Source organism: Pelmatolapia mariae, linkage group LG13, assembly GCF_036321145.2.
Source record: "Pelmatolapia mariae isolate MD_Pm_ZW linkage group LG13, Pm_UMD_F_2, whole genome shotgun sequence".
NCBI lineage: Eukaryota > Metazoa > Chordata > Actinopteri > Cichliformes > Cichlidae > Pelmatolapia > Pelmatolapia mariae.
Window position 1 is genome coordinate 10700909 of NC_086238.1, and position 100947 is coordinate 10801855.

Below are 100947 nucleotides of genomic sequence, written 5' to 3' on the forward strand. Positions count from 1 at the left end.
AGTAACTATCAGAGATCTTTGAAATCTGATAAGGGAATTGTATGCATTTTTTTTAAGAAAATCAGAAAGTTTAATATCCATTTGACCTGAATGAGTTAGAGTGGCAGCATTCACACCTACTCAGTTGTGTTTACTCCTCCAGAAAAAGCTCTGTCTAAAGCAGGAAAAGCTTCCTGGTGCTGAGGATATAAATGGAACTATCACCTTGGCTCCTGCAACTAATGTGTTTCTCAGCTTCTTATAGATGATGATGTGGATTTCATAAAATAGTTATTTTGTAAATTATGAGTCATTTTTTTCCTCTCTATCCTTTGTTGTTAGGGAACTGCAGTCAACGGGAGTATCACAGATTGTTAAAACTGCACTGCTGGTATGGATGCATTTAATTTTATGTCTTAAAAATGCTCACAAAGTTGTCTAACATGTATCTAACTAATCTACGAGTTGGACTAAACCTGGTTTAATCCTTCAAATCAATTTAAAGTTCAACTAAGTCAGTAGACCAGTGTCCAGTAGTTACAACTCTGCTGCCATCTGCTGGTCAGCAGTGTAACACTGCAACCCACACAGCAGCTGCTCTATTAAGTTTTCATCTCTTTCAGTGTGCTCTTATCTTTGTAAATAAACAAATAACATTTTTTCTATATAGACAAGTCAAAATACCTGCTGTGACACAAACCGTGGGGAAAAAAGAAATGCAGACACACTGTAGTGTTAAAATGGACCACTTTACTCTTGCACAAGACATCCATAGAGCGCATTTTCAATATAAAAATAAAATCACCTGCTTTGGAGCACATTTAAACGCAACTGTGCCTCTTGTTAAGAACCCAAACCAATGCACACAATTTAGAGATGGATCTCAAGTGTTCATTCCTTCAGCAGAACACACATTCATTAAGCTTAACTTTTGGTTCATGTTTTAGTTTCCTTTAGCAGAAAACACGACAAACGCTGGTCACAGTAAAACATGAAAGTGGCAGCGCAGAAGTTGGTGGATACAATGAGACAGAAAAAAAAAGTCCAGGACAGGCAGGAACCATGCATAGCCGTGTGTGTGGGAAAAAAAAAATCCTGCAGAAACCTGTTAAACCAGCCAAAGAAAAGGACTACAAACCGAGCAGAGCTGTGAGAAATAAAGAGGGGCTGGTTAAGGAAGTGCTTCTGTCTGAAGTACACGGGAACACTCCAACACTTCCTTCCATCCAAAATTAGCTTCTTTTAAATATTTTATGAATACTCTCGCACATAAATAGCATCATTATTGCTCATTAGAAAAAAAAAAACAAGACTCAAGTAACACTCACACACACGCCTGCATTTAAATCTACAGAGTGGCACTTGAGCGGCCTTAACAAAGCAAACACGATGGCAAAAAGATGCTAGCAACTCAACTCACTTTAATAAGCGCTTCAAAGCTTTGTCATCGTTAAAATTACTCTAAGTAAGAAAAGTACCTCCTCAGGAACAGAGGAGGAGGTCAAATTATTACAAGGGAACTAATTCATTAAATTAAACATACTTGGGAGACAACGGGTTCAAATATAACACAGTCAAATTACTCTTGTGTAGTGAATATTTACAGTTTAAGATAATCAGTACTGATTAGCTTCATTCCTTTGAAATCTGTCACTTATTCATCTGCGCCGTTCGTCTGGGATGTCCGACTGCGATCAGCGGCGACTTCGCTGCCAGGCTCGTCTATGTCCTGATCCTGAAAAGGAAAAAGCAGTAAGTGAATATGAGCTCATTTCCTCCATCGAGGTAAACATTTTAAACGTGCTGCACCTTCTTCAGCACTTCCAGCACTCCTTTCACAGTGGACATCAGTGAGTTTGCTGATTTGCTCAGGAGCTCGCGGTAGACTTTCTTCTCTTCCTCCACGGTCTTCAGAGTCTGCTCGGTTTGGCTCAGAGTGCTTTTCACCTCCTCCAGCTCCCTCGACAAAGATTTATTGGCTTGCTCCAACTGAGCTTTAACCTTTGTGTCTTCGTCTGCGATAAAGAATCAACACCAAGTCAGGATCACAGAGAGAGCAGGTCAGTGGGCAAACGCTGGTCACAGTAAAACATGAAATCGGAACTGGAAACAGCAGCGTATCCCACTGAAGTCTGTAAAAACTAGCCACTTTATTAGGTACACCTGTCCAACTGCTCACTAACACAAATATCTAATCAGCCAGTCACATGTTAGCAACAAGGTCAAGATGACCTGCAGAAGTATTTCAGAAAGTGCTGATCTACTGGGATTTTCACACACCAAAACAACTCCTTACAACCAAGGAATGTAACCTAACATTAGCAAGGTGTACCTAATAAAACATCCAATCATCGTAACTATACACTACATTTAACTGCCTCTCAAGTTAGTCCACCATCTTGGTGACAAAGGTCTGTGCTGTCAGTTTGTGATTAACAAAGGATTGTTATACAATATGTGCACAGCTGGTCAGTAACCTCTCTTAATGTTTTATGAATGCCTGTGTTTTAGTATTTCTTCCGTGTGTAATCATGAGCATCCATGTGGCGGTATCCTCGCAACAGCAAAGAAACAGCTCAGTCGTGGACATTGTGGACCGCCAGTAAACATCAGTGTCTATAAATGCCAACATCAAACATTCACAAACATGTGATAAGGGCAAAATATGGGGTAAGGGCAGTAGGAAGACCTGTAGATTAATAATATGTTACATATTCTCTAACTTGTTTACACTCCTGCACATATACTGTAGTGAAGCCATGTAAATCTGTCTGTTCTGTTGGATAATAAGGTTCAGTCCTACAACCGCCTTCCTTTTCTTTGAAGACTGTGTTTGTGTTTATGTTACAGTCAAACTTTTAACTAATTTCCACAGTTTCCATTTTGAATTTACAGTAAACTCAGTTTTGCAGACTCCTCTTTGCCATCCAACATACAATGTGCCAGTTCACGTTTCACCAGACATCACAGAAGGATTGTCCGGAGAATGAAGTGAGACTGAGCTTCTCTGTAGCAACGCTCAAATTGAGCCAGATCATTGTCCCGAGGGACTACTGACACAGAGTGTAGCTTGCAGTTTAGGACATATAATGCAATCCAAAACGTACCCATTTTAGCATCCTGCAACATAAGCTTCTGCTCTATTTCCTCTCTCGCCTTCTCACTCTTCTCTAGCTTCTGCATCATGCTGCCGATGTCAACCATAGCTCCGTTATACACGATCAGGTTACCAGACTCGCTGGCCTCTGACTGAGCACGAGTTTTAGAAGCAGGAAGCAGTCCACGGTTACCTTAAGGAAGGAAATGTGATAAAAATAAAGTCATTTGGCATCTGTCGCTCCATCCTGCTTAAATGAAATTTATGGAAACTTAAAGGAAACACTAATAGAAATATCTCCAGGCTTACCTGTGAGATTTTCAATCTGGGCTTCATTGAAAGAAGGAATGGGTTCATCTTTTCCCCTGTCTGTCAGTTTTCGGTAGTAACACGATTCTCTGACAACAGGTTTGTTCAAAAGCTTCTTTATCTGAAAGCAGAAATCAACAAGACGGATTTACTGAGCTGTAAGGCTGACGGTACGTGTCTTAAAGCAAAGTGAAAAAGAAAGTCTGACAGGGTGAGAATCACAGAACCAGAAAGACCATGTGCTTGTGTTTTCACCTGAGCACGAGAGAGATGCAGTCCCAGTGTGTACAAGATCTCCTCCAGGTCTCTCTCAAGTAAATAGCCACAGTGGCTCTGATCAAAGTAGACAAACGCCATCAGCAGCTCCCTGTTGTGCGTGATCATCTGTTTCCTTTCCTAGTGTAACGACAACCACGTTCATTAAAAAACAACTTTCTGAACAACATCTATACCTCACCAATGTGTCTATAACAACATACAGCCAACCTTATCTTTGGAGGACCTCTCTTTCGATGATTTTCGGTCATCTTTGCGGTCTTTTCTGTCTCTGTCAGTGGAGTCGTCATCATCTTTGTCTAATAAACAATCAGAAATATTATTTCTTAAAACCATTTTGTGTCTTTGTGAAAAGAAAATATCCCAAGTAGTACACAGTTCCAAATCATTCATTTAATCAAGAAGAAGAGTACAGTACCATCATCCTCATCATCATCTGCATCTTCAGCCTCCATGGGATCATATTCTTCAGCATTGGCTGTGCTGCCATCATCTTCATTCTCCTCTTCATCTCGAGACTCCTCCTTTTTCACTGTCTTTTCTTCAGACTAATTAAAAAAAAAGTTACACAATGACATAAAAACTCACATTTATCAGACAAACAGAGTAAAAACCTGAAAGGCTGCAGAAACCTTTTTCTTCTCTTCCTCATCTTCTTTGGTCTTCTTTGCTGTTGGTTCTTCATTCTCTTCTTCTTTCTCCTTCTTCATTTCACGCTTTTCAGCCTCTTTCTTTTCAGCCTCTTTTTTGGCTTTCTTCTCCTTCTTCTCATCCTTAGTAGGAAGCGCAGCAAGGGCTTTATATATGCGGTAACCAAAATCTCTCTGCAGCATCTCATTAAAAAGCTCAGCAAACAGAGAAACCTGTACAGAAAGAAGACAGTATATTAAAAAACCTGTAAAGAAAGCAAACACACACACTTCACATGTGTGTGTTTGCAGGTCTTTGTAACAAACCCCAGAGCATTAATTCTCACCTCAAATGAGTGCTCCTTGTTGTCTTCTAGTCTGTAGTCCAGTAGCACACTCAGGGACATGACACTGCAGTCAAATTTGCCGTTCTTGGCTGCCCAGTTTGGGTGTACAAGGATGGTAGGCTCATCAGGAAGGATGTAGCGCCTTTCTCTCCGCTGGCGCTCAAGCTCCTCCTGCCTCTTCTTTTCCTCCTCCTGACAGACAAAAGTATCCATCAGGTGGAATTTAAAATTAACCTTAATTACTGAAAAGATTTTGTTATATATAAAAGGCTTAAAAAAAAAAAAAGATATTTATCTGTACCTCTCTGTCATCCTCAGTGCGTGCTGGCTCCTCTTCCTCCACATCCTTGGTCTCTACTTTCTCGGGCTCCTTGGACTCTTCCACCTGCTCCTCCACCTTTAGCTGTTTAGTGAGGCGTGCAATCAGCTGTGACTTTAACCCCTTAGAGCTTAGAGAGCGACAATCGAGCTCCTTGCGCAGGTCATTTACCTACAAGTGGAGAAAACGGACATGAAAAAGCAAGTTGAACATTTCTCGTCCTGGTCTCTACTCATACCTGCACCAGCTTTACGCACCTTCATTGATTTCGGGTCAAGTTTAGCCCAGTGAGTGGGAGTACTAACATCCTTCGAATCATCGTCATCCTTCTCCTCTTCCTCCTTGACAGGAAATCATTAAGATAGAGACAGGCAGAGGGAGAGAAAGAGGTGGGATAACAAACAGTCAGCATAGCACTCATGGTCCTAGTGAGCTTCAAAGCTGATCCGTGCAAGAAGCAAGGCCTCATTTGTCTTTCATTCTCTTGTCCTAGTGAGCTCTCGACTGTGTTTAAGTCCACTGCTACTGAAGCGTACACAGGGAAGCTCTCTAGCTCTTATAAAAAATAAATTAAATAAAATAAATAATAATAAATAAAAAAAAAAACAACAGAAATGCTCCCCCCCAGCTGCCAATCAATCAATCTGTGGAACACAAAAAAGGTAAAAATCAATGAGAGGTGTGTCCAAAAGGTGTGTAGGTACATCAGGTGAATGAAGCTGGCCTCCAAACGGAGTGAGGATAGGCTGGCCCTACCATGCTCTATGACTGGGGTATTGCCATTTATGGGTTTTATACACCTACGTCAGATAGGAGCCATGTGTCCTTCTGTCCAACCAACTGCCCTGGAAAAACCAAATTCTACATATAGTCCAAATGAAAGTGTAGAATCCAACAACAAGAACAGACAAGAAGCAGGACTTGGGGGAGGTTCTCTTTTCGAAGTCAGACGATATCAAATTGATGTGAAAAATCATATAGAAATACACATTTTTCTACAACAAACACATTATGTGAGCGCAACTGACTCCACAGATTCCAGTACGTTTGTAAATGATGGGTCCCAGTGTTAAAAATTGATCACTGGTTCAAATTTAAACTCATTCTCAATCAATCTGCAAGCAGATGCCTTTTTATAATAATGCAAAACAAATGCTAACATTAACATAAATTACTGAACCAGATTAGCACCCAATTTTGTGGTGTTTAAGCAACTGGAAGCTGTTTTACCATTTGCGACCGGGGCCTACACAACACAACCTAGTCTCACTGCTTCCACTGTGTGTGTCTGCTGGATGTGAGGGAAGGTGGGAGTGCTGATGGAGGAATGGAGGAGTTGGAGCAGAGGAAAAGGGGACAGGTGGAGGAATAAACAGAAGAAGCCTAGGTGAGGTTTGGTGGAGCCGTAATATGCCTGGGTTCGTATCTGTGTGCGTGCAAGGTGGGGTGTGCTTTGTATTTTGTGTGTGTATCTGGGTTTTTTTGTTTTTTGTTTGTTTTTTTGTAAGTCCTGTGCCTTCCTGTGAGAAGCGGAAATGAGAAGAGAGGGATTAGCGGTTCAGTGCCTGTTCTCCATCTGCCTCCTTTCGCTCGGCCGACAGCTTCTCAGCCAGCTGCTCCCGGAGTCGCCGTGACAGCACCTCCCACTCTGAGCGGGTAGGAAGACAATGCCAAACATCCGGAAGAAACAAAACCACTGTCTCCACATGAGCAGGGACTGTCCGCCCCTTGTGTGTCTCCTCTGGCCGATGATAGCGAATCTCTGCAAAACGATACCTGTCGCAAAGGAAGAAGGTGCATTGGAAAGAAACATTCTGGTCAGGGCACAGTATAAAAGGCAAGCCTTGCTATTGGGCAAGCCTTCTACAGCTACTCCCTCCCATCAGGTCACTCAATGATCGTACAGGTCATTACAGTGACCCTTCTCCCACACAACACACAGCATAGACAAATGGACCCAGTTTGCAGCTCTCCGACTGTTGGCACAGGTTACGGCAGCCATTTTGAAAAAGTTGACAGACAATCACAGGAAAATAAAAAATAAAATAAAAAATTAATAATCACACCCCCAAAATTCATCCCCATTATAGCTTCAGCCAATTATGGATGAGTACTCTGCATTTGTCCTAGGATGCACTTGACGTACTACATTAGGGTTGTGTGAAGAGAGACAGAATCAACAGGACAGTGAAAGCCAGTTAAATATGTAAGATATTTAACAGAGAGAATAGAAAAAGAAAAGAAAAGAAAAACAAAAAGTAATGGCAGTGTCTTCTGGTCCAGGCTACTGCTTCCAGCCACCAAGTCCATGCGTTTGGTTTTTCATCACAATGAAATGTGTGTATATGAATAAGAGTGTGTGACAGAAAGAGAGAGCCAAGACTACAACACACAAAAGGCCAAAAAAAAAACCAACATTACACAACACAAAAAATTATAATAGTAAATAATAGATTGCAAATTAACAGCACAATAATCATTAATATAACAAAAATTAAAACAAAACACCCCACTCTACATGTCCAGGAAAGATTTAGTATCGAGGTAGCATAAAGATGCAGTACATTACAGATAATTTAGGATTTTAGTTACAAAGTTAAGAATTATAACACAATCAGTGAGAACAATAAATACTGATGAGAGTAGCGGAACTTACCACTGAGTGCACAGACTAAGGTCTATGCCTGTGAGGGCCTTGCAACAGCGTATCGCTGTCTTAATAAGGACTGATGGATCCTTCTCTGGGTCCACTCCATCCAGAGATGGAGACCAGTGACCACCAATGGCCATGGCCTCATCTTTACCTCTCATGCCCACCAAAAACTGAAGGAGAAAAAGACAGGTGCAAGGAGAGCCACAGAGTACAGGTTAGATGGAAATGGGGAATGGGAATATGGGAAACAAAGGTGCGGAGAGTGAAAAGAGCAAAAAGAATAGAGACAAAAACAGAAAAGCATCAGCAGTATGTCCAAATAATCACACGTCTAATAAATTTGTGCAATATTCTCATTTTCTGACCTTTCCTCTTGCAGACACAGAGGATGCTTCAAACATAACACAGAAATGTAAATGCCAGAATGAATTCCCCCTGCAGGTCGCCTCCTTTCACACACACATCTCTGCAAATCTCCAGACATAAGAAGATGCAACCCCCGTTTTACAGCATCATGGCCTGAAGTTGTCATTCATACAGTGAGCGATATTCAGGTTAGCACTGGTCTATTAATCTTTTAATATTACTGGCCCACAATAGCAACTATGTTATCAGATGCAAACCCAACAAGCTGTCAGTGTAACTGTTCTCCAGAGATGGCGGCTACTGTGCATGACTGTAGTTCCATAAGCTTTGTAGGAATTCTGATGCTGATGATCCGCCCCCCAAAAAATGTAGATACCAGTGTAATTTTCCCACTGAAGCAGCCTGTTAGTTCTTGGTGGCACACTGAAAAGCCATCAAGGCAGACTTGGAGCAAGAAAAGAAACCTACTGTCAACTCTATTTGTCACTGTAAAGTGAGCTCTGACAATAAAAAAAATCTATCTCTGATCTTACTGTTGTTTGTACTATACAGCATTAGAAATAGCTTTCAGGGAAAGGTGAAACAAATAACACACCATGGGTAAATTAACACAAGGGAGCTGACATCAGTTTATAGTTTTCCACACTGAGTATTCAGCAATGGAATAGGATTACTACATCATTGTCAGCTCCTGTGCATTCTAAAGGGTTTGACATACCTTAATCAGTCTAGCAGGATGCTGGAAGGAGTCTCTGACTTCCTGTGGGTCCTCTGCCAGAGCACAGGACTTATGATAGAGCTCCTCTATACTGGGGTTAGCCAGCAGCATCACCTGAAAAACGGAAGAGGCCACATTAAAGTTATAATCCTTACTATACTATTTAAGTCAAATGCCATGTTTTACACAATTTATGGTCTGCATTCCCTCTGCATAAAATGTCAGAGTTCAGTCAGTAATTATGCCTCTTCATCACTGCTTTGTCTCACTAATGCGTTCCTATGAAAATACACGTCTTCATTGGGAGGCTCTTATGATGGCAGCTGTTACTATTCCCACTCTTTACACTGTGTCAGAGGTGTACAAAGATACTACAAATACAAACATAACATTTCCTACTATAGAGGGTTAACAGTCACAGTCAAGGATTAGTTGAAAAGCTGTGGGTGATGGCTTGCACACCTCTAGCTGCCATGTAGCATTACCAGCTTTAACATAATGAATGGTATATGAAGCCTTTTTGACTGTAGGGTATGTACCTCTGTAAGCACCTAAAGATGACATATGCACAGCTCAAACATGACAACTATATACAAGCCTATCATTTTCTGATTTACTTTCATTTTAATGCTGCAGTGCTATGATATACACACTGCAGTTAAAGCTGATTACTGTTAAGTTTATTATTTGAAAGAGCTGTGCGAAAAATTTTTTTACATTACTTATATTGGTGCAACTTATTTAGCACTGGCAGTTGTACCTTAGCGCTGTAGGTATGGTTGGCGTCAGGAGGGTCCAGCACAGCTGTGTTCTTGACTAGAGGATCCACCTCTTTGTGCAAAATGTGGAAGTTACAAGCGTTACTAAACTGGAAGGGTCGCGTAAAAGGGAAGGCATCCACCCAGGTGAAGACAGCATCAAAGAAGTCACTGGGAATGTAGAGGCTCTGGTAGCGCCTCCTCAGCTCCATCATGTCACAGCTGGAGCTGCAGAACACAAGGAGGCTTTCAGATTTCAAACTGGGGCGCCACATCCTGCTGTACAGTATTAAGCTAACATATCTAGGATGATGTGTTTTTAACAAAGGAAATAATATACATACCCATCTAAGCTGAACTTGGAAAACTGGACAGTGTAGCGAGGTACAACTCTGCGAGGCCGTCTTGGGGAGCGGTCACGTCGCGGTGAACGGTCTCTGGAGCGTTTGCGTGTGGGTGACCGTTCTCTTGATCGCCTGCGCTCACGGTCTCTGTCTCTGTTAAAGAATCAATTTTTTAAAAACTTAATGACTCATGACTTCTAATGAACAGGAGGATGAAATGGATGTGGAATAGGTGTATGATGTAGTAATTATATGGTAACTGCCATCTCACCTGCGTTCTTCTTTAGTCCTGAGGATGAGCTCAGGGCCTCGATCGCTGCGAGTGGGGAAACGAGGCGGAGGCTCAATTCTTCGGACAGGCTGCGGCTGTGCCATCATTCTCACTGGGGGCTGGAGCAGACCCCCGGGAAACACTTCTAGCAATGACAAGAATGCAAACCACTTCCTTACTACACATACTATTCTGTGTTCAAACGTGGTACCAAAACAGCAGCACAAATAACACTCATCATTACTAGTTGTTCAGACTGCTTTACAAGGAAACGCTAGATAAATGCCACTGACAAGTACTGTACCTTTGGGCGGAGGCTGTGGCAGCAGAGGCTGAGGAGGGTTTTGGAGAAGAGGGGCAAGAGAAGCAGCAGACAGCTGTGCCTGCAGAAGAGATGGAGGGGGAGCCTGGGCTGGAACACTGAATGTGGTTGGGGGAGGTAGTGACTGCAGCATGGTGGGGGCTGCCTTCATCATGCTGGAAGCTTGAGGCTGATTCTAGATAAAAAGTAACAAAGAAAAATGAAGGTTAATAAATCTTTAAATGCAAACCTGAAACGATCAATAACATGCCAGCTGTGCAACAAATAAAATCTTGGTCAGCAGCTGCTTGGAAGAAAGACACTGGAAGAAGGTCTGAATATGTTTAAATCAAAGACTTGTAGAAATCTCAACAGGGGTTTCCTTAAAGGTTGTCCTAATCAAAGGAAAGCTGACGTGCAGCTTTGATCTCACAGAGTTATTTCAGTTAACCTGCCAAAAGTAATACAGCAGGTTCTAACATGTTAAAAGGAAAAACCTTTTGATAAGAAAGATATTATGACTAACAAAATATGTCAGTTTAAGAGATATCTCTGATGTACAGCTTTATACTGTCAGAAAATCATGATGCTTTCTCACGTTAAAAGACAATGCTTTGTATAATAATATTTTTCATCAAGCAGCGTATTTGCAAAGACAGGTTTGGCATTTTGCTCACCACTTTCAAAGTAAAAAATAGAGCTGAGACTAACTCTGGGCTTATGAAGGTAGTGGAGTTGGAGAAAAACAAATCCACAATAACTAAAAGAAAACAAAAATGAAAAAACAAGCCGAGAGAAGGAACACAAAAAATCTGTGATTCACATCTAAGGGGTTACATTTTGTCTGTTGTCCGCAGTGGAGTGCATGTCCGAGTAGCGCAGCTGCATCCCTGGCTCATTGTAAAGGCTGCCGAGCTGTGGGGAAGCTTGAGGTAAAGGCTGAGGCTGCTGCTGATGCTAGGAGGGATGGAAAACACAACAGTTTAAAAAAAAAAGAAAGAACAGGACTAAGATTTTTTTTTTGAAAAGGACAAATAAAATAAACAAACACTCATAGCAAGACTCTAGAAAGTCTGAGCACATTTTCTGTAGTTGGAAGTAACCCCACCAGTTTCAGATGATGAGAACGTGTTTGCTGTGCATTCAAACATGAAAAAGTGATGATATGATTTTTATTATAGTAAATAAGGACTTAAACACTAAAACCAGTAAAAGGTTTGTGTGCTTAACTTTATAATGAACTCCATGAAAACACTGGTGCTGATATAATTGTGATTATAATATCAAAAAAGGAAAGTTCCTAATTCTGAAAATCGGGGACTGTATAAATACCTCTACATTTGAAATGCAATGCATTTTTGAAACTCCTTAAATTAAAGCTGAAAGTATGCATTTCAAAACAATACAAAGCCACAAACTGTAATGCTGTGCTCCAAAATGCAACCTTTGAATATTCTCACCGACTGATTTGCTAGTTGAGGTAAAGTCTGGATGCGCTGGGCGTTCCACTTGAACGGCATATTCGGGTTGTACACAGCTTCCACTAGGACCCTGTCACCCACCTGGGGAGTCTTCCCCTTCACAGCACTATGAAATACAAATATATACAAAAACACATAAGAAAATCTGTTTGTAATGCTGCATCATTTTCAGATTCACAGAAGCAAACTTGTAGCTCTTTAAGTTATGGATGATAAATAAGGTCCTATGCAGGCTAACAATGGTGCAAGAAAAGGGATTGTATGTGCAATTTATACACTAAAAAACTTCAAGTGAAAGTGTTAATTTTATTAAACCACCAAGTAACAGAATCTGAGCGATGTTAGGACCACCCTTTTTCACCTTAACTGAAAGAAGACATCTTCATCTACAAAGCCAAACGTGTCATGCAGCTTATTGACGACACCAGTGAAGACTCGCTGCTTCTGAGGCTGCGTCTGCTGTTGGTGGCTTGAACGTGGTGTGGGATAAGACACAGTAATTTGGGCTGTCTGCTGTGGGTTAGACAGGCTCAGGCTCGTGGGCAGGGCGACAGGGGGCTGAGGGTCCGGAAAAGAAACAAGAATCAAAACACTACAATTACACTTTAGTGGTATATCTAAAAACTACCCAGGGAGATCGCTTGATAGCTAACTTTGCTATTTCTATATGCATTAAACACAAAGCTTCAAGAAAAAGAACCTAAAAAATAATAATAAATAATAAGGAAATATGCTTTGATATGGTCATCTCCAAAAGAATTCAACCTAAATGATAGTTTGATTATTCAAATGCTCTGTGGAAACGTCCACGAAAAAACTGTAGTACTTGAAAAAGTGTGACAGTATGAGAGCAGACAGGGTGCAGCTGCTGCACCTCGTCTGCAGCAGCTGCCCTTGTCTGTGTCCACAACCGAGCATAATTGCCAGCTAACATGTAAACAGATAGGACAGATCTCGGTGTCTATCTGCCCTACGTAGCAGCTTGAGTTTGTTTGAGTATGTTATTGTAAACACATTACCTGGGAAATGAGTGCCTGCTGAGGCTGTGGAAGCTGAATTAAGAAGAGAAAAAAAAGTGAACTTTTTGTTGAAATGAAACAACAGATTTACACCCAAAGCAAAGACACATCTTGTGCTGTCATAATGCACAGCTGTTTGCTTACTAACAGATTCTTACAACATAAATAATACGATCCATCTAGCTAAAGATGTAAACATGCTGTGCAGCCGTATCAAATTACAATTAGCTTAGTTACATATTTACATTACATTGTCTTGGGGAAAAAAATTGAAAAGTGGCTAAAAAAAAAGCAGAAATGGATTTTATGTTAATTTTAAAGATTTCAAAGTGATCTTACAAAACTTTAAGATTTAGCAAACTTATGGTCAGTTTCCAAACGACCGTTCAGTCTACTGTAACACATCATACGGTGATGTTATATAAAACAATCAGAGAAATCTAAATTTAAAGCACAATGTCAATAAGATTCTAAACTGAAAAGGATATTTTCCAATGTAAGGAAATAAGGTGTGACACAAATAAAAGTAAAGGCCGGCGAGATACCTGATGAGGTACATTGTACAGCTGCTGCTGGGGGGGTTGTTGGGGAGGTTGCTGCTGTTGTTGCTGCTGTTGCTGTTGTTGTTGCTGCTGCTGCTGTTGTTGATACTGCTGAAGCGCTGTATTGATTTGAGACTATGGACATTTAAAAAAAAACAAAAGGGGGGCATTAGCAAAGAGCGTCAAATGTGACCAGGGAAAAGACACACACGTCTTACTATGCTTAGCATTACTCTTTTGTGACTGACCTGCTGTAATGCTGCTGCAGCGGCTGCTGCAGCTTGCTGTTGCAAAGCAGCAGTTTGCTGAGAGAGCTGATAGTTTGCAGCAGACTGGTTGCTGAGAGAGGCTGCAGCCAAGGCTGACTGCTGAGAGTAAACAGCAGGAGATGCTCCCAGAAGAGACGGCTGCTGCACTCCAAGAGCTGTGGGGGGGTGTGGGGTATAATGTGAAATGTGAGTGTAATTGCACCGCCGGGTAAAGTGGTAATGACATTTGATCTGATTTTGCTATACTCACAGTGCAGGCTGTTGAGGTCCAGAGACTGTCCTGTGTGGCCTGGCTGGGACACTGCTGTGGCAGCAAACTGAGTCGCCCACGGCGGATTTTTCTGTCCCCCGAACTGGGCCATGACTCATTCAGATTAAGGGCAGCCTTTCTTCTCCAGGCCAATGCTAACACTATAAAGATAAACCAAAAATCAGGAGTATTAGTAGCAATTTGATCACACGGTCATGACTCTAGAGGTAGAACTTGAACTTGCTTGAATGCCAGCAGCGACTCTTTAAGTGCCTATCGGGGTCCCAGCTTGTGTTTTTGTGTGACACACTGCATGTGCAAGAGTAGATGTTACTTGTGGTGGATGTATAACAGTCAAAAAACTGCATGAATTTCAATCTGGGAGTCTGGCCTGGCTTTAACTTATGTCACCATTTACTTTGCAAAGAATGTTACACATAACAAGGGCAAAGCAAGGGTGCACAGAACAACAAATGAAGACTAAAACCACGTCCGGTGAAGCATTTTAACTCTGATAGGCCAAATTTTTCCCTTCTATAAAAAAAACTGACTTCTGTCTACAGATAAGACATTTATCAGAACCTTGCTCACAGCTCATGGTGATGATGTTGACGCTGAGTGCACTTGCCAAAATAATCTTCACATATGTAGTATACTGTTTCTATGATAGTAAGGCAACACGAGGGAATCCAAAAAACTATACTAATTGTTTAATGAGGGAAAAAATGTGTTCTCATAGTTATCTCCAGGACTCTTCAGATTAGCATATGCTGACACAGCACCCAAAACGGGCTCAAAGGCTGTCCAGCTAACGTTAGCTACTCACTGAGAGTATGCTAGCGTGAGCAGCTAGGCTACTTAACGTTTACGTTCGTCTAGTGAGCTAATGTTGTTATTGTTGAAGGTAACAACAAGCTGACTCGAGCTTCTGTAGCTACGTTAATTTTGCTTAGGCAGCACCTTTCAAAAGTCCCCAGTTTGACTGCAAATATATTAAAATGCAGCATGGCTACTGTACGACAGATACGATAGCAACACATACAGAGCTAACACGTAGCATTTTCGAATCGTTAGCTTTGTTGCCAGATTAGCCTCGTGCTAGATTTGTTGTCGAAAGCGAGGCCTGAATTAAGCTCACAGGCTCTTGTAGTGAATAACCAGTGTTTTAAAAGCATAATAATACACAGCGTAATGACGGCAGGCTCTCTCTTGCATGCAATTTAAGACTGCACGTTACATTTACATTAAATATTTATAATTATTTAGGTAATAAAGATTTTCATTAAAACACTGTCAACAGTGCTTACCGTTGTCTCCCTGCACCGGTCTATTACGGATAGAGAACGCGCATGCGCAGAATGGAAACCCCGTCCGTGCTCCACATCCAGCAGACGGTAGACAGAGTAGTTCAAATATTTACTTGTAATCGTGTGGATATGGTGGTGATAATTCCAGCACTTCATGTAGGAATATAAAGAAGAACAACAGTCTGTTACTACTGATCGTAAAGGTTAGGACATGCTTAGGCCAAAATTAAAATGTAACACCTGAGCTAATTAAGATAATCCAGCTATTAGGCTACCTAATTTTTTTTGTTTTGTTTTACAGCCAGTAAAAATGTAGACGTTGTTAAACAGGAAAAAATATAACGAACTGCTTAAACACGTATCATTATATATTATATTTCACACCATCACACCAACCCTTGCTCTTTTCCTCTAGCCACCCAGCTCCATTTTCACTATTCTTCCTCTGTGAATGTCCAAATCATGTCAGCCTTACTTCTCTACGTTTTTCTCCAAACAGCTGTCTCTGAATCTCACCTCATCTGGTCAATTCCAATGAAAATCTCGGCATCTTCAGGTCTAGCACCTCTAGCTCCATCTCCTACCGCTCTGCTACCATTTTCAAACAAGCTGCATGTCTGACTTAAGCACTTAAACATTTTGAAGCTACTTTCAGTGCCTCCCTTATTCACGGGGAGTCACTGAGGCAGGTGATTTGATCTAGCACATTTTTACATTGAATGTTCTTCCTGACACATTGCTTGTACACACTAGCATTGATGTAACTTAATATTGACCATGAACACCACAAATGTACCAATCACTGAAATAGGAAAATCTGCCTTAGTTGCCCATGATTGAGGATGATTCAGTCCCTAAAATGCATCTAAAGGATGGAGGAATGAGAAAGATTATTGGAAGAGACATACTCAAATGGTATACGAGGGGAGCAGGACTGTTTAAAGAACTTGTCCTTTTTTTATTCCTACATTTTTTAGTTATTTAAGGTGATCTAACTTTTTCAAAAAGATCAAATATCTTTTCACGTTTGTGCCACGTTGTGAAAAGGATTACAAGCCACCCTGTTACAAAATATAAATTTTACAGTGGTTGAGAGAGGCAGGGTGGAGTGGGTGCAACAGTGTCATGGACCTCCAAAATTTAACAGCAAGTATTTGGTATTGTGGCTTCATTAACTCTAAGGAATGAGGCTCAGGCTGCAATAGAAAGATGTATGCTTTTTTTCATATTCAAGCTCTAATATCTATAAACCATTCAGCAAGGTGGGCTAATATGGACAGGTTTAAGGATTATATGATTTGCATTAGGAGCTGTAAACGAAATATCCACCCCCACTTGTAAAACTTTGGTTTCTAAGGCTTCAAAATATGTCTTACAAGATCATATGTCTCAAATGTACTGGTGATTTCAAGCATCATAATTGAAGATATCAACCCTGGAAAATGTGAAGGACTTTTAATCTGTTTTCCTCCCCCATGTTGCATTAAACTCTTTGCTTTGATGCATGTGTGGACAATGTTATACAAAAGCTTCATTTCCTGAGTAGCTTTTTTTTCTAGGACATAACACCAGCAAATTAAAGGTCATAATAAACATCAGATTTCAAATAGTGAACTTTAATGTAATGAAGTTATTACATTAGACCACATAAATTCAGGTTACATATAAACTGTTATCCTACCTCAGTTCAATTAATAATTGTAGCCTCAGTATCTCGTATTTCATTTACAGATTACTGTACTTGCCGGTGGATCATTTTATCAAAACGTCCCTCTAAACAGTCTTAACCAATGCCACACACGTTCAAATATCTCCATCTTTCAAAATATACAGTATTTATAATAAATAAAAACACACCATTTACAGTGAACCTTCTGTAAACAGACATACAGTTAATGATCTCTACCTGGCAACTGGGTGAATACAGTATGTACAGAACTCTTAACAGTATACAGTATAGTAGGTAATTTTCTGTTCCTCAGTATTATGATTTAGAACAGTAATATGTGGAAACACTACAGTGCTGTGTATATAACAAAGTCTATGAGTGGGTCGGCTGGGGAACTTTCTCATCTTGCAATTTGCGCTCCACTTCTGAGAAAACCTTTGCACTGATTTCATCCACTTCATCTTCCACCTGGAAAAAAGAAGAATGTACAAATTATTTTTATATAAAAGTGATATTTTTATGATTTTCTTTTTTTAAAAACCAAGCTAACCAAGCTTGCAACTGAGCTTTGGAAAACCCATCAGCTGTAAAATGAATGCTTCCTACTGAATATTGTGGGGGCCCCACCTTGTATGGCAAGAATAGCTCTGAAGGTGTAGTGCAAATGTGTGTATGTAAAAGTAACATCCACATGGACCCAGGGTTTCCCTAAAATATTTCCTAATCACAATTCCTCCGCTAGCTTGCCTTCTTCATATTGATATAGTGCATCCTGGTGGTATGAAGCCTGACCTAAAGGAAAACATGATTCATCAAACCACACCACGCTCCTCTCTTGGTTCCATGATCGATTTCTGATCTTCACGTGTCCTCTGTAGGCAAATGCAAATGTGTATGTAGATCAACACAGGCGCTCTAACTGGTCTGTGGATACTGTACACAGCCCACATGCAACAAGCTGCATTACTCCCTTCTTTAATAGCCAGCAATAACATTTCAGTATTTATGCTCCAGTAGCTTATAATGGGAAACCAAAAAATTAACGTTTAAAATAATGAGACCAGCAAAGGCTTAAACTATTTTTCTACTTTTGAAAGAAAAATTGGATAGGAGTAATAGAAAAACAGCTCATTTCTAAAGGGACGAACAAATGAATAATGCAAAACCACTCTAGAAGAGTCCAAGACTAAAAATATGAAGCAGAAATGATCTTAATAAGTCCACTTTAAAGTGACAGCAGAATTTTCTGTATGTGATGACTTATTTATCCAAACAAGAGTTTCTCAAACTTGATATCAGAAGAGTTTACACAAAAACACAAGTTATCCCAGAACAGCTCTGTAGATTATCACCTGTTCCACTTTGTCCACTTCAGGGATGTAAAACTGCATCATGTTCTGGATCCCATTTTTCAGTGTGACTGTAGAACTGGGACAACCTGTGCAGGAACCAACCAGCTTCAGCTTGACTACTCCGTTCTCAAAACCCTTAAAGATGACATCACCTCCATCCTCCTGCACTGTAGGTCTTGTGATTAAGCGCGATCGTATCAATTGGTACAGAACAGGACAGAGAAACAGAGAGATTAAGACCGTTATCTCAGCACAACTATCTCTTAGAACACTAACAACATCTTTTTTTGTGAACGTGAGTGAAGCAATAAAGTATTATGTTACCGTGCCATAAATACTTTCTGAAGTGCAACTGTGGTTTACTTAAGCAGCTCTCAACAGTACTGAGAAATCGCTACCTGATTCTGGTGTCCAGAAGCTCCTTTATGATACAAACAATATCATCATCATCTTCAGAATGACCTAAAGTAAAGAGAAATGTAAAACATGAAAATATTTACACAATTTCAAGTCAAAAACTTGCATGTTTTCACACTGTACACTCACTGCTTTCATGGTGCACTGCTCCAGTTGTTATCGGCTCACCACTCTCAAAGAACTTAGCAATGGCCTCCAGAGCATGACGCTTAATGTCCGTCCACTCAACATCCTCGTCCGTCTGATAGGAAAACAAACATCTCATGTATTATATGATTAGACTATAACTACAAAGACAAACTGTAAGAGGACATTAAATACTTACTTTAGTGACAGTAATGAAGTCGGGGCCAAAGAACACACTCTGTACTCCTTCAATTTCAAAGAGGTCTCTGAGAGAAACACATTATCATGTTCAGTAAGAAATAAAAAAACATAACATGAAACAATGAAGTCCTTTTAGTCTGTTTTGTGATTACAAATCAGACTCAGGATTAGACTAAAAGTATCAGCAAAGAAAAAAAACATCCTGAAAATGTGCAAAGGAACCCGGTGTGTCTCTCCTCATGAATCCACTGAGGACCAAAATGTTATTTTCAAGGTGTACATCTGTCACGTCAACTGTACGTATTATTCAGCCAAGCAACCCCATCATGATCAGAACTGAAGACACCATAAGCATAAAAGCAAAAGAGATATCCTCACACTCAAACCTATGACCCACAGGGAATTCTTTTTTTATTAACATGACATGAATGCATTGAAATTGTAAATGTACAGACTCTCATTTTTCATATCTGCCTGCAAGCAAGCACTTAATAAGAATAACATATACACTCATGATCGCTTTAATTGGTGCACCTGTGCAACTGTCCATTATGCAAATATCTAAACATCCAATCACATAGCAGTAACTCCACTTATTTAAGCATATTCACATAGTTAAGATGAGCTGCTGATGTTCTAACCAAGCATCAGAATAATGCCTTTGAACATCATGACTTTGAATGTGGCATGGTTGCTGGTGCAAGACGAGCTGGTTTAAATATTTCAGCAACTGTTTATCTCAGAGGTCTCAAACTCAAATGAGCTGTGGGCCACTGCTGGCACTGTCATCTCATTGGAGAGCCACTTTAGTGTTCAAGTAGTATAAAAAACAAACAAACAAGAAAACGCCCACAAATATAAAATGTAGTATTTTGTTTGTTTTTTAAAACTTGAAATATTGTATAACAAGACAAAACCGCAAACGTGAAAGCAATTTTTCCCCTCACTCTTAACTAACTGAAGCCTTTTATTGAACCGCCAAATAAACAAATTGGCACTCTCTTTCTGGCCAGATACGTGGCAGCACTCCTGATATAATTTTGTTCGTATTTAACAAAATAAAAATGCAGACATAAGTGTACTCATTAGTTTTTGACTGCTAGTGAATACGGTTTTCTTTACAAATAACTCTCTCACTGAACTAACACAGCCAATCCCTCAACGTATTTGTACTGTGACGTGGGCCGTGAGTTTGCAACGCCTGGTTTATCTGCTGGGATTTTCCTGCACAACCGTGTCTTTTGTTTATCGAGAATGGTAAAAAAGAGAGAGAGAAAATAGCCAGTGAGTGACAAACTGCTTAACGCTGACAGGAAGGCTACACAGGCTCAAACCTGCCCCCCAGGAAACTGAGACTACGATTTGCATGAGCTCAGCAAAACTGGACAATAGTAAATTGTAAAAAATTGATCTGATGAGTCTTGATTTCTGTGACATTCAGATGGTAGGGCCATTAATTAGTATAAACAACATGAAACCATAGATCCATCCTGCCTTATATTAACGGTTCAGGTTGTTCGAGGTATAATTTTGTGGGGGATATTCTCTTGAAACACTCCTGAGTTCCAACTGGGAATAATTTAAATACCACAGCTCACCTGAGTCTTGTTGCTAAGCATGTCCATCCCTTTATGACTACAGGGATGATTCAGGGAAGCCAACAAGGTCTAACCTAGTACTAGCACAGTGTACCTTATGAAGTGATCATACAGTATATTCTTCTTGTTTTAGTGCTAGCCCAAATCTGCTTACACATGCCTCCCAAGGCTTCAGATGTGTTTGAAGTACATCACTAAATCTGACACACAACCTGGCTAAAGAAGAACATCCAGCTGAGCTTGGAGAAGGAAAGTCAAGCGTTCCACTTCCTAGGACGGGTTTACCGGGAAGAAACTTCAGGCTTCTGGGGTTCGGTGTATCTTGAGTCTGGATGGACAGGTGTCTTACTGTAAGACATTACATAACCATCAGCTCACGCGATAACATAATGCAGTGAACGTATGGAAGGTTTTCAAACTTCTAAAACAGTTTCTCACTTGGGAATTGTGTGGCTCCTATCCCGAGGTGAGGCTGGACTCTTCTGAAGCTCTGAGTCGGGGACAGTGAGTGGTATGAACGTCTGGTTTGCTGTGGAAACCTTGAAGCACAAAGAACACATTAGACCTTATATCCCCTCAACTCATTCATTTATTGAGGCAGGATATAAACGGGTGGCGTTGTTATGCATGGAATAACCTTTTCACTAACAATGAAGTTTTACTATGCTAACTAGCTAGCGGCCGTGTGCCAGCTACCACGTGATTTTCACAGTGAAAACAACTAACTAACTAACACTAGACTAAACTACTTTCTTCCACAGCTCCAACCACACCTAGGCGGGTGAGTTAGCCTGGAGACAAAGCTTTGTCCCATTTATTTTGCTAGCTAGCTATGTAGCTGGCTAACAGCTAATTTCTGTCTCAAATGCAGAGAGCGTCGCAATACTCGTCTATGCTTTACACAGACTCATCATATAGGTATTACAGTACGGTGGATCAACGCTGGGGATATTTCAAACCTAAAGTGAGCCGTATTTCTTGTCCGTAAAAGCTGCTGAAGACCCCATCTCATGCGCGCCGCCATTTTGTTTGTTTTGAAAATGAGGACCCCACGCGGCAGACAGACAGACGGCACGCTGTGCTGCCACGTCTTTTCTCTTTGGCACCTCCACAATAAGTATAACGCCCTAAAACTTCTCTTTCGGCTACACAGGCTCTCAAAAATGTGGTGGCCTCCCCAAACCCCGATCCTCTCCTGAAAGAGTATTGCGTTTCCCATACCTCACCGTGTAATTGAGTTGAAACAACGTTACTAAGAACACAGATTACAGCTATAAATTAAAAGAAATCTTTTCTCCGAAGAGATGAGTGACCATTTCTCCTTTGAGGATTTACATTATTCCGAAATATAAAAGAAATATCTGCTTCTGACACTGATTTTTCATTTGCCCTGTGATCAAGTGTTGTGGATTTATTAGATCATCCATGTGCAATGCTTTAGGGAGGCTAACCAATAACTTTCAAAAGTTTAAAAATGAAGCATGATTGGTTGCTTTTTCCAAAACAGGTGAAGAAAGGACTTAGATCATTAAATGATTTTCACTCCAGTGATCCACAACAAAATATATTGATAATCAAATATAAATATAAGTGTTGGATTTACAATTTAAATGCATTCTAAAAGAGCAGCCTGTAATTCAGTTGTTGAGTAAATGTATACTGTGCTGTGCAAAGAGTCTTGAGTCACCGCTCATTTTATCATTTGTTAGGAAAACAGGAAACAGGTGCAGCAATTTACTGAAACATGTGCAAACACGTAGAAACACAGTAAAGGAGACAAAAGGTAGTTTGTACAATTCTAACTAGCTTGAAAATCAATATTTGCTATGATTACCTTTATTTTCCAACACAGCCTTGTCATCTCTTTAAGTAGTCTTCATGAATAGTTGCCTAGAATTCTTGAAGCACATTTAAAGCTCTTCGTTTGACGCTAGCTGCCGTTTGTTCTGTTCCCTGTCTGTTTTTTTTTCCGTTCCCCTCAATGCTTCAGTGATGTTTAGTCAAGTCAAGTGGCTTTATTATCATTTCAACCATGTGCAGTGGTACAGTATACAGAGAAGCAAGACGTTCCTTCAAGACCATGGTGCTACATATAACATATAACAGGCAATCAACACAAGACTACATAACGTGCAAGTGTGCAAAATTAAACTAAACAAAACCCCTCAAAATTGGTGTTGGCTCCAGGAAGGCCATGATAGTCTTTGTGTGTGTGTTTTTCCTGTTAGGCTATGCTTTACTGCACTAGTAGTGTGTTTGGGATCATTGTCAAGCAGACAGGTGGTATTGCACGGTGGATCAAAATCTGATGGTATTTCTCTGTTTTGACAAGTTTTCTGACACCACTGGGTGAAATTTAGCTACAAACCATTACAGGGGACCCACTGTGTTTAACAGACGGCTGTAGACGCTCACTGCTGTACCTCGTTCCTGACCTCTTCCCTGCATATTGATGATGATTTCAAACAAAAAGTTGGATTCATCAGTCCATAAGACCTTTTGCCACTTTCTTGTATAATTTGGCACATCTCAGCCTTTTCCCAGTGTTTGGGTTGTTCAAGATTTTTGCACAGTACTTTATGTGGGGAATGTAGAAAACAAATATTGGATATTTTCCTCCAAAATGTAGTAGAGAATAAATGTTATGTAGTATAAAAGAGACTACATCACAGACACACACACACACACATGTACAGTACAAGTACCTGAAATTCACATTTATTGAAATGACTGTACAGGGTGCACGTAGCCACCTTCCGTCACTACCTGACAGGAAAAACAAGACACGGGGCTTAAAGCATTCCAAGCTTGTCTAATGTAATAATCCTACCAGCCATTCATTGGAAAATTCTCATGAATTCAAATCTGTGCAAAACTCCAAACATTTACTGTTTGAGTTGATATTTAATACCTGTCAAACAGAGCAGTAGCTGGCTTCACAAGGACTATAGAAGGGAGACCGTCGACAAAACAAATAATGTGACAAGAAGACCAACCCTGTGTTTCATAATATTTGTTGTAACACAGCAAGGTGGTGCCCTGAAGGAGTGGCAGAGACAGTCTGCCTTAAAAGGGAGGTAGTCCTCTGGATGGAGGAAGACTAAACTAACTACAGCAGTGCAAACGTCTGCTCAAAGGACTTGAAGTTAGGATTTTTTGGGGTTTTTTTTTTGTTCTAGCACTGATTGTATATAATGCTGACTGCATGAGGCTTCTATAAACCCCCCAAAGAGGCTTGACACTGAGTATTTTTAAGACAGCTGGACCTCTGGAATCCGTCTCTTTGCTGCTTGTCATTATCATCATCCAGACATGGGGTTCTGGATTATTTTCCCCATCTGTCTTTCCCTGGTGTCCTTCATTGGAACATGGAGTGTGTAAGTTTACTACAGATTCACTGTTTGTTTTTTGACATTTACACTGTCATAAAGCTGTGGGAACGTTTTTAAACATGTCATTTTTACTCAGTCATAACAATGCTCTTTCTATGTGAAACTAGTAAACACAGTTTATTCATATCTGAATGTTTTTCCCGATAACGTCACACCACGTACTTGATAGTCGAGCTTAGTACATGAACCGCATTTTCCTGCCACTTTCAGAAATCAGTGGGATTTCTGAAATGCTGATAACATTTGGCCATGAAGAGGAAGTAAAGAAAATGGCATCATATTATTTTCACTGCTTTTCACAATCTTTTATTGTACTGTTTTATCGGCACATCGTCTGTGGAAACAGTCGTCGACGTCAGAGCAGCTTCTAAATGTAAAGGCACGCCAGAACTCACCTGCTTTGGAGTTTGAAAATATGTGAACCGGCTAGTTCTGTTTGCAGGGTGTGAACTGCGTCTGTCACTAAGTTCAAAAAAGAAAATCTTGTTGAACAAACGGCTTTAACGACTGAGTCACACCAAACTGAAAATGTGCTTGGCATTGATGCTCACATGCTGTGACACTTCCTTCATTCCGCTTTGTTATCCATGCAGTGAACAATAAAGTGCTATTCACTTTATTCATGGAAAAGTGGGCCATAATACAAAGCAGCCAGTTTCTGGTTTGATGTTTGCAGATTCTTAACAGTTTTTCTTTTGTTTCATATTTCCAGATACGGGCTAGCTTTCTCCAACAATCATGTGTGCGCCCTCACTGACTGGTGACTTTTTAAATCATCCTCATTTTGTTTTAAATATGACCCAGTGTTTATTTAATAATGCAGCCTCTAAAATGGCATTAACTTGTTCGCAGGGGTAACGGCAACTACTGCAGGGCTAATCATACTGATGCTGGATGCTGCTGGGTTCCTACAATAAGGTAAAAGAAGACTAAATGCACCCGTTCATTTTCCTTCTTCCTTGGAATGAAATATTGAGACAGAATGAAACAAACTAAATATGTTATTTCAGCTCAAGTGGAACATATCCGCCAGAAAATTCACTTTTTACAGCCACAGTCAACGCCGGATCCTTCATGTGTGAGTTTACCTGCTAAATGCCTAAACCATTATACACACATTCATTGAGGGATGTGTGTCACACCAACTGCGATCTCTTCTTTAGTTTTGCTGTTCTGCATATTCCACCATGCCCATATTATGGAGAGGCACTCAAGTCAGTCCATGATGAGTAAATTTGCACTGGTCTTCGGTTTGATTGCAGCCATGGGGGCATTCGCAGCCGGAAATTGCAACGTAAGTGCCGAACGTCATACTGCGGCGATGTTTCTGCAGGGTTAAATTGTTTCAGATCAAAAGGAGAATTTCTGTTTGCGCTTGTGTTAAAACAGCAAATAAAGGTGGGTACCTTGCAGCTTTATGCCATCTGTAATGAGAGCCCAAGCACACTAAAGTGCCATTTATGCTTGGGTTATAGTGTTTTTTTAGTGTGTTAAAGGGCAAATATGACACTCTGCTGCGTGATCTGTAGTGTTGTACTGCACTTACATGTAGTGACAAAACTATTCTAGAAAAATCAGTTAGTGAAGCAGGAATGAAAGGAAACCAGTTATAATTTAAACAAAGGGTTTAAGGACATTTACCACCCAAATACTTGCAAAGTGTTTCAAATCATAAACCTGTTAGGCGACATCGCATTTTTCACTGCACACTGCCTGACAGTTCTCCCTCACATGCCAACACCTTTCGCAATCTTCATACAATCTTAGTCTTGATTTAAACAGCCTGCTATTATTCTGATCGCTGGATTTGATGCTGAATGTCCTCCACAGCCGTTTCACGTGTCACTCCTCCACTACCTCGGGGCTGCCATCAGTTTCATGTGCGCGTGCTTCTACACGGCCCTTCTCACCGTGCTGACAGGGAAGTGTGCCCTCTCTGGATATGAAAAGGTTCTCTACCCACTGCGAATCATCTCCACTGTGATTCAAGTAATTGTGACCGTCATCTGTATCCTTTCACAAATCATGGAGCCAACTTTTTTTTTTTTGGATTGTTGTTGTTTCTTAAGCCATACCCATCGACCTTGTGGCTGGTTAAGCACGCAGGTTAATAGTAAACTTTTGATGGGTTAATTTGGTGTTCCTTTAAACAAGGGATTTCAGCAGCTAACTCTAGAACTAATGCATGAGTTATAACACACTGGGACATATTTGGATCCGGTCAGCTCCTGTGTTTACCAAGTGGGACCGGCCACAGAAGTCCACATGACAGAAGCAGATACACATTAATGACCTTTTTTAGTGAATTATTAACCATAGCTTTCCTTTCCTTTTCCTTCTAGCTTTACATTTGTCCTCAACCTTGTTGATCTATGGGATCAGATGCACAGCAATGAAACATTAGACACCTCATTTAGCATTTAGCAGAGATTCGCTGATTGGGGTGGCTGTAGCTCAGGTAGAGCAGGTCATCAACTGATTGGAAGGTTAGTGGTTTGATCCCTGGCTGCTCTAGCCTGCATGTCAATTACCCTTGGGAAAGATACTAAGCCAAGGCTGCCCTCTGATGCATCCATGGGAGTATGAATGTGTGTGAATGTTAGCTACAAGGCATTTAAGCATAGGAAAAAGGTGTTTGTGTGAATGGGTGAATGAGGCATGTTGCATGAAGCTCTTCGAGTACAGAAGAGCACTATTTAACATCAGGAATACAGAATCTATTGACTGTGCAGAGTTTTTCTTTCCTCACTTTTATAACTTACTTTTATGGGTTTCCTATATATTTTTTTTACGTATGGTTAGTTGCTGATATCAGTCTGCAGTGATTGGGGAAGTTATTCTTTCTTTTTTTATGTGACAACATTCATGAGGTTTATAATAAAACTGATTGCTGTGCTGTGTGTCCGTATGAGAACAATAGCCAAAGCCGAATGGTTACTGAATGTAACTTCAGTTCTATGAGTAAAGGTCAAACGTGTCTCATTGGTTGCAAAGGGTGGTTAGATTGTTGAGCAGATTTAAGTTGTGGTTGCCATGAGTATGTGCTAACTCTGCCCCTGATGTATGCACACAATAGTCAGGTGTGGGAGAACTCCAGGAAGAGCTGGCCCATGCAGCTGATTCATGCTCATCCAATAAGAGTGTATTTAATCCCAAATTAGCCCAGATTAATGATAGAAACACAGTTTCGCCTCATATAGCTATGTTCTTTTGTCAAAGAAATGTGTAAGCTCTATGTCCTCCGTAGCTTTAACCATCAGTAGACCAATGAAACACCCTTAACCCAGAACCTTCAGATACTGTCTTGTTCGCTCAGAGCGAGTACTTCTACATTCACCTGTCTGCTGTCTTTGAGTGGATGCTGAGTATGAACCTGGAGCTGTTTGAGCTCAGCTACGCCGTGGAATTTTTCTTCTTCTCGTCCTATATGCTCTCGAATCTGTTGAACAAACGAGAGGAGGAAAAGCCTTTGATGATGTCCTGATATAAGGCTGCCAGGATCCAGCTGAAAGATGGAGAAAGTGAGGATGCTACAAGTAGGACATCTGTTACTACAGTGGCTGGATCGTGGCTGAAGGACCAATAGTGTTTTGTTTTGTTTTTTCCTAGTCTTTTCTTGGATGGATTTATTTCTGCTGTCTTCTTTACTAATTTTTTTCCATATTTATTGAACCAAACGAACAAACATACCAGCTGGATTGTATCTCACGCAGATGCCCCATCTACAGAACAGCTTACAAGAGGTGTTTTGTTGTGCAATCATTTTTGTAAGGATTTCTTATCAGACACACAAAAAAAATGAAACATTTGTAAAAAAAAAAAAAAAAAAAAAAAATCTCACAGATCAAGTTTTGTGTTAGCTGACAGCTCTTCCATAACCCTTTGGGATGTAATGCTCTCACACAAGGAAGTCATGCCACTGTGCTGATAAACATATCTGCGTTTGGAGCTAAAAGGGTGGAGGACTTTTATTTACACCCTTTTAAACAATTAAAGTCTCCATGACGCTATAAGATCCTGTTTGACTGGATGATTAACTTGAACGACAGTAAAAATAATAGGCGTCATCAGCCGCAGCTGGCCTAGCGATAGATCAATGGACATTACAAGCAATCTTGGCTACATACACTTAAGGTGATGTTGTCAGTACCCTTTCCATTCCAGAGATTTTCACTGTGGTCTGTTCGATGTATTTCAGTGTATGTGTGCTTTAGAGGAAAAGCTGGAGTAGTGATTTATAAATTGTAAAGTTAAAAAGGAAATAGTTAGTTTCATGCCTCACATTAATACAGTATTTTGAACCAGTTTGTTTGCTTGAGATATATGCATCAGTGGCTTCTATTGTTTGATTCCACTCTTGATCAGTTGCCAGCACATAGTTGGAAAATGTTGATGTCATACAGCACCAGTCACTCAGTTTGGTAACCTGAATAACCACAGAGTCTCTCAGCTGGCTTGGGAACATCTGTGTGTCCTCCAGAATGAGCTGAAGCAAGTGGCCGAGGAAAGGGAGGTCTGGGATTTTCTGCTCCCTGTGACCCAGACACTGATGAGCATCGAAACATTTACAGGTGTATAGTTGAATCGTCACTTTTCAAAGTTTATAAAGTAGCTAAAAGGTATTTTGAAATTTTTCTGACCAGATCTGGTCACACTAAGTTCAATTCAATGCATTTATATAGCACTCTTCACAGGATAAAAACCCAACAGTGCTTCACAGTGATATAACAACAGATACACATAAAAAACAGCACAAACGTGTGAGACATGTTAACAATGCTGAGGTATTCTGACATTTTTCTATTCAAATTAAAAATAAAAAACTTAAAAAAAATGTGCATTTTTCTAAACTTTCATTAGAATGTAAAAGTTAAATATACTTCCATCTCTTTTGAAAAGCTGAAATGTGTTTTTATGGCTTCATGCATTTTCCCCCCCTCTTCCAGATTCTGTCATTTTAGCTGCTCTTCAGTTTGGGTGCATCTGTAAATTGTTCTGCTCGCAAAAAAGAAAGCCAACAACTTGAATCCAGCTGTGACAAAAACACAGCATCACTTCATACATTTCTCCTCTGTGTGAAACTGAAAAATAACTTCCTCAGAATATACTGCTGCTACTTTTTTTTTGTGGTAGTTTCAATCATTTTCAACAAATCTGCAAAGCTCGTGTCACTTTTAACTTTTCCTCATGAGTATGACATTAGCCCGAGCTGCTTCTCACTATAGCACTTACTAAAAAGTCAGATTTTTGTTCCCAGGAGTTGGTAAATACCACAAATGGTAGTCAAAACGGAATTTTAAAAATGAGCTTAGTGTTTAAGAAAGCAAGTTTGCCAACTTTAAAAACCTCAATAAAACGAAACAACACGGTTCTGGTTTTAATGCAAAGCACTTAAACTTTACTTGAAAGAAGGTAATATACATCCTGGAATTACAGATAATAAAGATACATTATGAGCAAAATCATTTCACAATGAATATCATCTTTCTTTCGCAACAACCAAGAGAGGAGTGCGACATTATCTACAGTTTTTGTTAGGAAGAAAACAGTGAAAAGCACACCTAATTCTGTCGGCATCTTTACTGTATGGTACACTGTAAAAAATGTCATCTATATGCAGTAGTCCACATTATTAACCTTAACAAAAAAAAAGAAAAAAAAGAACAATTTGAAAAAACACGAGCTTCATGGTTGTCTTTCAACTAAGTAACTGCAATGCATACATTATAAATAAATGTAAAGGGAAGAGAAAAAAAAAGTCGAGGAAAAAAACCAAAACAAAACCTACAAGCAATATCCCACAATTCCAGCATGGCTGAAACAACAAGTGGCCTTAATCCAAACCCTATACTTTGGAGTGTGACCACAGCTTTTACAAACCTTTAAGATACTGTAGATTATTTAAGCTGGTGCGTCTGAAAGCCTGGCTCATGCTCAACACTTGTGGATAAATCAAGTTAAAATTGCCCTTAAAATTTGTTCTGTATGAGGACGAGTTGCCTGCCTTCTTTTTCCTGTGAGGTGAGAAACACTTTTTGTAAAGAGTGAGAACTCAGCATGAGAGAAACACAAGGCCCTATAGTTAAGTCTTTCTTTTTTAATTAAACAACTCAAGCCATTAAGTATTGGAAAAAAAAGCTTGTTCTCAGCTAAGCTAGGAGAGGTCACTGATATTAATCACAGAAGTCTTCAACTCTAAAAGTAAATCATCGTGTGTTCTCTTACTCGTCGTACAACATCTCAAGCCGGATACCCTTCCTCCCCATTTTTTTTTTTTTTCTTTAAACAACCGCTCCGCTGACATCTTGAATTGGGAGAAGCTCCAGCTGTACACGCTATGAACAACTCTCTTAGCAATAAAAGGAAAGGACACTACAGTAGTTGACAACTCAAAAATTAATGTGATGATGCAGATCGGCAATTGTTTAAATCTACAGCAAATTGAAATGAAGAGCTTTTTCAAACGGAGTACATGTTCTTGGTGGTGGAGCCGCTCTTACTGGACGTGTCGTCGTGCGACTGGTAGCCAATCATGGCTTTCATGGGGAGGTTGAGCCGCTCTTTGTAAAGTTGCCTGTGAAGAGATGAGATGGAAGCAGTGTGAAGACTTAAGCAAGCTCAGTGTTGCCATCTAGTGGTCCACTGTAGCTCCTACTTGCTTATTATGAGTAATGTGACTTTAAAGGCTCACCCTATCGTCATGATGGCGTCCCTGTTTTGGCAGTTGCTCGTCCAGATGGATATTTTGTCACCTTTAGGTCTGACGTTGACCACAGCTCCGCAGACGTCTTCACTTGCCTCATCAAATGACTCACCGACTAAACACAACAGCTGCAAAAAACACACAAAAAAAGTCAAACTATACATATATATTTTTTTATATTTAAATCACAACCATCAGGGGAAACATCCAATGGATACAACTCTGCTGAGTGGTTTCAGAAAACGGCCGTCTTACCGTTTCCATCCAGTAGCGATCGAGGTCATTGTGCCTCTGTTGTTTGTTGAGAGTCATCAGCCATCGACCCCCCAGCTTGTTCCTGTCGTCCTCCCACATGGGCTTGATCCCATCCTGACGCACAACATGAAACAGCTATTAAACCCTATCCATGTCTTTAGACTCTGCTGCAACTGAGTTTAAGGGAAAATGTGTAAACATTTAACAAAAAAAAAGAGCCTTACCTTGAATAAGCAGTAATCGCAGCCAAAGCCGAGTTTACTTGGCTGCTGTATGTGGTTGTATAATCTGGTAGAAAGATGAAAAAGTAGATTCCCAACATGAGTGTGTTGAATTGTAGAATTTCAGAAGCTTTTATCAGAACAATGGTAATTAAACAACAATCAGTAAAGTGAAACATGCTGATCCTGATTGACATTACCATTAAGGGACATGTTGTGCACATTAATAATAAACCATCAATAACCAAGACTGGCTTCAGCAGAGAAAACTTACGCCCAAAAATCTTCCACTGTGTCAAATTTAGAAATGAGACGCAAGTTCTCTGTCCAGCTTTTGCTCTTGTCGTTTTTGAAATACCACAGGGCCCATCTAAAAAAAAAAAAACAATAAAATAAAAATGCATCATTCATAGAATTCAACATTCATAGACCAAGAGGTAAAGAGCATAATTACACTGACTGTCTGAAAATCTCTCAAAACCATGTCCGAAAATGCAGATTACTGAACACGCATAAACTGAAAATAAAATATAGTGCATGACTTTGCCCCAAATTGTGATTGAGCAAACCTTGTGACTGTGAGGGGAAAACTCCCTGCTTGTTGACTTCTTCATCTTTGTGGGGATCAGAAATCAGAAGTGTCATCACTTACAAATGTACTTACAAATGTATCAACCTGGACATATTCCCAGTCTGTGGCAGAGCCAACACAGTACGAGCTTTTCCGATGTCAGAAGGTAAGTGGGGTAATGCCTGGCTAATACTTGGATGGGAGACAGCCGATGGGAATACCAGGTGCTGAGAGTCTGTCTCTCTCTTGTTTTTCTACAGTTACATTTTTGTATTTTAGCCTGTTGTGTGTCAGAAATTAAGTGATTTCTCTGTAGAAAGACATTGGGCAGCATGGTACGTGATTTTGAAACCACTACACAGCGCTGCAGTCCACACACCTTGTGCTTTCCTTTAGTGACTTTGGACCTTTTTTACACTTTGCCAATCTTTGCTAATAGTAAAGTGCAGGGTTCTTGGAAAACACTATTTAGGGTTCCTACTTGTATAACAGCAGCTGGGCTCAGTATAGGGTATTTGGTACTTTACATTTTCTTTTTTTAAATAAAACTGTTATTGTTAGCAATCAATTCTTGAGTTCAGTACAGGCATATTCAATGTTTTGTATCTCTTTTCATTTCGCAACAGCTCGATGCTGTACCATCACTGTTAAAATCAAAAACAAGGACTCAAAGTCTATTTTATGTTACCATTGCATGAAACGTTTAACCTAACAGCAGACGTACACGCTGTTTCACAGAAGAACACAACAGCTAGTAACAAAAGCATGAATGTCAATGCAAAAAACAAGAGAAAGCCAGCCATCAACGGCACTACAAATGGACTCTTTGTTTACAGTGGCTGCTGTAATTCTTTTATGTATTACCAAGGGGCAGTGGGTGGGAGGCTAGCAGGCAGGGTTGAGGGCAGTGAGAGGACATCAGCTGAACCGTTTGCCCCCCTCCACTTACAACTGTAACAACCCCACCCATGTGCCATAGACACAAATGAAGCAAATGGACGGAACAGAGCTAAAAGAGAGGATGAAAGTATATTTGTTTAATGCGAACATCACACTGCACATACTGAGACCAGACTGCTCACAGCCGTGATTCTTCTGGTGAACCCAGAACAGTCACAAGCCAAGACTACATGCCTAGTAATGGCATATAAACAAATATGCCAGACAGCAAGTCAAGCCAGCTCTGTTCTTCACATGTACTTTAAAATCCAGGTAACTTGTTTCTCAGACATGGGTGGTGGACTGGATTGACAAACAGTTAAGGCCTTTGTGGCGAAGCATGGCTCAGATTCTAGATTAAGAGAGTCAACAAACACAGATAAAGACAGCAGCTCAATGAGGCATGCAACTATATTAGGGCAGTCTTCCTAATGTCTTAGGAGAGTTAAAGACATTAAAGTTTGCAAAGCAGGTAGTTTAAGCTTTTCCTCACGAGAGACAAAATGATCATTTCAGGTCAATGCAGCCAAACGAATCTTTCCTAGCTCTAAGACAGCAAACCTTAAGAGGACTGATTAATTCACTACTGTGACATCACCCTCTGACACAGACAGTAATATGTGATTTGTTCAGCTGTGAACTAATCAGCGTGCTCCAGTCCCCACTGTCTTCTGAATGTGTGTCAAGTAAATAAGAACGAGCCGCAGCAGAGCTAGAGAAACAGTGTCATCTGAATTTTTAATAGTTCAGCTGCCAAACACAGACGAGTTGTTGTGGTTCTGACTTTAAAAATACCAAGGTCATGATTTTAAAAATAAAAAGAGTCCATGGGCAGACAGGCATAAACTATCCATTTCACTTTCAGCTACAGTAAACTGTATACTAAACAATTTTCCAAAACAGAAGCTGAATGCGTTCTTCCTACTTCCCAGCAGCTGCTGGTTTCGCTTAATGACGGTGCCATATGAAAATGGTGCTGCATGACTTTGAAACTTGAAAGTGATCATCGTGTCAAGTTATGTAACAGCTGAGTAACGGATCTGTGCAGTCTGTTCAAATCCATCTCTGGACTCACCTTCACAGACCGCAGCAAGATCCAAACTCTTGCCAAAATCAAGAGAAAACCTCCATAAGCAATTATTATTTTTATTTTTAAATCTATGAATGCAGATATTAAAGTGAATCTCTTAAGGATGGTAATAAAGTATTGGGGAATAATAATTCAATTAGATGGCACAGATATAAAACACCAAATATGATGCACTGTTATCATTAAAACTATCCATCATTATTCCACCTTGAACAGATGTCGAAGGGGATTTTTCTGCCAATTATTCATTTAGTATTATTTAGTGACTCTGCATTATTCACTGTTAAAACTAATCTGTATTTACTTTAGAGCTGGGCGATAGAACGATAACGATATGTATTGCGAAATAACTTTTTCTCGATAGAAAAATTAAACTATTCCGATAGGCCTCATCTCTCTTGTCCTCTTAAAAAAAGAAAAAGAAGAAAAAGAACAGCCAATCCAAATTAAGTAGCGCAGAGCCGAACCAATCACAGCCGCAGCGCCACGTCACGTGACTTGTTACGTACAGCACAAGTGCCAAGGCGCACATATGTATTTGTTTTTGCAGCCGGGCTGCCCAGGTAATGAAGGAAATGAGTTTGCCGACTAGAGAAAAATCAACCGAGAGCGTGAGCGAAGGTTACCGAAGAAAAAAACCGATGATGGTTCCAATGCCGGAGAGATTGTCGAACGGAAGGGCCATAGAAGTTCCGTAGTGTGAAGGTATTTCGGCTATTTCAAGTCTGACAAAAAACAGAGTAGCGCGCACTGTAAATTGTGCCGAAAGCAAGTCTGGAAATACAATAAACCGGTGCATGCTCAATCTCTGACTGAAAGCGCTAATTTGTCATTCGGCTTTTGTCAGACTAAAGTAACTGTTTGAAAAGCTAAGCTATACAACAAGGAGAGATTGAGAATTTCCTTTTAGTTCTCAGTTTATTTGATATTGACAAAAGTTAGTCAATTTTGTCTGTTCTTCTGTAAAACAAACTAAGATTTATTTTTAGAATTAATATTTTGTTTCTAAGTGGAATTGACAATTTAGTAGTCTGTTTTGTTTGTTCTATTTTGAAACTTAAACGCTTTAGCGCAGTGGTTCTTAACCTTGTTGGAGACACCGAACCCCACCAGTTTCATATGCGCATTCACCGAACCCCTCTTTAGTGAAATTTTTTTTTTTTCAAATTCAAGACATAGATATGTTTTTTTACTGGTGCACAAAATGATCCGTGCATGAACATCACCTTGTTCAAAGAACAAAACCAACACAATGCATGAACTTACAAGAAATTACATACCTGCAAATCAGTGTGACTTCTGCTGTTGCCTTTGAGAGACCAGTTCAGATATGCGTGGCTTCACCTTGGCAAGTGCCAGTCTCATGTCATTTTCACAGAAAAGTCTGTTCCTTTTCTTCGTTTTTATGTCCAGCATCGTCGAAAAGGATTGCTCGCAAAGATATGTTGTAACAAATGGTATAAAAAAAATCCAGGGCTTTCTTAGCTGAAATGCGCTGAAAATGCGGTGCCTCAGAGCACTATTTCGCACATAGTTCACACATTCCACCACAGTTTTTAATACTTCTGCCATTGTTGGAGGAAAGTTTTTTGTTGCCAATGCATGCCTGTGCAAAATACAATGAGTCACAATGATGTGTGGTGCATCGGCTTTTACTAGCGCACCAAAGCCAGAGTTTCTTCCTAGCATGACTGGAGCTCCGTCCGTACAAACTGCACAAACCATGTCCCATGAAAGATTGTTGTCTCTGAAGAAGTCATCCACAAGCTTCTTCACATCGGCTGCCTTAGTTGTTGTTGTAAGAGGCTTACAAAATAAAAAATCTTCTTTTATCATGTCATCTTTCACATAGTCCACAAAAACAGTAAGCTGGCTTAGATTAGCAACGTCTGTGCTCTCATCGAGCTGAAGGCTGAATTTTGCCGGGCTTGAAATCAGATCAGCGACTACTTGAGCCAAGATGTCTTTACTCATGTCTTCTATTCTGTCGCTGACGGTGTCATTTGAAAGAGGAATTTGGGATAATTTACCTTCGGCCGCTGTTCCGAGAATCAGATTTGCCATCTTTAACGCAGCTGGTTTCACGAGTGATTCACCAATGGTGTGTGGCTTGCCCTGCTTTGCGATCAGGTAAGCAACTTCGTACGATGCTGTGAGGATCGGTTTGTTAACGGCTACAAATCCAAGAGCAGGCAGAGTGGGCCTTTCACCGAATCTGGCTCTCTTCACCTTGAACTCAGCAAGTGTTGTGTTCTTGTATTCCCCGTCTCCATGCAGCTTCAAGAAGTGTTCCTTTAGTTTTGCCGGTGCGAGACTACAGTTGCTCAACTTGGCGTTGCAAATCATGCAGATAGGACGCTCACTCCCGTCACGTTCTGTGATACATGTGAATCCATACTGTACATATTCGTCCGACCACTTTCTTCTTTTGCCCGACATAGTTAGTATGGATTAAAATGTTAAAATAAATCACACGAAGTACTACCACTACATTCACCTGTTGACTACTGCGCGCGCTACAATACCCGCAGCCCTGATTGGCCAAGCAGTGTAGCATGACAGTCTGCAGCCAGTGATGGTCAGAAGGGGGCGTGTCATCACAAATTTACACGATAATTCGGGTGTGTCTGGACCTCTGTGACCTCTGCGGTGGAGGCTCTGCCGAACCCCTAGGGTTCGATCGAACCCAGGTTAAGAACCACTGCTTTAGCGGCTGCCTTTTGTGTAGTTTGCAATATTTGCCTTTATTTATCTGAAACTGAAGTCTCATGTTCCTTAAGTACATCTACCCTGTTGAACTCATTATGGGAAATAAATATTTTAATTAAAACAAGCTGCTAATTATTTCACATTTTACTTGTGAGCAACGGCACATTTAAATCTTACAAATATAGTTATTTGGCTTATATCGTGATATATATCGTTATCGCCTGAAATGAAAAAAACATATCGTGATATGAAAAAATCTTATATCGCCCAGCTCTAATTTACTTACACTGAACCTCTGTGCAACCCTCACATTATTCATTTAAAAAAAACAAAAAAAACCAAGTTATTTTAGCCCCTCTCAATTTAGTAGCAGTAAATATTTATGACAGACAACAGCAAAAATCTGCAAGTACAATCAGACATACTGTAGATAAAAAAAAAAAAAAAAAAGGGATAAGAGGTCACTTGTCTTCCTTTACCTAAAAACCCCGACCTCACTCTGAGAGCGCCAACCATTGATGCTAAAACTGACAAATATCCAAAGCAGCTCAATCATTTATTAAGGAACCAATCACATCTTCGGCCGGTGAGACAGTTAAAACACATATCTGTGATGAATATTTAACCACAAATTCCAAATAACTCAACAGTCCTCTACTTCCTTACAGTGAAGCCAGAGAGAAGCGACAACACCTAGCCCTCAAAACGAGAAGTCTGCAATCAAAACTGTCAAAATGGAAAACAAACCCCGCACGTCAATATGTTTAAATAAAACCAGGATGAAAGCAGCAGAGATGGACAGCCTTGACCTCTGAGGCTGAGCTGAACAAGCAGAATGACCTAGAAGTGACTTGCCAAGAGAACCATTCAGCATTTCCAAACCGACTGTACAATGCTCCTGAATAGCTCGTCGCCACTGCAGAACTATGATAACATTTCTAAAAGGACAATAGAAAAAACAACAACTGCAACTCTAACACAGAGGAAAAAACAAAACACAGGACTCCTCAATCTGCTCTTCTGATTTTAAACCTTAAAACAAGAAAACAAACAGAAAGTGCAAATATGAACCTGATGAAAATAAACTGAACATTTATCCTTACTATGATGCTCAAACTGTAACTGCTTAAAAACAGGTTTGCTGTGCACTCATCCATAATTTCCCCAAGTGACTAGATGGGTAATTTGAATATCCTGTTTACGCTGTCAAAATAAGTGCTGTGACGAGTTTCTAATTTCACTTTCATCCAAGAGACCAGAGGGACAAAAAGAAAAATCAATCAGCACATGACTGTAAGTATGTTTGTGATGCCAAAGAACAAAAGTCAAAGTACAGCTCCCATCCTAAAACTAGATGAAGATGAAATGCCATTTTCAACTGAATGTAAATACAGAAAGGTTATTGATCCTAAGCAATTAAGTAAATTTAGCCCCACCATCTCTGTATATGTTTTCAATGAGCTCAGTTTCTGTATTTGTGTGTAAATAATGATGAAAAAAAGAAGTCCCTCTTCCCTCTGAAAACGGTCACATAGGTGATATTTGAAAGGGTGTTAAAACATCAGTAGGCGTGAAATGTTCAATGGTGTTGACACCTTTCTGGATGGGGTGAAATTTGGCACCCTGGTAAGCCTGACGTGATTAACATTGTAAGAGAATCTATTATAATCCAAATCAACCCCAACGAGTTTCGTCTGTGCCTCAAACTATTTAATTAACATGACAAAGCAAACCTTAAAAACTGTTTCAGATGAGACTCCAGTCCCGGTCTCTGAGTTAACGAGACGGGTGTGTTTGATCTCACCACCACACCCACGTCTTAAGGCACAGTTTGGCTTTTCTAAATGAAAACTCCCCTGTATCTAATTTTAGAAATGCTTACACAGGCAATTTCTGATTGTTTGGCCAGAGGATTTGCTGGTTGTTGCAAGAAGACTGCAGAGTATGGAAGCACAAACAGCTTTCATCCAAATCAAACCCGGAACCTGGTTTGACTCTCACCTGTTTTGCAAAGGGTGTTTGATATACTGCTCAGGATTCGCAACAACCTGACCGTCAGTCTGTTGATCTTCAGTTTCAGTTGTTTTCTGAGGAGAAATGCACACGAACACATCACATATCTTCTTTGAAAAACATCCACAGTTAAAGGCTTTTGTCAGGGGTAATCACACACTTAATTTCATAGTGTGTACAGTATCATAACATCACAAAGTACTGCAAGCTTTTTGTCATCATCATTATTATTATTACTGCTACTACTACTGAGTTTCTAACAGAACCTATTACATACTTTTACACTTTAGGGAATAATTCCAACCTTTCAAAAAAAAAGAAAAATAAGACAATAAAAACATAAGTTACCTAGACTGATCCACAAACCCACGGCATAATCAAAAACATACCAATTTAATCCCTAAATTCGGACTACTCAAAGCCCCTAATAAGAATAGTGTAACTATGTAGTTCAATGTATATATAACAAAAAGCTTACATGATCTATAAAATGCATTGTTATTACAGTGTAGCTTACATTTAAAGTAATCTACAGAAACGTAACAAAGGTATGACCTTAAGCCCCTCTGCTTTAGGGGGCCGTAATGGGGCCTTGTCCCATTATCCAGTTCACAGCTGGGCTCTGCCTTATATTCTTGCATTTTTATAAAGATTCACTTAGCAACAGCAGAGTCCACCTCAACTACATTTTTAAGGATTAGACGCAGGGGCTGATGGAAAACAGTCGGTAGGGGGTATATACAAAGAAAATCAATAAGCTAACTTTACAGATAACAGTTACTAGCATTAGTTTTAGCAGATGAGCTAGGCTAGCTGCAGGCTAGATATACACGTGTCCAGACTTTCTAAAAATGCACCAATAATATAACACGACGGGTGTTTAAATGTATTGGCAGTTCATTAAAACTGTCGTAAGATATCGACTGTAATATCAGACTAGATTAAAACAATTCGTTGACTGGAGTTTGAATGAACGACGTGCAGTCAGTCACTCCCTCCCTGCCCAACAAAGTCAGGCAGTGCCTCATACATCCCCACTGCTGAGCATGCTAGCGCTAATCCACGCCAACATCTGTCAACTCAAACGCGTTAATTTGGCCTAAACGCCAGTTCGGTTTCACAGAAGCAAAGTTATGCGATGTATGTAGTAGATGAATTGGATATTTATCCGGTCTTTACGTGCATATTAGTCGATTTTTTTGTGCTATCTCTTGTCTCTCTTACCGGCTCCGATGTCGCCATCTTGACTGTAGAAGTGATCTGCCCGTTCGGCGCTCCTGCGTCACTCCAACTACTCGCTCTGCTACGGAAGCCGCCTCAGTCCTGTTCGAGCTGAATGACCTGAATCCGAGGAGTCGTCGCAAGAGAAAGGGCACAGGGGTTACACCCACTACCACTGAGTGGCTGCTTCTGAGGACAATAATTTAGATAAACCAATAGTTAGCTGCGAATAAACCTCCAACTAATTGTATTCATGCAGGTATATTCAAAACGGTTAAAAATATCTATCTCTGCTTTGAGTATTTTATTTTGTGGTGATTTAAACATTTTAATACCATCTACAATAGTTTCCAGACTTGATTTCAGGTAAATTTTTATTGCTTAAAATATTTAGTTTGTATTAATGTTACTACTAGTGTAGTACTTGATATGAAAAAATATTTCTCATGTGAAAGACTAAACCAGTTTAAGATTAAAACCATTTAAACCAACCTTTAGGAAGCCAAAGTCCTAATAAATATATGGCTTCCCATGATTATTGTACTGGGACATTTGACCAAATTGAAATGGACTAAAATGAAAGACATTTTATGTGTTTGTATTCTTTTTAGTAAGTATGTAAGTAAGTTTTAATAAATAAATCCTCTCCCGTAAATTTATTTCCAACACTGCTGAGAAATGACTTTGACCCCCCCGCCAGACAAGGCTTTATCTTTATAAAGTACCAGAGTCAATTACATACCCAGAACCCAGAAGTTTATCACATTTGTCATTCATTTGAAATGTCTGTAAACATGTATAACCATAAAGTGGTGTCTAATAGCCTAAGACAACATTAAAGCAAATAGGTTTCATGGATTAAAAATTTGTAAAATTTATCTCATTCTGTCTTGTCTAATTAAATTACACACATGTTAAGGACAAATTTCTGCTGTATTTTTTCTTTGGCAAACTACCTCCTCTCTTCTCTCTCCCCCCCCCCCTCTACTGAAACTACTATTCATGAGCCCAAAGAGAGGTTAATTTAATTACAATTACCTGTTCATGCTGACTGGGGGAGTTTTCCCCACTTTCCCAGATTCCATAGAGGCGAGAATGCAGTGAGACAAAGACAACACTCCAGGGGTGGGTACTGATTCACCTTTACTAAAGTTCTGAATTTACAGTTTGAAACTTCAGTTAACTTACTTGTGACTGAAGCGATTTGAAACGATTGTTAACAATTAAACTTGCACTCAATTTTAGTAAGGAAATGTGTGTTCTTTGTTGTAATGATGCTTCTTGGCAATAAATCTTTTATCATTGGAAAGCTAGTTTATGTCCCCTTATATGGTGCCATATATAAAGAAAATACATTTGTGGGTTGAGCAGAAGAGTTGAGTATGTAGCTGAAGAATCACGTTTTCTTTTAAATAACATGGATGGCCAGGTGCATGTGTCTGATCGGTGTATATATATGTATATTATATTAATGAAACATGTTATGGTGAAGGGTTTGTTCCTATTACTTCTATATCAATCAAAGCGTGACATGTACTGGAGAGAAAGATGTACTCCAGTTGACTTTGGAGTCCTGGAAAAACCAAGTGCACCGCGTGATTAAATAGCTTGTAGAACCACCTTTAGCAGCAGTAACTTAAAATAATATTTTCTGTATGAATCTATCAGATACAGAAAACATGGAGGACATGTCAGCAGTTTGCAGGCATTCACTTATGCACAGCTCTTAAGGTCCCACCACAGCATTTCAGGTAGGTTGAGGTCTGCACTTTGACTGGGCCACTAGAGCATCTTGATTTTTATCTTTTTCAGCCAATCTCTTGCAGATTTACTGCTGTGCTTGGGATCATTTTCCTATTGTATGACCCAGTGAACATGTGCATCATGGCCAAAGATCTCCACTGTGGTCTCATCAGTACAAAGGACATTGGTACAGAAGCCTCGTGGTTTGTTCAGATGCAGCTTTGCAAACCTAAGCCATGCTGCCATGTTCTTCTTGGAGAGGAGAGATTTTCTCCTGGCAACGCCTCCAAACAAGCCATACTTGTTCAGTCTTTTCTAACTGTGCTATCCTGAACTTTAACTTAACTAAGGCTTGAATGTGGTGAATTTGTTGGCGCGTTCACTGCTGGGATGATTGTGACATTGTGTTAGTTCACACCTGAATGCCTCAGACCAGCAAGCTGCCAAAACCTCTGCTTTTGTAGAAGTGCTTATTAGCTGCACCCAGCTTCTACTTACCGTCTTAACTCCTATGGAAGCACTAAGGTTGTACTTTATTTTCACATCACTGCATGTTGCAGCAGCTTATCGTGAAGCACTCTTTGCGTTGTTATGGCTAATTTCAAGTTTTCGAATTGATTTATCAGGCTGGTAATCTCTTGATCAACCTACAGAAGATACTAAATCATACAAATGTACTGTAAAATGAATAAGAGGGACATGTTGGATGAAATGCCTGAGCTCACACTAATGTTAAATCATGCACTCATAGTTCCCGACTCCCGACCATGCAGCTGTGGTCACGTGGTCAGCTGAGTGAACGCAATCAAACAATAATGACAACTTACAAAAGTTACAGGGATTTAACACTGTGGCCTTTATAAATCATGCTGTTTTTCACACTTGATGTGTGATTTTTTTATTTTATGGATTGTCTTTTGCTTGTTTCCTTCTTTTCCACTCTAACTGAGCAGTCAAAATAATTTAAAATAATTTATTTTTCCACACATTTAGTCCCTGTAAGTCCTTTTTGGAATCACACACAGGCTCACACTCTGATGGATGGATCAGAAGCATTCGTCCAATCATAGTTGAGGTTGTGATGAGGCTGGAGCCCATCCTAGCTTTCATAGGACAAAAGGTGGAGTACACTCTCGACAAGTTACCAGTCTTTTTGTAGGGCTAACACAGAGAGGCAACCATTCACATTCACACCTGCAATTAAGTTAGGATCACCAATTAAAAGCTGGTAACTCCATACATGCTTTTGTGGGAGAAAGCTGGAGTTACACAGAGAGTTCTTGCTGTGAGTAAACGGTGCCAACCACCACATTGAAAAGACTGTCCTTATATTTAAAATTATGTTAGTTTCTCCTGTTACTTTTGAGCCTAAACAGTTAATCCAACTTAATTCTTAAACCCCTTAATTAAAGTTAAACAAGTTTGCGCTTTCATCACATTGTAATGTTTTGATCTAAAATGCACTGTGGCATTATACAGAGACAAAACTCCCCAAATTGTGTCTTTGTCCGAGAGATTATGGATCTAACTGTCGGTTGTGCTCTGAAGGGTCTGAAGGTGCACTCTTGTGCTGAAATCACGTTACATTTAACTTAGTCATGAGAAAATCACTGTCATACATCTACAAGCTAGCTAGAAAATAATGTCATGTTTTTACTTCAGGAGGCAAAGTGTGCAAAAACAAGTAATGTTTGATCTTTAGGGGACAAAGTCTGAGTGACTTCATTGGGATACCAGATCAGTGAGTCATACAGCCAGTATAGGAAAATCAGATGGAGAAAAAAAAAAAGAGGAGATCATAATCAGGTCCAAAATATAAATATGACTTTATTTCACAATCCCGAAAGAGATCAGCCATCCATAAAAGGAATGCTAAATTTATTCTCTCCTCAAGTCTAAACTGGATATACTTTAAGCGACGTACAGTAATTCAGTTTCAAAATAAGCAAGATCACCCATTGTCTAAACACCAGTAACAATACAGTAAAAACAATGTGGTTCACATACATATTTACACATTTTCTACTAAGAATTTTCCCCCCCATTTTTTTAATGCTGGTGCTCGTTGTTAGTTCTTTGTTGATTAAAAAATGTTCATTGTGGACTAAAAATGTCCCCCACAGTAAGTCGAGAGAAACATTTAGAACTGTAATTTCATCACGTGATGTTCAAAAAATATTCTTTCTAAATTTAACTCATTTAAAAAACAGTTTTACATTCATCTTTATTTGTGTGTTATGTTGTGACTTTTGATAACTGCTGCAGAGTTGGGTTTAACTGTGGAAGACATTTGAACTCTATGTGGACATCTGCCCATAGTGCGCTGTTTTACTTGTACTTGACAAATTAAGGTATGTCATGATGTTGCCAGCCGGTAGCGACCAGAAGAAATGAACTGAACTGAATCAAATACAGGATCAGTGAGTGCTGAGTTTCAAAAAGCACCGTGCCATCACTGTTATACAGTACATAAGCAGGTTGCGTCAATGCATGTACCTTGACATCTTGTCCTATTAGCACCAAAAGGAAGTCAAAGTGTTTAAAAGACCCAAATGCGTCTACAGGAAATGTTATGCCATCAGTTTTAGTGTGAATATTATATGTCTCTATCTCTTGATTCATTCTTAAAATTAAGAGCTTTGCTTGTATGGGTAACAGAAAAATAACAAGGAAGAAATCCTGATTAATCAGGAGTTGACACCAACCCCCCTTTTTATAGACCCTGTAAAAAAGCGTTCTGTAAACAAAGTTTTCACAGAGGTCGAGCACCCGAAATCGTCTTAGGCAGCTGGCTAAGTGGGATCTGGTGTTTGAGTGGTTTCACAACAAAAGCACAGACAAGGGAAAAGAAACAGATTGATTATTCAGCAGTGGCTAATGCAGCTTTATGCTCAAACTTAAGAGTATGGACATAAAAGCCGAGCATGATCTGTTGACATATCTGACACTTTGTGGTTTCTGGAAAGAAAAAAAAAAGGTCTTCTTAGCACCAATATCATGTACAGTAGGTGTTTTAATTCCTATAATCACTCTTGTTCCCTATAAAAAACTGAATTCCTTTTCCAGAAGCTGAACGTAAGTAAAGTGCAAATGATGATAAGCACTTTACTGATGTAGCATTTCATTATTCCTCGCTAGGTGTTTAGTTTCATTAGATATGTATGCCATCTTCAATCAAATGAGTGAAACGCAATTAAGTGCAGAAATACTGTAAAAAAAAAAAAAAAAAAAAAAAAAGGATTAATGCTAAAATGTCATATATTTCTCTGTCTGTACATACATATTCAGGCCTATGGACTGGGACCCTTTTCAAGTTAGGTTTAAAAAAAAGTGCTTTTTAATATGCCATACATATCTGTGAATAAAAGACAAACTATCCAGATGTGGATATAACGAATAAACAAACAACAGACCGAGGAAGTACATTTCTTTCATCAACCGCCGACAGAAGTCAGAGGCAGCAGAAGGAAATGTGTAATGCTACATGTGACAATCTGTAGTAAAAATATGCAGAATATTAGTCTTATTTTCTACATAATGTGATGTAATGAGTTTGCTTAATAAAGATTACAGTGAGAATGGCACCAATGTAAAAAAAAAAAAAAGCCAATGAGATTCATCTTCTGAAAAGAGAATTACTGGCTGAAATAAAAAGTAATTTTCTACTGTACAACATAAAATCTGAACACATAATGCAGGTCATCGTAGAAATCTTGCAGTAAACAGGCTTACACCAGAAATTAAATATAAATCGTTATGATCAGAATAAATAATCACATCTTTTTTTTCTGTTTGTTCTGTATATAAAACCAGTTTAAAAATGTCTTTTAAATGCTTCAAAGCACCATCTCTTTACAATAAAAACCGACACCGAAACTCACAGTTAAAAAGCCGACAACCTTTGGTCTTCCTCGTCACTCTGAAGGAAGAGACGAAGAAGGGCAAAGTGAACAGGTATAAGAAAAGCACGATGAAAAAAAAAAAGAATAAAAATGAGAGTAGCAGTTTAAAATTGTCTGAGGTAAGGCAGAAGCACAGGGTGTAGGAGTTTTCTGTGTTTGAGTGTGTGTGTGTGTGAATGTCAAGGTTTAAAACATGTTGACTAAGACCAGCGATTGTATGGACCCGTCACTTGGGTAAGAGCATACGGGGACGCGGTGATGACCCCGTCCCTTGGGAGAGTCCATGCCTTACGTGTGGGGACATTCATAATCCTCGTCTCCTCTGTCTCCTCACCCGTTTCCTCCTCTCCCTCCACCCCTCCAGCACCTTTGCTAAGGCTGCCCTCCAGCCTCAATCTCTCAGCCTCCTCCTCCCTGTCCCGTTCCCGCTTGGCCATTTTGGCATCCCACATAGCCATCCCGTGGCCTGGCTCATTTAGGGACTTATGCTGGTAGAAGACTAGAGAGATGCGGGTGGGGTGGCTGCGATTTGGCTTGAGGACTGGAGTAGTGGCGTGGAGCTCCCGCCGCGCGCACTCGATTAGGATGGAGCCGTGCGACGGGGCCACGGCGACTCCGCCTATTTCGCTGTCGAGGAAGTTGTGTTCGCTGTCTGACCACACCTCTTCCTGCTTCACTTCCTCTGGTTCAAATGGTGGAGTTTGTACAGGGAGGGAGAGAGGAGACATCGGTGGGAGGCCATGACCCCTAGCCTCTGCTATGACATCTCCCACAGACCCATGGAGCCCATTGAGCCGGCTGAAGAGGCCCTCAGAGGTTGGACTGGGGGAGAACGGAGAGGGAGGAGGAGCGCTCCCGCTGGGAAGAGGTTTGTGCTGAGGAGAACAGTGCACCTCTCTGGGCTCAGTTTTAAAAGCACCATCATAGTCAGCAGGTGTGTTACGTGGAGGTATACACTCTGTCAGAGCACACTGGTCACCAGATGCTGGAGAATAACCATTCACTGTATCACTCACTGTCTTATAACTGAGAACTGAGCCATTCTGTCCAAACTGGAGGCCAGGCAGGCCATGGGTGTTGGGTGAGATGACCTCCCTCTGCGGGTTGACTCCTGGACCCACAGTGGGGTAGCTGCTGATCTGGTTATAAGTGCAGGGTTGATTCTTCTCTGGTAGGTACCTTTCCACACTAGCAGGTCTGTAAGAGCTGTTGTATCCAGCTTTTGTTTTGTTGGAAGAAAATTCATATATTTTAATGTGTTTATATTAAAACAGCTATAAATCTTAAATGACCAGTGGCGTGAATGTACTACCTTTGTTGGGGCTTTCAACTTTCACTTTTCCAGGAGTGAGAGGAGTCACCCCAAGCTTCTTCTCCAGTCGCTCTGTTTGAGCCTTAAGGCGAGCCTCTTGTCTGATCTTACGGGCTGATTTTACCGGCTCTGCCAGCAGACGAACCTGACATGTGCCAAAATTGAATTATTTAAAGCACGTTAACACTGACTGCACACTGACCCACAAGTAAAACAAGATCCTTTTTGGTTCACTCACCTCTCGAGGAAAGGAAGACAGAACTTGAAGAGCACCACTTTGGATCTTTGCCATCTGGCCCTCAGCGTGACCAAACTCATCTGTGTCAGAGATCTTGTAAAGTGGCAGCACGTGGAGCTGCTCATCCTCTGGCATGTTACGAACTGCACGGTTGTCTTCCTTGGTTAAAGTGCAAACCTAAAAAACACCAACCCAAAGCCAAAAAGCAAATTTTTCAGCCAAACAGGATCGGTTTAATACTCCCAAACAAAAAACTGTTGACCTTCAAATTTAGATGCACCATGTAGGAGTAAATTACATGGTATCGCATTCTTGAGCTTGCTTACCACGGTGCTGCCATTATTCATGTTGCTAGTGTCTTTGTGAGCGTGTGCACAGAAATCCACACAAGCTGTAACCCCAGAAAAAGGACGTCCCTCCTTCTTGCCCAGCCGGCATTCACCCCCCGCCGCCTCATATTCCACCTGTGAGACCCGAAAAACAGGACACTAAGGAAAGATTTCTTAAAACTCTTTAAAAATAAGCTTTTTAAAGGAATTAAGAGTCCGTAGAATAAACAGGTCCCTGAAGTAGCCTGGAGTGAGACTGTATGGCAATTTAAGGAAAAAGATTAACTGAAAATCACTTCCGCTGAATTAAGTCGAGCCCAGGAGAGCAAAGGATTACTAGAGATGAATGTGGTCGTTTCCCGTTTCATACCTGGTTTTGGAAAGCCTGAGGAGCCAGTTTCTTGTAGAGGGGGGCGACCTCGGTGGCAAGACTCTGAAGGTTGTTTTCTACCTTCAACTCCTGAAAATAAAAGCTAACACTGTTCAAAGGGACCTACTCCAACATGGTTCATCAGCAGGCAAACCTTCAAAAAACTACTAGCTTGAACTAAATAATAAGAGACGATTTTTCTCTCAGATTTTGCTGTAAGCTGTACTGCTCACTCATTGTTTGCTGCTGTAAATTAAAAAAGCACACTCTCTCACCTCCTCTCGGTAGTCACCTTGCAGGCGAAACTTCCGAGGAACTTTGCTGCGTGCAAATTTGCATCCATTGAAGTACATGCTCCAGGAGCAACCAAAGGAAAATGAAGCTCCGCAGGTGTCCGGATCTAAACCCTGGCACGCACATGTGCGACTGTAAAGAAACGGGAAATAACAAATGAAAAGATAAAGAGGGAAAAAGAAGTGTTATGGAAAAATAAAAGAAGGGGTACTCACTCTTCATTGAGCGCACAACGACGGCTGGTGGGGGAGCCGTACTTAAAGAGGGTCTCTGTCAGCTCCTGGTATAGGTGGTCTGCTACCGGCCGAGGAATTCCCTCCCAGGCCAGGATGAGGATCACCAACACTGCCGAGTCGCAGTGGTGCCCTGGCCTCTGGCGGACCAAACACAGCAGCTTCTCCTCTTCACTGCCACGCCGGACCACCTGTCAGAGGACATTTAATTTATAAATACACAAACGTCAGTCATATTTGAAACTTGGATTGCAACACAGATGAATACACTAAGCTCACTACATAGATCACTATAAGTGAGCTGCCATACCACCAGACTAGGCAGAAAATGTTGTGAATAAATTTGCAATTTAATGCCTCTGACACGGAGATGGTTTTAGTTTGTCTGTTTGTTTGTGTTGTTAGAAGAAATTATCAAGAAGTTATGGATGGATTCATGTGAAAATTGTACCAGAGGTGGCTAACTTTTTGACTTGATCCACATTAAAGTCTGGTACTGGGTCCAGGAATACCTGGAAGAACATTCCGTGTCATATCTAAACAAATACCAATAAAACTGAAACATGAAAAATTGCTGTTCAAGAAAAAGAAAACACAAACTAATCCACATATCCTTCTTGATCTAAAGACTCTAAAGTTTACGCCATGGTTTGTGCAGCCCTGGCGGAAGTACGCTGTCTCAGACTGCTCGCTATGTTTAAACTTTGGTTACACGGTTGGCGGCAGCTAAGATTTTGCCATGGTGGTGATAAAAGCATAAATCAGAGGCTGACTTTCATTTCTTACACTAAATATACTGGCTCACAACAATGTTTACATTTACAGCAGACACATTCAGGACATTCAGAAAAGTATCATGACCACAGACACCAACCACATACCCATTTAGCTATTGGACACCCCTGGGAGCTCCTGCCTTCTTTCCCAGTGTAAACAACAACTTCCACCCTTATTGCATTTCCTTTGGCACCATACCTAAAACACACACACAGACAATAAATGATAAGTCTGTGCTCTTCACAAAAGAACATATAAAAGTCATCGGCATAATTTCTGAAAGTTAGAATAATATTTAAAAAATGTAACAGTTAATACAACTATTTTTTGTTTAAAATATACACACACCACTCATCACAAAATAAGACAACGTCAGTTAAACTTCAGGGTCATTCTGTTCAGATAGGAAGCATAAACCACTATGAATGCATTTAGTTTGGTGCAAATCACACTGGTGTCCTGTTTTGATGTTGCCGTCATCACAGCATTTGTTACGGTGTCTTCAGACTCTTTCTCTTCTGTCACATGCACTCTATGTGAAATCCATGTCCCTGCTCTCATCAGCCAAGTGAACAGGATGCCACTGACAGACCTGCCAGTTCTGGTGTTCATGGGTGAACGCCAGTTGAGCTGCACTATGCTGATCTGTGAACGTGGGTCCGGCTAAAGGACGTTGAGCCCTGACGACACCCTTGTGGAGTCTGCTTGTGACAGTTTCCTCAGAAACATGCAAATGATTAGCCCCAGGAGGTGATTTTTGTCGGACTCTGGAAGTGCTCCTCCTGTTTCTCTTGGCAGAAAGGTGCAGACAGCGATCCTGTTGTTGGGTTGATGCCCTTCTACAGCCTTGTCCAGCTGTCTCACTCTTGAGACACAGCAAACCTTCCTGTGACAGCACATTTGGATGCGGCATCCTGAAGAAACTTAGTTGCCTGCAGGTAGCATTTCATGGTAGCAGCAATAACAAGGACACAAGCAAAAAGAAAAACAACAGTGTGGAGGATAAGGAGAGGGTAACGGTAACGGTGCATCTCGAGACCTCCCGTTCATGATCATTTACACTGAAGTAGGTGAAATGGGTTCACAATGGTTCATGCTTCCTAACTGGACCAACCTGTCATCCCTAAAGTTTAACTGACTTATTGTTAAACTGCGGAGAACAAGTACTCCCTTAATGTTTTTGGGATGCTGTATCTTCCCTCATTTTTAACAAAAATCTGGTAGGATGTAATGCGTTATTACTGCCAGAAGGTGGAGGTAATAAAACTAAAAGCTGTTTACCGACTTACAAGAAAAATAGTAAAATGCGCTACTAACTACCAAGCATTGGATTGAAAAAAGGTGAGATGTGGTTAGAGTATTTGGATGTTGGGCAATAGTATTTCTGCTCAAAAAGCCCATATCTAGCATGTATGGATGGCAATATGCTATATATTACACATGAGGAAGCTTAACCCTTCCTGAGAGCAACTGACAACACAAAAACCTCACAGCATTTCAAAATAAATTGTGTCTTTTAGTGAATTACAAAGGTTCGTATAATGTAACAGTAAGCAGTGGTATGTGTCCAAAAGAGCTAATTAGACCAAAGACTAAACTATTTCATTTTTACCAGCCAAGCTGAAAATATACGTAAAGTGTAGCTGTCAAATGGACTTGATGAACCACAAGTTGTATTTAAACAAGCTGTCATCCTGCTTTACGGGCCCCTCGTCTGAGCTAGAGGGGTTTCCTGTTTCAGCATGCTGTGTGTGTGTGTGTATGTATGTGTTGAGCTATCTCAGCAGTGCTTCCTTTTAATGACATAGCGTGGTTGTGATCCCGCCCCATTCCACCAAGCCTGTGGTTTACTAGTAAGCTGTGGTAGTAAACACACCCCACAGAGTGTAAACAACGCCGCTGTAGTCACTCTACCTGTTCTCCATAAGTTCCCTCACTGCAGCGACGCTGGGTCCTGCCCCAAGATGAGTATAGTAAGGGCCTTCTTCCTTTTCAATGATCTGGTCTGTGAAAGACAACAATGAATATTGTTGCAACTTCTTCAAATAGCATTCCACTGATGCGTTGCTGGCACGTTTAAAGAGAAACACAGACAACCTGTTTGATATTTTTAATAAAAACATCAGATTAATGTTGAAATACAAACTAAATGTAGCTGGATTTCAGTTCAGTTTAGGGTCCAACACCTTGGAGGTCTTTTGAAATGCATCATAATAAGTCAACAAGCCTCCACAAAACATTCAAAATCCTGCTCCAAATATGGCAGAGAAATGCAGCCTTTTATGCTCGATTTGGCTGTTGAATTAGGACACAGTGTATGTGTGTGTGAGTGTATGTTTGAGTCAGAGTGAGAGAAAAAAGTCAGTTTGAGGTCAAACACCAGCAGTCTCACTCAAAAGAAAACTCCAAAGGGACGGCTCACCCTAAAATCAAATACACATGTTTCCCTTTGGCCTGCAGTGATACTTAGCTTTGGTGTAAGCTGCTCAGTTTAGAAGATACCACCTCTTTCATTCTGATGTCTCACTTTACTTGAATATAATTGAACTAGATGGCTCTCATCTTTTAATGCTCTATTAGAAAGGAATTTGTCACACAACTTGTTATATCATTTGCATAACATGGCCTGCTTGGCACTGTCACTTAAATACCATTTAACTTTTCAAACCTTAGGCTACAGGTTCCACAAAATAACATAAATCCATGTTCCTAATGACGAAAGGCACGCAATCTTTCTTTTGGTGTTTAAATTTAACACAAAAATGAAGCCAAATCAAGCTTCTGCTGCTGGTTTAGGATCACTCAGCCAGTTCTTTGGATCTTTGCTGCTAGCTTTTGGACAGCAAGCTATCTTTGCAGGTGCTTGGAAAGACAGCTTGCTGTCTTCAGAAAGAGTATGGAAAGAGTTAATGCTATATTGCAGTGTTTAGGCGTTTATGGCTGGGTGAAGTCTGCACTTTACAATCACGTTCCTATCATTTCAAGCAATAAGAATGAAAGCAATGCCAATTTCTCCACTGCTCGAAAGTTGCAGATCAATCTATTTTTCTCCTCCCTCCACTTGAACAGAAGTCATCTGATCATTTAGCACCAAATCATAACAACAGTCGCCTCAAAGCGCTTAACATTTTAAGGTAAAAACCCTACAATGATTCAGAGAGACCCCAACAATCAGTTGACACCCTGTAAGCATGAACTGTGGCGACAGTGGGAGAAAAAAAACCCTTTTAACAGGAAGAAACCTGCAGCAGAACCAGATTCAGGGAGCGGTGGCCATCTGCTGTGAACAGTTGTCAGTAAAGGGGAAAAATGAATACAGCTAGTTAGCATTTTAGCTTAAATGAGGTCACATACCATGAATATATACATACTGTCATGATCATGAACTTCATGAATCTGACCACTGGTGTCTAGTTGATTAGAAAAAAATGTTCTAAAGTCTCACAACAGAGACTTTACTGCTGAGTTTTAAAATGCACCTTTTTAATGCTTTGACCATAGTGTGACTGCAATCGAATTTCATTAGACTGTAGAGAAGGCAGTCATTTGTATATTTTCTATCTGTTATCGCCCAATCTGGGCAAATCTCACGAGCAACAGCTACTCAGCTTTATAAACAACTCTGCAGGCGAGAGGAAAAACATGTACGTTAGTCTGTTTAATTTCAAAGTGGTTCAAATTTAATGTGATGGAAACACATGCGCTAAAAAGTTGAAGTGAAGACAGAAGCAACTCACCCACACACTGACAGGATGGAAGATCAGCCAGTTTTTTGGAAGGTGTGTTGAGCAAGTTCTTGGTAGGGGTATCCAGAAAACTCGAGGGAGACTCCAGAAAACTGTTGATGCCGTTCTTGGATGGAGTTGAGTCCGCAGAGTGGCCCTGACTCCCATCAGTGGTTGTAGACAGGACAGTGACAGGTCCTGAACTCTCCAGCTTGTAGTAGCTTTGTTGACTTAGAGGAGGGGACTGGCGAGCCCCTGAGAAGCCATTAGCCAGACCATGATGCCCAGAGTTAGGGCTGAGAAAAGCTGATTTGGCTGGGCTGGTGTTAGGATCAGCACCGTGCTGCAGCCCACCACAGGGCTGCGCTACCTGAGATAACAAATGCTTTTCGTACTCTTCTGGTCCTGCAGCGTAACCATTGCATGGGTTATGTTGGTGAAGTGGACCTTTGGAAAGGGACCACGGCTGGTTTTCTTGACCGGAAATGTGGTTGAACGTTGCGAGAGTGCTATAGTTCTGAGTCTGATGCCCTAAATGAGATATATTTTGAGTGTTAATCTGATGGATAAATTGCTTCCTCTCCTCCTGTGCCTCAGCCAAGTATCTCTTCAGATCAATTTGAGCCTGAGGCAGAAATAGGTTTTTCTTGTGGTGAAGTCCCGATTTACCCTGCAAGGGATTCTTCTGGTTTCTGCTCCTGTACGGCGTCTCTCTATTTGGCGTGCGCTGATTTAATCCATCAGTTTTCTTCTTTCTGGGCTTGGAAGGCGCAGCTTTTGTTTTCTTCCTGACAGGTGTTTTCTGACTGGGGGGTTGCTGGGATTTGTAGTTGTATTTGATAGCTGAAACAGGCGCTCCTTTCAAAGGATTGTTCTCTGACTGCTGGTTGTGCTGGGACTGGATGATGAAGGCTAAATTTGCCAGCTGAGCTGCCACTTCCTCTTCATCTCTGTTTCTACTCACTTTAGCAACAACCCCACCCTCCATAGACAGACGCTCATGATCCTTACTAAACTTCACATCAGTGGGGGTTTTATAACTGAATTCAGACTTAATGACAAAAGCACCACAATCCTGTTCTGTCCTCCTGGAGATTGTTTTATCACTGTGTGAGCTTGCCTCCAAGAGGCTCTGCAGCTTGTTTATGCTCAACCCGTTGGAGCGCTGGATGACATTCCCTTGTCTGGCCACAGGAGGTCGTATAACTGACATCTGATGTAGTGGTGAGCTGATGACAGAGACTTTGTTGTAGCCAAAAGCTACTGCGGGTTTGGCTTCTTGCAGGACTGTATTTGTACACGAGGCTGATGATGGCACAGCAGTAGAAATGGGATGTTCACACTTACTTTCAGTTTTAATGGACCCTGGTGTGCTTTGAGGTATAGCTGCCAGCTGAGTCAAGGCCTCAATAGCGATAGCCTGATCAACACTAAGGTTTCTCCTCTCTGCCAAAGATTGCACGCTTGGTAACAAGACACTTGGAAGAGGCTCACTTTTAATGGGTGGGGGAGTGCTTTGCAGATTAACAGGAGTGCTTTTCAGATACAAGTCCTCTTTCTCTTTTCTCACAAAGTGCAAATCTGGTGCCTCTGCTTTGATGGAGTGAAGTATGGAAGCACGAGAGCTGAAGAGTTTCTCCTCCAGCCCCTTCCTCTCGGTGACAGAAAGACACACAACGGCTGCCAGCGTAGCCAGTGGGTCCTCACATACCTCATCTTCATCACTCAGCTGTGTGGTGGTCTGTTCAGTGATCCACACCCATGGCTCCTCCTGTTTTATCTTCTTTAGTGGAACTGACAAGTCATCTGGAGGAGTCATGGGTCCATTCTCAGAGTCTTTAGGAACTGCAGCTATGATATTCCTTTGAGGCTCCAATGCCATTGTAGTCCGTTTCAATGCAGACACAGTGGTCATATTAGCACCAGGTTTAGGTTTTATCAGGTTCGCAGCAGAACCATTCTGAAAAGTCACAGAAGAGCATACTTGTTGGTGAAGTGGTGCAGTGCTGGTCAGCTCCAGCCCGGGCTCTCCTTTAATAAGTATTGGCCGTACACCTTGGTCCAAGACCTGGTCGTGGGTGAGTGAGTGGGTAATGGGGGGAGTCTGTGTATGAGGTATGTGGCCTTCCTCCCCCTCATCCTCCTCTGCTGCCATGTGGGTGTCATCCATCTGTGCTTTGCCTGTGCCATTTACCAACCCACTTTCTGGAACCACCTGAAACACGGAGACAGGGAGAGAAACAAGAGGAGAGAGGTGACTCAAGCTCTCACAGTACACAGGGAATCAGCTTGTTCTAAACAGTCACGGCGCAGAGCACAGCAGATTGCCTCTCAGCGTGGCACGAGCATCTGCTGCAGCCACTATCAAGGCTGTGGAAAATATTATGGCATTGGGAAAACAAATAATCTCCTTTTTCACAAATCTTGCCAAATCTGACCTCTAAACAGAGCTAATAAAAAGTTAAACTAAGATAATTCGCAGTTGAGGCTTCGATAACGACTACATTAATATCTGAGCTCAGGAGTGTTGAGAGCAATGGACCCAAAAGTAGCTAAGAGCCAACAAGTAAACATTTGGAGTCATCCACAGTTCAAGGCTGCGCTACTTCCAGTGGGTCACTGAGGGTATGTGTGCAACGTGTATGTACGTGTTGTGTTTGTCCTGGGCTTGAATGTGTGCTCCTGGGTATGCATGTGTGTGCATGCACACGTGATTATCCACACAGCTGGCCTGACATTACAGTATAACCCCTGTGCATTGTTAAGAGTGATTAACCCACTGTGGGTCTTACACACAGTAGCTGCAGCACGGCCGGACCCTCATGAACTGTGATCATACAAAGGTCAACCATGGCGTATGGATTATCCACAAAAACATTATTAAACATGTTCTACTACAACCTGTGTAATACACAGATAATTATTTCCACAACCTATACTATCTGGAGACGTTTTAAGGCTTTGAGTAAAGTGTGTTTGCTACTGTAGTATACATGCTCTCTTAGAAGCACTTTCTACGAGAACATGCAAAGAGTACTCTGAAAAAGTCAGTCATTTCTTTACATTTTGCATCCACAGAGCCAGACTTTCTTGTAACTTTTTTAAAGGGATCTTGAGCAGTAGTACTCTAGTCTTTCTGAAGGTCTTTCACAGTTTTTCTTAGGACAAGGGCGTCTTTTTCATTCTTTCCTAGCCCAGTCCTTGTACCCTGATCACTTTCAGTTCATGTTTTTTGTTTAGTGAACCACTTGCCTGTGAATAATTCAAGCATAAAAAGGCACCTATCTCAAGGGACCAATCAGTGCTGTGTCTACACATACCAGACAACTTTGAAAAAAAAAAAAAAAAAAAAAAAAAACGCACACAAAAAAACCAAAGCAATTTTATTGTATTTTCAGGCATTTTGTTAGTGGGAGCCTGTTGGACAAACATGTCATTTGTTCCCATTTCCTTAGTTTCCTTATATTATCTGAAAACTGGGCATATCTTGGCATGCTCAAGAGTCAGTCCAGCAGACAAAAAGTATCTGAAAGTCATATCCTTAAGATAGTGGAAATAAATTTAGCAAAGATCTGACACAGGACCTGAGAGATGCATCAGCTGATCCGTCTACTGCTAATTGAGGCATCATCAGAAATAATCTAACTGGAAGTTGTCAAGAAACCAATGTTAAGAAAGGGGACTTTACAGAAAATGCTGAGGTATGGCAAATTACACAAGAACTGGCAACTTAACGAGTAATTAATCAAAATATTTGGTTTGGTTAAAACACGGTGGAGGTAATTTAATGGCTCAAACTGATAGGATTTTGTACTGTCAGATAGGGCTGTTCGATATAACGATACATATCGGATGACGATATAAAAACGTCTATCGTTTCATTTTACGCTATCGTTTGTTTCGTGGTGTCGCAAAATAAACTGTTTACGGCAATATTTTTTCATCATTTTGATGGTCACTGTAGTGGCTATATAAATTTCTTAAAGTTCTCTCTTTCTCTTATATTTAATATAACCACACTACAGACTGACAAGCACTTGTTTTTATGCCTTGTCGTTAGCAACAACGACGGTAAAACCATCGCGTGTCCGCTTGCTTATTTTCCACATAAACCTTTCACAATAAAGCTCAAGATCCTGTTGAGACTTTTCAAAATAAACTGAATCACGTGAAAGAGTATTTACGGATGAGAAGCAAAAAAGAGCCGTCAGGTGCTAAAAAATAAACCTTAGACTCAAACGTTAGAACAGGCTTTTCCCCGCAGCACGCTGTGTAATAAATACTCACAAAGGAAACGGCGGCCGTTACAACTTATGTCTAAAAATGTATAGTTTCATGCATCAGTTAAAACACTCGACTCTAGGTCCATGACGCCCAGCTGGAAACACTTCACGCAAGTCGAGCTGCCCGAGATTCACAGAATTTACAGAAAATGTTGCATTTTTATGATTTATGTCTTAATATCGGGATATGAGATTTTGGTCATATCGAACAGCCCTACTGTCAGATTTGATCCAACAATCTTGAAAGCATCTGATTGGCAATGGTTTTATTTTTCCTCATGACAATGATCTCAAACACACTGTCAATGTAGTGAAAGCATACTGGGATGGAAAAAAACACAATAGATTGCTATCAGTCATGGACTGGCCTCCTCCTGACCAAGACCTCAACATTATTGTAGCAGTAGGATCATCTTGGCAGACAATGGAAAAAAGACAGCCAACATCCAAAGAAGCCTGGAGAACTATTCCTGTAGACTACTTAGAGAAGTTAGAAGAAAGCTTGAGAGTTCAGGTTGTGTTGAAGAATAAAGGTGGTCATAGCAAGTATTGACTTTCAAGGTTATTAGAACTGTAGGAACTTTTACACAGCACTGTACAGCTGGCAACTGAGAATATGAAAGCCATCCTTAGTTTTTAACATCTTGAATAAACATATGATCCACTGAAGACAAGCTGTTCTTTATTTTAACTGCATATCACATCAGAACTAAAGCCTTTAGCAGTGGAAGAAAAATGTTTCAACGTGACAAAGATATAAAAAAACATTCAGCATCATGTGCCAAGTCTCAGCTGACAAAAGGATGTTAAACTCACTTGAGTGTGCTGTACATTTATATGTGTGCGAGAGAGACATCCCATTTTCCCTTTAATGAACTAGCGTGACTACAGTGCAGCTGGATGTATGTTCTTTATGACTGTTTACCTGGCATAAACAGCCATTACATTAAATCACATCAACTGGTTTTAATGTGTTTTACAGCAGGAGATATGCACTGACAGATCAAGAGTAAGCAGCAGCAGCAGCAGTACATCAATATAAACCAGACTCCTGTGAACCCACAGACCAAACAAAAAACACTTGTGTTTATCACCTACATGTGCTCTTTGTTCCCTCTGTTTCCACTGGACGTGCACCAGATTTAGACTGGCACACTATTAAGGCAATATTTTTACTGCACTTGACAAACGGAACGATATATGTGAGCAGGGAGTTTTATAGATTGCACAGGAATACCTGTGGAAAATGAACCATAAACCTTATGTTTATTTAAAAAAAACACGCTCGACTTATGGAGCAGTAACACAATACTGACATTTTTTTAACTACTTTTCATAAAACACAACAATCCTTCAAGTCTTAAAATGTGCTCAGAATCAGCCTAAATCTGGAGCTGGTACTAGTTCACTTAAAAGATTCTCAGAAATCCCGGACAAAAAGGGAATGGTTGATGTTTTCAACCATCAAATGCATACAGTGACACCTTACATGTAATAAAGTGGCATCTGTAAGGAAAAAGACACTGAAAAATAGGAGATTAGGCATTGTTCCAAAGCTATAGCTGGAAGAATAAAAGGCACACAGAGGTCAGAGAGAAAAAAGATGCTGAGCTATCTTCTGCAACAGCAGTGTGAAGACAAGAGTTTTAGGTGCGTGAAGGTCTTTCTTACAATCTTACATTTCTGATTTGCATACAAGCACACATCTTCCAACTGGGCCTTATAAATGACCTAAAGGTCTCCTGACTGCATCTTGCCTGTTTGTCCCATTATTTTTTCCATTCTGAGTACTAAAAATACACAGAACAGCTTTTGTCTTTGGCTCGGTTTCTAACTTTGCTGAAGCTGGAGTTTCTCCTTTAATCACAGGTTAAATATTGTTTGACAACTCAAGAGTAAATTGCAGTGACCACGGAGCTGTTTGTGATTAACATGGGAAAGCTAAATGATCACCAGGTCTTTCAGTGATGTGGTACTCCTGATCACTCTCTGGTTTGCTGCAGTTACTCCTCAGTCCACTGAACTCCCCATGGCTGTCAGGATTGTGTCTGACTACTAGAAACATGCCGCTGATGCAACAGATAGTTCAAGCTCAGGCTGAGGCAATACCAAAGCTGCCAATGCAAGAATGTGAGATAACCGCTCTGCACAGCATGCACAAATGGGCCAATGAAAGAAAAGAGGAGTGAAGAAGATGGGGCACAGGGCTAGAATAAGGGGGGGAAAAGGCAGCATGTCACAATAAACTGCTTTCAATGACAAAGCAGCACTGGCTGCCTTCCAGCACTGCACCAGACACACACGTCGGCATGCATGTGTGTGCGTGTGCATCCGTTTGTGCATCCAACTGTTTATGATCTGAAGCAGACATCAAAGTGCAGTCTCTGCTTTTAATTATTTTACATTTATCCTCGTAAAAGCAAAAAGCTTAAAAGCAGGATGCGAATGCAAAGTCATGTGTTCTCATTTAGCCACTGGGTCTCTGGAGGGAGCTCGGACTGTGATGTGCTGGTGCTGTGTCTTTGTGCTTGTTGGGTATATCGCCGGGTTAGTCACTTGCAAACACACTCTTCTTCTTTTGTGTTAGACAAACCGTGACTAACTACGGAGCTTGTCAGAGCTTTCAGAATGAATAAAACATATCCCAGAGTGGCTAAGGGTGAGTTCTCAACACACAAACACCCGTTCAGAGACCTGCGGCAACAGCATGAGTGTCACTACTACATGAATCGTAGCAACCCTGTGTCTCTGTCTCTCCAAAGAGAGCAAGATGGGTCTCCAAGGAGGTTTGAAGTAGTGTGCATCTATTTGTAACGCAAGACCACAGACAAAAACACACACACATGCACAGAAAACACATTATACATACACATCGAATGAACTGCTACAACAAAAAAGTGAATACTCCGATTTTCTTTTGTCACATTGTGGGGGTGCAGAAATCATACCGTTAAGACTGCCACCTCACAGCACCCTGACATTAACACACTGAAAAAACACATGCTTCCTTCCTGACTCAGAGCGTAAGTAGTGGTTTATATGTGTTTCTCTGAACACGTGAGAATTTCCTTCATTCATTGAGTGCTTCCTGTCTGCGCCGAGCTCAATATAATGTCGTCTACACACAAAACATACTACCTAAAGAGAAAAGCAGTGAAAAAGAGCACGAGCTTAATCAACTATAAAATTATAGAGATTAAGACGGCGTCATTAACAGCGAGACCCTTTCCTACAAACCGCATAGTAATAATACTGTTACTGTAGCCAAACAAGTAAAGCCTGCCAAGTTACGACCCAAGGCTTACAAGCACTCCACTTTTCTGCTAAGCAGTCAGAAAACAGCAGGTGCAGAAATATGGCTGTTCAAAACACTGCAAGAAAGAAAAGGGGAAGCAAACGGGCTCTTCATACAGCACAGTGGCTTAAATAAAGGCATGCAATAAAAGGAAAGACGAGGGCTTTCTTGTATCCATTTGCTGCTAACTTTGTTGTCCCAGCCCTTAAACCCACCTGGAAAAGACAAGACAAGTGCTCACACACAAAAGGCCAGGTCCTCAATGAAAGGGACAATAACAAAACAGGCGTCCAAATAAAGCACTCCCAGTCAGCTAAATCCAGGGTGGCGAGGAGAGAGAGACAACGGCGTATACCTCTAGATGAGCTCCACTGTAGCTGACCTATCTTGCAGTAAGACAAAAGAACTCAGGGTGAACACTCCGGTTGTCTTTACCTTATCTGTCCTCGGAGGAAGCCCCTCCGGTTTAGGCAGCATATCCCTAAAAGGTATTGGTGGCCATCTTGCTTTGCCTGCCTCCAGCCTCAAGAAAACGCTGGCTACAGTAGCCGTACGCAGGGCAAGCTCCTGGGTGTCATGACTAGGGCGACTGTGAGCCGCCGTAGCAAAGCACTGCTACAGCAGGCGCGCACACACTCACCGCACAAACACAGACATACAGACACACACACAGATTGGATGCCTTTTGCAGACGCAGACAGAGCCTCATCAGCCAATGGCGTGAGGACCTTAGCGGCTTGTAAATTATCTTCCATGCCTAGACTCTCCTAAACAAAGGATCCCCTATGTGGGCTACTCCAGCCCTACGCACAGGGATTGGAGCAAATTGTGGAATGGATAGTCCTGGATCTGGATCAGTTGGACAGAGCTCACCAACACAGGACTACCTCAGAGTTGATTGTGCAACTACTAAAATGATTAATCCATTATTCAATTAGTCAACTTAACAACAAGATTAAGAACAACATTTGCTGCTCCTGGATTATCAAGCTTCTTATTTCTGCGTTTTCAACTGATCTTGCCAAATAACCAGATCTGAAATTAAGCTTTGGGAATTTTTAATGGTTATTCTCAGAATTTTGCAGACAAAGCAGTTCATCAGCTAATCAAAAATATAATTAACAGTAAATAAAGATCACTCAAAACTGTCAAACTAATCACAGGTTTAAGTTAGTTGGCACCTTTAGTTTACATGGGACTGAAATACTGCTAAAAGCAAAAATGCTTATAATGATAAGCAAAAACCACCATCACATGACAGTTACACTGGACAGCGAGTGCTTTTGTGCCCCTTGAGGTTTAAGACATGTGATTTATCATTGTAAGGAAGTTTTGCATTCTGTCATCATCAGACACAGGATGAAGCAAGACACAGTCTTTGCAAAAGTCTGGAGTGACTCCTCATTCCTTTATATTTTTGCACACAAGAAGTCAGAGTTTCTTGTAATTGTGGTCTTAAGCAATCTCAAAAGATCTCCAGGACAAGTTTTTCTTTGGAAACTGACTGCTTTTTCACTCATTTTCACTCCAGCCCTTGCACCTGGCCATTTTTAGAAGAATATTTAGTATTATTTGCTTGTTTTATCATTCACCTAGCATTAAAAAAGCACCTAACTCAAGGGATGAACCAGTGTTTTGGTTTAGCAAACTATATCTTTAGGCACTTTGTAGATAGCAGCCTGGCATAAAAAGCTTCTGTTTTTTCCCCAATTCTTTAGTTGAATGATAAATGCCAAAAATAACAGTTTGATGGGCATAACATCGTATTTTTGCTCCAGCAAGGTGATTCTCAAAGAGCTAAACTTGGCATATCTTAGAAATGTTTAAGGAAAGTGGACAAGTTGAAGATTTAGAAAAGTCATGTCCTAAAGAAACTGGAAAGGAGTCCAGCAGAGATCTGATGGACCTGATGCATCTAGACTTTCAGTTGATCCATCTCTTGTTTGCTGAGGCTTCATCACAAACGGCCTCAGTGGAAGGGAAACATGTAGAAAAGGCTGAGATATGCCAAATTACACAAGAACTGTGCCAGTGCCAACAGATTTTATGGAGTGATTAATTCAAATTGCACATTTTTGGTTCAAATTGTCATCAGGAGGTCAGGAGAGAGGTACAACGGTAAGCGTCTACAGCCATCTCTAAAAAATACAGTGAGATTTTGATCCACCATGCAATACCATCTGGAAAGCATTTGATTGGCTTTATTTTTCAGCATGACAATGATCCCAAACACACTGCTACTGCAGCAAAACTATACCTGGATATAAAAACACCCAGTGTAGCATTATCAGTCATGGACTGGCCTCCCCAGAGCCTGGACCTCACCATTACTGAAGCACACTCGATAGAGTAAAAAGCAGCTAACATTCAAAGAAGAGCTTTGAATGTCCTTCAAGAAGCCTGCAGAAATATTCCTAGTATTTAAAAAAAATGTCAAGAAAGCTTTCCTGACAGAGTTAAGGCTGTGTTAAAGAATAAAGGTAGTCATATTAAATATTGACTTTCAAGTTCTTTAGAACTTGAAAGTCAATATTGCAAGATAGGTCAGCTACATACTTTACATACTGTAATTTTCTAGATGTTTCAATAAATTGCTGCACAGATATTACATTTTCCTAGCAAAATATGAAGAAATGAGAGTTGGTTCAAGACTTTTGCACATTACTGCAAGCATAGGCGAATAATTTGCTGCACCATCTATAATTTCTAAATGACTGTCTTGTTCATCCATCCCTAAATCCTTTCCTAAACAACCCCACTCAGGAAAAGCCGTGGTTAGAAAAACAAAAACAGAGAAAACAAAAAAAACAAAGACAACAACCTCCAGGGACAGAAAAGCTTTGCCTCTTTTAAAGGTAACCATGTGGCCAAGAAGCTGAGTTCAACCCAGGACAAGGAAACATGAAGGTAGCCAGAGCCAGTGCCTGCTGTTAACAATCTAGCAACCAACCTCAGCCATGGGCTTGATTGTGGGAGCAGATATAGTTCAGCTCAGCCCAGTCAAAACAATAAAAACTATATCAGTGTAGCATCCAGCCTGCAGTAAACATGTTCAACCAAAAGGATAAGACAGCTGCGCAAACATAACCTGTGGCGGAAGATCCGATCATATTGATGGATTTAGCAATAAGTCGTGTCAAAATTTCAAACATTACTGAGTAGGATGTTACACCAATGGTTTGTCTTTGAGCCTAAAAGACAAACCATATGGGGAATGACTTGATTATATAAGAGACTTGGGAATTTTTACACTTTTGGTGCACTTTTTTGAAACGTGTACTCAAGAATTGCAATCTTAGTCATGGCTCTGAAGGGCTGTTTTTATCTCACTACAAAGTTCAACAGTCACTGAGTTTGTCAGTTACACTTATCACAGTCAAACTGCTGCATGGTGTGGCTTCATATATATTAGCCCCTTTCTGCAGCTTGATAAGTTCATCATTTTTGCATTTATCCTCAACATTTCAACACAACATTTACTGAACACTTGCTGTGGTGTACCACTGCAGCCATGAAATACTGCCATGTGCATTTATGCTGCTTGAGTATTTGCATCTAGCAAATGCAAAGAACTTCTTACATTTAAATTATGATGAATATCATTTTATGTATTCTCACCTCATATCCCCTCAGGAAAGTTTTCTGATTTAGTCTCAGATTGGGATTCATAGCAAACGCTGGAATAATACCAAGGAGTAAATATCTTAAATGTCTTTGAGCAGATAAGTGTGTAAGTGTCATATCTTTAGCTAAAGTAACTAAAAATTCCGTGTTAATATCTATGAACACGTGAAAAAAACCACGTAAGATTCTAATAAGTTGTCTTCCCCAAACGCTTCCTTACACACTGTAAAACAAGCGCAGACGAAGACTAAACACTTGAAATATGCACGAGGAGAGAGTGCGGTGTGCTGAAGCAAACTTCGTCCCCACAAAGTAATATATCTCCACACTGGCAGTAACTGTGAAAACCCTGTCAACACTACAACAACTTGCATATTGCCAGCTATTTAATCACAATGTGGATTTGTGCTTGCAGCTGCAGAATTCATGCTGACAACCAGCGCAGATATGTGGCAGTCTTTCAATCTTTAACATAAGACTGAAAGGACATGGTAAAGTGAGTGCACTGCACTTGAAAGCTTTGTTTTTAATCAGTTATTCACTGACCCACCTTAAACCTGCACATATGCATGTTAGCGTCTTACTGTAAAAGAAGCAAAGCATAACATCTGAACCGTGTCTTCATTTAGGGTTGATTAAAGAGGTGCAAAAGAAAAAACCAAAAACAAAGTGCATAAAGAGTTATGACTGATGGAAGTCTTACCTGGGTGGTTGTCATTGAGAAATATTCACGTCCCAAGTAAAAAAATCTTTAGAATAAATGTTAATGGCTCCTTGGTGTTATTCATTGAGATGGTTGTGGTTGAGCTCTCCTCTAAATGTGACCAGTAGTCCAACAGGTTTAACGCTGCGACAACATCAACAAGCCACACTGCTAAACAGGTTACACCAAACACAAACTACGTCTCCTACGCTTGTTTGTGTACAAGACATACGTGCCAACTGCTATCATGTTACTATCACTTGGCATGTGTTGCTAAGGCTCCTTTAGCAGGTAAAAGCAATGTAACACAGCTGTCCTACATTCCCCAGTGTTCCCTCTGGGTGTAGCAGACATAAAAATGCTCTTATCTGATTATGCAAGCCTTCTGGTTTGAATACACAAGACAATGTGATGCAATTTAGAAAAAAATGTGCAGATTCCTATAAAAAAATACAGGTCAAAATGCAACCAGAAAGTTCATCTCCTTTAAGCGTCTCAGGCTTTTAGACCGCTCCTCCTCCTCCAGCTGCCACTCCACTCGACAAAAAGCTCGACAACTTCTAACGATATTCCACCACGCCCTTAATTTTCAGCTCTTTAAGTGTCCCGTGTGTTTTTTTCTCTTTAACGAGCTGCCCAGCTCTCATTAGGAAAAAGAAGCCTGGACATTAATCACCCCAAGCTACAGTACACATGCACAGCGAGCGACGTAAAGAAAGTCATTCGGCACCGCAGTCGTAAACTGTCTCTGATACATGTGGAGGCTGACCTACTGGAGTCCAGCCCAGTGATGGAGCAGTGCCAAGCATTGCTGCCAACACTTGTCATTACTACCATTACAGCAGACGATAATGTAAACTTGTCTCTCAATTGCATGGAAAAGTTACAGACCATTGATGAAGGGCAGAAGTATGAGGGAGTTTCTTCTCTTTTTATATCCTTCTTTACTAAAGTTTTGACTTTCTACTGATCATCTTCAGTGTGTCAGGGACAAAAAAAGAGAAAAAAACAACAAAAAAAGACAGCTTTACCATCCAAGCGGTGGTGTTGGATATGCTGAAGTGAGAGGTAACAATGATGGGAAATGGGAAAACATGACTCTACGCTTCAACTTGCCCCTTTGCTTCACATCCAGCCCACATATACACAACCTGTCAAACAATCAGTCAAACACCTCTTTGTGTAGGTCAAAGCTCAAAAGACTAACACATGTCAAACATTAGGGGACTCAGAATGAACAGCAGTAACCTTTATGCAAACACCCACTTTAGCATTTGGATCCAAGGCCATATGGAATATTTTCCTTGGAGAAAACCCTGAAACTATAAAGTCTGCATTACCTGAGAGGAGGCAGCAGTATGGCTCATAATCAGAAGACCCCAGGGGCTACTCACATATCACTCTGATTCCTTTTCCAAAAGCACATCTGCAAGCTAAACACTGTAACTAAATGCCTGCACAGCGACTTTCCGCGCTCTCCTCTGCGTGCTCTCTCCTTCAAACGCACACAAACAGAAATGCATGTTTACAGCTGTCACGCTTCCTTTGTGGACAGTTAAGAGCCCATGGGTGAGGCTATTTTAAGGACACAATGAATTCTCATTCAAAGTTCCATTTCACACACATGCCGAGTTATGTAACATCTACAATCCCACTCTTGGAAGGAAATGTGCACTATTCAACACCACACCCATAAACCCACATGGACTCAATTTACAAGCTAGCAGTGGTTGGTCAGCATGAGGGGACATGGGGTCATTCCCTCTTTCACCCCTTTAGCCCATCCAAGGAAGGAGGGCAAATCTTCAAATCTGTATTCAGCAACTAAAGTGTCCCCTGCAGCCTTGCAGCTTCTTTCATGGATTTAACCTGTTCCTGCACCTTCTGAGTTTGGTCAGTAGATATAGGACAAAGATTTGCACAAACACACAATCATATATTAAGTCCTACCCCTCTGTTCTTCAAGTTTTAGAAGCTGATATGTATAAATCTGTAAATGATTTTCACCCTGGGAAGGGTTAGAAGGGAAAGGCAAGCAGGTCCTTTGTTTTATGTACACAGTGATACAAATGCAAACACAAACACTAGGCAGGCACAGCAGCATGAGGGCCTCAGATCCTCTAACAATGACACAGGAAAAGCCTTACTTAAGTTGTTGCTAGTGCGACATGCTGAGTAGGCATGGTTGCCATATGATTGTGTGTACACACAATGGTGCACACACACACACACACACACACACACACAAATTCCATTGGTGTATTAAAAGAATTACATTATTGCGTAGCAACAGAGAGAGATGAGAGGATAATGAATGAACAAAGGGAAAACAGACAAAAGAATAGACGAAGGCATGAATTCATTATAATGATTACCCTTGGTAGATGCCATTTGGAAGAGGTCCTTCAGAACCAATGACAGGAGGGAGCAAGCAGATGAGTTTTTATCCTCTTCAGGTGTATTAGTGATATTCTAAATTAGGCAGGTTAAATTAATGCATGAATGAGCTCTGGTTTCTCCAGAAGGCGGCCATTGTGTGCCCTTGGTAGGATTTGATTGGCATTGCTTTCAACAGGGGGGGGCAAAGTCAGCATTTCTTTTCACCCAGAGAAACCAAGTGGCACGACTTCAAAGCTTGTCCAGGGACTTAGGTTCTCACAACAGTCAGGACACGCCACAAACTCACAGATTCAAAGGACCTAAGAGGGCTAAGCAGTGAAGCATTACTGGCATCAAAGTTTAACGCAAATATCTTGCCAAATTATACATATTGTACAGAACAAATCAAACTGCAATGTGTTTTAACTGCAAACAACAGCTGAATGTGCACTGAAGTATCAGCATCCCCTGTGAATAATTCACCATCTCCTGTTATATGTAACACAGCTGCCCCCACTGGAGATTTCTGTAGTTCTGGAGCACAGTCGCCTCACAGCAAGAAGGTTCCTGGCTCAAATCCCAGCTGGGCTTTGCATGTTCTCCCTGTTTCTGCCAGGCTTTCCAATGGGTTCCTTCCTCACACAGATTAAAAACATGCACATTAGGTTAATTGGTGATTCTAAATTTATGTACCTCATGGATATGAGGTGCCTAAAGTGCTTGAAGTGTATAGATAAAGCACTGTATAAATGTGTGGTTACATGTGGCTGTTAGTCTAAAGTACTTTGAGTGGTCAGTAAGAGTGGTGTAGACATGGCAGTTAATTTCTGCCTAATTATGTAAATGAGGCATTAGTAAATGGTTTGAGTTCTGGGGCTATTGGTTCCCACTAAGTGTGTCTCACGTGAAACAAATAATGCTCAGTCTCTCATCGAGAATCCACTGCTTTGCATTGAATGTGAGCACTCAGTGTGAAAAAACTAAATGATACAGTATATTAGTCCTGAGTAGAGATGGACCGATCCGATATTAGGTATCGGTATCGGTCCGATACTGACCTAAATTACTGGATCGGATATCGGCCAGAAATAAAAAATGTAATCCGATCCATTAAATATCAAAAAAGCACCTTACAAAACTTGCGACACGGCATAACTCGCCTCATAACCGTAGCGCGTCGGAGCAGTGTGGTCACGTGATAGAACGGCTGTGTGTATTTGTAGCCTCGCTACCAAACCAGCATTTCACCTCCGAGGAAGTTATCCCAGAGAGAAGTAAAGCAAGTGTGTAAGTTCATCTCTGAATGTTTGTAAAGCGTTCCCATGTTAAGCTTAAAAACCGATATATGGAGTGACTGCCTCTCTCTCTCTCTCCCTCTCCTGCCGCTACTTCATGAAACTGCTTAATGATCAGCTGATCGGCTTTTCTGTCGGGAGTCCGTCTCTCTTCTTTGTTTTTGGCCCACTTTGCACCAGAAAGAGGAAACCAGCGGCTGAACAACAGCAGCACGTTTAAGCTTGATAAGCTGTTGTTAGAATTTATTTAATATTACTTTCTACACCAGGATCCTTTTCTACTTCGCTGACGGCTGGTAACTGTGCAGGGGCGGATCTAGCAAAGTTTAGCCAGGGGGGCCGATAGGGCATAAACAGGGAAAAGGGGGGCACAAAGACATACTTTTCTTTCTTATTCTCATTTAAAATGTCTAGCTTTTAATAAATAATTATCTGAATCTTACACCCAAAGTTTTAATCTGATGTAAAATGTATAGAAGTCCATTACTGTATATAGTAACTGTTAAGTCTAATATACCCTAGTAAGCTATATTACTTTTTTCTTTGGGAAAGAACCATCTGTGAATTCTGAAATTCTGTTGAAGAAAGATGTTGAATCTATTTAATTATTCTTGAAAAATAATTTATTTCTGTGCATTTTTTTTCACACTGCATCAAATTAAAGTTGATTACATCGATTAAGCATCATGAGGTGGAGGGTGGGGGGTGGTTCCCTATTTCTTTTTTTGCTGGGAGTTTGCAACCCTATTAGTTAGGTTGCTTAATATTTCTGTTAAGTACTCTTTAAAATACCACAATAGGAAGGATGGAGTAGGTTTAAGTTTATTAGATTGATCAGTATTGCTGAACTATGAAATATTTTGGGCGCAGTGTATTTTTTACATACAGGTATAACAGAATAGCTTTAGTGTTGTTTATTTAAACTTGAGTATGAACTTATACAAAATGCAGCAAGATATTAAAAAACAGTTTTATTGATTAAAAAACACACTATATCGGATTCATATCGGTATCGGCAGATATCCAAATTTATGATATCGGTATCGGTATCGGACATAAAAAAGTGGTATCGTGCCATCTCTAGTCCTGAGTGACTAATATGGACTGTTGATATTTAACCTTGTTTCCATTTTTTTTTTAATATTTTCATGTTGCAAGTTATGAACTCATCATTTAACCACATAATGCCAAATGTATCATATCTGATACGTGAGTTGCAGCACAACTAAGCGGTGGTCCTGATCCAGCCCCACCTTTATCAAAAAGTAAAGTTTTGAGTCCGATCTTAAAGCTGGAGAGGGTGTCTGTCTCCTGAATCCAAACTGGGAGCTGGTACCAGAGGAGAGGGGGCTGAAAGCTGAAGGATCTGCCTCCCATTCTACTTTTAAATACCCTAGAAACCACAAGTAAGCCAGCAGTCTGAGAGCACTTTGCTCTCTCACTGCAGGAAATACAAAACCGTAGTACGGCTTCCTAATGATTTGTAATGATTCTTAACATATTGCAACAACTAGCAAGGAGACTATACTTGGGGTATAGCAAGTGGTTATACAAAGTAGCAAACATTTGTTTCAAATGATGTTTGAGCCTGAGCCTGAGAGTTTTTATGTGATGTCCTTTATCCTTTCAAAATTCCACATTTGCGGCATGTGTAATTACTCTAAACTATCAAATAAGCACAGTTACAGACTGAGTGACTGAGTGTCGTTACTGTGGACTTTTGTTTTTCCCCATACCACACAATCAAACAAGACTTGGTGTCTGATGACTCAAGTCGAGTACTTTAGGAGCAGCCATACTGTATAACCCCAAAGCTGGCACCATCTGGTCCATGCATCAGCCCAGATGCATAGGAGACTCTGGCCAAATAACCAAACCACAAATGAAATAAAACAGACATTTCTCCTGGTTCGCTGAGCCTATTTTGGGTCGCTACCAAAGCTCTGCAGCTATTAATGATAACTACCTCACAAGGTAGTTATAAATTTAATTGACTTGGACCAGTTTAACAGAAAATACACAGCAGCTTTGATCACAGGGCAGCTCATGTAATAAAATGCATGTCTCTGCCAGGGAAGAGAAGTCAGAGTAGAGAGAGTACGCTGAAGCACAATTCACCCTGCTCTGTCATAATGAGTTGGCTGAATTTAATCACTGACAGTGTTTCTGACATTTCACGAATCTTCCTCCCTACCTCAGCCCCCTTCTGTCCCACACGTTTACGTAATGAAGGGGAAAAAGAAAGCTGTCCTTCAGCTCACTGCCAGAGTGCCCACGTGTACATGTGGAGGAACCTGTATTCATTTATTTTACAAAAAGTGTTCATTTCTCTCTCATTGACAACCAAAATACAGAGTCACACGCCCAAAACTGTTGTGGTTTTGAAAAGCAGTTCACAATAATTTTGAGTCATTTGACTTTTTCTGTTGTTGTTTTTTTTGTTAATCAAGAATCAGGGATAAGCACAAGTGACTTCCTGTCAACTTCAACTACTGGCCAAGCATTACAGCCAGCAGGGGGCGACTCCTTCAAACTGTGCAAAAATAAAAAAAAAAACAACTTACTGAAAACCTGTGTTTTCCTGATCCCTTCATGAACCTCGGTGACCTCGGACCCCCCTTCCCTCACTTGTATATATCGCACGTGGAGAGTAAAATAAACAAAATAATCTTTGTGATTTCAGTCTGCGTCTGAGTCCCTCCTGTGACCCGTGACAGATGCTGATGTTATCTTTCTCCTCAGCTTCCCTTATATTTAGAAAATTCATACACAGAAACATCAGTGGATGTAAGCAATGATTCAAGCTCATGATGGCAATAGAAGCTCTGCTTAGATGGAGATTCACTTTGACCTACTTCCTCCAATCATGTGCGGCACAAACATCCAAGGACAAGGTGTGCCAGTCAGAGATACTGCATTAAACCTAAGTGCTACATCTCAGACTCTACATGCCTTAGTTAGCATGTTAAACGTTGAAGTTCATGACAGCACAATTAAAAAAAAAACCCAAAAAACAACTGAAGAAGTATGGCTTGTTTGGTTTTGCAAACACAGAAGCAAATTCACAACAGAATGGCTGAAAAAAAAATCAAGGTGCTGCAATGGTCCAGTCAAAGTTCAGACCGCAATGTGACTGAAATGCTGTGGCAGAACATTAAGAGAACTGTGCATAAACAAATGCCTAAATCAATTAAATGAAGCAACCTTTCAAAGAAGACTGGGTGAGAATTCCTCCACAACAATGTGAGAGACTTATAAAGTCACACAGAAAACAATTACTTGAAGAATTAAGAATCATAGGGTGTAGTTTGTTGACACAAGTCTACCTCGAGTCCTATGACAATCTTTCTTTGTCACATCATTGCATGTATTGCATATCTGGCGTAGGGCTGGGCTATATCATACCGTTCACGGTAATACCGGTGTAATTTTGGGCAACGATAGGAAAATGAAATATCGCGATAGATTATGGGTGAAACGCGCATGCGCAGTGCCTATGTTTACATACGCACATGGCGGCGACGCAGAATGAGAAGAGCGAAAGCGGATCGTTGAATAAAACGGATGAACCAGAATTGGTTTGTAAAAATGCTGCAACTTCAGTGGTGTGGAACTGGTTTAGCTTTCGTCCGTCAGATACACAACAAAGCATTATTTTTGGTAGTGCGTGCTAGCGGGCCGTCGTTATTACCGTGTTGTTTGGAAAATACGGCACACTTAAAATCAATCCTTTGATTTTTTTCTGAAAATCGACAGTGCCCCTTATAATCCCGTGTGCCTTATGTATGAATTCTGGTTGTGTTTACTGACCTCGAAACGATTTTATGTGGTACACGGCGCTCGAAAATCTGTCAAATGTTTCTGTACGACTTTGCTAAGCTACGAACCCGCACCGCTTGATGGATTGTGGGAGCATTACGGCTTTTGTAGGCAGGCGCCTCGCGGAGTGATACGTACTGTGCTTCAACATAATATTACCGTATTGTGTGTGTATAACCTCTTTTTAAGTTTTGTGGATATTATACATGGTTATGCTGAGGATATGTCAGCCAGTTTCCACTGGAAATGCCTTTTGGTTAAACTGTCAGCAAGGAATTTGCACTGTTAAATTTTTATATAACTTTAATGCACATAAAAAAACAGCTGCTTGTTTAAGTGAAAATACATTGATGGGGTTTTTTGCACTAATAAAGTTGTGGAGTCGTAAAGTATTTTGTCTAGTGTCAATTATATCGTCAGTTATATCGTTATCGCAAATTTTCAAATGTATATCGTGATAAATATTTTTGGTCATATCGCCCTGCTCTAATCTGGCAACACTTGCGCCTTATGCTATACTATACATGAGAAAGTGCCCAGTTTCACATTTTAAGTCACCCAACATAGTTATAAGGCATATCTTCCATGTCGGCTTCTCACATCTTTCCCATTCATGTCCCGGCTTACTATGAACCTGGAACTGGCTTTTGCTGGTATGAGCAATTTTGAGACGCTGAGATGTCTGCCTCCTGTGGTTATTGTTAGTCATCACAAGTGCACATCACTGTGCAAGAAGTGTCTGAGGGAGTGAGAATGTGTTTAGAGTTTTGCAACAAGGTTAAAATGAGATCTGCAAACTGTGTCTAACTAGGCGAAAACTGTTACAGTCTCTGATACAATAAACTGGTGGAGACAATAGGCGTTATTGTTTTAGTAATTCAGAAATGTGTTATTATGATCTCACTGAGCATAAAACAGATGATAAAGCAGGATTGCTAGACTGTGCACCGTGGTCAAATCAAATTTGGGGAAAAAAAGAAAAGGAAAAACAAGATGGCAATGGCAAAAATGCCAACTTAAGACTTCAATACGAGACTTCACAATGCAGGGCGGGATCCTACTATGACACGGTTGCTATGTCCATCTTTTATTCTAGCTGTGACTCCAAAAAGTTTAGATATAATTTTCTTTCCCCTTTCTGCTTTTCACCCAGGCTGGTTTACTAATACTAATAAAGCTGGATTAAAAAGTGGGGGAATTTTAACATAAATTTGTATGCACAGTTTGAAACTCTTAAAATAAAAAGCTCTGAAATGCAAGTCTAGATGTAGATCTAACTTACTAACCTGTGTAGTTTAACCTAAATACCTGAATGTAGGTTACTGAGCTCAAAGTCTGACACTCAGTGGTGCTTGTGGTTATCTCCACTAATCCTCATCGTGACCCTTAGAATGCCATCACACAATCGTGGCAGGTTAAAGGTCAGCAGACAGACAAAGAGGTCACCATGGCAACCATAAGTGCTGAGGATCTCCACTGTTGTCTGTGAAAAGAGGGGGACGCTGGCTTCAGACATAATGGGAGAATCGCTCTTACTTTGTGTCGTGCTAGTTAAGTTTGGGAACAGTGAGGGCGTTGCTGCACACAGCTTTGAATATCTGCAGCCATCGCTGCTGGACGCTGCAGCCTGGACTGCCAAGTCTTTAATGACACGTGCTACTCTTCTGACAAAGTGTGTACAAAGGAGGAGTAGGAAAGGTGCAGGAGATAAATGAGTTTGCATTTGAAGCTGGGCCAAGCTGGATGTAAGCAAGCTAGTTACTATTTGCACAATGTAGTGCCCAGCTGCAGCTCTGAAAGCTGCCACCGCTATGTAATTATAGGTTACCCCAGACTTACCTAAAGTGTGCCTCACCAGGTGCATGGACTTGATAAACACAGTTACAGACAAAGACGCCAATAATCACACGTAATAACTTACAGTATGTATGAACAAAAAAAAGCTGTGCTTTCTGTTTTTTGTTATTTAAATTGAACTCATTTGATCTCATATATTTTATGAGACAACTTGGGGCAATGTAAAAGTACAAATAGGTTGCAGTGTAATTATATGAACAATGGTCAAATGAGAGCAAGATACATGATGATATTAAACAGTTAAATCAGATGAAAATTCTTGAAAATTATTAATCTATTGATTTTGGCGGATATTGAAGGTTTTTCCTGTCAAATTAAGAGACAGCACAACTACCTGTGAGGGATATCTTTAAAATGGTGGAAAAGGCTGTGAGTCGCAGTGTTTTTAATTTCATTTAATGGTACTGACATGTAAACGTTAATAACTTTATCCCTGACAGCTAGCTTCTCCAGTGGATAAACACTGAGTCAGCATAGCTGGCTTGAAACATGTTAGGACTGTTTCAGTCAAATATACACTCTACAAATAAAGAAGGTCTGTTCTCATTAACTCCAGTATTTTATTTCTGGTAACTACGTGCTGACATGTGGATTTGTGTTTAGGACCAGGTGTCCTCACAGCCCAGTACGAGACAAAGCCACGAGGGGACCCTCAAACCTGAGCCAAAGCAGACAAATTCAACTGGAAAGCTTCGCTCTTACTGACCACCACTTCTCCTTCTTGCACGAACCATGGAAGCTCACAGATGTACTTTTTTCAAACATTATTTATTTTTCTTCTACTTTTCACTATGTGTTCTCAATATGTTTTGTTTTGGGGTTTTTTTAAGCTATTTTGGCATATTTTTCTGTTTTGTGGCAGAGCAGAGTTTTTCCTGGCTCACAATGGGCCTTTGGGGGTAACAGGACAGTAAACACAACTGAGCAGTAAAGGCAATGAGTCTGTGTTACCTTATTTGACCTATTTTTTTGTCACTTTTGACCTTTTGATAAACAAGAATGTGAATTATGCAAATGAAGACTCAATTTAAAAAAACGTTTAGAAAACAATTTTAAGACAATCCTGATTATTTTTATTTGGTTTTTGCCCCACCCTCTAAAATTTCTTAGAGGGTGGGGCAAAATTTGCAAGGAAAAAACACCCTGAAGAGTAAAACTCAACCAAACCCTAGACAGGCAGCTCAATGTAATACAACCACGCACAGAATCCGCATGCCCCTACATGAACTCCTCTTTGGCCTCTGCACCTTCTTTTCCACACACTCAGAGTTAGAAACGTTTGCTGGAAGGGTGTGTGAGCTTGATTAGCAAGACTGGCCAGCGAGTGTGTCAATGTATTACTCACACTAGAGCACATATAAAGTACACAAACAGCGGTTATAACAGAAGACAAGCGATAAACTTGCTCAACCAGTTCAGCATTTAGAATAAGGCAAAGGATGAAGTTCAGGACTTCACCTACATTTCACCAGGATGACAGCTATCACCCAACGCTTCGCTTGCAACGCTTGGTGTAGGCTCCACGACAGTAGTGATTTTCAATTTAAAAACTTGTTTTCAAGCCACAAACACAAGCACTGCTGTATGGGAGGCAGCAGGCCAATGTGATGCCAGTTAAGAGCAAAACAACTGGGCTCTGTTGTTTGGATAAGGGTGGGTCAGCAGTTCTACGTCACTCTGTACACTGTCATCCAGCAATGACATTGTACATGCAAGCCCTCATAAAAACATGCACAACATCAAGAGTCACCACCAGATATGCTGTAAGTGTGTCACTGAGTCACTCAGCAACTCAGCACACCCTCCACACACACACACACACACTGACCTACAATTCAGGGTAATCCCAATAGCATGGCTGCAAATCTCTGCCTGGCCTGATCTTTCCTTCCTCACCCACTCTCATACTGGAAATAGAGGTCTCTACTACTAAAAATGCAGGTGTTATATAATCAGCCCTAATCTGTTTCTGTCACTGCTACCGCTCTAAGGGTTCTGCTAGGGCATGCACGCACGCTTGCACACACATGGACCCTCACACACAGTTGTTCACTCACCCCTCACTACAACAGTTTGACTAGAAAAGTGGTTGAGAAGGTAAAACTTAACAACAGAGTATACTGTATATGTGAGAAACCGAAATAATAAAGTGGGCGGAGGTCTTGGTGAATCTGCAGAGTAACGCTGACCAAAAATATGCACCATGGTACTAGTTAACTTTCTGTTGTCTCACTGTATCTCACTGTACTGTTATCAATAATATTTCTGAAAAACTAACCCTTGACTCATGACTCATTCTTCAGTCAGAAGCAAATACATCATTTTAATGTTATTATTACAAAGAAATATGATCCACAGCGCTCCTTGGGCCAGGGAAAATGAATCATTAAGTCAGTGAACTGTCACAGTAATTCTTCAGCTCATTGCTTAGTGACACTGGAGTAAAAATAGGACAGCTGGTGTTTGCACAGTAATAGTTGAACCATTTGGCATTCAGTGACCACTGTAACTAGTTGCAACAATTAACTGGTAACAAAAAGGTTGCGTGCGCAAGACACTTAACCTATGGGCGACAGCTTGGGTTGCAAGGCAATTGCACAGGTTCTCTGGTGGATGGCACCCTGTCCTTTTTGTGGTTGGATTTAAACTGATTGCAATCAGTCTCAGGCAGATTAGCGCAGCTCTGCAAACAATTCTATTCTAATTTATAAATGCAGACAGACTGACGACACATTGCAATCAATCGGTCTGCATCAATGTGTCCCCCTTGGGGTTATGTCAGGAAGGCCATCGGGCGAAAAACTCTGCCAAATCAAACATGCGGCACTACCCGCTGTGGCGACCCCTCGTGACAAGGCCAATGAGTGTAACTCGTGTGGACTGAACTGGTTGCCAACTGGTTGTATTCTGGTTATTTTCCTATATAAAAGGTTGTCATTTTGCAATTAAATCAATGTCCTGGAGCAATTATTTGTGCAGGCATTTCAGAATTTCTGTTTCAAATCTATGAGGTTCTAGTTCGACCCTGAATGCAGTGAATTTGAATTTCTGTTTAGTGTCATTTTCTGTGTATGCAGACAGGAACAGATTTGAAATTTTTACCAATTTATTACAGTTAATCTCTGTATTACCACAAACAGATTGCATTTAAATGCCAATTTGACCCCATTCACATACAAACTGAAAGCAGTCTTGCGTTTTATCATCCTCTTCACACGGCAAAGTTGGTTTGAAGACAGCAATTGACTGCGAGTGGTTTACACAGGGGCTTCCATTTCTAAATCAACCATTTCAAATGCAACAAGATGACACGTTCATTGCACACAGTTGCAGTCGTCTATTCTCTCCACTGACTTTGGTACACGTTAGAACTGATTTTAGGTTTTAATGGTCACTTTCAAAGCAGGTATAGATCAGGTACGGAGCCAGTTTGAAACCTTACATGCTCCTGTCCTCAAGTCTGAGTTTTTGCCATCAGATGTGACCTCCTCCACTTATTAAAGCACATTTTTTATTTGCTTTCATGTGATTCCATTACTTTGTTTATTTACATTGCCTGCTTTTAGTCTTTTCATTGATATATAATTAAGTATCTGGCTTTCATCTTTCTGTCAAAAGCAATTCATAAACCCTGTTTTTGCTCTTTATTAAAGTTTATTATTATAATATTATTATTTTTACTCTACATAACATAATTTCAAGGCATCCTTACTCGATTCACTGTTTTATCATAAAATATGCCCTTTGGTAACTTGGAGAAAAAAAACATGAAATCTCTGTAACTACTTACCCCTTCAGAAACACTTGTAGGCATCACATGCAATCCATAAAATAGTTATAGTGTGGATTGCACCATAGATTGCATACACACACAAATACACACACACATGCATTCACACACAAAAGACCAATCCTCCAACCACGTGCTGAACGGCTGCCAGTCATGTGACAGTTTCTTCCCCTCTCTCAACACAGGGCATTTTCTCTGTTCTCACAAAGTGGCCTTAACTGCTATTCGCCAACCCCTAACCCTGACCTAACCTTAAAACATGCCTTCAACATGCTGGACTTTTATTGTGGCCCCCATAACGGGGACATGCCCCCAAAATGTGACATGGTAAACAGATTTCGGTCCCCATGGCATGAGTAATACCTGGGCCACACACAAACATGCTCACTTCCCCTTTCACCCTGTGCATTTCCCTACAAATAACAGGAAGACGGTGTGAAGTTCAGCAAGTGGCATCTGTTGAAACCCACAGAGAACATTTACAATAGGAAAGTGAAACTTTTTGTTTCAACTGTCTGGTCAAAGTCAACTCATGATCACTGCTATTTGTTAGCTGGCGGCTGGGAAACCTCAGAGATCAAAAGCAATGCACTCAGACAACAACAACCACAGTTTTCTCAGCTGATTCAGATCAGCTGTATATTCAAACATTCTCTAAATTTACCTTACATGCTGAGCAATGTCTGAGTTGCTATCAAATGTAGTAAAAAAGAGGCAGTAGACCTCACCTGTGCAGCAGAGTGAGTGTATGGAGATGAAGGTCTTCTCCTCTTCAGTTCCACGCATTTCCTCAGTTTACAGATTTGGTGACCGGTTCTGCGGTTGAGGCAGCAGCTGCACTGGCCACAGTTGATCTTCCTGAGGCACGGCTCGCATTTCCCACACCTGCGCCGCTTTTTCCCCTCCTTCCTCTGCAGTTTTGAAGCGATCCAGGCGAGCGAGCAGGCCCCCTCTTGCGCCCAGGATCCCGGCTGAACAGATAAGCTGGGCTCTCCGTACCCGGCCTCTGATTCAGTCTCGAAAGAAAAAGAGGATCGAGTGCTCTCTGAGCTGCAGGAGAAGGTGGAGCTGCTGTCCAGAGAGGGAGTCGAGATCTTTGGCACCGAATCCTGCTCTGGCACTGCTAACTGAACCTCGCTGAGGTTTAGTTCTAACTTGGTTGAGGGGGCAGCCAGCTGGGAAAGTAGTGCTGAGGACCCCAAAGGTACAGCTTTCTGGCTCTTGTGCTCCAGTGGCTCTTGAACGGATTCACTATCTTTGGTTTGTGACTCTGCTGGTGTGCAAGCTAGACTTTCTCCTTGATTAGGAAGGACCTCTTGGCTCTGTGGCTGGTGTGGTTCCCCGTGGCAGGAATCCCTCATATTGCTAAGTTTGAGGGAGTCTGTACGGATAATAACTGGCATATTTCTTTTCACTACAACAGCCTGCACCATCAGGGCTGCTTCAGTCACAACTGAGCACCCTGGAGATTGAGGTTTAGCACCATGAGTGGCAGGTTGAATATCTATCTTACTCAGAACTTTGCCAAGTGACTCTGAGGTGGAAGGGGCTTTGGTGGGATTTGAGGTAGCTGTGTTGGAGACCAGTAGCACACAAGCAGGTGATTCTGACTGTGCTGTCAGTCCCTTGTTAGAATGAGGTGGATCTGGGGTTTGACAGGCTGGAGTGCCAGTTTGGGGGTGCGCAGGAATGATGGAAACATCATTCTCCTTCTGTTTCTTTCCTCCATCTTTATTCTCACAATTACCCAACCTCCAAGTGATGTCCTCCATCTCTTCCACTGTCTCTTTTTGCCTCTGAACTGGCTTTGTTGCTTCTATACTCTCTTTCCTCTCACGGTTTATCTCCTCTCTTCTCTCATCATCAGGTGTGACTCTTTCATCTGTTGTTTTATCTTGCAATATCAGGATGTTGTTTTGCGCTTGCTGTGCAGTACACACATTATCTTCCTTACCATCGCTGGCAGGATGATCAAACTTTTTTCCAAGGGTAGCTGAAGTGTCATTTCCCTCACAGCTGCCCTGCACCTCCAGTGAGTCTGTAGTGGTTGACTCTGAGGACTCAGGAGGTGCTTCTTTACTCCTTTCACTGCAGAGTTTTATTTGTCCATCAGCATCATCACCCTCTGGGACTCCAGAGACACTCTTCAGATCACCTTTACTCTTATGGCTGTCAGTAATTTTCTCTTGCTGGGTTAAAGGACCATCACAGCTGTTCTGCACACAGTCTTCCAGTGTGTTATTACACAGTGGTGAATCAGCTTTAAAAACGCTGTCCTCTTTAGCACCGTTGACTCCGAGGCCCTGGTCTTTGACATTTTCAGGAGTCTCAACCTCCGTTTTTAGACCAACTTCCTCATCATCACAATTTTCCAGTTTCTCAGCGTCCTTATCAGGAGTTGAATCATTGATTCTGGTACTCGGTCGCTGTTTTTTTTTGTTTCCGTGCTGGGGTGCTGATCTTCTCCTAGTGCTCCCCCTGCTGTACTTCCCTCTACTGCAAGGTTTAGGAGGCTGGCAGGGAGTAACAGACACTTGTGTACCCCGCTGGGACTTCCTTCGCCCCAGGGGGTCTTGTAACTTGCCACAGTGGTCAGGCGGATTGCTCGCCCGTCTAAGCCTTGCAGATCCTGTTACATTTAGGGAAAGGTTCACTCTGCTGGGGGACCTCCTGGGACCTTGGGCAGCAGGTCTGCTAAACTCTCTTCCATGGGGACTTTGGCTTGACTGTGCTTGGGCCCTGGTTTTTGAACTTCTGGGTTCTCTGGATGTTTTCTGGGTCCTCTGTGCAGCTCTTCCTCTGGTTTTATTTGAATTGCAAGTTTGCCTCTTGGTGTGGATCGCTTTCTTGCTGTTCTTCCTCTGAGTAGATGTCTGTATCCTGGTGGGTCTGGTAGTAGCAGGCATGGCTGAGGGTATGAAGTGGAAGATTTCTGGCAGCCAGCATGGGAGCCAGGTGAACGTTTATCTTTTGCTTAGCACACAATTTTGCTTTCTTAAAAAAGAAAATCCTCCTCTTCTGTATTTTAAATGCAAACTATGATGCTACCCTGATTTTGCTATTGCGTGCATGACCTAAAAAAGGGGAAACAAATGTCACAATTGTGCGTTTTCAGTGTAATAATAACAAACTGTTCATGCACTCAAACACCACATGACTATAACAGTGTAATAACTACAGGAAACGACAGCTTTTCCAAGCATGGGGTACAAGGACGAGTCAGATAGGTTGACGTCAATATAATAAAATATTTTGAGTATCATAAAAACAAACCAGCTATATACAAATACTATAGCTTTCACGGTGCCTTAACAGTTTAAAAGGCAGGCACGTTGAAGAGCACAGGGCTCTGGCCGGAGGTCGGATCCTGTTTTCGTCTTTCTGACTGACGGAAGAGGGGGTTATTACCGTGGAAGAAAAAAAAGCGCCTTCAGCGTCGCTTTCAATTACTGTTTTGCACTTGACCGCTGTCATTAAAATCACAGAGGTGATAAGAAAACCGGAAAAAGGCTCACTTTCGTGAAGCCTGTTCTGTCGCCGGTGTTGTTGTATTTACACGTTTACGGCTGAAATGCTCTACATACCACAGAAAGAGAGAGAGAGCGAGAGAGACAGTTGCACTGTCTGAACTGCTAATAATACCCCGCTCCAGCGAGACAGCGAGACCTTGTATTGGTTTCCCTCCTCGGCAAATATAGAGCGCTGGTAAGTTCAATCCTCTCCACACGATGACACATGGACATGATACGGGAAGGAGCACCGACGGCGTGAATACGCAGCGACGGGGAATGGCTGGTTTTCGGCGTGCTTCGTGTAGCCTTTGGGAGCACGACACCCGTTAAAATGTAAATCCCTCTTATGTCTATCCATTCAGGGCAGCCCCGCTCACACTCCCTCCACCAGACGCAAGCAAGCTACAGTCCCTCCGCTGGCTAAAAAACTCGTCGTCTGCTTGAAGGGAGCGGGGGGAAAACCTGGAGTGGAACAAACTCCGTTTCGCTTCAACCAGCCGCCTGTATTTCAGTATTACAGTCACGGTGTTAGCATGCGGCGTGGTCGCTAATGGGTACTTAGCTAAATATTAATTAGTCAATGCTGGCGAGTTTTCTTCATTTTCCTTCGTTAATAATGAAAGAAGAAGCACGTTGGGTCATATTTTAGAATATTTCTAATAATTTTTAAGGCAAATTTCGTGACGTTTTACTTTAAATATATTTATATAAATCTCACGTCGATATCAAAGATATTCATAAGGTTATATTTAAAAAAAAACCCTATCCTCTGACGTCATAGTTGCGACGTCGCTCCTCGTCATTATTGCGCGACTTTTTTTGTGCCGAAGCCGTCAGTCGTCTGTGGGCGAAGGGCATGAGCGCGCTCACCCTTGTCAAACCCTCATATCGATCCGCATTTGCGGCATTTAAACGTGACTTTTAGCCTTTCGGCTGACCGACGAAGTGTGAGCTCGATAAAAGCCAGGAGCATCCAGAGGAATGAGAGAAACGAGAGAAGGAGGCAACTCAGCGAAGGAACTAAATATTTGTTGACTTTATTTCCTTCTTCGGACTTATTAATAGTTCTGATTATACTGTGAGTATGGTTTTTAAGACGTCCATGGGTGCTGTCGTCTTTAGCTCCCTGCTACTTGTGACTACTAACCTTCACAGTGGAGCAATTTCTCAGTGACTAATCTTACACAACCTCCATTTGGCCATTCAAAAAGGACAACTGGCTTTGCTTATGGGCCCAATTTTGTATATTTTAAGCAATACCTTAAAACGACACCCACATGCTCACAAACTCATTTGCCTTTGCAGTGTTTTTACCGAACCCGTAAAGTCATGGATCTGGCAGATCACTGAGCAGGGAGGATGACATCGGAGTCTGCGGTCTCCACACGCCCCACCATGAGCAGCACCCCTTCCAAGGGGGACTACCACTGGCTCCGCTCCTTTGTGGCTGGAGGTAGGGTCTGACACATCGGCTTACAAGCAGTGATGTCTCCAGGCACACAGTTTCTTTGCCTTAATTTATTTTTATGAATGAAGCCAGATTCATTCATCGGGGTGAATGAATCTGGTGGTGGTGGTTATCACTGTTATCTCACAGCAAGAAGTTCTTGGGTTTGAATCCCATATGCATGAAGCTTGCATGGGTCCCCACTTCCTCCCACAGTCCAAAAACATGCATGGTTTTAGGTTAAGTTGCAATTCTAATAAGGTGACAATCAATGTGAGTGCCTCTGCCTGTTTGTTTTTGCCAGCACCAAAGTACCAAGTGTTGCATGTGACCAACAAAATAAAATGAACTTTGTAGACCAATAAACTAATAAAACTACATAAATTGTAGGGGGAAAAAAAAGTTAAAAATTCTCATCTGACCTGCTCTTCAGCTACCTTGTGTCTCTGGCAGGTGTATTAGTCAACAAAAAAATTTTCATTTCACAGTTCAAAATTTACACCTGATATATGAGTAATAAGAAAAATATAACATCACGTAGTGTAACATCTCTGTAAAAGTACCAATTAAAGTGCACTCCAGCACTGTTTGATTAAAGAACGTGAGCACTTTCCTGTTAAATTAATCATTATTTGCACACTTCATCTCTGTAGCCTTAGTGCAACTCGCATGCAATGCGGTGTAATGTTGGCTCAGATTGGCCAATCTTGGTTGGACAGGTTACCTTGTGTGCGTCTGACTTTGCCACAAAACGTTAAATGATTGACATTGTTGTGCAAGAAGAGGGCAATTACTTTTGCTTGTTAGTTGTAGATAAATAAAAAGAAAATACCAATCATTCATCTGTTTCTGAATGGCATTTGCTTTGTTTTTAGGTGTAGCAGGATGCTGTGCCAAGACTACTATCGCTCCTCTGGACAGGGTCAAGATTCTTCTTCAAGCCCAGAACCCCCATTATAAACATCTGGGTAAAATAATAATAGTAATACTATTGAGCTAACAAGTGCTTGCTTCCACACGTCTGTATAGGAGTGAAACTTTAGGACTTTCTTTGCAGGAGTAATTTCCACTCTCAGAGCTGTGCCAAAAAAAGAAGGCTTCCTTGGCTTGTACAAGGGTAATGGGGCTATGATGGTCAGGATATTTCCTTACGGAGCCATCCAGTTCATGGCCTTTGACAAATATAAAAAGGTACAGTATGCATTTTATTGTGGAGTGCTGCTGTCAAAGGTCAAAGCTATAAAAATGATTAAACCTCATGCTAGAAGACTGGTTAGAGAAATGTGCATTGTGCTTTAATGTCCGTGTATTTTGTGCTGTATTGGCATCACAGCATTCATTTCATCTTTGCATTGTTTTATTGGTTCGTTTTGCCAGGCTGATGTTGTCAATATTCCCTTTACAGCTGCTAAGTAAACAGATGGGCATCTCTGGACACATCCACCGCCTCATAGCAGGATCTATGGCAGGTACTGATAAGACTTAGTCTGTGACAGTTGGGTGTCATGCACTCCTCAGACATAGTTAATGTGCCTTCCTCTAAGCTAACCATCATTGCTATTTGTTCCTCTTTAATTATGTTAAATGTTTAAATGTTTGACATACAAGAGTCCGCTGTGAGTCAGTGTGTTCTTTGAGTGTTTTCAGGGATGACTGCAGTGATATGCACTTACCCTCTGGATGTAATCCGAGCCAGGCTGGCCTTCCAGGTGAAGGGAGATCATCGCTACACTGGAATTGCTAATGCTTTCCACACCATCTACCTTAAGGTGATCTGCTAGTGATCAAATAAGTGTCTAATAAACTAAATGCTCTTCAAACAAGATTGTAGCGTTTAATTTAAGATCAGCTCAATTTGCCTGCAATACCCGTTTTTACATTTTCTTCTTTTTTGTAAAGGAGGGAGGCGTCTTGGGCTTCTACAGGGGACTTACTCCAACACTTATTGGAATGGCGCCTTATGCAGGTGATTTTTGGAAATATTTTTGATGCTAGTATGTGAAGGACAACATAAAATGCAATTTTTCCCTCCCACATATATAACCAGTGTGGATTCTGTTGCATTATATGCTCCTAGGTCTGTCTTTCTTCACCTTCGGGACCCTGAAAAGCCTGGGTTTGAAACATTTCCCAGAGCTGCTTGGACGCCCTTCCTCAGACAACCCCGATGTGCTCATTTTGAAAACCCATGTCAATCTTCTCTGTGGAGGGGTTGCGGGGGCTATTGCTCAGACGGCATCGTAAGTGGCTGGTTAATTTGCGATGCCCAGCAGGGCTTTGCTGTTGATTAGACTGATTGACTGATGGTTCATGTGTCACGCTGTATGCCGTCTCACTAGGTACCCTTTGGATGTGGCTAGAAGAAGAATGCAGTTAGGCGCTGTGCTTCCTGACTCAGAGAAATGTGTGTAAGTATCACTGTTGTTCGCTACATTCACCTCATTTATATGTTGCAAATGGTTAAATATTTATTTTCCTAGTATAAAGATAAGATGTTTTAATTTTAAAGTGGAAAGGAAAAAAAGTATAGTTTTTTTTTATGAGGTCTGACATGATTTTACACTTACTGGTCACTTTATTGCTAGCCCTGGGTTTGAGGCCTTCAGAGCTGCCCTAATTATTCATGGCATAGATTCACCAAGTTGCTGGAAACACTCTGCAAAGAATGCCATGTTTAATGATTTCACCACACAGCTACTGCAGATTCATCACCTGCACACTGATGATGCAAATCTCCTCTTCCACTGCATCCCAGTTAGATTGAGATCTAGTGCCTATAGAAGCCATTTCACTACAGTGAACTCATTGTCATGTTCAAGAAAGCAGTTTGAGCGGATCTGAGCTTTGTGACGGAGAATTGCCACTCACTGGATAATTTTCCCTTTTTTGGGAGCATTCACTGTAAACCTTAGAGATGGTTGTGTGAGGAAAGTCCCAGTAGATCAGAAACATTCAGACCAACCCGTCTGGCACCAACAACGATGCCACTTTCAAAATCACTTAAATCATGTTTTTTCTGATGCTCAGATTGAACTTTGGCAGGTTGTCTCGACCATGTCTGCATACCTAAATGCATTAATTTGCTGCCATCTGATTGGCTTACTAGAGATTTGCCATAAACAGTTAAACAGCTGAGCTTGACAAAGTGGCCAATGAGTGTATGCAACACATTCAGAGAGAAATGAAGGGGTAATTGGTTCTTAGGTGTAATGTCGTACTGAGGGTAATAATAGAAAAACACCTCACACAACACGGTGCTGATGAAGTTAACCTTTTTTTTCATAAGTCGCTCATCAAGCTGAATAAATATTTGATTCTTGTGTCTTTGCTTTTAAAAGCACATCTGATTATAATAGTCTCAGTTTTTATGCATTCTGTAACAAGAGCTCCATAATAAATAACATTTGTCTCCCATTTACGTCTTTCACTTCCTTGGTAGTGTTTGTACATTGACTGCTTAAAAAGGTTGATTCCACATTTGGTTTTGTGTGGTTACTTAATGATTAAAAAGGAGAAAATTCCTGAGGTTTTGTGCTTGTTTAGTCTAGATATGGTACTATTGATTAAAAAGGGGAAAAAAAGGGCCAACATTTTAGTACTGTAGTAGTAACTGAGTTATAAAGCTACAGCAACATACCATTCATAGCTGTAAAGTTCACAGATGCCAGTATAAACACTTCTCACCCTTCTTGTGTTCTGTTTACAATGTTATGGAAATTTTTTTTGGATGTTTTCACAAGTTCTAGTTCATCGGTCACTACCAAAGACAAGTTTTTGTGTGATTACAGCTGATTTATGCAACCTCAAAGGTCAAGAATAAAAACGGCAAATCTTCGTGTTTCAAAAAAACAAACATTATTTAAGGCAGTTTGCTTAGGTTAAAAACTTTGGAGATTAAATCATTTAAATCTGTTCCCCATAAAGACAACCTCAGTGTGTGTGTGTGTGTGTGTGTATGTATGTATGTATATGTGTGTGTATATATATATATATATATATATATATATATATATATATATATATATATATATATATATATATATATATATATATATATATATATATATATATATATATATATATATATATATATATATATATATATATATATTAATTAGTTCAAGGATACCCTGAGCACCTGAAATATGAAGGAAACCGCTCAGTTCGTTTTCAAGGGATAAAGAGTTTAAAAAATACTGTTTTTCTTTTCTCTTCTAAAATGTGTATTTATTTATAAATTCTGTCTTTACCTAAACAGATCACTGATCAAGACACTAAAGTACGTGTATAATACGTTTGGGGTGAAGAAAGGATTGTACCGAGGCCTTTCTCTCAACTACATCCGCTGTGTCCCCTCCCAGGCCGTGGCCTTTACCACCTATGAGTTCATGAAGCAGGTCCTCCACCTGAACTAGTGGCTGTTTTTTGTACCTCCCAGGCTGCACTCAGGCGTTTGTGCTCCTAGACTTAATGCCAGCCGACTTCAACGCTTCCTTCATCTGAAGGTCGCTCACTATGTCTTAAACTCCTGAATGCAGGAACTGCCTTTTCCTCACCGAAAAAGGGATTTGAATATGAAATGAAAAAGCCACTCCATGTCTGTCCTGTTTCATTCCTTCTTACTTTTTGCTTTGGTAATTCAACAACTCATAAAAAAATATTTTTTTCTTCTTTCTTGCTCATAGATGGGTGTAACCTGCACCACAGTAACCCTAAGATTATTTATCTTGTTAAAGCTGCATCATTCACAGCGCGCAGTGATCTGAGATATGCATTTTTATAGTGGTGTTTTCTATTTTCTGACCCGGTGAAGAGATTTTAAGTTGCATAAAATGATCAAACTAAGCTCTCTAAAGAATATATTTTTATTATTATTTTTTTTTGTACAAAGAATAGGAATGTTGACATCTTTATTATTTGTTATATCTTTTTTTTATGTCAGTGTGGTAAAACGTAGCTTTGGCTGAAAATTGAGAGTAATTGTAAAATAAGTTTTTAGCAGATGTAAAGCTTAGTGTTTAATTATGAACTGCACAACTTAAGGAAATCTTTAAGTTGTGCATTTTCTTTGCCCCCTGCCCCCTTATTTTGTTTGTTTTTGCTCATTTTTCGTGCATATTTTTTAGAGATGCTGTGACATGTGCGGTACATGACTTTAATTTTGAAACAATCCCTTATTTTACTGCCAGAATACTTAATTAGAGCAGTTACTGTGTACATGTTCAAATGCTGAAAGACCCTTGCTCTTCTGTTTAACGAGCTCTTAGATGTTTAGTCTGTGACTTTGATTAGACAAAATTGTGTCCACCGTTGATCACTGGTGTTCACACAGATCTTTTGAGATGCTGAGATTTTGATATAATGTGGATTCTGTGCTGATATCGTGGAGGGACACGATTGCCAGATGGGACTCAGGAGTAATTTGCACTCAATGACTTTAGCTGTATTTATTGATTTAACGACCTGTTGCCACTGGGTGGCAGCACTGATATGTTTTGTTTACTGTTGGAGCCGCACGCAACATTCATATGAAATCAACAACTTCTTGCAAAAGACGACAGATGAATGAACTTGGATTTGCTTTTAACCACAAGAAGTCATTCAGATAGTAATAATCATACATGCTGTGTTTCACTGGAGTTTCACTGTGACTGTTTACATTTATTGTCCAAGAGGAGAAAAAAAGCGAATTAATTACTGGAGAAAAAATTATGTTTTGATCTTTTTCATCACATGCCTTCAAGTCACCAATAATAAGGATCCTTACTGTTGATCAGGCATCCTAGTTTTATTTAGCCTCTTGCCTTTCTCTGCATTCAATGTCTCACTTCTTCAGAGTGATTAGTGTGTTTTATTAAACATTTGTCTGCGTGAGTCAGCTGATGCCTCAGCTTTAAGATGTGTACTTGCCTGCATGTGTATGAATGGGGCGGGAAGTGCAAAAGGCAGATTCTTAAAACGGTGCTTTCCACCATTACGGGTTTGTGAGTCTTTCAAATGAAGCCGTGTCTACATACTCTTTATCACAGTTTGCTCATGCCCATCACAGAGGGATTTTCCCCTAATATACACCTCTCAGTCTCATTTGAATATCTCCTAGAGAGGTGCACTGTTTTATGTCGACAGCTCAGCTGCAAATTTGTACAGAAGATAGCTTTTTTTTTTTTTTCTGATCTGCTGTCCATTTATAGAGTAATTTATTGCATAATCCACTGAATCCCCAGAAAATCCACTTTAATGTGTGGACAGATTCAAACTGGTCTTTAATCATTCTGTGGGCGTGCATACTTGCGGGGTCAGAAAGCACTGTTTTAGCATATTGAAATGTGCTGACATTTTGGGCAGCTTACACGCTCTAAAGACTCGGTGTTAGACACAGACTTGTGACTAAAGGTGTTGGAAAAAAGTCTAAAAATGTAGGAAAGCAGACTTCTTCCATATCAAAAATTTAAAATGTAAAAGTGCAGGTGACGAAGTCCTGTGTGTGACTTCAATAAACAAATACAGTACACCTACATTGTTGGACTTACTGACATACTGACTAATACCAAGTTGCAGCTACTTTCAGGAAACAGATCTTTCAGCAATCATTCGTCCAGAGTGGACAAATGCTTTCATCGTTTTTCATACTGTTCCTCTTATTTCCATATTGGGTTTTTTAAAAACAGCTTTCCTCTCACTCAATGCTCCTGCTGCTCACTGCCACTGGTAATGGATTGTTATTGTTCGGATGTTTATGTGGAGAAGCACTGCCGGGCTAGATGGGGCTGAAAGAATATCTTTCTTTTTGTTTTAGAAATGAACAATGAAAATGCCTTGTTTTGTTTGTTTGTGAGCTTTATTTTCTGACTTTGTACTTGTTCAGTTTCACTTGCCATGCTTTTTAAAAGCAGTGTCTGAATGATATAATTACATGCCATCTTCTTAAAACAGCACGAGGTCTGGTATCTTTATTTTTGTCTTTGATTTCAAGCTTCTTCTGAAGATGCTGTCCCTTACTACTACATCCACGTCTGAGGAGCAGGAGTTTCTTTCTCCTCGCTTTTATCATTTACGAGAGGAAAAACACACTTTTGAATCCAGTCAGTGACGAAGCAACGACTTCATTCCATTTCCCACTCTGAGTTTGGCACGTATAGCTCCTTTTTCATGTTGACGTTATAGTTTTTTCCCCCCCTTAAAACCACACAGGGGGACTCTCTGATGCATTTGCATTTGCATTTATTTTACTAAAACTACCATCCACTGTTGTCCCATGGCACCTAGTGATTTGATTTGTAAATGAGACACAGATGCAAAAGATACACCTGATAGAGACTCATATGTTCTTTGATACAGTTTCACATCAAATTAGTTAAAGACAGTTAGTGTTTTAATGTAGGTTGTCGTGCTAGTCTCTGTTTTCCTAAAGGAATTCCAAAATCAGGGATGCTGTCCCTTATATACATATTTAAAAAACTCCTTTGTCTGCAGGCAAAGGAAGGTTTAAAAGAAAGAAAGTTTAATTTGATATCTGTTTCTGGAATAAGACACCTTTTCTTGTGTCCACATTTATGTCTGTAGGCCCTAAAACACCTGCAATAGCAGAGGAAGAACAGCTATATTATATTTTGACCTCATTTCAAGTCAAAGCGTGGCGATCAGTCACATCACAGAGAGGTCAGAATTAGTTCTCGTCATGCACCTCCCTCTGTCACGTGATTATACATTGTCTTGATGCTTGTGGTCTTTTGGAGTTGTAGCAACAAGTGCGAAGTTTACATCACCGAAGAAAAGCTTTAGGCAAGAAGGGGAACCAACGGCTGCTAAACATCTCAGATTCGACCTCTCGTAGGTGATAATAGAAGAGATTCACTGCAGATTTCTTCACCTTCAGACGGTGTTGGGACATTGCTGGAGTTCTTTACGTCCTGTGTGGTCGTCATGCCTTCTTATACAGTTACAGTTGCCACAGGGAACCAGTGGTTTGCGGGGACTGATGATTACATCTATATTACACTTGTGGGCACGGAGGGGTGCAGCGAGAGAACGCTCCTGGACAAGCCTCTTTACAATGACTTTGAGAGAGGAGCGGTAAGTGATGAAAAACTGCTGCAAAGATGACTGTTTTATTTTTATTTTATATTCATGGATGATGATCATAAACAGCTGATAACTGTATGGCTGATAAGCAAGTGAACAGTATCTGCAGAAAAATGCATGAGTGCAGAGTGACGGAAACGGAGCCACTTTTATAACACGATGAGATGATCAGTAGGTTATTAAAGTAGCACCTTTCAAAATTAGAATTACTTTCAGTACAAAACAAAAGGCCCCACAGGACTGAGGTCACCTTCTGCCAACACCTCTGTGCCAGACAACCATTTTAAAAGCTCAGAGGCCCTGTGTGCTTTTATTAATCTGACCTGTTTTGGCAGCAGTAGGGGGGCATTATGCACTATCAGGGGGGTGGTTTTAATGTTACAATTGATTGTGGTAAATCTATGGGTATAAATTAAACAATGGGAAATTATAGAAAGTGAATTTTCTTGAAATCTATTTTATCAGCATATTATAAATGTTAAATTTGCTAATTTCTTAGACTGCTTAGATTCGATTTCATTTTCAGTTCAAATAATATATTAAAAAGGTTTTTCTATTTTGTTTACAGATTATAAATTTAACCCACCTACAAACATGCATATGCTTCTATTTTGTTTTTTACTTAGAAATCTCCTATATTATACGCTTAGAAATTTCTTTTTTTCCCATTTAATAATAAACTGGCAGTTTTCAGCTTTCACTTTTGACGATAGCTGTTGACCATGTTTCAGGTGGACTCCTATGAGGTGAGAGTTGGGGAGAACCTGGGTGACATTGTCCTGGTGAAGATTGAGAAGAAGAAATACTGGGTACAAGACGACTGGTACTGCAGGTACATCACTGTCAAGACCCCATCTGGAGACTACTTGGAGTTCCCCTGCTTTTGTTGGCTGGTGAATGACAAGGAAGTGGTGCTGCGAGATGGACGAGGTAGTCATCTCTTGTTTTGTTTGTTTGCCACACAAATCACATGTTTTATCTTGTTCATCTGTCAACCTGCAGTGGAAAAACGAGTTCCACACTTTTTCTTTCTGTTGTAGCACATCTGCCTCAGGATGATAAAACCAGTCTGGTCAAGCAGCACAGACAGAAAGAGCTGGACGGGAGGAGGAAAACCTACAGGCAAGTTTGCGCTGCATCTCCAGCTTGTTATTGTGAGGTACAGGCAGGCTGATGAGGATGCTTTCTAACAACACTGCTGCATTTTACAGATGGAGGGAGTGGCAGCCAGGCTTTCCTATGAGCATAGATGCTAACAGACACAAGGATTTGCCCCGGGACATCCAGTTTGACAGTGAGAAAGGAGTCGACTTCGTACTGAACTACAGCAAGGCGTAAGTGACCCCACTTACAACTGCCTGTAAAGGTGAACGAGTCCCTCAGTACAGCACAGAGGGAGTCAGTGGAGTTTTAACCCCCTTTTAATGCAAAGCATTCATAATCAAACGATGGGCGGATGCCTGATGATATGCCCTTTATTTTCTGTACTCAGGGCTAACTGGGAAAAAAACCCAAAAACATAAACAGTGGTGTCATTGTCTGTTTATCACCGGGGACATTTGCATTGCGCTTTTAGGCAGACGTGTGAGCTTGCGAGTAGATGCAAACACAAAACAGATCCAAAACACAGCTGTTTGCATCACATAGCAGGGTGAACAAAAATACTCATGCTAATATTATAATAGAATGGCTAAACCAGTTATCCATTTTGAGCTCCAGTTGTTTCGTCAGAAATGCTGCAGCTTTAGGGACAGAAGTAACGTCAAAAAGTGAGCATTGCTGCATCATCAGACATCGTTTACTTTTCCTGAAATTATTTTAACAGCAGTGTTTCTTTGATTCTTTGCTCCAAAATACATCCAATTTCAGATTCTTTGATTTTCTTGAATGTTGTGCATAACAGTGATTGTGATTACGATGATGATGATGATTTTCCAGAATAGAGAACCTGTTTGTGAACCAGTTCATGCACATGTTCCAGTCCTCCTGGAGTGACTTCTCTGACTTTGAGAAAATCTTTGTGAGAATCAAAAACACAATTTCAGGTCAGCTTCATCTACACTACATTATACATACATACTTATATCACATTAAATATTTTAGATATTTCCTCTGAGATTCTGACATGATATGATATTCAGAGTATGTGATGCAACACTGGAAAGAGGACTTCATGTTTGGATACCAGTTTCTGAATGGTTGCAACCCTGTACTGATCCGGAAGTGCAAGAAGCTCCCTGACAAGTTTCCTGTCACTCATGAGATGGTTGCTGTCAGCCTGGAGAGGGAGCTCACCCTGGAGGAGGAAATAGAGGTACACATGGTTATGTTTGTTTCTCTGAATGTAGTGGATTTATCAGTGCGAAAAACTTTGCCAGGTTCATGTTGACAGCAGCTACAGCTCTCTTTAAATCTCCCACTAATGCAGTGGTTCCCACATTTTTTTTGCTAGGCCCCCCTTTATTTTACAAGAAAATCTTCGCACCCCCGGACAAACACATCCTCCAACCACACACACTCATATTTTGTTTTCAAACTCCATTGCACTTTATTCCACACCTCAAACCTTTTGTTAACAATTAAAAAACACTAAAGTTACCTGCAATAAATTACTACCTCTTTTAAATAACAGAAAAACAAACCATCTTTATGGCGTAATTGTTTTACGTATACTTTGTTTTTCACTGTGTAAGAATATTCAACGCAGATGTCAATACATTTTTCAAAAAATGTCTCTCTGTGCAAAATGGGTTTAAAAACATAAACAACTGTGGGATCCTGTTTGTCCGTGATTTGAGCCGGGGAACAAATTGTGGCAGGATCAGTGTTGTACCAAGGTAGGTGTCACCGACAAAATGTGTTCCCCCTGCATCGCGAGCATTCGCTGGGCACGGGATCCAGTTTACGCCACCTCCATTATAGACAATTAGATGTGGAAGTAGTGGTGTTTTAGTTTTGCGAAAAAGTGAAAAGTGAGTGTCGTTACATTACCATTCAGTTTGAGGGTTACAACAGAAAATTATATATTTATTCACGTGGTATCGGACGGGATTGTTTTAATAAACGAAGGACATTTTGCCTGATAATTATTTTTATCCTCCTGTAACTTTACTGTATAAAGAGCTAAAACCTCCAAAGTTTCAGGAATAGTTAGTCGTTATAAGAAGCGTTTGTGAACTAAAAATCAAGAATGTGGGATACTGTTTGTCCGTGATTTGGAGAGCCCAGCGTCTGCTCCTGACGCAGGGGAAACGAATTCTGTCGGGGAGACCTATCTTGGCACGACAGCTGCTGTTCTAGTCTTTGGCTTGGAATGCTTCAAACTCTGCTTTGCGTTTGTGTGGGGCCCCTGTCATAAAAATCTATCCATTATGCTAGCAGTGTTAATCATACCACCTCCCCTGCAATGGCACTGCGCCCCTGGCGCGCCCCCCACTTTGGGAACCATTGCACGAATGCATAATATAAACTGCTGTTCTCACTCCAGGCAGGTAACATCTACATAGTAGACTACGAGGTGCTAGACGGCATCACTCCAAACTCCACAGACCCCTGCACACTGCAGTACCTGGCAGCTCCGATCTGTTTGCTATACAAGAATGCTCAGAACAAGATCATGCCCATAGCCATACAGGTAAAAAGATGCTCAACAGCAGCAGTTGTGTGTTACGTTGTTTTTAACAGGCGAACATTTCTTTATGCAGCTGAAATTTCAGTTTGACTGAAACGCCACACTGGTCTTTTTCAGCTTGGCCAGGACCCAGGTGAAGACAACCCCATCTTCCTGCCAACTGACGGTCAGTACGACTGGCTGCTGGCTAAGATCTGGGTCCGCTCCAGTGACTTCCACCACCACCAGACAATCACACACCTGCTCCGGACACATCTGATGACAGAGGTGTTTGGTATTGCCATGTTCAGGCAGCTTCCTGCTGTTCACCCTGCATTTAAGGTAAAACTCCAGCTTATTAATAAATGTTATGACTTATTGATTCCTTGGTTTACTGGTTGTCCAACCTTCTCCCAGCTACTCATCCCACACATTCGTTTTACCATCGCAATCAATACCAAGGCTCGAGAGCAGCTCATCTGTGAGTGCGGCATCTTCGACAAGGCGAGTTTGTGGATAATCATTCCTTTAACCTTAATGAATAATGACTAGTTAATGAATTCATTCATTTCTTCACAAATTAAATTTTAACCATTAGAGGAAAAAAAATACTCATAACCTTCTCTCAGACACATCATTACGTACAGCTGCTTAACATATTATTGATATTTATTTAGACTCATTCTCTCTGATTGATCTTTCTGAGTTAACTTCAGTAATTACCTTCTCCAAATCATCGGCGTGTCTATTAGATCCAATTCATACAAGAATGCTCAAAGAAGTCCTACCATCATTTAATGCTTCAATCTCAAATATGATCAATTGATCTTTATTAATGGGCTCATCACAGCACAGAAACAGCTTTGGTGAAGATTACAAATGATCTTTTTATGGTCTCTGACAGTGGACTCCTCTCTGTGCTTGTACAGCTAGACTTCAGTGCAGCGTTTGATACTGCTGACTATAATATTGTATTCCCTTAGGCAGTATCATTCAAAGGCATAGCATGCATTTTCATTGCTATGCAGATGATACGCAACTTTATCTATTCATGAAGCCAGATAACACACTAATTAGGTAAACTGCAGGAATGTCTTTCTCACGGCGATATACGCCGGTGTATTAATGGAATGGACCCAAATGCAGAACACAGGAGGAGACAGTACTGAGGAGGGAAAATACACAGATGACCTGACAAAGACAGAATGACAACAGACAGACTAAATACACACAGGAGGTGATCAGGGGAAGTGGAAATACATGAGGATACACCTGACACAGATGAACATCATGACACCACAGGGAAAGTAAAACAAAAATACATGGAACATGGACACAAGACTTTCAAAATAAACAGTAAACATGACAAGACGTAGACATGACAACTAACACAGAAGACAAGAACAGACTCACAGAAGGGGACATAGAAACCTAAACTAGAATAAAACTCAGCTAAATCCTAACTAATAATGACAACACAAGAACTAAGCATATATTCAATACAATATAAGAATAAAAAACACACAATAGGCTCAAAATGCTGGGTCACAGACCCAGCCCCTGACAGTCTTAAAGATATAAAGACCTGGATGACCTCTAAATTACTGCCTCTATATTCAGATAAAACAGGGGTCATTGCAATTGGCCCTAATACCCTTAGAAACATAGTTTCTAACCAGATACTTAATCTGGATGACATTATTTTGGCCTCCAGTGAGGAATCTTGGTGTCACTTCTGTCCACCAGTGCACATATTATACAAATATTTAGGACTGCTTTCTTGTGCACAACATCTCTAAAATAAAAAACATCCTGTTTTGGAGTGATGCTGAAAAACTAGTTCATGCATTTACTACTTCCAGCCTGCACTATTGTAACTGATTCCTATCATGATGTCCTAAAAACTCCCCGAAAAGCCTAGAAAGGCTAGAAAGAGAGAGCATATTTCTCACATATTGGCCTCTCTTCATTGGCTCCCTGGTAAATCCAGAACTCAATTTAATGTCCTTGTCTTCACATAAAAGGTCTTGAATAATCAGGCGTCATCTTATCTCAGAGATCTTGTAGTACTGTATAGAGCACTTTGCTCTCAGACTGCTGGTCTATTTGTGGTTCCTAGGGTATTTAAAGGCTTTCAGGCCCCTCAGAAAGCAAACAGAGTCTCTCAACAACAAACTTAACTGGATCTTCCTTTATTCGCAAAACACTGAGGCTTAGCTTGAAGTAAAAGCAAACAAAAATCTAACTAACATAGATAGTGAAATAATGAAGTAGAGAATTTAGCAAAAGTGCATTCCTATTGAAGACTGAAAGTTAAATTAGCTTCAGTTTAAATAAGGATGATGTTCTCCATCCTCATAAAGGCGAATGCAACAGGCGGAGGCGGTCACGTCCAGATGGTTCAGAGGGCTGTGAAGACTTTGACCTTCAGGTCCCTGTGCTTCCCTGATATGATCAAGTCCCGTGGTGTGGACAGTAAGGAGGAACTGCCGACCTACTTCTACAGGGATGATGGCTACAAGGTGTGGGAGGCTACCAAGAGGTGAGGAATGACTTTTTAAAGTTTTAGCACAGAGCACTGAGAAAGCAGTGAGGGCAGTCATAAGAAAGGACAAACAGCGAGAGGTGTAGGAAGATTTCTACCCTTGTGTGTGTGTGTGTGCTTCAAATAAGAGAAGTTACAGCATTTTTTTCTCCTCTGTACGTGACATCTATCTGTTTTCTTCCCCACAGGTTTGTGTCTGATGTAGTGAATATTTATTACACAAGTGATGAGAGGGTGCAGGGAGATGAAGAAATCCAGGCCTTTGTTAAAGATGTGTGCAGCTTCGGTATGCAGGACCTGGATTACTGCGGTAGGTAGAGGCGTTGTTTTGCGTGAGTTTTCTTTTGCTAATGCAGCATCGAGCAAAATACACCACCCAACCATCCATTCAGACTTTTTCTCAAGGAGAAAAGATGCTTGCTCTCCTAGTCTGGTGTTTTCTGGAAGACAGGTATGACAGGAAACAGACAGCATTATAAATTCAAATCTGCTCTCTTATGGATGAATAGTTTAAGGGTGAAGGAGGGAAGCCACAGCAGTCTGATGGTGTCACTCCCTGAGTCCTGATGCTGTAATGCTTCTGCATTTCACCACGCTTGTCTATTCTGAGTGCATTGTGCAAGGGTAGAGATAGACTTGCAAAAGAAAAAACGGTTTTGCAAAGCTTGAAGCTCATTTTGTCAATTCTATGTTCCCACTTTCGTGCATAGAGTTTCCCAAGTCCCTGAAGACACGCGAGGAACTGATAGAGTACCTGACCGTTATTATCTTCACTGCCTCAGCCCAGCATGCAGCTGTCAACTTCGGACAGGTAAATGGAGGCATGTCTAGAAGTGGAAATTCATTGATTTTTAAGTCAAAAAGTACCTACTTAAAGTAAAAAATATCAGAAAATTAGAAAAAAACACTTGCTACTGCAGAAGTTTCATTAATACAGAAAAACGTTTTTGTACACTGTACTGAAGCATCAGTGTGTGCATTTAAAACCCGCAGCAAAGTTTTCCTGCTGCAGCTGATTGAGGTGAAACTAGTGGTGACTACTTTTCCTACAGCAGTGGTCGTTACTCTTTTTGGTAAAAATAACGCCCAATAAACACAACAACATTAACAAGCACACACATTTCGAGCACACACATTCTGTAGACATAGATATATACATGAAAACTTGATGATTTTTGAAGGTTTTTTTTTTTAAGTTTTGTTTTTTAGTTCTCTTGTTATTTCACTTATATTTGCATAATTCTATCAATCAATAAAAAATATTTAAGCTTAATATTAACCTAACCTAAGAGAGTGGCAGCCAAGAGAACTAAAGGTCACATAAGGTCGGCAGTTCGATCCCTGGCTTCTGCAAATCATTTGGCATGATACTGCATCCACTTGTGTGTGTGTGTGTGTGTGTGTGTGTGTGTGTGTGTGTGTGTGTGTGTGTGTGTGTGTGTGTGTGTGTGTGTGTGTGTGTGTGTGTGTGTGTGTGTGTGTGTGTGAGATAGATACAGTAAAGCTATGAATCTGTGAGTGAATGTGGCTTTTGTCAGGGGACATGTGGCAGTAACTTCACCCTGAGAGAATTATGTTTTTCATAGTAATTGAACCTATAACTCCCTTTATTCTCTGGTCATCCATGTGTTTTCAGTATTTTATATATGTATGTATATATATATATATATATATTTGTATGGGGTCTGCCTACAAAGAGTCTGTTTAATATAAAATCTTAAACCTTTTATGCAGCTGTTAATTCCACATGTATATGCGGTGCAGTATTTTCTTATGAAATCTAAAAGTAAAATTAGAAAGCAGAAGAAGATGACAGACTTTGCTCAGTATTAAATCTGTTTTTTTATATTCTTCAAAGCTGTCAAAGCTGGCCCTGCTTTATACAGACCTTTATTATTAAAGTACATAAAACAATATAATCAGAAAATAAGTACTAAGAATATATATTTATTCTTTAATATTTATTCTTTAACATCAGACTTGTACTGTTGTACAGCACTTGGGTAAATGCACACACTGTATCTTTGTGTACATTGTGTAGTATGACTGGTGTTCCTGGATCCCCAATGCTCCATCTACCATGCGGAAACCCCCACCCAACAAGAAAGGTCTGGCAAATGTGAATTTGATCGTTGAGAGCCTTCCTGATCGCGGGCGCTCCAGCTGGCACCTGGGGGCCGTCTGGGCCCTCAGCCAATACCAAGAGAATGAAGTAGGAAAAGCACAGAGACAACCGTTCGAACACTTTCACATCTCAGCACAGACACACAGCCAAAACAATCAAAAGTTTGATACATTTGGTACATTTCTCATTTCCCAAGATGCTCTCCTCTGCTTCAGAATGTACTTCTTTTTTTTTTCTTCCTTTTTCCTTGTGGCGCTCCTCCAGGCTAAATAACCTATCGTGTCTTCCTCTTTCTGCAGCTGTACCTGGGAATGTATCCTGATGAGCACTTCACAGAGAAGCCGGTGAAGGATGCCATGGCAAAGTTCAGGAAGGAGCTGGCAGAGATAACCAGCTCCATCAAGAAGAGGAATGAGGGAAAGAAGCTACCATACTACAACATGTCTCCTGACAAAATCCCAAACAGTGTTGCAGTTTGAGAATTTAAAAAAGACTAATTTAGTGGAGAGGCTCATACTTATACATACAGATTGAAGATTGATGATAATGTTACCGAGCTGTCCAAATATGCTCTATGTCACCTATGATTGGGATATTTCTGTGGAAGCGGTTTCTTTTTAATCTTGTAATAGTGCATCTTGAAAAATCGGAATATTTTGAAGGTTTTTATTGTAATAATTCAAGAAGATAAACTTTCATATAATCTACATTCATTATACGTAAAGTGAACATTAAAAAAATGCTTTAATTATGCTGGTTATGGTCAAAAATCCAGTGTCCCAAATTATTTGAATATTTCCTGAAATTAATCAAAATTGCTGAGGTGTTTTTGACAGCAGCTTTTAGCTTGTGTTCCTTTTTGAGTCCGGTGTTTCTCATCTTCACTGTGACTATACCCCACAAATTCTCTCTGTAGTTCAGGTCAGGTGAGCTGGTTGGCCAATCAAACACAATAATAATATGGTCAGAAAAAACATCTGGTAATCATTTTGGCACTGTGGGCAGATGCTAAGCTTCATGCTGGAAAATGAAATCAGTATCTCCATAAAGCCTCTCAGCAAAAGGAAACGTGAAGCTCTAAAATATCCTGGTAGATGCCTGTGTTGACTTTAGACTTGATGAAACTCAGTGGATCAACCACCAGTAACAACCAGCACCTCGCATCATCACAGACTCCAGAAAGTTCACACTAGAATTCAAACACCTGTGCCTCTCCAGTCTTCTCCCAGTCTCTCGTACTTTGATAGAAAATGTACTTCATCCGAAATAAGCAGCAGTTCACTTCCTTCTCCCCTTAGCTCATGTAAGATGCTTCTGACAGGAATGACCTGACGTTACAGATGTGGGTCCTTTCCTAAGGATGTCTCTCCTGCAGTCCTTGTGAAGTTCTCCCAAATTCTTGAATCGACTTCTCCTGATAATCCTCTCAAGGCTGCTGCTTGTGCACCTTTTCCCTGTCCAGTCAACTTCCTGCTGTTATGCTTTGATACAGCGTCTGTGAGCAGCCAGCCTTTTCAGCAGTGACCCCCTGTGGCTCTCCTTTTGGAGGGTGCTGGCAATCTTCATCTGGACAACTGACCAATCAGCAGTAGAACTACACCGCTAAAGATATGTTGTTTAATCATTATGTTTGAATAGTAATTTATGCAAGCTGGAAATTAAATATTCTAATTTGTGAGAATTAGTGTGTGATTAATATAGAATATGTGAAAGTTTACCTTTTTCAATCACAAAAAAAAAAAAGTTTTTGTGATAGTTATTTTTTAAAGATGCATGAGTACATATTGTGTTGCCTTTGTTCACTCAAACGATGGTGTCTTTCCTCATCTTGCCCTTGCATAACAATTACTTAAGAGGTTGAGAGAAGGTGACAAACTGTGTTTTCTGCTATATGCTGAATGTGAAGTTTGTATTTCTGTCATAGAAAAGTTTTAGGGCAAGATCAT

General features: G+C 40.7%; 7 protein-coding genes and 1 non-coding gene across 12 annotated transcripts; 3 read left to right on the top strand and 5 right to left on the bottom strand.

The window, feature by feature from the left end:
- Window positions 1-709: 709 nt before the first annotated feature.
- Window positions 710-15308, bottom strand: ccar1 (cell division cycle and apoptosis regulator 1). Its single transcript, XM_063491099.1, has 26 exons — window positions 15236-15308; window positions 13929-14089; window positions 13658-13833; window positions 13413-13544; window positions 12868-12900; window positions 12210-12406; window positions 11828-11954; window positions 11205-11324; window positions 10371-10563; window positions 10067-10211; window positions 9796-9948; window positions 9454-9679; window positions 8694-8807; window positions 7613-7779; window positions 6522-6732; window positions 5214-5297; window positions 4939-5127; window positions 4638-4829; window positions 4294-4524; window positions 4080-4209; window positions 3872-3960; window positions 3641-3781; window positions 3386-3506; window positions 3087-3269; window positions 1789-1994; window positions 710-1714 (listed from the first exon to the last, which is right to left on the bottom strand). Exons 2-26 carry the CDS (start codon window positions 14038-14040, stop codon window positions 1634-1636), a joined length of 3753 nt encoding a protein of 1250 aa, XP_063347169.1. The 5' UTR covers window positions 14041-14089; window positions 15236-15308; the 3' UTR covers window positions 710-1633.
- LOC134640495 (small nucleolar RNA SNORD98) lies at window positions 8597-8661 on the bottom strand. The gene has a single exon (XR_010095474.1). It is a non-coding gene; the product is annotated as a small nucleolar RNA SNORD98 (small nucleolar RNA).
- Window positions 15309-16835: 1527 nt separating the features above from the next.
- On the bottom strand, window positions 16836-21681 carry zgc:110319 (uncharacterized protein LOC796111 homolog). The gene is made up of 8 exons (XM_063492061.1): window positions 21558-21681; window positions 21037-21137; window positions 20811-20946; window positions 18999-19065; window positions 18803-18914; window positions 18655-18718; window positions 18257-18431; window positions 16836-17372 (listed from the first exon to the last, which is right to left on the bottom strand). The coding sequence occupies exons 1-8, from the start codon at window positions 21620-21622 to the stop codon at window positions 17277-17279; spliced, it is 816 nt and encodes a 271-aa protein (XP_063348131.1). The 5' UTR covers window positions 21623-21681; the 3' UTR covers window positions 16836-17276.
- Window positions 21682-23390: 1709 nt separating this feature from the next.
- si:dkey-228d14.5 (uncharacterized protein LOC796266 homolog) lies at window positions 23391-27725 on the top strand. The gene is made up of 7 exons (XM_063491785.1): window positions 23391-23975; window positions 24703-24750; window positions 24843-24908; window positions 25001-25068; window positions 25154-25284; window positions 25821-25998; window positions 27287-27725. Exons 1-7 carry the CDS (start codon window positions 23911-23913, stop codon window positions 27472-27474), a joined length of 744 nt encoding a protein of 247 aa, XP_063347855.1. The 5' UTR covers window positions 23391-23910; the 3' UTR covers window positions 27475-27725.
- Window positions 27726-30222: 2497 nt separating this feature from the next.
- Window positions 30223-39817, bottom strand: eif4e1c (eukaryotic translation initiation factor 4E family member 1c). The gene is made up of 7 exons (XM_063491784.1): window positions 39716-39817; window positions 38480-38565; window positions 31444-31539; window positions 31173-31236; window positions 30949-31062; window positions 30682-30821; window positions 30223-30564 (listed from the first exon to the last, which is right to left on the bottom strand). The coding sequence occupies exons 1-7, from the start codon at window positions 39731-39733 to the stop codon at window positions 30450-30452; spliced, it is 633 nt and encodes a 210-aa protein (XP_063347854.1). The 5' UTR covers window positions 39734-39817; the 3' UTR covers window positions 30223-30449.
- Window positions 39818-43267: 3450 nt separating this feature from the next.
- On the bottom strand, window positions 43268-81607 carry tet1 (tet methylcytosine dioxygenase 1). Of its 4 annotated transcripts, none has more exons than XM_063491172.1 (12): window positions 81347-81607; window positions 78409-80754; window positions 52648-54850; window positions 50825-50915; window positions 49015-49108; window positions 48116-48324; window positions 47882-48032; window positions 47607-47696; window positions 47234-47371; window positions 46908-47084; window positions 46670-46814; window positions 43268-46576 (listed from the first exon to the last, which is right to left on the bottom strand). In XM_063491172.1, the coding sequence occupies exons 2-12, from the start codon at window positions 80584-80586 to the stop codon at window positions 45558-45560; spliced, it is 6495 nt and encodes a 2164-aa protein (XP_063347242.1). In that variant the 5' UTR covers window positions 80587-80754; window positions 81347-81607; the 3' UTR covers window positions 43268-45557. The 4 variants fall into 4 exon arrangements, with proteins under 4 accessions (XP_063347242.1, XP_063347241.1, XP_063347244.1 ...); XM_063491171.1 differs by having other exon boundaries at window positions 81265-81607; XM_063491174.1 differs by lacking the exons at window positions 78409-80754; window positions 81347-81607 and adding an exon at window positions 64541-64871.
- A 405-nt stretch (window positions 81608-82012) lies between these two features.
- slc25a16 (solute carrier family 25 member 16) lies at window positions 82013-89547 on the top strand. 2 transcript variants are annotated; one of them, XM_063492024.1, is made up of 10 exons: window positions 82013-82270; window positions 82498-82645; window positions 83515-83607; window positions 83697-83830; window positions 84045-84108; window positions 84278-84408; window positions 84539-84605; window positions 84717-84879; window positions 84979-85047; window positions 86898-89547. In XM_063492024.1, exons 2-10 carry the CDS (start codon window positions 82552-82554, stop codon window positions 87052-87054), a joined length of 972 nt encoding a protein of 323 aa, XP_063348094.1. In that variant the 5' UTR covers window positions 82013-82270; window positions 82498-82551; the 3' UTR covers window positions 87055-89547. The 2 variants fall into 2 exon arrangements, with proteins under 2 accessions (XP_063348094.1, XP_063348095.1); XM_063492025.1 differs by having other exon boundaries at window positions 84287-84408.
- Window positions 89548-90562: 1015 nt separating this feature from the next.
- Window positions 90563-100660, top strand: alox5a (arachidonate 5-lipoxygenase a). The gene is made up of 14 exons (XM_063491515.1): window positions 90563-90712; window positions 91453-91651; window positions 91762-91843; window positions 91933-92055; window positions 92660-92766; window positions 92863-93035; window positions 94209-94355; window positions 94470-94673; window positions 94749-94835; window positions 96695-96873; window positions 97065-97186; window positions 97587-97687; window positions 98918-99088; window positions 99301-100660. The coding sequence occupies exons 1-14, from the start codon at window positions 90563-90565 to the stop codon at window positions 99478-99480; spliced, it is 2025 nt and encodes a 674-aa protein (XP_063347585.1). The 3' UTR covers window positions 99481-100660.
- The last annotated feature ends 287 nt before the right edge of the window (window positions 100661-100947 follow it).

Excerpts from the sequence above, each read along its gene's own strand:
- ccar1 (XM_063491099.1), bottom strand. The coding sequence starts at position 14,040 with ATGGCCCAGTTCGGGGGACAGAAAAATCCGCCGTGGGCGACTCAGTTT. Across the intron at positions 5,298-6,521 it reads AGGAGGCAGATGGAGAACAG|GAGGAAGAGGAGAAGGATGA; the intron begins GCACTGAACCGC and ends TTTCCTGTCAAG. Across the intron at positions 4,210-4,293 it reads ATGAGGAAGAGAAGAAAAAG|TCTGAAGAAAAGACAGTGAA; the intron begins GTTTCTGCAGCC and ends TTTTTTAATTAG.
- zgc:110319 (XM_063492061.1), bottom strand. The coding sequence starts at position 21,622 with ATGGCGGCGCGCATGAGATGGGGTCTTCAGCAGCTTTTACGGACAAGA. Across the intron at positions 18,719-18,802 it reads AGCAGTGCACCATGAAAGCA|GTCATTCTGAAGATGATGAT; the intron begins GTGAGTGTACAG and ends TCTTTACTTTAG. Across the intron at positions 18,432-18,654 it reads CTTCTGGACACCAGAATCAG|ACCTACAGTGCAGGAGGATG; the intron begins GTAGCGATTTCT and ends CTTAATCACAAG.
- si:dkey-228d14.5 (XM_063491785.1), top strand. The coding sequence starts at position 23,911 with ATGGGGTTCTGGATTATTTTCCCCATCTGTCTTTCCCTGGTGTCCTTC. Across the intron at positions 23,976-24,702 it reads TTCATTGGAACATGGAGTGT|ATACGGGCTAGCTTTCTCCA; the intron begins GTAAGTTTACTA and ends TCATATTTCCAG. Across the intron at positions 25,069-25,153 it reads CAACGCCGGATCCTTCATGT|TTTTGCTGTTCTGCATATTC; the intron begins GTGAGTTTACCT and ends TCTCTTCTTTAG.
- eif4e1c (XM_063491784.1), bottom strand. Across the intron at positions 31,540-38,479 it reads AAACACCCTTTGCAAAACAG|ATGGGCCCTGTGGTATTTCA; the intron begins GTGAGAGTCAAA and ends TTTTTTTTTTAG. Across the intron at positions 30,822-30,948 it reads ATCGCTACTGGATGGAAACG|CTGTTGTGTTTAGTCGGTGA; the intron begins GTAAGACGGCCG and ends TGTTTTTTGCAG.
- tet1 (XM_063491172.1), bottom strand. The coding sequence starts at position 80,586 with ATGCCTGCTACTACCAGACCCACCAGGATACAGACATCTACTCAGAGG. Across the intron at positions 47,697-47,881 it reads AAGGTGACTACCGAGAGGAG|GAGTTGAAGGTAGAAAACAA; the intron begins GTGAGAGAGTGT and ends TTTTATTTTCAG. Across the intron at positions 47,372-47,606 it reads CTCAGGCTTTCCAAAACCAG|GTGGAATATGAGGCGGCGGG; the intron begins GTATGAAACGGG and ends CGGGTCTCACAG.
- slc25a16 (XM_063492024.1), top strand. The coding sequence starts at position 82,552 with ATGACATCGGAGTCTGCGGTCTCCACACGCCCCACCATGAGCAGCACC. Across the intron at positions 84,880-84,978 it reads GCTATTGCTCAGACGGCATC|GTACCCTTTGGATGTGGCTA; the intron begins GTAAGTGGCTGG and ends CCGTCTCACTAG. Across the intron at positions 85,048-86,897 it reads CCTGACTCAGAGAAATGTGT|ATCACTGATCAAGACACTAA; the intron begins GTAAGTATCACT and ends TTACCTAAACAG.
- alox5a (XM_063491515.1), top strand. The coding sequence starts at position 90,563 with ATGCCTTCTTATACAGTTACAGTTGCCACAGGGAACCAGTGGTTTGCG. Across the intron at positions 94,674-94,748 it reads CTGTTCACCCTGCATTTAAG|CTACTCATCCCACACATTCG; the intron begins GTAAAACTCCAG and ends ACCTTCTCCCAG. Across the intron at positions 99,089-99,300 it reads GCCAATACCAAGAGAATGAA|CTGTACCTGGGAATGTATCC; the intron begins GTAGGAAAAGCA and ends CTCTTTCTGCAG.